General features: G+C 37.0%; 1 pseudogene; it reads right to left on the bottom strand.

Annotated features, from left to right (window-relative positions):
- Positions 1-27,990: 27,990 nt before the first annotated feature.
- LOC132513072 (SH3 domain-binding protein 5-like) lies at positions 27,991-141,402 on the bottom strand (annotated as a pseudogene).
- Positions 141,403-144,179: the final 2,777 nt, after the last annotated feature.

The raw sequence follows: 144,179 nt of genomic DNA, 5'->3' as shown, positions 1-144,179 counted from the left end.
ATCCCATGTTTCTTTGCTGTTGTTCATTTCACTTATCTGTATGCTACAATCACTCAATACATTGTTACTTGAATTACTTTAAATAGTTATATGTTAGAACACCTAAATGAGAAAATAAAATATTTTATTTTACCTTTATTTATTACTTCTCCAATGATCTTCCTTTCTTTATATAGTTCCATGTTTCTGACATATATCACTTTCTTCCTGCCTGAAGAAAACCTTTTAACATTTCTTGCAAGGTAAATCTGCCAGTGTTGAATTTCCTCAGAAGTTGTTGTTGTTGTCTGTGAAGAGTTGTTAATTCTCTCTCACTTTTTAGAATAGACTTTATTTTTAGAACAGTGTTAAGATCACAGCAAAATTGAGGAGAAAGTTCCCACATATCCCTGTCCCTACACACACACACACACACACACACACACACACACACACACACAACCTCCTCCATTTTCAACATCCTGTACTAGAGTGGTACATTTGTTACAATTGATAAACCTACATTTATCAACATGATCACACAAAGTCCATAGTTTACATTAGCATTCACTCTTTGTTTATAGTTGATTTACAATGTTGTATTAGTTTCAGGTGTACAGCAAAGTGTCAGTTGTATATCCTTATTCAGTTTCTCTTCCATTATAGGTTATTACAGGATATTGAATATAGTTCCCTGTGCTATACAGTAGGTCCTTGTTGTTTACCTATTTTATATATAGTAGTGTGTATCTGTTAATCTCAAACTCCTAATTTATCCCTCCCTCCCCCTCTTCCCCTTTGTTAACCATAAATTTGTTTTCTATGTCTGTGAAATTTTTTCTGTTTTGTAAATAAGTTCATTTGTATCATTTTTTAAGATTCCACATATAAGTGATATCATATAATATTTGTCTTTCTCTGACTTACTTAGTATGATAATCTCTAGGTCCATCCATGTAGCTGCAAATGGCATTATTTCATTCTTTTTATGGCTGAGTAGTATTCCATTGTATATATGTACCACATCTTCTTTATCCATGCATCTTTTGGGCATTTTTGGGCATGGAAGTTTGCTTCCATGTCTTGGATATTGTAAATAGTGTTACTGTGAACGTTGGGGTACACGTATCTTTTCGAATTAGAGTTTTTGTCTTTTCTGGATATATGCCCAGGAGTGGAATTGCTGGATCATATGGTAACTCTATTTTTAGTTTTTTAAGGAACCTCCATACTGTTCTCCATAGTGGCTGCACACTAGCATTCACTCTTGACGGTGTATACTCTGTGGGTTTTGACAAATATATAAGGACATGTATCCTCCATTATAATAGTTTCACTGCTCTAAAAACCACTGTGCTTTGCCTGTTCATCTTTCTCTCCCCTATAACTCCTGGCAATCACTGATTTTTTTCTTTTTTTTTTTTTTTTACTGTCTCCATAGTTTTACCTTTTCCAGAATGACATATAATTGGAATCATACAGTATGTAACCATTTCATTTTGGCTTCTTTCGCTTAGTTATATGAATTTAAGGTTCCTCTCTGCCTTTTTGTGGCTTGATAGCTCAATTTTTTAATGCTGAATAATACCCATTGTCTGAATGTACCAGAGCTTATTTATCCATTCAGCTGCTTAAGAACATCTTACTGCTTCCAAGTTTTATCAGTTATACATAAAGCTGCTATAAATACCCATTTGCAGATATTTGTGTGGACATAAGTTTTCAACTCATTTGGGTACATATCAAGGAATGTAATTGCTGAATTGTGTGGTAAGAATATGTTTAGTTCTGTAAGAAACTGCCAAACTGTCTTCTGAAGTGACTGTACCACTTTGCATCCTTATTAGCAATGAATGAGAGCTCCTGTTGCTCCAGATCCTTGCCAGCATTTGATGTGGTCAGTGTTTTGGATTTTTGCCATTCTAGAAGATGTGTAGTGGTACTCCTTCACTTTTTAAAAAAAATAAATTTATTTATTTATTTTTGGCTGCGTCGGGTCTTTGTTGCTGCGTGCAGGCTTTCTCTAGTTGCGACGAGCAAGGGCTACTCTTCATTGCAGTGCACGGGCTTCTCATTGTGGTGGCTTCTCTTGTTGCAGAGCACAGGCTCTAGGCACATGGGATTCAGTAGTTGCAGCATATGGGCTCAGTAGTTGTGGCTCATGGGCTCTAGAATTCAGGCTCAGTAATTGTGGTGCATGGGCTTAGTTGCTCTGTGCATGTGGGATCTTCCTGGACCAGGGCTTGATCCCATGTTCCCTGCATTGGCAGGCAGATTCTTAACCACTGCACCACCAGGGAAGCCCCTCCTTCACTTTTGAAGGATAATTTCATTGGATATAGAATTCCATCTTGTTTTTCTTTTTCGACACTTTAAAAATTCTACTCTACTGTCTTCTCGATTTCATGCTCTCTGATGAGAAGCCTGCTGTAATTCTTACCTTTTTTCCTATATAAGAAAGTAAGTTCTTCCACCCCCCACTAATTTAGCTTCTTTTAAGTTTACTTTTTCCTTTTTTTTTCAGTTTATTATTATACGTTTTTTTTTTTTCTTTGTGAGGAGGTTTTTAATTATGAAAGCAATTTAGGGCAATTTAGATTTGTTATTTCTTCTTGTATCCATTTCTCTTTGAGTCAGTTTTTCAAGGCATTTGTTCATTTTCCCTAAGTGGTTGAATTTTTTTTTTAACATCTTTATTGGGGTATAATTGCTTTACAATGGTGTGTTAGTTTCTGCTTTATAACAAAGTGAATCAGTCATACATAAACATATGTTCCCATATGTCTTCCCTGTTGCGTCTCCCTCCCTCCCACCCTCCCCATCCCACCCCTCCAGGCTGTCACAAAGCACCGAGCCAATATCCCTGTGCCATGCGGCTGCTTCCCACTAGCTATCTACCTTACTACGTCTGTTAGTGTGTATATGCCCATGACTCTCTCTCGCCCTGTCACAGCTCACCCTTCCCCCTCCCCATAACCTCAAGTCCGTTCTCTAAGAGGTCTGCGTCTTTATTCCTGCTTTACCCCTAGGTTCTTCATGACATTTTTTTCTTAAATTCCATATATATGTGTTAGCATACGGTATTTGTCTTTTTCTTTCTGACTTACTTCACTCTGTATGACAGACTCTAGGTCTATCCACCTCATTACAAATAGCTCAATTTCGTTTCTTTTTATGGCTGTGTAATATTCCATTGTATATATGTGCCACATCTTCTTTATCCATTCATCCGATGACGGGCACTTAGGTTGTTTCCATCTCCGGGCTATTGTAAATAGAGCTGCAATGAACATTTTGGTACATGACTCTTTTTGAATTTTGGTTTTCTCAGGGTATATGCCCAGTAGTGGGATTGCTGGGTCATATGGTAGTTCTATTTGTAGTTTTTTAAGGAACCTCTATACTGTTCTCCATAGTGGCTGAACCAATTCACATTCCCACCAGCAGTGCAAGAGTGTTCCCTTTCCTCCACACCCTCTCCAGCATTTATTGTTTCTAGATTTTTTGATGATGGCCATTCTGACTGGTGTGAGATGATATCTCATTGTAGTTTTGATTTGCATTTCTCTAATGATAAATGATGTTGAGCATTCTTTCATGTGTTTGTTGGCAGTCTGTATATCTTCTTTGGACAAATGTCTATTTAGGTCTTCTGCCCATTTTTGGATTGGGTTGTTTGTTTTCTTGTTATTGAGCTGCATGAGCTGCTTGTAAATTTTGGAGATTAATCCTTTGTCGGTTGCTTCATTTGCAAATATTTTCTCCCATTCTGAGGGTTGTCTTTTGGTCTTGTTTATGGTTTCCTTTGCTGTGCAAAAGCTTTGAAGTTTCATTAGGTCCCATTTGTTTATTTTTGTTTTTATTTCCATTTCTCTAGGAGGTGGGTCAGAAAGGATCTTGCTGTGATTTATGTCATAGAGTGTTCTGCCTATGTTTTCCTCTAAGAGTTTGATAGTTTCTGGCCTTACATTTAGGTCTTTAATCCATTTTGAGCTTATTTTTGTGTATGGTGTTAGGGAGTGATCTAATCTCATACTTTTACATGTACCTGTCCAGTTTTCCCAGCACCACTTATTGAAGAGGCTGTCCTTTCTCCATTGTACATTACTGCCACCTTTATCAAAGATAAGGTGTCCATATGTGCATGGGTTTATCTCTGGGCTTTCTATCCTGTTCCATTGATCTATCTTTCTGTTTTTGTGCCAGTACCATACCGTCTTGATGACTGTATCTTTGTAGTATAGTCTGAAGTCAGGGAGCCTGATTCCTCCAGTTCCTTCTTTCGTTCTCAAGATTGCTTTGGCTATTCGGGGTCTTTTGTGTTTCCATACAAATTGTGAAATTTTTTGTTCTAGTTCTGTGAAAAATGCCAGTGGTAGTTTGATAGGGATTGCATTGAATCTATAGATTGCTTTGGGTAGTAGAGTCATTTTCACAATGTTGATTCTTCCAATCCAAGAACATGGTATATCTCTCCATGTATTTATATCATCTTTAATTACTTTCATCAGTGTCTTATAATTTTCTGCATACAGGTCTTTTGTCTCCTTAGGTAGGTTTATTCCTAGATATTTTATTCTTTTTGTTGCAATGGTAAATGGGAGTGTTTTCTTGATTTCACTTTCAGATTTTTCATCATTAGTATATAGGAATGCCAGAGATTTCTGTGCATTAATTTTGTATCCTGCCACTTTACCAAATTCATTGATTAGCTCTACTAGTTTTCTGGTAGCATCTTTAGGGTTCTCTATGTATAGGATCATGTCATCTGCAAACAGTGACAGCTTTACTTCTTCTTTTCCAATTTGGATTCCTTTTATTTCCTTTTCTTCTCTGATTGCTGTGGCTAAAACTTCCAAAACAATGTTGAATAATAGTGGTGAGAGTGGACAACCTTGTCTTGTTCCTGATCTTAGTGGAAATGCTTTCAGTTTTTCACCATTGAGGATGATGTTTGCTGTGGGCTTGTCATATATGGCCTTTATTATGTTGAGGAAAGTTCCCTCTATGCCTACTTTCTGCAGGGTTTTTATCATAAATGGGTGTTGAATTTTGTCAAAAGCTTTCTCTGCATCTATTGAGATGATCATATGGTTTTTCTCCTTCAATTTGTTAATATGGTTTATCACATTGATAGATTTGCGTATATTGAAGAATCCTTGCATTCCTGGAATAAACCCCACTTGATCATGGTGTATGATCCTTTTAATGTGCTGTTGAATTCTGTTTGCTAGTATTTTGTTGAGGATTTTTGCATCTATGTTCATCAGTGATATTGGCCTGTAGTTTTCTTTCTTTGTGACATCCTTGTCTGGTTTTGGTATCAAGGTGATGGTGGCCTCATAGAAGGAGTTAGGGAGTGTTCCTCCCTCTGCTATATTTTGGAAGAGTTTGAGAAGGATAGGTGTTAGCTCTTCTCTAAATGTTTGATAGAATTCGCCTGTGAAGCCATCTGGTCCTGGGCTTTTCTTTGTTGGAAGATTTTTAATCACAGTTTCAATTTCAGTGCTTGTGATTGGTCTGTTCATATTTTCTATTTCTTCCTGATTCAGTCTTGGCAGGTTGTGCATTTCTAAGAATTTGTCCATTTCTTCCAGATTGTCCATTTTATTGGCATAGAGTTGCTTGTAGTAATCTCTCATGATCTCTTTTATTTCTGCAGTGTCAGTTGTTACCTCTCCTTTTTCATTTCTAATTCTATTGATTTGAGTCTTCTCCCTTTTTTTCTTGATGAGTCTGGCTAGTGGTTTATCTATTTTGTTTATCTTCTCAAAGAACCAGCTTTTAGTTTTATTGATCTTTGCTATTGTTTCCTTCATTTCTTTTTCATTTATTTCTGATCTGATTTTTATGATTTCTTTCCTTCTGCTAGCTTTGGGGTTTTTTTGTTCTTCTTTCTCTAATTGCTTGAGGTGCAAGGTTAGGTTGTTTATTCGAGATGTTTCCTGCTTCTTAAGGTGGGCTTGTATTGCTATAAACTTCCCCCTTAGAACTGCTTTTGCTGCATCCCACAGGTTTTGGGTCGTTGTGTCTCCATTGTCATTTGTTTCTAGGTATTTTTTGATTTCCTCTTTGATTTCTTCAGTGATCTCTTCATTATTAAGTAGTGTATTGTTTAGCCTCCATGTGTTTGTATTTTTTACAGATCTTTTCCTGTAATTGATATCTAGTCTCATGGCGTTGTGGTCAGAAAAGATACTTGATACAATTTCAATTTTCTTAAATTTACCAAGGCTTGATTTGTGACCTAAGATATGATCTATCCTGGAGAATGTTCCATGAGCACTTGAGAAAAATGTGTATTCTGTTGTTTTTGGATGGAGTGTCCTATAAATATCAATTAAGTCCATCTTGTTTGATGTATCATTTAAAGCTTGTGTTTCCTTATTTATTTTCATTTTGGATGATCTGTCCATGGGTGAAAGTGGGGTGTTTAAGTCCCCTACTATGAATGTGTTACTGTCGATTTCCCCTTTTATGGCTGTTAGTATTTGCCTTATGTATTGAGGTGCTCCTATGTTGGGTGCATAAATATTTACAATTGTTATATCTTCTTCTTGGATCGATCCCTTGATCATTATGTAGTGTCCTTCTTTGTCTCTTTTAATAGTCCTTATTTTAAAGTCTATTTTGTCTGATATGAGAATTGCTACTTCAGCTTTCTTTTGGCTTCCATTTGCATGGAATATCTTTTTCCATCCCCTTACTTTCAGTCTGTATGTGTCTCTAGGTCTGAAGTGGGTCTCTTGTAGACAGCATATATAAGGGTCTTGTTTTTGTATCCATTCAGCTAATCTGTGTCTTTTGGTGGGAGCATTTAGTCCATTTACATTTAAGGTAATTATCGATATGTATGTTCCTATTCCCATTTTCTAAATTGTTTTGGGTTCGTTATTATAGGTCTTTTCCTTCTCTTGTGTTTCTTGCCTAGAGAAGATCCTTTAGCATTTGTTGTAAAGCTGGTTTGGTGGTGCTGAACTCTCTCAGCTTTTGCTTGTCTGTAAAGGTTTTAATTTCTCCATCAAATCTGAATGAGATCCTTGCTGGATAGAGTAGTCTTGGCTGCATGTTTTTCTCCTTCATCACTTTCAGTATGTCCTGCCACTCCCTTCTGGCTTGTAGGGTTTCTGCTGAGAGATCAGCTGTTAACCTTATGGGGATTCCCTTATGTGTTATTTGTTGTTTTTCCCTTGCTGCTTTTAATATGCTTTCTTTGTATTTAATTTTTGACAGTTTGATTAATATGTGTCTTGGCGTATTTCTCCTTGTATTTATCTTGTATGGGACTCTCTGTGCTTCCTGGACTTGATTAACTATTTCCTTTCCCATATTAGGGAAGTTTTCAACTATAATCTCTTCAAATATTTTCTCAGTCCCTTTCTTTTTCTCTTCTTCTTCTGGAACCCCTATAATTCGAATGTTGGTGCGTTTAATGTTGTCCCAGAGGTCTCTGAGACTGTCCTCAGTTCTTTTCATTCTTTTTTCTTTATTCTGCTCTGCAGTAGTTATTTCCACTATTTTATCTTCCAGGTCACTTATCCGTTCTTCTGCCTCAGTTATTCTGCTATTGATCCCATCTAGAGTACTTTTAATTTCATTTATTGTGTTGTTCATCATTGCTTGTGTCATCTTTAGTTCTTCTAGGTCCTTGTTAACTGATTCTTGCATTTTGTCCAATCTATTGTCCATTCTATCTCCAAGATTTCGGATCAACCTTACTATCATTATTCTGAATTCTCTTTCAGGTAGACTGCCTATTTCCTCTTCATTTGTTAGGTCTGGTGCATTTTTATCTTGCTCCTTTATCTGCTGTGTGTTTTTCTGTCTTCTCATTTTGCTTATCTTACTGTGTTTGGGGTCTCCTTTTTGCAGGCTGCAGGTTTGTAGTTCCTCCTGTTTTTGATGTCTGTCTCCAGTGGCTAAGGTTGGTTCAGTGGGTTGTGTAGGCTTCCTGGTGGAGGGGGCTAGTGCCTGTGTTGTGGTGGATGAGGCTGGATCTTGTCTCTCTAGTGGGCAGGTTCACGTCTGGTGGTGTGTTTGGGGGTGTCTGTGGCCTTATTATGATTTTAGGCAGCCTCTCTGCTAATGGGTGGGGTTGTGTTCCTGTTTTGCTAGTTGTTTGGCATAGGTTTTCCAGCACTGTGGCTTGCTGGTCGTTGAGTGAAGCTGGGTGCTGGTGTTAAGATGGAGGTCTCTGGGAGATTTTCGCCGTTTGATATTACGTGGAGCTGGGAGGTCTCTTGTTGATCAGTGTCCTGAAGTTGGCTGTCCTACCTCAGAGGCAGAGCCCTGCTTCCTGGCTGGAGCACCAAAAGCTTTTCATCCACAGGCTCAGGATAAAAGGGAGAAAAAGTAGAGGGAATTAGTAGAAGTATGAGGAAAGAAAGAAGGAAAGGAGGGTAGGAAGGAAGGAAGAAAGAAAGAAAGAAGCAAAGAAGGAAAGAAGGCAAGAAGGAAAGAAAGGAGGGAGGGAAGGAGGAAGGAAGGAAGGAGGGAAAGAAGGAAAAAAGACAGAAAGAAAGAAGATACAGTAAAAATAAAATAAAGTATAATAAAGTTATTGAATTAAAAACTTCTTATTTAGAAAAAAAAAAAAAAAGGACGGAAAGAACCTTAGGACAAATGTTGGAAGCAAAGCTATACAGACAAAATCTTACACAGAAGCATACACATACACCCTCACTAAAAGAGGTAAATGGGGAAAAATCCTAAATCTTGCTGTCAGAGACCACTTCCTCAATTTGGGATGATTCGTTGTCTAAAGGAGGGAAGGAAGGACGGAAAGAAAGAACGAAGGTAAAGTATAATGTTATTAAAATTAATTATTAAGAAAAAAAATTAAAAAAAAAACATGGACGGATAGAACCCTAGGACAAATGGTGGAAGCAAGACTATACAGACAAGATCTCACACAGAAGCATACACATACACATTCACAAAAAGAGGAAAGGGGAAAAAATCATAGACCTTGCTCCTAAAGTCCACTTCCTTAATTTGGGATGATTGGTTGTCTATTCATGTATTACACAGATGCAGGGTACATCAAGTTGATTGTGGAGCTTTAATCCGCTGCTTCTGAGGCTGCTGGGAGAGATTTCCCTTTCTCTTCTTTGTTCTCACAGCTCCCAGGGCTAAGCTTTGGATTTGGCCCTGCCACTGCGTGTAGATCGCTGGAGGGCGTCTGTTTTTTGCTCAGACAGGATGGGGTTAAAAGAGCCGCTGATTGGGGGCTCTGGCGCACTCAGGCCGGCGGGGACGGAGGGGCACAGAGTGCGGGGCGGGCCTGCGGTGGCAAAGGCCGGCGTGACTTTGCACCAGCCTGAGGCGCGCTGTGCGCTCTCCCGGGGAAGTTGTCCCTGGATCCCGGGAACCCGGCAGTGGCGGGCTGCACAGGCTCCGCGGAAGAGGGGTGTGGAGAGTGACCTGTGCTCGCACACAGGCCCCTCGGTGGCGGCAGCAGCAGCCTTAACGTCTCCCGCCCGCCTCTGGGGTCCGCGCTTTTAGCCGCGGCTTGCGCCCGTCTCTGGATTCCGCGCTTTCAGCCGCGGCTCGCGCCCGTCTCTGGATTCCGCGCTTTCAGCCGCGGCTCGCGCCCGTCTCTGGGGTTCGCGCTTTTAGCCGCGGCTCACGCCCGTCTCTGGAGTTCCTTTAAGCAGCGTTCTTAAACCCCTCTCCTCACGCCCCAGGAAACAAAGAGGGAAGGAAAAGTCTCCTGCCTCTTCTGCAGGTGCAGGCTTTTCCCCGGACTCCCTCCCGGCTAGCTGTGGTGCACTAACCCCTTCAGGCTATGTTCAAGCCGCCAACCCCAGTCCTCTCCCTGCGCTCCGGCCTCAGCTCGCAGCCCCGCCCGCCCCGGCGGGTGAGCAGACAAGCCTCTCGGGCTGGTGAGTGCCAGTCGGCACCGATCCTCTGTGCAGGAATCTCCCCGCTTTGCCCTCCGCACCCGTTGCTGTGCACTCCTCCGCGGCTCCGAAGCTCCCCCCTCCGCCCCCTGCAGTCTCCGCCCGCGAAGGGGCTTCTTAGTGTGTGGAAACTTTTCCTCCTTCACCGCTCCCTCCCACTGGTGCAGGTGCCGTCCCTATTCTTTTGTCTCTTGTTTTTTCTTTTGCCCTACCCAGGTACGTGGGGAGTTTCTTGCCTTTTGGGAGGTCTGAGGTCTTCTGCCAGCCTTCAGTAGGTGTTCTGTAGGAGTTGTTCCACGTGTAGATGTATTTCTGGTGTATCTGTGGGGAGGAAGGTGATCTCCGCGTCTTACTCTTCCGCCATCTTCCGCCTTCCTCCTTGAGGAGCTCACGGTCTACTGGAAAGCTGGCCACAAAATGAACACTGCATCAACTGTCTGTCCAAGTTATGTACACGGTGCTGTGGAAATATAGTCCTGCTCTTCCTGATGAAGTCCAGAAAAACATTCCAGAAGAAGTGACACAAGCCAGATCTTTCAGCTCTTTTTTTCCTCTGTGCTTCATCTAGTTTCACTTGCTCACAGGATACTGCATGAAGAGGCCTCACACCCGGCACTTCAGACCAGAGTTGCCAGGGCGAAACGGCTGTGCCGGCGCCTCAGCTCGTGACCGACTGCAGAAGCGCTGTGCTATTATACGTTTATGTGTAGTACTTTTGGAATTTTTCTGCTTAGTGTTCTCTGAACTTTCTGGATCTGTGGCTTGGTTTCTGTTATTAATTCTGGAAAGTTCTAAGCCTGTCTCCTTCTAATATTCCATATATGCATATGTTTGATATTGTCATTTTGATAGTTTCCTTTTGATATTGTCCTGCAGTTCTTACATATTCTGTGCTATATTTTTTCATTATTTTTTCTTTTTGCATTTCAGTTTGGGAAGTTTCTATTGACTTACCATTAAGCTCACTGATTCTTTACTCACCTTGTCCAATCTATTTAAGAGCCCATCAGAGACATTCTTCTTTTCTGTTACAGTGTTTTTGATTTCTAACATTTCTTTTAAATTCTGCCAGAGTTCCCATGTTTCTGCATTACTCATCTGTTTTTGCACATTGTATTTTTTTTTCAGTAGATCCCTTAACATATTAATTATAGCTATTTTAAGTGCCTAGTCTGATAATTCCAAAATTCCTGCCATATCTGAGTCTGGTTCTGACACTTGTCTTGCTTCTTCAGATTGTTTTTTCCTGCCTTTTTACATACCATGGAATATTATTTTGAAGGTTAGACATGTTGTATTAGATAATACGAACTGAGGTAAGTAGGCCATCAATGTGAGAATTTATGTTAATCTGGCTAGGAGTCAGTCTTTATAAAATATTTACTATAGTTGTAGTTGCCAGAAGCTCCAAATTCATCTAGTGTCCTTACTTTTCTCTCCTTTCTTAACGTGGAATCCCATAAAGTAGTCCTTTTAAAATAAAAGTATGTGTCTTACAGGTCTTTTCAGCTGTAATCTACTGTTATTGTACTGGTGCTGTGGTGTCAAGATGTGGAGGCCTGTATAACCTCCCATTTAAATCTTATTATTTTACCGGGCCTGTGTGTTGGCCTGTTATCTTCACAAGTGTTGGGTTTTGTTTTTTTGGGGGGTTTTTTTGTATCGCTTCCTTTTTTTTTTTCCCTCAGTTCCCCCTTGGGTGAGATGGGAAGATTACAGGAGGCTAGAATGAAAAGAATGCCATTTTCCTAGGGACCTGGGACAAGGCTCTGGTAAAGTTCTTTCCCCTGAAAAGTAGGCCTCTCTTATGAAGAACAGTCTGGGAATATTTCAAAATGGTTACTTTTCCTATCTTCCTGCTAAACCATGAAATTTTCCTTAGCTTTTCACACTGAGAACCTAGCAGGGTTCCTGGAGGTAAAGCCCACAAAAGTGTGGGGACTTCCCTAAGACTGTGGCCCCTAGGAGTTTCTTACTTTCACATTAGCCCACACTCAGCCTCCAGCAATTTGTTAAAGTTACCATTGAGATACAGCTACCAATTTATGGCTTCAGTGGTTTCTGCTCCATTTAAGGAGATCTCAGCTGTGACTCACTGAATTTTCTTGTCTCTCCAGATTTCAGGATGGTGGCTTGCTCTGTGACCTTGGTTCTCTTATGGGTCCAAGAAAAATTGATTTTCACTTTGTTCAGCTTTTTTCTTGTTGTGAGGATAATTGTGATCACTTCCAAGTTCTTTACATTTAGGAGCTGAAACTGTAAGTGAGCCTTTGCTCTTTGTATTTGAGTTTACACTTTAATTTGGTTTCAGCCTTCATTGTTTGAGGCATGTGAGAGCCAATGAAATTTACATTGTTCACTTACTCTCTCTTCTTATCAGAAAATGTCCTAATTCATGAACACTCATACCATATCAAGTAAAATGTTTTAGCTGCATATAACAGAAAAACCTAAAATAACAGAAATTCAAACATGATAGGAGTCATTTCCCTCTCATGTTAAAGAATTCTGGAGGTAGGCAGCCCATAGCTGATGCAGAGATACCCTGGGGACACAGAGATTCAATTTCTTTCTTTCTCCTATAATAGCCTTAACATGTAATATCCAGCTGAGAATGGCTGATGATTCTCCACCTATTAACCATACTGACAAGTAGAAAGAAAACAGGGTGTTCAGGGAAAATGAGGTTGTCTTCCCCTCTTTCAGAAACTTTCAGAATAGTTTTATCCTCTTCTATGTTGCATGTGAAAAATAATTTTTTTAAAAAATTGGCAAAAAATAAACATTTTAGGTAGTTATCCCCTTCCATTTTCCCCAGAATTTATAGATGGCCAAAAAGTCTATGACCACACCTAACTGTAAGGGAACCTGGGAAATAAAGTCTTTTTTGCTGGGTACATTGGTACCCCAACTAAAACAATGGTACAGTTATTAAGTAAGGAAGGAGAATATACATTGAGTGGATAAATAATAGACCCTGTCTATAAGACGCAAAATCAATAGTATTTGAAAGCTACTATCAATTTGACTTAAATTAGAACTATGTTGCTAAAATAAAAAAAACTTTTTAAAGCCTCAACAACTGCAATTGACCTTGTTTATACTGACTACTGGGATAAAAACAGAGTCAAAACAAATAACTGTTTAAAACAAATTTCTAACGGGTCTTGCTTTGAATTTCTAGGGATGGAATAAATATGTTTCTATGATGGTTCATTTCCACACAATGACTCGATTATTAGGCAAAAACTAATCAGCATAATTGTTGGATTTTGTAGATAGAGAAGAAAGGCCACGTCGGGCTGCTGGCTTTCTAATGGGGGATGTTTGGGTTGGGAGAGACGAAGGAAAAGGAAAGCCATTGCTTCTTGGACTTTATACTTTACACGTTTGATTCAATTACAGCAACTATAAAAGTAATTTGTTTTTCTTAACAAAAGGGGGTCAGGAATCACTACTAGACAGTTATTATCTAACTATTAAATTCAACTGGAGAGGTGAATGCATCAGAGGTCTCTGTTTCATTAATAAAGATTTATTATTCCCCAAATGGCCAATTCCTCTACAGATTGTTCAGGGTTAACTATATAACACATTCCTAAAGAATAATTAACTTATTAGTTTCATTATCTGAATTTTTTCCCTAATTCTCTATGTGATGCCACTTTAAAAAAAACTGTGTAGTTATGAGGTTTAAACTTATGCTGCATTTTGTTTCAGACAAGTAATCAGGTTTATAACAATATCAGCCTAGTTAACAGGGAATTCTTTAGTTTCCATATTTTAACTGCAGTGCTTTGAAACTAAGAAAAAAAGGAGAGAAAAGTTTCCAGAATGTTGAAAATTCCTCTTTAAATATAGTCAGGAGTTAAATAATGGCAACTCCTGTGGTTGAGAAAGAAAGATTGAAATGGATGAAGTACTGGCATTGCCATATGCAAAGTATTAATAAATAAATTATTCTATGTATCATATTAGAGGAATATAACAAAATAATATATGAACAAAGAAATTGATGATTTTTTTGGGAATTATAAAAGATTAGCTCAATCAATTCCTTATACATCACTGTGATGTTTGAGATTTACTGTGATGTCTCTGAGGTCCTGTAACTAGATCATAAGGTGCCTTCTCATTCATTAAAGAATATAAACTGTGTTCAGTGTTGCCTTACAGAAAATGTCATCTTGTTGAAAAGGCATAATCCGTATAATGTATATATGGTAATTGTCAGCTAAATAGAAGAGCAAATGAACTGAATCATCCAATTAACCATTTAGACAAGTGAAGATATATTTGGGTCAAATAAAGGTACTCAGGGTACTCAAGTTTACTCTCAGAAATCACTTAGAAGCAGTTTGCTCGCTGTGGTGCGAATGAGCACTTAATACATTAATAGTGGCCCCTTAGATGATACCCAAGGTATCTCAGCAAAGTACTATTTCTCTATTGCTTGATTAGGATGACTAAAGGCTATAAGGAGTAATTTGCTCAGAATATGCAGAGTATCTTACTATCATTATCAAAGTAAGTTTAAAAAAAACAAACAATATTTTAATTTCTTTCATTATATTGTCCTGCTGTCTTAAGCATCTCTCAGCCCCTATACTGTGAGGGGAAATGGTTTACTCCTTTAAAATGTACCTAGGACTGAAATAGAGTCAAACAATATCCCTTTATATTTAACTATTATGCTAACTTCCAAAACTCTAAATTAATAAATAGCAAACAGAACTTAGCATATAAGATTGGATGCATGTGAAAAATAAATTGAAAAAAATGGCAAAAATAAACATTTTAGGGAGTTATCTCCTTATATTTTCCCCAGAATTTATAGATTTCCAAAAAGTAATTATTTTATGATTGAGTTAGAGAAAATTATTTACCAGTCTTTTTACCAATCAAAAGCACATCTCCTCTCAGATTCATAGTGCTTTTAAAAAATAAATATGTTATTCTAAAATCAATTCAAGTACTATGAGATCCTTTAGGTATCTGACTATTATGGACTAAATGCTTATGTCCCCTCAAAATTCATATGTCGAAGCTCTAACTCCCCAGTGTGACGGTATTAGGAGGTGGGACCTCTAGGAGGTAATTATGTTTAGATGAGGTTATAAGTCTGTGGTTCTCATGATGGGATTAGTTGTCTTATAAGAAACCAGAGAGTTCACTTGCTTCCACACGCATTCATTCTCATATTCATTCTCTCTCCCTCTTTCTTCCTCACCCGCCTCTATGTGAGGAGATGGGAGTCGAAAACCCAGGAAGAAGTTTCTCACCAAAAATTGAATTGTCCAGCACCTTGATTTTAGACTTCCCAGCCTCCAGAGCTGTGAGAAATAAGTGTCCATTGTTTAAGTCACTCAGTTTATGGTATTTTGTTGTAGCGACATGAGAAGGTTAGCCAGCCTCCTATTATTGAACATTTACCTTTTAAGTATTTTTGTTCCATAAGATGTTATACCTGATATATTAGAAGGAAACATTTTCTTGTATCTGAGATTTTTCCTCAGAAAGAATTTCTTGAAAATAAATGTCTCTCTGTGAAGTTATTCATATTGTCTTAGCCTGGGTTTCTTCCAAATAGAACCTAGAACAAAGGCTTGCATGAGGTTTGTTTTGTTTTGTTTTGTTTTTGTTTGGAAAGTGATCTGAGTTTGAAGGATTTATTGAGGGCCCATGGAGAATGACACCTAGGATAAAGGAAAAGCAGTAGTTGGTAGCCTAATGCTCAGGCTCACGGGAACTTCTGAGGTATCATATAGGGTGCATTTCTAAAGTTTCTGTGGCAGGATAAATGGCAAAAGCACTTATTCATTGACTCTCATCCTCTTTTGTTTGAGGGTTGTTCCATGTGGTGTTAACTCCCTCCCACTTCTTGGTAGCACATACACAATTGCTAAGGGTGCTCTCATAGGTGACCCATGCTGCAACAACAGAGAAATCCTAGGGCCATAAATGAGAGAAATGTGGGAGCTTCTTGAGGCAGTTGGTGTGAAGTAGGATAAAGCCTGCACAAAACTGTTCTTGATAGGCATGGCTGGATTCCGAGTTGATGCTAAGATTATGTGAGGTGAAACAAGAAGTGCCTAATACTATTATGCTCTCCACTAAGTCCAATTATTCTTGAAGTTGGTGACCAGTCACAATATCTATACAAGACTTGATACAGGAACATTATTGGAAGAAGCTACACTCTGCTTGTTGTTACTGATTTTGAGGATATAGTTAATATCTACTCCCCCCTGCTTTACACATTCTAGATTTTTCTCATCCATGACCAACATTTCAACAAGTCTAATTTTCTTGTCTGGAGTATGGTGGCAGCCAAGACATTTATTCCTGAGGTGTCTGAGACATTAGTTTCTTCATCTTTGTTGGGTCATGTTTGCTGTAATTACCTATTATGAATTTTTTTCCTTTATATTAATCACCATGTAAAGAAATGAATAAGTGAATCACACTCTACACTACTATCAAAAGTGAATAAGAGGGTACATTTCCCAAACTCATCAATAATAGAAATTGTTAGTAAAAACAAAATTGCCTATATCATAGATGAAAAATAGGATCTTGTTGCTTTAATTTTGTTATTTGATTTCTATAAAATTAAACATATTTTTATATAGTTCTTGTCCTTTTCATTTAAAAAATTTTGAAAACCATATTCTTCTCCTTTTCCTATTATTCTGTTGTACATTTATCTAATTTGTGTTGATGTTTAAACCCCCAAATGTGAATGACCCTTGAGACAATGGCAGTTTTCTAGTGCCTTTCAAATTGTACTGGGTAGGTTGTTACTTATTTCCCTCCACCAGTTGTAAAATACAATGTTAAAACAAAGAATTCTCAACCATCAAACTTTAGTTTAAAACACAGGATTATGGTGAGTAGAGCCCTCTTTCTATAAAAACTAAAAGGAGTGCATTTTTAAAGTGTCTACTATATTGATATTTCTGGAGTAAAGTGTCATTAATTACTTGAAAATATTTTCTGGTTCTGCTTAGATAATAGAATCAAAGTATTTGAATGAGATATGTTCATGCATATTACTCTAATTTTCCTCACTATTTATCACCAAGGTAGGATATCAATTGTGTCTGCAGGTTTATCGTCTTTTTCAGCACCATTTACATTATGTGGGCTTCCTTAAAATTCATATCATGGAACAAATTTCATTTTCTGCTCAAGAGCGCTGTTTAATTTACATTCAACGTGTTCTGTTGTTTGGGATTTAGGCTCTTTCAGAAAATAGTTTCAACAGAACACTTCCTGAGGCAGGAATTCTAAGTTGCAGAATATCATTGAAAAAATTTAGACAAGTACCTGTTCATTAATTACGCCCAGTATGTAAATTAGCTTTTGAGTAGAAGTTACAGAAAGGCAAATTTTGGTTCAAAACAAAGAGAATAGTTTAATAATTTTAACTGCTTAAAAATGGAGAATACTACCTCAAAGTTAGTGAGTTCTCAATCACTATCAGTGTTAAATGTCCAGGACACAATTGTTTTGGAGGGAGATCATGCTTGGAGTAAGAGGTTCACCTAAACTTATGTCTGTATAAGGATGGACTAGGCTCTACTGCATTAACAGACAACCCTAAAATAGGCTTAGGACAACAAAAGTTTCTCACATGCTTAAAGTCCAAGGAAGGTCAGTGGGGGTGTGTAGTTGGCCCTGCCCATCATTGTTACTTAAGGACTCTGGTTGTTGGAGGCGTCATCTTGGCATGAGCTTCCATTATCATCAGAGCACCAGAATGGGAAAATGGTGAATCACACAATATGTCTTAAAGCTTCCCCTATAAGTGACACTCCATTTTGTTGGCCAAATAAAAACACATTGCCTAACTTCAACAGAAGCTGAGAGTGCCATCCTACCATGATGCTACAGAGAAAACTAGATTTGTGAACAGCACTAGGAGCAAACATAGTGTCCAAATATCTTAATTTTTGGAACAGTTTTGCTTCCAGATATCAGAAAGCCAATACAAGAATATAGACAGAGACTTGACTTCTCTGCATTTGGTGTCTCTATGAAAGGGTTTCATGGAAGCAAACATGTGAATATAACCAAAAAATTAATGAATGTTTTCTGTATACTAAATACCATATTTGGAGGAATATTGTCTCTTTCAAGAATGAATGGAGAGAAAAGAACCATATATAGAAACTGAAAAATCAATACTACAGGACAAGTTAAAGAGAAAACTCAGATATAAACTACTAGCAAATCCAGTTATGATATTTCAAAGAATACTTTATCTCTTCTTATGTAGTAGAAGAACTCATGAAGTCTATATAATAAGAGTAGAACATAAAACGCTAGAATATACTGACATGAAAAACAACAGAGGGGTTAGAGTAATTAATGGACAGGAATGGAGCCCTGGCCACCTTGAAGAGAATCATTCAACATATTTCTCTAATCTGTCTACCTATTTTCATACTATCACCATTCAAGTCCAAGTCACCATAGTCCCTCATTTGAACTATTTCAGTAGTCTCCTGATTGGTTGCCCTGCCATCTCTTTTACTACCCCAACTAATCTTATTTCCAAAATGCAAACATACTGATATTTTTTAAATATAAATATCATTTTTTCACTCCTTTCTTAACACACTTCAAGGCTTCAAACTGCACGAGAAAACACAGACAAACACACAATCTTTACCATAGCCTACAAGGGACTAAATGATCTTGCCTTTATCTACATTTCCAAACCCATCCCATGCCAATGGGAGGTATACTCATTCCACCAAGTCGAACGATGCGGTTTTAGAGGAGAATAATATGTATTCTCTGGAGGAGGTATCTTGAAGATGAAGGTGCTCATACCTGATTAACGTCTGAAAAATCCAAAGCAGAAAGACTAGATGTGACTTGTAGGGTAGAAGAACAAAAATACACGGCTATTTGGAAATAGCTCACACCTTTGGGGATTGGCTTCTATAACTAGGTGTGTGCTTCTCATGTTTCCCATAAGGTAACTGTGAATCCCACAGAAGGAGCTCAGCTTGGTCATCCTGTAAAATACCTGTAGGGGCAAAGTGACTCAAAAATGTAAAGGTACTATGTGTTTTTCCTCTCTCTGGCTGCTTTTACAATTAAGAAAAAAATCTCTAGGTTTCAGCAGGTTTTCTATGCTGAACCTACATGTAGTTTTCTTTGTATTTATCCTGCTTGAGGTAGCACATCCTGAATCTGTAAGTTGGTATTACCTCTCAATTTTGGAAATTCTTAGGCATTGTCTCTACAAGTGTGGCTTCTGCCTCATTTTCTGATTGTTCTCCTTGTGATGCCAGTTACATGTATGTCAGAATTCTTCCCCATGTCTCGTATGTTTCTTGTGCTCTTTTCTGTTATTTGCCTCTCAGTGTTTCAGTATAGTTTCTCCTCAATCCTCACACATATTTTGTTTCTTCTCTCTTCATCTCTAATATGCTATTAAACCCATCCATTGATTCTTATTTTTAATCATTTTCTCATTCTAGAATTTCTATTTGATTATTTTTTTCAGTTTCTAGTTCTCTGCTGAATTCTTCACCTTGCCACTAAATTTCTTACACTGTTAAAGAAGAACTACAATATCCAGATTTTGCATGTTTGTTTATATAGTTGATTTTTCTTAGTTTTTAGTCAATTTTGTTAGTTTTTGCATACTTTTATTGTTTTAAATTGAGTGCTGTTTATCGTGTATGACAAAATAGTTGAGATTATTTGAAGCTTTGGAAATTATTATGTTCTAGGGACAATTTAATTTTGCTTCTGGCATGCAGTTAAGCTAAGGGCAGATTATTTTATACCAATCAGGAATTTATCTGATTTAAAGTTGGCTTTAGGTTTTGTGAGGGCTGGTCTATTTCTAGTTCACCCTTCTCTCAGTATATAACCCTTCAGAATCCCAACTTAAAGGCTTAGATGTTTACTGGAGTTCCTCTTCCTTCTTAGGTTTCAAATTCCAATTTCTTTTCCTCCAGATCTGACATATTGTGAATAGTTCTCTTACATTTTCAGTCTCTCATTCACTGCATGTGAATGGACAAATGCTTTGAGAAGAAAAGTGATGCCAAATCAGTCTCACCCTCTTGGTTTCCCTTCTGTTAGAGATCTTGTCTTCACAAGTGCATATCATCTTGGTAGGTTTCATTGCATTCAAACAAATGTTATTTCTTTTTTTTTTTAACATCTTTATTGGGGTATAATTGCTTTACAATGGTGTGTTAGTTTCTGCTTTATAACAAAGTGAATCAGTCATACATAAACATATGTTCCCATATGTCTTCCCTCTTGCATCTCCCTCCCTCCCACCCTCCCTATCCCACCCCTCCAGGCTGTCACAAAGCACCGAGCCAATATCCCTGTGCCATGCGGCTGCTTCCCACTAGCTATCTACCTTACTACGTTTGTTAGTGTGTATATGTCCATGACTCTCTCTCGCCCTGTCACAGCTCACCCTTCCCCCTCCCCATAACCTCAAGTCCGTTCTCTAGGAGGTCTGCATCTTTATTCCTGCTTTACCCCTAAGTTCTTCATGACATTTTTTTCCTTAAATTCCATATATATGTGTTAGCATACGGTATTTGTCTTTTTCTTTCTGACTTACTTCACTCTGTATGACAGACTCTAGGTCTATCCACCCCATTACAAATAGCTCAATTTCGTTTCTTTTTATGGCTGAGTAATATTCCATTGTATATATGTGCCACATCTTCTTTATCCATTCATCCGATGATGGGCACTTAGGTTGTTTCCATCTCCGGGCTATTGTAAATAGAGCTGCAATGAACATTTTGGTACATGACTCTTTTTGACAAACAAATGTTATTTCACATGTTATCCAGATTTTCTAGTTTTCTCAGGAGTATTATTGGTCTAAAACCAAGTAGCCCACCATTGCTTGAAGTGGTGCAATTGCTATAAAACTTCTATATCTAATATTCCAGTTGATTCAATAATTAAAACTTACCTTTGCCATAGACTGAATATTTGTATCTCCCCCATATCCAGATTTCACACATTTGTTTATATAGTCAATTTTTCTTAGTTTTTAGTCAATTTTGTTACTTTTTGCATGCTTTATTTATTTATTTTTAACATCTTTATTGGAGTATAATTGCTTTACAATGCTGTGTTACTTTCTGCTTTATAACAAACTGAATCAGCTATACATATACATATGTTCCCATATCTCTTCCCTCTTGCACCTCCCTCCCTCCCACCCTCCCTATCCTACCCCTCTAGGTGGTCACAAACCATCAAGCTGATCTCCCTGTGCTATGCGGCTGCTTCCCACTAGCTATCTATTTTACGTTTGGTAGTGTATATATGTCCATGACACTGTCTCACTTTGTCACAGCTTACCCTTCCCCCTCCGCATATCCTCAAGTCCATTCTCTAGTAGGTCTGTGTCTTTATTCCTGTCTTACCCCTAGGTTCTTCATGACCTTTTTTTTCCCTTAGATTCCATATATATGTGTTAGCATACAGTATTTGTTTTTCTCTTTCTGACTTACTTCACTCTGTATGACAGACTCTAGGTCCATCCACCTCCCTACAAATAACTCAATTTCTTTTCTTTTTATGGCTTAGTAATATTCCATTGTATTTTTTTAAATTGAATGCTGAAATCCTAACCTCCAACATGATCGTATTATGAGATGGGGCCTTTGGGAGGTAATTAGGTCATGAAGAAGGAGTCTTCAATAATGGGATTAGTACCCTTTTAAAACAGACCTCAGAGAGCTCCCTTGCCCTTTCTGCCCTGTGAAAACAAAACAAAAAGATGGCCATCCTTGAACCAAGAAGTGGGTCCTTACCCAACACCAGATCTGCTGGTGATGTGATCTTGGACTTCCCAGCCTGTAGGACTGTGAGAAAGAAATTTCTGTTGTTTGTAAGCCACACAGTCTATAGTACTCTGTTATAGCAGCCTGAATGAACTGAGACATTCTTGGTACTAATTATAAATATTTGCATAACACATTTAAGAAAAAACAATTTATTTTAATATTTAAAGTTATGCAATCACTTTGGCATATAAAGTTCCACTCAAAATTAATTGCCATAATTATCTGTTGTAGATTAATGCAACCCCAGATATCCTCAGAAATCTGTGCTGTAGACAGAAACATTAATTTGCTTTTAGCTACTAAACTGTGAATAACAGATCTTATTCATAAATTATGGCCACTAAAAGTAATACTATTTTTGTTTTTTTCTGCCACTCTGAAAATCATTTCAAATTGCTTTGGTAGTTTGTGCTTCCTTAAATTAAGGTATCTTCCTTGGCTATCACTATTTAAATACCTAGGGGTTATTTATTTACTGGTTGATTTACTGATACATTTAATCATTCAAATGTTTATTGACCATCAACTTTGCATTATGTGCATTGCTAGGATGCTGTGTATACAGTCGAGAGTGAAACAGGCAAAGAACTAAAATGCAATAAAGTTAAAGCCATAATTGAGAAATGTGCATATTGTAAAAGTAGCAAAGAAAAAGAGACTAACTCTGCCTGGGCAAGTCAACAAAAGATTCACAGAGTATTGCTAGCCTTTGAACTGAGCCTTGAAAAATCATTAGGAGTTTTCAAGTCTGATGAGCCCTATGGGCTCACATAAAGTGGTTACTAAGTCATTCCATGAGAGATCTTGAAATGATTATTAGCAGCTTAGCATGTGAAAAGGGCCCAAAGCTGGAGAAAGACTAACACTGAAGAATTCCACTCAATTCTGCATGACTAGTACTTGAGGGTTGGATAGTGATGGTGGCAGTTAGCAGAAAAATGGTGAGAAGTAAGACGAGAGAGAAAAACTTGAGTATGATGGGTGTTAAAGGCCATGGTAGCAAGTTTGGCCTTCATTTTGTAGGAAACGGATAGCCATTTAAATGTTTTAAACTGAATTCTGGTTGCATCATAGAGAATGGTTTGGAAAGGGACAAGACTTGGAGGCATGGAAGCCAGGAAGCCAGGAGACTATTGCAGTGATCTAGGTGAGAGCCAGGGAGGAGGAATGGAGAGGGGAGATAATGAGCTCACTGCTATCTGTGTTACATATTACCTCTGCTTCTATCCATACTCCTTCTTCTTTTCTCATTCATAACTATAATCCATGAGGCTACTCCCTTTCCAATAATTTATTTTATTATTTTTAATATTTAACTGGCAATCATATTTCTATTTCACTCTCTCAAAGTAATTCCTATCACAATACTTCTTTTCAAATACCCAACTTCACTGAAATAAGATTCTCGTTTATATTTTGCTAAATTTTAAATATTTTAACTATCTAACTTTAAATAATGTTCAGTCACATTGAACAACACAGATTTTATAAAGAATTTTATGAAGTGGATGCCTCACAAATATATTCCAACTATGGTGAGGCTTAATTTTATCAATATATTTTTAGTCCTGCAATATGAATACAATTAGTTTTTCTCTCTCTCAGTCACACATATATTTCACATAGAGGATATTCCAAAGTCATCTTACAATATGAACCATAGAAATAAATTAATTTGATGGAAGAATCAGATTGTACTCAAAAGAGAAACAATAAATGACCCAAAGAAGGGGGAAAAAAGCTTTCATTTTTTAATAATGTCATTTATCAACTCATTAATTATATTAATAACTTAAATTTGTAAGAGACCTTACAATTTTAAATGGTTTCACGTTCATTTTCCAATTTTAATTAAAAGAAGAACAGTTGTAAAAATGTAGTTAATAATGTGACATTATGGGTCTTAATGTGGAGTTAATATCCATTATTTTCAGGATTCTTTAATTTTTTTAATTATTAGAGTGACACTTGCTGAGTACCTACTATGTGTTCGTGTTTATTTTAAATGCACTGGTAAACAGTAATGGATTTATACAAAGTCCCCTCCTTAATTATCTTATAATTCTATTTTCCCACTGGGGAAATACAAATGGTTGAATAAACATATCATTTAGTGTTAGCAAGGACAATAGTGTGAATATCTAGAGACACACTTTTTATTAAGTTTGGGATTTTGAGTCTAGAAAAGGTCTAGATTTATATTATAGCTTTTCATTTCTAAGCAATGCCTTGAAAAAATAATCCTCCACAATTTTAAGGGAACTGCTTTAATTTTAGTGTATAATATTGTCAAGAGAGAGTTTTACTATATTACATTATATACGACAATGTATTTTATTTCTAAACTAATAACATTCTAAACTAATAACACTAAACATTATGCTTAGTGGAAATATTAGCTTTCATATTGCAGACAGAACTCGTTCTGTTCAGGAACTGATTAACCAGGTATGGTTTTCTTATGAACTTTTATTGCCTTAATTCTAGCCATATTCCTAATTCTTATTAATTCTACTACCAGATGGATGAAAAAGAGAAAAGTTTTAAGAAGTCGGTTGTATTGCATGCCTTTCCAATTTTTTCTTATATTTTTACTCTAAACAATGCATATTCCAGCGAGGAGTGAAAGGATTTGTGAGCATATGGGTCCTCATCTGCTGCCACCTGTGAAAATCTGCATTAATCTTTAAATTCTTTCCCTGTTTCCCGAAAAACATTGACAAAGTTAATCATACACAAAGTTAATTAGAATTTAGTTCTACTAAAATATCTCATCATCTTCAGCAATTCTCTGTACCGCCGGAAGATGCAGTTTAGACAGAATGACTGCACTGATGCTTATCGAAGTAATTGAAAAATGGGAGGGGGTTATTTTAAATTTAATCATTTTAAGCTCCAACTGTGGAGTATGCTATGAATTGAATTGTGTAACACAACAAGATATGCTGAAGCTGTAACCTCCAGTACCTATGAATGTGACCTTATTTGGAAATAGGGTCTTTGCAGGTATAATCAAGTAAATATTCAATCATTAGGGTGGGCCCTATCAATATGACTGGTGTCTTTATAAGAAGAAGAGGGGAGACACAGACATAGACATACAGGGAGAATGCTATATGAAGATAGAGACAGTAATGGGAGTGATAGAGCTGAAAGACAAGGGTTTTCAGGACCCATGGATTGCTGGCCACGAGCAGAAGTCAAGGAAGGATTCTACCCAGAGTACCAGAGGGAGCATGGCCCTGTTGACAGCTTAATTTCAGGCTTACAGCTTCCAGAAGGGTAAGAGGATAAATTTCTGTTGCTTTAAGCCATCTGGTTTGTGTACTTTGTTAAAATAGCCACACAAAACTAATATAGAGCGTAAGCACATTATTTTCTTCAAGAGAATAAAGAGCATACAGGCATGTAACTCCAAGTTTACAGGGTTGGATGGGGCCAAGAGGTAGGTGCTTAATAGTGGTCAGTAACTCTGTGCTTCTAAGACATAGTCTGGTTCAAGTAAAGGAATGATTGTTGTTTTCTAATTAGCTGCAAGGAGGTGGATGCTCCTTTTTTTCCTGACTCACTTTTTTTTTAAGTAAAGTTTTCACTTTAAGATAATTGTAGATTCACATCAATCAAAACTTTTGGATACTACTGTATTTCCCTGGATTTCATAAAGTAAGAGATCAAAGAGTTAAGCAAAAAGATACATCTGATCTCATTATGTGAGACTCTTAAATTTAAAATAATGATTAAAGAGGAGTGAATGTTATCACAAATGGAGTTATGACTGATTATGAATAATAATATGAAGGAAGAAAAAAGCACCCAAAGCAGTCACTGAAACTGTAAATGAAGCTTTCTCTAGAACCTAGATTTGTGAAGTGCCGTGATTGTATCGAAGAAGACTTTGAGAAGAGTTTTTAGGCAGGTGATGGCCAAAATGAACTGAATTTGGGGAAAAGGATATAATATTGATGGGTGACAAGAAGATCTTATTGTTAAAGCTCTCTTCTGCTCTTTCAACGCTAATCATCATTGAAGAGGATTTTAAAATGTCACTAAAATTGAAAGAAATGTGTGTATAAGGTGAGAAAGGATTTACCTGCTCTGAACAAATCTGTCAGTGAAATCACCAAACTTCACTTTTTATCAGGAATCATGGGGAAATATATAGATGTTGCCAACTTTTAGAGTATAATTGATTAAAGCAGTGATATTTAGCCTAGAACATAAAAAGAAGGCATAACAGTTTTTAAAAACCTTGGAATTTGGGATGACATCAGAAAATGGCAGAGTAGGAAGCTCCAGGCTCTTGTTCTCCCAGAAATAATTATTTAAAAAAAAAACTAAGTACTGGCTAAAATAACTTCATAGGAGTCCTAAAAAATAAATGATGATCAGATATATGATATATGATTTCATATGATATCAGATAAATGATTTACAAATGTTGTCTTTTCACTATTATAATGTCATTTGATGCACAAAAGCTTTTAATTTTAATGAAGTCTAGTTTATTTCTTTTACTGGTTGCATGTGCTTTAAGTGTCTTTGTCACCTATAGCAACAATAAATTTTAAAGTGCAATTTCTAGTCACATTATCACCAATCTTCACGTTAGAGGCTTATTTACCTAAGTTCCTATTACTTAATACATCATACCCAGCCTTCAACAAAAAATTACAAAGCATATTGAGAGGCAAGTAAAAAACATGGTCTGAAGAGGCAAAGCAACATCAGAAGTAGGTTCAGATATGGCAGAGACATTGAAATTATCATACTGAGAATTTTAAATACTTATGATTAAAATGTTAATGGCTGTAATGGAAAAAATAGAAAGCATGCAAGAACAGATGGATAATGTAAGCAGAGACATATAAAATCCTAGAGAGAACCCATAGGAAATGCCATAAATCAAAAACACTGTAACAGAAATGAATAATGCCTTTGTTGAGCTCATCAGGAAACTGGAAATAGCTGAGGAAATAATCAGTGTGCTTTAAGATATGTCAATAGAAGTTTCCTAAACTGAAATACAAATAAAAAAAGAATTGAGAAACAGAACATCCAAGACATATGGAACAACTTTAAAAGATATGACATATGCATAATTAGAATGCCAAAATGAGAAGAGAGAATATAGCAGAGGAAGTATTTGACATAATTGTAACTAAAATTAATGATAGACACCAAACTGAAGACCAAGAAGTCTCAGAGAACACCAAGAAGAATAAATACCAAAAGTACCAGACATAGATATATCTTATTCAAAACTCAGAAAAGCAAATACAAAGAGAACAACTTGAAAGAGTTTGGCTGGGGTGAGGGTGAGGAGGATACATGATATTTCTATAGAGACAAGAATTACAGAAGCCTTCTCATTAGAGACCAAGAAAGCAAGAAGAGAGAGTACAATAAAATATTTAAAGTGTTGAAAGAAATAAACTACTAAACAAGAATTCAATATCCTAGTTCTGTGGAAAATGCCAATGGTAATTTGATAGGCATTGCATTGAATCTGTAGATTGCCTTGGGTAGTATACTCATTTTAACAATATTGATTCTTCCAATCCAAGAACGAGTTATATCTTGCTATCTGTTTGTGTCATCTTCTATTTCTTTCATCAGTGTCTCATAGCTCTCAATGTCACTGAAACTTCATTAGTGCAGTTTAGAGGAAATGCTTAAGATTTGGCATACAGTAAGTCCCCTACATATGATCCTTCAAGTTGCGAACTTTCAAAGATGAGAATGTGCGTTCGCATGTCCAGTCACCTAAGTTAGTCCACGTGTCTGGCGTACAGTGTCATGTGCGTGCATCCTCTACAAGTGGTTGTGGTTTTGTGTACTTTACAGTACTGTATAGAGTACAGTAGTACAGTATCTTTATTTCAAGCCCAGGATGTCTGGAAGCAAGCGTAAAAGCAGCGGTGATATAGCTGGTACTGTGCTGTACTTTTCAAGATACTGTAGTGTAAAGATTAAAAATGTTCTCTTTATTTTTTGTGTTTGTTTTTTATGTATTATTTGTGTGAAAAGTCTAAATCTATTACAGTACAGTACTACATAGCCAATTGTGTTAGTTGGGTACCTAGGCTAACTTTATCGGACTTATGAACAAATTGGACTTACAAACTGTGCTCTTGGAAGGGAACTGGTTGGTATGTAGGGGACTTACATACATATTAAGTGATAAGAGGCACAATGTTTTCCATGCAGTTTCATGTATAAATATTGATATGCACTTGGGCCAGAGCTGTGATGGATCAGCCGATATGCACCATTTTTTTGTCAGGGATGATACCGTCTCTGCCCTTTGAGCACTGGAGGGACAGTTGCCCCATGCATTTCATCCTCCAAGGCACTGCCCTCGCGGGGAGGGGCTGCTTTGGATCTTGCCATGGCACTGCTCGCTGACGTCCCGGTTGTTGGCTTTGTCACTCATTTTATTTCCTGCCCCTTTTGCCCTGTCATCTCACTCTACCTCACACTTGGGGAAAGAGGTCCTGCTGCATTCGCCCAGCACCGGGAACATCATCACGAACTCTGACGGACACGGGGCCGGGCAGGTCCAGGCTGCCGGACCTCACAGCCGTGGGGATCTGGTCAGTGGTCGGGTATCTCAGACTGGGTCCTGAGCTGAAGCTGGACACAGACTGGGTTTCCGAGTCATTTTCAGACACAGAGGTGCTACATTTGTCATCTTGAGAAGCCTCGGAGGCTACAGAAATGGCATCCAGCTCGGGCTTGCGCCCCGACAGGTTCTCTGTGGTCGCGCTGCCACCTTTGGCCCTGATGCCGCGGCTGCGAGGTCCTAGTCGCACTGGCGTGCTGCTGCTCGTGCATCGTGTCCGAGATCGTCTCCAGGTTCCTCAGGGCCATCTTGTATTCGCCCTTCACCATGACAGCTTGACCTACAGGTCGTCCACTATCTTCCCGAGTTTGTCCTCCAGCTGCCACATGCGGTCCATGGCCGTGTTGTACCTGGTCGCAGGCTCCTTGTGCAGTCTTGGTCAGCTCCGCCTCCATGACCCTCTGCGTGGCTGATTCAGCATCTCCTGCGAGGCCGAGTCGAACTGCCGCTTGCCATCCTCCAGCAGGCACTGCTCGGCCACGGGGATAGTCTCCGTGGCGGCTCAGGAGGTCCTGCGTGGTTCTCAGAGCTTCCAGCTGAGCCAGCCTCGCCGCCCTCCGCACCTCCCAGTAGGGCTTCGGATCTTCCACGGCTTTGCGAGTTTTCTTCACCAGCTTGTCCGGTTTCACCGTCGCTTCTACCAGAACAGAGCAGAACTTGTGACAGATGTCCTCAAGTTCAGTTTCGCGTCTGTTGATATCATCTGTGGATTGATTGAATGTCATTAGTTCTCCCTGGATCCGGGGGTCCACCTTCCTCCTCCTCCTGCCCCAGCTTCATCCTTTCCTTCTCTTCCTCAGAGTACGAGTCCCCCTTTGGAGGGACCGCGGGGAGTGGTGGCCGCAGGCTCCGCCCCACCCGGCGCTATCAGGAGGCACTGCTGGCTTGTGTAGTTTTAAAGAACAGCAAGAACCACAGAGCCAAAAAAAAGTAAGCAAAACAAGAGAGTCAGGAAAGGAAGATGGACAGACATATAAGAACGAGATTACGTAGAACTTCACAAGCCATAAAATATTTGGATTATATTCTAAATCTGAAGGGAAACCATGAATCAAGATACTCTAATTTATATATTTTTTCTTTTGTTAATACATTACTGAGGGTAAATTTATGTAGAGTGAAATACACAAATCTTAAGTGTACAGATCAATTAATATTTACAAATATATATGCCTTACTCTCAGACCAAATAAAGAACATTTCCATTACACCCAAAAAGGTCCCTCACAAATATTTCCAGTCAGTACCTTTGCCCTGCTACCCTCTACCACCATGCAGACAAATAACTATTCTAATCTCTATCACCAAAGATTGATTTTTAATGTCAACATGATACATTGACAAGCTGTAAGATATACATGATGTTTATGTCCCTACACATGCTGAATGAACTAATAAGATGCAGATGGGGTGGGAGACAAAATTATCAATATCAGGGAGAAAGCACTGCCCAAGAGATATATGAAATTCTTCCATAGCCTGATTAGAAGATGGCAAGAGTCTTGAAGTATATGAATACCTTCTTTATCTAATTTGCTCATATTAGTAATTTCTTTTCTTTACCTCACTACATTACAATCTGACTTCTTGTTTCCTGATAAATTAGTTTCAAATTTATAACAGATTGGAAATTGGACTTATTTGATATTTGGAGTTTTTCAGAAGAAAGCCACTTTATTTTACTCTGTGTAGAAATCAATGTTAGAAATAGCAATATTAGAAATATCATTCTATTAAATCAGATAGTATTTTGTAAATGGCAAGGCCCATCTTCGAGCTCTGAAAATTATTATTTCACAGAAATGATAGAAGCAACAAAAATCACTAATTCTTTTCTACTTAAAGATTAACCTTACTAAAATAATGTAACTATCAGGGAAAGCATGATTCATTTGATTTAATCTCAGGTATATTAAGGGGAATTTAGAGGTTGCTAAATTGTTGCTCTAAAAGCAATAATGCTTTTAGAGCTTATTGTTACAATTTAGTATCCCAAAGGATCTCAGAATAACCAAAGTTAATTTTCAGGAACAGCTTCTAGAGGATTTTTTTCTTGCATGATATCTTTTTTAAATTTGATTTCAGCTCACTGGGAAAAAGTAAGTGGTTCTTAATAATGGGTGGTAATTATTAGTGAAGTTATTTAGAAATGCCTTGAAATATACAGAGAAAACATGAGCATATCAAATAAATATAGCTTTTACTTAACATCTCTATGGATGGATCCTTAGTTCTGGTTCAGTGACTTTGTGACAATAACATTTTATCCTTAATCAAAAAGAAAATTTATCTCAAAATTTCCATTTTAGGTCAGAATGAAAAGGAAAAAGCATGTAGATGGCTACTTGTATAGGACACAGTGTTGCCAGTGTCATCTTCCTTTTCCACTTGGAAGCAACAACTCATGCATGGTAATTACAGACATATCTTATTGAACAAGCCTAACAGATGAACATATTAGCTGAAGGAGGGTGAATCAAGGTCACTTTAGAATCACCTCATACAATAATCTCTTAATTTTCCAGTATTCCTTTAATATGGACTTGCTAGCAAACAACATCTACGAAACATTAAGAAATTTGAAGTGAACTCTGGACAATTTCAGATAATATATTTTATAATGCTTTATTTGTATTTTAGTGTGAAACATTTTATTACTTATAATTTATGAAAAAAATTCTAAAAAGAGCACTGTTTACCCAACACACAGCATACAATATACCAAATTATGAGTACCTTTGAATCCCTTTGTGTACCCTTTGATCATACTCCTCTCTCTCCTTTCTTCTCAGAGGTAATGGCTGTTCTAAATATTATTCATAATTTCTTTGATTTTTATTTTAATTTTGCCATGTGAATATGTATCCCAAAACATTATACTCTTTTTCATGTATGTAAATTGTAGAAATAGGATCAGACTATATGTATTCTTCTGTAACTCACTTCGTTCATTCAACTTTATGAGATTCACCCACATTGAGACATACATCTGTAGGTCTTTCAATTTCACCGCTATGTTGTTTTCCATTATATGAATAGATTTGAATTTATTTATCAGTGTTGATGTAAATTTGGATGTCTCCAGTGTTTTGTTTCTAACATCACTGCTATGCACGTTCTTCTGCATGCCGCATTGTCTTTATATGTGAGGGCGTCTCTAACGTCTATATCTACAAGTGGAATTGTTACATAAAAAGATATGTGCACCATCAACTTTACTAGATAATGTTAAATATCATTTTTTCCAAAATGGTTCTAATAATTTATACTCCAACAAGCACTGCATTAGAGTTGTAGAAATTCTACATCCTCACAACTCAATAGCAATGTCAGATTTTTCATATTTGCCTAACTGGTGGGTGTGAAATGGTATGATTTCAATATACACTTTCCAGGTTATTTAATAAGTGTATGCATCTATTCATAGAACTTTATTGTCCATTTCTTTTCCCTATTCCTGAAATGCCTGTTCAAGTCTTTTGACCTTTTATCTCTATTAGATTGTTTATATTTATTTTATAGATTTGTAGAAATATTGATACTTTATCTGTCATGGATAATGAATCCTTTTTAGATACATATACTGCATCATCTTCTCCCATTAGGTGGACTGTATTTACCTTTTTTTTTTTTTTTTTTTTTTTTTTTTTGCGGTACGCGGGCCTCTCACTGTTGTGGCCTCTCCCGTTGTGGAGCACAGGCTCCGGACGCACAGGCTTAGCGGCCATGGCTCACGGGCCCAGCCGCTCCGCGGCATGTGGGATCTTCCCGGAGCGGGGCACGAACCCGCGTCTCCTGCATCGGCAGGCGGACTCTCAACCACTGCGCCACCAGGGAAGCCCTGTATTTACCTTTCATTGCAATTGTATAACCACTTGGTAATTGTGAACTCTCTACCTATACTTCAGTCCATTATGTAATTACTAATGTAATTACTAAGTTTTTTTGTGTGTGTCTCTGTACTCCCTTTTTTTTCTCCATTAGACTGCCAGAGGTTTCTAAATGTTATTGCTATATTTAAAAATTTGGCTTTATTTTCTTATATCATTAATTTCTGTTCTTATTTTTGTTAACTGCTTTTGTTTAATTCAGATATATTGATCTTTTTCTAACTTTATTTTTAAACGTTTAGTTTTATTTATTTGGAAAATTGTTCTTGATAAACATGGTTAGAAGTTTGCTGATTTTGTTTTTCAACTCGGGTTCTAGTAGATTGGTGAGGTCTGTTTCATTATTTGTTCTTGTAACTGGAAGTAGATCCTCTGTCTTTTCATTTTAGGAGAAACAGTTATCTACTGTGGTCTTGAAGGGGTGTTTTTATGTGGGCGCATCCCTGTGTAGACTGTGAGTGTACAGTGTTTTTGGTACAAGGGCTGGTTTTGGTATGGCTGCCAGCCACACCTTTCCTCAGGGTGTGCTGGCCGTTATCCCCTTGATAGGGCTGTTATTGGTGTTGTGGTGTCTAGAGTTGGGTGGGGCTTCCTCTTTGCTCTGTGGCTATCCTTGCCTTGTCAGGGGTAGGGCCTGTTCCCCAGTTGTTGGAGCAGAAGCCCTGAGGGTCAGGTTCAGTCAGGCTCCATTGCCCTTGGGTGCTTGCCTTGCCCCAAAATAGGTGATTTCTGAAGAAAGTGAGGCCTGTGTGGTCACAGAGGACCTATGCAGCACCTGTGAAGGCATCTGCAGTTCCATTCAATAGCAGCCCAAGGTTGCATCCCTTTCTCTGCTGTGTTTGTCCCAGATCTAGTACACAGCTATGATGTGAAGTAAGCTGGGGCCTGGGGTTGGGGTGTCTTGGCTGTAGGAATTGAGGTGGCTGTGCTTCTTGCTGCATCTGTGGCAGTCTTCTCCCAGGACCTGTCTGCCCCAGATCTAGCACTCAGCTACAGTGTGGAGTGGGCGGAGCTGGGGTGAACTGAACTGCTGCATATTCCTGAGCACGCTGACAATGGCCATCGCTGCTCCACAGGCACCACGCCCCAGGCACTTCAGGCTGTCTTTCCATAGCGAGATTGAATCCTCTCCTAGGGCCTGTCTGCCTGAAATTCAGCCCTTAGCATCTGCAGCCTCTTGTGGCACCACCCCATGCATGCACTGACAATGGCTTCCACAGCTCCACCCAGATCACACCTCAGGTGCCCTGTTCTTTTTCTGCATAGCTAGATGGAGTCTTTGCCCAGATCTTCTGCTGGACTGTGTTGTGCAGTGAGCAGGACTGGGGTGTTTGCCTCTTTGGTTGGAAGGTGTGGTGAAGTAGCAGTCGCCAGTGCATGGCTCTCTCCACTCTGGTTGTTGGCAAGCCAGCACGTGCACACTCCTCACAAATAGTGTAGGCTTCTCCAGCCTTGCTGTCTGTCTCAGCAGATTTCCCAGCAGGCAAGAGGGCTTGTTTGCTCTGCACAGGGCACCAGGACTGGAATGCTCACATTGTGTCTCAAACCGCTCTATCCCCAGGGCGAAGGTCCACCCATGCAGACCTCTTCCTTACAGATCCAACCCAGGGTTACAGATCCCAACCCAATACCTTTTTTGTTTTCTATTCTACCCGTTTACATGGAGACCTTTCTTGCAGCTTTGTTTGTACAATATGAGAATTCTTCTGCCAGGTTCCAGATGTCTGTGAGAATTACTCTACACGTAGATATATTTCTGATGTGTTTGTGGGAGGAGATGAGCTCCACGTCCTTCTGCTCCACCATCTTGATTCCTGCCAAAAACAACTTCTTAAAATGAACTCACAGGGTTTCCAATTACTGTTCAGTCTAAATATTCTTTACTTTTGTGCCAGAGCATCGATGCATTTTATCCAGCATTTTAGCTTGTTTTCAGCAGAAAGGCTGCTCTAGGTACTTAGTTTCCCATGCCACTTTCCAACTCTGCCACTAGACCAGTAGTTTTCAAACTTTTGATACTATCCCACAATAAGAAGTACATTTTTTTAACATCTTTATTGGGGTATAATTGCTTTTCAATGGTGTGTTAGTTTCTGCTTTATAACAAAATGAATCAGTTATACATATACATAGGTTCCCATATCTCTTCCCTCTTGCGTCTCCCTCTTGCGTCTCCCTCTCTCCCACCCTCCCTATCCCACCCCTCTAGGTGGTCACAAGGCACCAAGCTGATCTTCCTGTGCTATGCGGCTGCTTCCCACTAGCTATCTACCTTACGTTTGGTAGTGTATATATGTCCATGCCTCTCTCTCACTTTGTCACAGCTTACCCTTCCCCTCCCCATATCCTCAAGTCCATGCTCTAGTAGGTCTGTGTCTTTATTCCCATCTTACCCCTAGGTTCTTCATGAACTTTTTTTTCTCCCTTAGATTCCATATATATGTGTTAGCATACGGTATTTGTCTTTCTCTTTCTGACTTACTTCACTCTGTATGACAGACTCTAGGTCTATCCACCTCATTACAAATAGCTCAATTTCGTTTCTTTTTATGGCTGAGTAATATTCCATTGTATATATGTGCCACATCTTCTTTATACATTCATCCGATGATGGGCACTTAGGTTGTTTCCATCTCCAGGCTATTGTAAATAGAGCTGCAATGAACATTTTGGTACATGACTCTTTTTGAATTTTGGTTTTCTCAGGGTATATGCACAGTAGTGGGATTACTGGGTCATATGCTAGTTCTATTTGTAGTTTTTTAAGGAACCTCTATACTGTTCTCCATAATGGCTGAACCAATTCACATTCCCACCAGCAGTGCAAGAGTGTTCCCTTTTCTCCACACCCTCTCCAGCATTTATTGTTTGTAGATTTTTTGATGATGGCCATTCTGACTGGTGTGAGATGATATCTCATTGTAGTTTTGATTTGCATTTCTCTAATGATTAAAGATGTTGAGCATTCTTTCATGTGTTTGTTGGCAATATGTATATCTTCTTTAGAGAAATATCGATTTAGGTCTTCTGCCCATTTTTGGATTGGGTTGTTTGTTTTTTTGGTTATTGAGCTGCATGAGCTGCTTGCAAATTTTGGAGATTAATCCTTTGTCAGTTGCTTCATTTGCAAATATTTTCTCCCATTCTGAGGGTTGTCTTTTGGTCTTGTTTATGGTTTCCTTTGCTGTGCAGAAGCTATTAAGTTTCATTCAGTCTAATTTGTTTATTTTTGTTTTTATTTCCATTTCTCTAGGAGGTGGGTCAAAAAGGATCTTGCTGTGATTTATGTCATAGAGTGTTCTGCCTATGTTTTCCTCTAAGAATTTGATCGTTTCTGGCCTTACATTTAGGTCTTTAATCCATTTGGAGCTTATTTTTGTGTATGGTGTTAAGGGAGTGATCTAATCTCATACTTTTACATGTACCTGTCCAGTTTTCCCAGCACCACTTATTGAAGAGGCTATCCTTTCTCCACTGTACATTCCTGCCTCCTTTATCAAAGATAAGGTGACCCTGTGTGCGTGGGTTTATCTCTGTGCTTTCTATCCTGTTCCATTGATCTATATTTCTGTTTTTGTGCCAGCACCATACTGTCTTGATTACTGTAGCTCTGTTGTATAGTCTGAAGTCAGGGAGCCTGATTCCTCCAGCTCCGTTTTTCATTCTCCAGATTGCTTTGGCTATTCGGGGTCTTTTGTGTTTCCATACAAATTGTGACATTTTTTGTTCTAGTTCTGTGAAAAGTGCCAGTGGTAGTTTGATAGGGATTGCATTGAATCTATAGATTGCTTTCAGTAGTAGAGTCATTTTCACAATGTTGATTCTTCCAATCCAAGAACACGGTATATCTCTCCATCTATTTGTATCATCTTTAATATCTTTCATCAGTGTTTTAGTTTTCTGCATACAGGTCTTTTGTCTCCTTAGGTAGGTTTATTCCTAGATATTTTTTTCTTTTTGTTGCAGTGGTTAATGGGAGAGTTTTCTTGATTTCACTTTCAGATTTTTCATCATTAGTGTATAGGACTGTCAGAGATTTCTGTGCATTAATTTTGTATCCTGCTACTTTACCAAATTCATTGATTAGCTCTAGTAGTTTTCTGGTAGCATCTTTAGGATTCTCTATGATTAGTATCATGTCATCTGCAAACAGTGACAGCATTACTTCTTCTTTTCCAATTTGGATTCCTTTTATTTCCTTTTCTTCTCTGATAGCTGTGGCTAAAACTTCCAAAACTATGTTGAATATGAGAGATGAGAGTGGGCAACCTTGTCTTGTTCCTGCTCTTAGTGGAAATGCTTTCAGTTTTTCACCACTGAGGATGATGTTGGCTCTGGGTTTGTCATATATGGCCTTTATTATGTTGAGGAAAGTTCCCTCTATGCCTACATTCTGGAGGGTTTTTAATCGTAAATGGGTGTTGAATTTTGTTGAAAGCTTTCTCTGCATCTATTGAGATGACCATATTGTTTTTCTCCTTCAATTTCTTAATACGGTGTATCATATTGATGATTTGCATTTATTGAAGAATACATGCATTCCTGCAGAAAACTGCACTTGATCATGGTGTATGATCCTTTTAATGTGCTGTTGGATTCTGTTTGCTAGTATTTGGTTGAGGATTTTTGCATCTATGTGCATCAGTGATATTGGCCTGTAGTTTTCTTTCTTTGTGATATCCTTGTCTGGTTTTGGTATCAGGGTGATGGTGGCCTCGTAGAATGAGTTTTGGAATGTTCCTCCCTCTGCTGTATTTTGGAAGAGTTTCAGAAGGATAGATGTTAGCTCTTCTCTAAATGTTTGATAGAATTCGCCTGTGAAGCCATCTGGTCCTGGACTTTTGTTTGTTGGAAGATTTTTAATCACAGTTTCAATTTCAGTGCTTGTGATTCATCTGTTCATATTTTCTATTTCTTCCTGATTCAGTCTTGGCAGGTTGTGCATTTCTAAGAATTTGTCCATATCATCCAGGTTGTCCATTTTATTGGCATAGAGTTGCTTGTAGTAATCTCTCATGATCTTTTGTATTTCTGCAGTGTCAGTTGTTACTTCTCCTTTTTCATTTCTAATTCTATTGATTTGAGTCTTCTCCCTTTTTCTCTTGATGAGTCTGGCTAATGGTTTATCAATTTTGTTTATCTTCTCAAAGAACCAGCTTTTAGTTTTATTGATCTTTGCTATCATTTCCTTCATTTCTTTTTTCATTTATTTCTCATCTGATCTTTATGATTTCTTTCCTTTTGCTAACTTTGGGGTTTTCTGCTCTTTTTTCTCTCATTGCTTTAGGTGCAAGGTTAGCTTGTTTATTCAACATGTTTCCTGTTTCTTAAGGTAGGATTGTATTGCTATAAACTTCCCTCTTAGAACTGCTTTTGCTGCCTCCCATAGGTTTTGGGTCATCGTGTCTCCATTGTCATTTGTTTATAGGTATTTTTTGATTTCCTCTTTGATTTCTTCAGTGATCACTTCGTTATTAAGTAGTGTATTGTTTAGCCTCCATGTGTTTGTATTTATTACAGATCTTTTCCTGTAATTGATATCTAGTCTCATAGTGTTGTGGTCAGAAAAGATACTTGATACAATTTCAATTTTCTTAAATTTACCAAGGCTTGATTTGTGACCCAAGATATGATCTATCCTGGAGAATGTTCCATGAGCACTTGAGAAAAATGTGTATTCTGTTGTTTTTGGATGGAATGTCCTATAAATATCAATCAAGTCCATCTTTTTAATGTATCATTTAAAGCTTGTGTTTCCTTATTTATTTTCATTTTGGATGATCTGTCCATTGGTGAAAGTGGGGTGTTAAAGTCCCCTACTATGAATGTGTTACTGTTGATTTCCCCTTTTATGGCTGTTAGTATTTGCCTTATGTATTGAGGTGCTCCTATGTTGGGTGCATAAATATTTACAATTGTTATATCTTCTTCTTGGATCGATCCCTTGATCATTATGTAGTGTCCTTCTTTGTCTCTTCTAATAGTATTTATTTTAAAGTCTATTTTGTCTGATATGAGAATTGCTACTCCAGCTTTCTTTTGGTTTCCATTTGCATGGAATATCTTTTTCCATCCCCTCACTTTCAGTCTGTATGTGTCTCTAGGTCTGAAGTGGGTCTCTTGTAGACAGCATATATATGGGTTTTGTTTTTGTATCCATTCAGCCAGTCTGTGTCTTTTGGTGGGAGCATTTAATCCATTTACATTTAAGGTAATTATCGATATGTATGTTCCTCTTACCATTTTCTTAATTGTTTGGGGTTTGTTTTTATAGGTCTTTTTCTTCTCTTGTGTTTCTTGCCTAGAGAAGATCCTTTAGCATTTGTTTTAAAGCTGGTTTGGTGGTGCTGAACTCTCTCAGCTTTTGCTTTTCTGTAAATGTTTTAATTTCTCCATCAAATCTGAATGAGATCCTTGCTGGTTAGAGTAATCTTGGTTGCAGGTTTTTCTCCTTCATCACTTTAAATATATCCTGCCAGTCCCTTCTGGCTTGCAGAGTTTCTGCTGAAAGATCAGCTGTTAACCTTATGGGGATTCCCTTGTGTGTTATTTGTTGTTTTTCCCTTGGTGCTTTTAATATATTTTCTTTGTATTTAATTTTTGACAGTTTGATTAATATGTGTCTTGGCATATTTCTCCTTAGATTTATCCTGTATGGGACTCTCTGTGCTTCCTGGACTTGATTAACTGTTTCCTTTCCCATATTAGGGAAGTTTTCAACTATAATATCTTCAAATATTTTCTCAGTCTCTTTCTTTTTCTCTTCTTCTTCTGGAACCCCTATAATTCGAATGTTGGTGCACTTAATGTTGTCCCAGAGGTCTCTGAGACTGTCCTCAGTTCTTTTCATTCTTTTTTCTTTATTCTGCTCTGCAGTAGTTATTTCCACTATTTTATATTCCAGGTCACTTATCCGTTTCTCTTTCTCAGTTATTATGATATTGATCCCTTTAAAGTATTTTTAATTTCATTTATTGTGTTTTTCATCATTGTTTGTTTCATCTTTAGTTCTTCTAGGTCCTTGTTAAATGTTTCTTGCATTTTCTCTATTCTGTTTCCAGGATTCTGGATCATCTTTACTATCACTATTCTGAATTCTTTTTCAGGTAGACTGCCTATTTCATCTTCATTTGCTAGGTCTCGTGAGTTTTTATCTTGCTCCTTCATCTGCTATGTGTTTTTCTGTCTTCTCATTTTGCTTATCTTACTGTGTTTGGGGTCTCCTTTTCACGGACTCCAGGTTTGTAGTTCCCGTTGCTTTTTGTGTTTGTCCCCAGTGGCTAAAGTTGGTTCAGTGGGTTGTGTAGGCTTCCTGGTGGAGGGGACTAGTGCCTGTGTTCTGGTGGATGAGGCTGGATCTTTTCTTTCTGGTGGGCAGGTCCACGTCTGGTGGTGTGTTTTGTGGTGTCTGTGGACTTATTATGATTTTAGGCAGTCTCTCTGCTAATGGGTGGGGTTGTGTTCCTGTCTTGCTAGTTGTTTGGCATAGGATGTCCAGCACTGTAGCTTGCTGGTCGTTGAGTGAAGCTGGGTCTTGGTGTTGAGTTGGAGATCTCTGGGAGATATTTGCCATTTGATATTATGTGGAGCTGGGAGGTCTCTTGTGGACCAGTGTCCTGAAGTTGGCTCTCCCACCTCAGAGGCACAGCACTGACTCCTGGCTGCAGCACCAAGAGCCTTTCATCCATACGGCTCAGAATAAAATGGAGAAAAAGTAGAAAGAAAGAAAGAAAGAAAGGAAGGGAGGGAGGGAGGGAGGGAGGGAGGGAGGGAGGGAGGGAGGAAGGGGATAAAAGACATTAAAATAAAGTAAGGTAAAATAAAAAAAGGTATTAAAATAAAAAAATAATTATAATAAAAAAATTTTAAGTAAAATAAAAAAGAAACAGGTGGATTGAACCCTAGGACAAATGGTGAAAGCAAAGCTATACAGAGAAAATCTCACACAGAAGCATACACATACACACTAAGAAAAAGAGGAAAAGGGGAAAAAATAATCTATCTTGCTCCCAAAGTCCACCTCCTCAATTTGGGATGATTCGTTGTCCATTCAGGTATTCCACAGATGCAGGGTACATCAAGTTGATTGTGGAGATTTAATCCACTGCTCCTGAGGCTGCTGGGAAAGATTTCCCTTTCTCTTCTTTGTTCGCACAGCTCCTGGGGCTTAGCTTTGGATTTGGCCCCGCCTCTGCATGTAGGTCGCCGGAGGGCGTCCGTTCTTCGCTCAGACAGGACGGGGTTAAAGGAGCTGCTGATTCGGGGGCTCTGGCTCACTCAGGCCGTGGGTAGGGAGGGGTACAGAGTGCGGGGCAAGCCTGTGGCGGCAGAGGCCATCGTGACGTTGCACCAGCCTGAGGCGCGTGGTGCTTTCTCCGGGGGAAGTTGTCCCTGGATCCTGGGACCCTGGCAGTGGCGGGCTGCACAGGCTCCCTGGAAGGGTATTGTGGAGAGTGACCTGTGCTCGCTCACAGACTTCTTGGTGGTGGCAGCCGCAGCCTTAGCATCTCATGCCCATCTCTGGGGTCCACGCTGTTTAGCCGCGGCTTGCGCCAGTCTCTGGAGCTCCTTTAAGCAGCGCTCTTAATCTCCTCTCCTTGCGCACCAGGAAACAAAGAGGGAAGAAAAAGTCTCTTGCTTCTTTGGCAGGTCCAGACTTTTCCCTGGACTCCCTCCCGGCTAGCTGTGGTGCACTAACCCCTTCAGGCTGTGTTCACGCTGCCAGTCCTCTCTCTGCGCTCCTACTGAAGCCCCAGCCTCAGCTCGCAGCCCCCGCCTGCCCCAGCGGGTGATCAGACAAGCCTCTCGGGCTGGTGAGTGCTGGTCGGCCCAATCCTCTGTGTGGAAATCTCTTCACTTTGCCCTCCGCACCCCTGTTGCTGTGCTCTCCTCTGTGGCTCCGAAGCTCCCCACCTCCACCACCCGCAGTCTCTGCCCATGAAGGGGTTTCTAGTTTGTGGAAACCTTTCCTTCTTCATGGCTCCCTCCCACTGGTGCAGGTCCCATCCCTATTCTTTTGTCTCTGTTTATTTTTTTTTCTTCTGCCCTCCCAGGTATGTGGGGAGTTTCTTGCCTTTTAGCAGGTCTGAGGTCTTCTGCCAGCATTCACTAGGTGTCCTGTAGGAGTTGTTCCACGTGTAGATGTATTTCTGATGTATCTGTGGGGAGGAAGGTGATCTCCGCGTCTTACTCTTCCACCATCCTCTAACATATTTTGATTAAAGTGTTTAACCCGGGCTTCCCTGGTGTCGCAGTGGTTGAGAGTCCGCCTGCCGATGCAGGGGACACATGTTCATGTCCCGGTCCGGGAAGCTCCCACATGCCATGCAGCGGCTGGGCCCGTGAGCCATGGCTGCTGAGCCTGCACGTCTGGAGCCTGTGCTGTGCAACGGCAGCGGCCACAACAGTGAGAGGCCCAAGTACCGCAAAAAAAAAAATGTTTAACCCAATTTGTACCCAATTTTATAATTATGATATCTTTATACAATATTTTTATGAAGTAATACCTAAATATATTTTTTAAACATCTGTATTCGAGTATAATTGCTTTACAATAGTGTGTTAGGTTCTGCTTTATAACAAAGTGAATCAGCTATACATATACATATATCCCCATATCTCCTCCCTCTTGCATCTCCCTCCCTCACACCCACCCAATCCCACCCCTCTAGGTGGTCACAAAGCACAGAGCTGATCTCCCTCTGTTATGCGGCTGCTTCCCATTAGCTATCTATTTTACAATTGGTAGTGTATACACGTCCATGCCACTCTCTCACTTCGTCCCAGATTACCCTTCCCCCTCCCCGTGTCCTCAACTCCATTCTCTACCTCTGCATCTTTATTCCAGTCCTGCCCCTAGGTTCTTCATGACCATGTTTTTTTTTTTTTTTTTTTTAGATTTCATATATATGTGTTAGCATACAGTATTTGTTTGTTTCTTTCTGACTTACTTCACTCCGTATGACAGATTCTAGGTCCATCCACCTCACTATAAATAACTCAATTTTGTTTTTTTTATGGCTGAGTAATATTCCATTGTATATGTGTGCCACCTCTTCTTTATCCATTCATCTGTCAGTGGACACTTAGGTTGCTTCCATGTCCTGGCTATTGTAAATAGAGCTACAATGAACATTGTGGTGCATGACCCTTTTTGAATTATGGTTTTCTCAGGGTATATGCCCAGTAGTGGGATTGCTTGGTCATATGGTAGCTCTATTTTTAGATTTTTAGGAAACCTCCATACTGTTCTCCATAGTGGCTGTATCAATTTACATTCTCACCAACAGTGCAAGAGGGTTCCCTTTTCTCCAGACCTTCTCCAGCATTTATTGTTTGCAGATTTTTTAATGATGGCCGTTCTGACAAGTGTGAGGTGATACCTCATTGTAGTTTTGATTTGCATTTCTCTAATGATTAGCGATGTTGAGCATCCTTTCATGTGTTTGTTGGCAATCTGTTTATCTTCTTTGGAGAAATGTCTATTTAGGTATTCTGTCCATTTTTGTTTTTTAAAAATAAATTTATTTATTTTTGGCCTCATTGGGTCTTTGTTGCTGCCCTCAGCCTTTCTCTAGTTGTGGTGAGTGGGGGCTACTCTTCATTGCTGTGCACAGGCTTCTCATTGGGGTAGCTTCCCTTGTTGCAGAGTATGGGCTCTAGGTGCACTGGCTTCAGTAGCTGTGGCACGTGGGCTCAGTAGTTGTGGCTCACGGGCTCTAGAGCACAGGCTCAGTAGTTGTGGCCCATGGGGTTAGTTGCTCCATGGCATGTTGGATCTTCCCAGACCAGTGCTTGAACCCATGTCTCCTGCATTGGCAGAAGGATTCTTCACCACTGTACCACCAGGGAAGCCCCTCTTCTGCCCATTTTTGGATCAAGTTGTTTGTTTTGTTAATATTGAACTGCATAAGCTGCTTGTAAATTTTGGAGATTAATCCTCTGTCAGTTGTTTCATTTGCAAATATTTTCTCCCATTCTGAGGGTTGGCTTTTTGTTAAGGAAACATTCCCATTTACCACTGCAACAAAAAGAATAAAATACCTAGGAATAAACCTACCTAAGGAGACAAAAGGCCTCTATGCATAAAACTATAAGACACTGATGAAAGAAATTAAAGATGATACAAACAGATGGAGAGATATACCATGTTCTTGGATCGAACGAATCAACATTGTGAAAAAGATTCTACTACCCAAAACAATCTACAGATTCAGTGCAATCCCTATCAAACTACCAATGGCATTCTTCACAGAACTAGAACAAAAAATGTCACAATTTGTATGGAAACATAAAAGACCCCGCATAGCCAAAGCAATATTAAGAAAGAAAAGTGGAGCTGGAGGAATCAGGCTCCCTGACTTCATACTATACTACAAAGCTACAGTCATCAAGACAGTATGGTACTGGCACAGAAACAGAAATATAGATCAATGGAACAGGATAGAAAGCCCAGAGATAAACCCAAGCACTTATGGTCACCTTATCTTTGATAAAGGAGGCAAGAATATACAGTGGAGAAAAGACAGCCTCTTCAGTAAGTGGTGCTGGGAAAACTGGACAGCTACATGTAAAAGAATGAAAGTAGAACACTCCCTTACACCATACACAAAAATAAACTCAAAATGGATTAAAGACCTAAATGTAAAGCCAGATACTATAAAACTCTTAGAGGAAAACATAGGCAGAACACTCTATGACATAAATCACAGCAAGATTCTTTTTGACCCACCTCCTAGAGAAATGGAAATAAAAACATAAATAAAGTTCTTAATGAAGCTTAAAAGCTTTTACACAGTAAAGGAAAACATAAACAAAATGTTTGTATCATCTTTAATTTCTTTCATCAGTGTCTTAGTTTTCTGCATACAGGTCTTTTGTCTCCTTAGGTAGGTTTTTTCCTATGTATTTTTTTCTTTTGGTTGCAGTGGTAAATGGGAGTGTTTCCTTAGTTTCTCTTTTAGATTTTTCATCATTAGTGTATAGGAATGCAAGAGATTTCTGTGCCTTAATTTTGTATCCTGCTACTTTACCAAATTCATTGATTAACTCTAGTAGTTTTCTGGTAGCATCTTTGGCATTCTCTATGTATAGTATCATGTCATCTACAAACAGTGACAGCTTTAATTCTTCTTTTCTGATTTGGATTCCTTTTTCTTCTCTGACTGCTGTGGCTAAAACTTCCAAAACTATGTTGAATAATAGTGGTAAAGTGGACAGCCTTGTCTTGTTCCTAATCTTAGACAAAATGGTTTCAGTTTTTCACTTCTGAGAATGGTGTTCACTGTGGGTTTGTCATATATGGCCTGCATTATGTTGAGGTAAGTTCCCTCTATGCCTATTTTCTGGAGGGTTTTTATCATAAATGGATGTTGAATTTTGTTGAAAGCTTTTTCTGCATCTATTGAGGTGATCATATGGTCTTTCTCCTTCAATTTCTTAATATGGTTTATCACATTGATTGATTTGCATATACTGAAGAATCCTTGCATTTCTGTGATAAACCCCACTTGATCATGGTGTATAACCTTTTAATGTGCTGTTGGATTCTGTTTGCTAGTATTTTGTTGAGGATTTTTGCATCTATGTTCATCAGTGATATTGGCCTGTAGCTTTCTTTCTTTGTGACATCTTTGTCTGGTTTTGGTATCAGGGTGATGTTGGCCTCGTGGAATGAGTTTGGGAGTGTTCCTCCCTGTGCTATATTTTGGAAGAGTTTGAGAAGGCTAGGTGTTAGTTCTTCTCTCACTGTTTGATAGAATTCACTTTTGAAGCCATCTGGTCCTGGGCTTTTGTTTGTTGAAAGATTTTTAATCACAGTTTCAATTTCAGTGCTTGTGACTGGTCTCCTTATATTTTCTATTTCTTCCTGGTTCAGTCTCAGAAGGTTGTGCATTTCTAAGAATTTGTCCATTTCTTCCAGGTTGTCCATTTTATTGGCATATAGTTGCTTCTAGTAATCTCTCATGGTCCTTTGTATTTCTGCAGTGTCAGTTTTTACTTTTCCTTTTTCATTTCTAATTCTGTTAATTTGAGTCTTCTCCCTGTTTTTCTTTATGAGTCTGGCTAATGGTTTATCAATTTTGTTTATCTTCTCAAAGAACCAGCTTTTAGTTTTATTGATCTTTGCTATCATTTCCTTCATTTCTTTTTCATTTATTTCTGAGCTGATCTTTATGATTTCTTTCCTTCTGCTAACTCTGCATGTAGGTCCCCTGAGGGCTTCTGTTCTTTGCTCAGACAGGACAGGGTTAAAGTAGCAGCTGATAGCTGCGGTTCGTGCCTGTCTCTGGAGCTCGTTTAGGCGGTATTCTGAATCCCCTCTCCTCGCGCATCTGGAAACAGTGGTCTCTTGCCTCTTAGGCAGGTCCAGAGTCTTTCCCGGACTCCCTCCTGGCTAGCTGTGGCGCACTAGCCCTCTTCAGGCTGTGTTCACATAGCCAACCCCAGTCCTCCCCCTGGGATCCGACCTCTGAAGCCCGAGCCTCAGCTCCCAGCCCCCGCCCGCCCAGGTGGGTGAGCAGAGAAGTCTCTCAGGCTCGTGAGTGTTCGTCGGCACCGGTCCTCTGTGCAGGAATCTCTCCGCTTTGCCCTCCGCACCCCTGTTGCTACGCTCTCCTCCACGGCTCCGAAGCTTCCCCCTCCACCACCTCCTGCACACCGTCTCTGCCCACGAAGGGGCTTCCTAGTGAAAAAGAAACCTTTTCTCCTTCACAGCTCCCTCCCAGAGGTGCAGGTCCCGTCCGTATTCTTTTGTCTCTGTTTTTTCTTTTTTCTTTTGCCCTACCTAGGTACGTGGGGAGTTTCTTGCCTTTTGGGAAGTCTGAGGTCTTTTGCCAGCGTTCCGTAGGTGTTCTGTAGGAGTAGTTCCACATGTAGGTGTATTTCTGATGTATTTGTGGGGAGGAAGGTGATATCCATGTCTTACTCCTCCGCCATCCTGAAGGTCTCCCCTATATTTAGTTTCGATTTCTTGTACTGGTTGTATGCATATAGAACATTTCTCAGTACAGAGTTAATATAGTTATTCTCCTCTATGTTTTCCCAGTGTTTTAAAAACATACATAAAACCTCCTTCATTCATCTGGAATATATTTCATTTTGTAATAAGCGGTCATGATATAAATATGTTTTATTCAAAAGCTAACATGACAATATTATTTATTGCTATATCATTCATTTGATTTACAATTTCACGTGCAAAATCTTTACAAAGAATTCCTGTGAACACTTTCCCTTACTTCTTCAAGTATTAAAATCTTTTGTAGCTATAGTAAAATAGCTTTATATATATATATTACTTGCTTGCTCTCTCCTATTTTAGATATAATTTCAGAATTGCTCACACATACATTCATGAGAAACAAATTTTACTAAGTAGTGATATATATATATATATATATATATAATTTATATATGTGCCTCTGATTTCTGTTAATAATAGCTAACGCTTATATTGGATTGGCCAAAAAGTTCGTTCTGGTTTGCCCATAACATCGTACCAAAAACCCAAATGAACTTTTTGGCCATCCCAATATAATGCTTGTTATTTGATAGTCACTGTTCTAAGTCTTATACCTATATATTAATTCATTTACACCCCCCAATTATCCTATGGGTTAAGTACTATTATTATTCCTCCCTTACTGATGAAGAAACTGTTACATAGATAGGTTTAGTAACTTGCCTAAGGTCACACAGATAATAAGGAGCATATCCAGAACTTGGACCCAAGTATTTGAACTTTAGAATCTGTGTGCTTAATCAATATACTGTACATTTGTCATGTTCTAAATTATTTTAACTACTAAGGCTTTGTCTTGTTATTTCTATTTTATTCCATTGGCCTTTCAAGCAATTATTCTACTAGAACATCGCTATTTAATTAAATTTCTTTGTAATAATTATTTATATCTTTTAGTGCAAATCTCTTCCCAAATAGCACTGTTTCACAAAGATTGTTTAAACAGCTTTATTCAGTCTTTAATTATGAAAGTAACACATGTATATAATTAGCAATTTAAGCATAACAAAATTATATATAAAGAAGAAAGAAAGGATCCCCTCTTAACTTCAGCTCCCAATTTAGAGATAAGCATTGTTAGCAGTCTCTTGATTTTGTTACTCAACCTATGAGAAAGTTAGCTTTCCACTAGTGTAATAATTTTAAGTCCAAAGTGAGAAAGTGGAGTTTATATTTACAGTCTCTCCCCAGGAGTTTAAATGACATTTTGAAGATTTGAAATTTTGTTACGCTTTCCTTTTTGATGATATTCAAACAGGCACCTTTCCAAAAATAGATGAGTTTTATTGAAGATTTGATGATGCAAATAGTGTAGTCAATACTATTTGTAGATCACCTCAAAAATGAGCACAAATACAATATACATTTTGTAGACTAGCAAACAATTTAACCATGGGTAATACATCTACAAACAACTGTATTTGGATATATTTTAAAGGCAGAATTAACATAATTTGCTGAAGGACAATGTGAAAGAAAGTAAAAGTCCAGAACCACACCAGGAATGGCCTGAGTAATTGGAATAATGGGGATACCATTTTCCAAGGTGTGGAAACTGCATAAGGAACTCATTGGAGGAGTAGATTTGGTGTTCATTTTATATTTAACACTGAGAAGTTGATGTCCAGAAAATCATTGGATAAATTGGTGTAAAATTAGTTAGTGGTGTGGGCTGAATGTCTATTATATAGATGAAGATTAAAGTGATGAATCTGTTTGAGATGACCAAGTGACAGAGTGTAGACAGAGAATATAAGATTACAAACAACTGAGTTCTGGAGTGTTCCAGTGTTTAAAGTATAACAAGAAGGACCAGCAAAGGAAACTGTAAAGTAGCAGCTAGTGAGGTAGAAAGAAACCCCATGGAGTGTGATATCTGGGAAGCTAAATGAAGAAAGTTTTTTGATAAAGGAGAGAGTTACCAAACATATTAAAAGCTTCTAATATGTCAAACAATGTAAGGTCTGAGAATTGATCACTGACTGCACTGTGAGTGGCACTCCACTTTTAGTTTTCAGTGTATCACATAAAGAACCATACAGAGGTCTTCTGCAGATAGGATGGTAAATGTGAAGGAGGGAGTATGTGGAACACCTTTCCGATTGATTCTATTTTATTAGTAAAATAAGAAACAAAAGCATTAGCTGTTTTACTTTGCAGCTTCCTCTTAAAGCAAACCTTGATATAAGGATTTGAGTGTAAGTAGATTATCTGGGAGGTACCAGAGACAACAGTAGGGGAGTGGTTGTGGAAAGGAAAGGCAGCCAGTAGAAGTGCTTTAGTTTAGTAAACCAGCTATCACAGTGAGCAACCGATGCTTGTTTCCACAGGTAAATTCTCAGAAAAGTTCAAAAAACACACCTCAGAATTATCTCACTTACAGGTTGAGAGTACTTCTGGCTTCCCTTGGGCACTGGAAGAATTACCTTCTTTTTATGAAACTCACTCTAAAAAATTTGTAACATTTATTTTTCTCCAATTCCAGTTATTCTTATTTCATCTTTAGAAATACCTCTGTGTCTTGGGTTATTTCACTCATATTTTTTTCTACACTTATCACCTTTTCATTGCTTCCTTTGTCTCTATAGGCTATATTTTGACAATTTCTCAAGGTTTTCTTCCTCTCTATGATGTGATCAGTTTTGAGGGATATAAATTTTGCCACTTTGCGACTTGTAATGTTAATTTTAAGTCTGCTCTTGCCATATTTGTTTCCTTCAAAGTTACAAGGACCTGACCCAATCAATCATAAATTTAAGAGGGGAGGGCTTCCCTGGTGGCGCAGTGGTTGAGAGTCCGCCTGCCGATGCAGGGGACACGGGTTCGTGCCCCAGTCTGGGAAGATCCCACATGCGACAGAGCGGCTGTGCCTGTGAGCCATGGCCGCTGAGCCTGCGCGTCTGGAGCCTGTGCTCTGCAACGGGAGAGGCCACAACAGTGAGAGGCCCGCCTACCGCAAATAAAAAAAAAAAAAATTTAAGAGGGGAATTATTGGTTTATGTCAAATGGTGTCATCAGCTCCCTCCCTCCTTGCCCTCACTCATACATCCAGATCTTTTCTTTCTTTTAGTTTGTCTCATTCTCTCTTACTGCAGATAGGCTTGTGCCATGTAGCTTGGAATGCTGTTTACTGATAGATTTCAGGTGAACATCAACCCAGCATTGTAAACCCAGTGGCAAAAGAGAACTTTGCACATGGATCTGTATATAATTTGCAGAACTAATCACAGAACAATCAATGAACCCAAGCGAGTATGTTATTTGATTGGCCTGAATGAGGCAGCTACTATTTCCCAAAAGAAAGAGGAGATGAAAGTTGTTACAAGAAGAAGGGACTGATGAAGTATGCTGGGCAGAAAAGAAAAAAAAGTTACCACTCTTCATTACATCTTAGATCATACTTTCCATGCTGTAACTTGCCACTGCCAGATCACCCATTTTTTTCAAGTCTTATCGTATTTATTGGTAAATTGTAGTCTTAAAATATATGTGATATTCAAGGAATGAAAACTTTACATAAAATTACAGGACACTGAGGGTTTATTAAACTATACATACCCTATACATGCATATTTTTGCGTGCTTATTGTCATTATATTTGTTTGTTTGTATATTGATATGAAGTGTCAGTTCAGGTAATTTGTTGTTTTTTTTTTTCCATTGGGTTGTGTGTTTTCTTATAACCAAATTTTCAGTGTCCTTCATATATTTGGGTAAAAGTCCTTTGTCAATATGTGATTTGAAAATATTTTCTTCCTATTCTTAGCTTGTCTCTATATTGTCTTTATAGCATCTTTCACACAATCATATTTTAAATTTAAGTCCAATTCATCAATATTTTCTTTAATGGGTCATGCTTCTAATGTCATACTTAAGATATTTTGCCTAACTCAAGGTCACAAAGATTTCCTCCCTTGTTTTCTTCTAAAAGTTTTATAATCTTATTATTTATGTTTTGGTCTGTGAGCCAATTTGAGTTAATTTTTGTATAAAGGGTAAAGTATACATCATGATTTTTCTTTTTGCATTTGGATGAACAGACTATCCTTTCTCCATTGAATTGCTTTTGCAGCTTTGGCAAAAATCAACAGACCATATACATATATGTCTATTTCTGGACTTTATATTTTGTGGCATTGATCTGTGTGTCTAATCTTTCACTAAAACCACAGTGTCTTGATTAATTCATCATTAATTAGTGTTCTCTTTTATTATTTGGATATATGTTAATATTTCATTTTATCTATTGGCTTTTATGTGTTATCTCTGTATTTGTTTTAGGAGTTTCACTATACATTTTAATATGCATTCTCACAGTCTACTTAGAGTATGTATAGTGTCTTGTAACCATATAGGCCCATTTAATCTCTCCCCTTTATGTTACAGTTGTCATGTATATCTATGTACATTAAAATGTTTCCCAGAAAATTTACAATATTTTCATTCAAGTCATACATATCGTAAAAACCTTAAGAGGAGAAAGATCATTTGTTTTACTTACCCAGATATTTACCATGCCTTTTACTCTTCCTTTAATACTCACACTCTGAGCTTACTTCTGGAATTATTTCCTTCAACCTGAAAAAAGACCCTTTGTACTCTTTTACAGTAGGTTTACCAGTCTTGAATTCTCTTAGTTTTTCTTCATCTGAAAATGCCTTTATTTTGCCTTTCATTCCTGAAGTTTATAATCACTGGTTATACAATTCTGAATTTACAGTTCTTTTTCTTTTAGTGTTTCAAAGATATTCCAGTGTCTTATAGCCTCTATGGTTTCTGATGAGAAATCTGCTATTATTCCAATTGTTGTTTCCTTATATGTAGGAAATAAATTTTTTTATTTACCTTTGGAATTCAGTTTATGATGTGTCTGAACATGATTTTCTCTAAGTTTATCTAGTTATAGTTCACAGAACTTTACAAATACAATTTACATATTTTACTAAATCTTGGAAGTTTTCATCATTGGTATTTTGAATAGTTTTCTGCACTAATCTCATTCTCCTCTCTTTCAGGGACTCCAGTGTCATGAGTAATAGATGCTTTGATGTCATTCTAAAAATCCCTGATATTCTGTTCAATTTTTCATTGTTTTTTTCCTCTCTGTTCTTCAGTTTGGAATATTTCTATTGATCTAATTTCAAGTTCACTGACTCTTTCCTTTTTCATCTCCATTCTGTTATTGAGTATATTCAGGACATTTTTAATTTCAAATACTATATTTTGAAAGTCAAAATTTCTATTTGTTTTTCTTTATATAGTTTATTTCCTCTTTGCTGAGAATATAATCACTTTCCATTTGTTTTAAGAGTATTCACTCTTAGTTAATTACACATACTAATAACAAATGCCTTAAGGTCTTTGTTTGAGAATTCTTACTTCTATATTATCTCAGAGCTGGCATCTGTTGACTGCCTTTTCTTTTGAGATTTTTGTCAGATTTTCATGTTTCTTGGTATGTTGAGTAATTTTGCATTGTATCCTGGACATTTTGAATATTATGATGAGGGTCTTATTCCTTTTAAAATCTTTTGGAGAATGTTGATTTGTTGTCATTGTTCTTGTTTTCATAGGCATCAACCTGGTAAGGTTCAGACTCCAGTTCTTCCTTGCCTTCCAAAACCAGGAAAGTGGTTCCAAAGCTAATTCATTTTTCAAAACCTTTTGAATATTGTTCCAGTGTGCTCCTTGCATATGCCACTCAGGGTTTGGTCTGGACCTTGAACAACTTTTATATGGTAGCTTATTTTTCAAATGCTCTGTTATCTTTTTTGGGTGTATTGCATGCATGCAAAGCGTGGGGGTCAGCCCTGACCTTTAGTTGGTTCATACTCAGAAACAGTGATTCCCCTTCTCTTTCCTCTCGTAGACTTTCCTCCCACACCCTTCAGCTATAAGGGATACATTTTCCCATTCTTCTGGCCAGAAAGATGGAATTCTCTCAAAATTTTAGCTCTCACGATGCAGTACAGGTCCATGCCACTTGGGCTGCACTTAGGGTGAAGTGACAAGGGAAAAGAGATAAGCAGTTTATAAGGTTTTTCCCCCTACTGTCTGCATAACAGGGAACATTTTGACCAGTTCCTCTATTCAGAGAGATGGCCTTTTTCTCCTGGTCTTAGGTGATCATGCATTAGTCGCTGTGACTCAAATGGGACTGGTTTAAGGCATGAATGAGAGAAAAAAATAAATATTTTTCTAGCTCTAAAAGACAGGCTTTCTCTTGGAGTATTTGCTAGCCTGCCTACTATTCAGTTACTGATTTGGCCTGCTCTGAAGCTAAAGCTGGAAGATAAAGGAAGAAAAAAAAAAACCCACTTCCTCCATATTGGCCTTTTTAGAGTTCTCAGAGAGTTGGGAGGGGTTTTGGTGTTTGTTTTGTTTTGTTTTTTTGTCTAGTTTTTAGATGTGACCACTGTAATATAGCAGGCATTGTGGCTAGAACCAGTGTCATATATTTTAGTTTTAAATGCTAAAGTTATTTTGTAGGTTAACTCCACAAACAGCAACATGAAACAACCACAAACATCAAAGCCTGCCCATTTTTTCCCAAGTTAGTATTTTGTGAATGAAATCTAATTATCTTTGCCATCAGCAATTCATTAGTTAAAATCATCAGTACCTAAAGTTGAAGAAGGGAAAACTTGCATCAACTCCACTTCTCATTCTGCTTTCTAGTCTCCCTTTTGAATGAGAGATCAGGCTTGACTTTATTGCAACCTGAATACAAACAAAATAAGAAATTTTTATCTTAAGGTAAATCACAGTTAACAACCTGGACAGAGAAAGAAGAAAGTTCTGATAATTTGTTTCCAAAGTTAGCAGTCAGTTTTAACTATCAAGTTATCATCAATTTTAACAAAAGGAAAATATTTTTCTAAACAATTGTTTATACAGTGTATCCTCAATGATCTGATGGGACTACAGGCAGGATGCAATTTCTTTTAAGCTGGAGATCTCAAAATGGAAAAGACACACATCGGCAGGCATAGTGAAATTTCAGATAATCAAAATAACAGGTAATCATATTCTGATTTTCGAAATATAACTAAGTGTATTTTTCTTAGCAGGTAAGTTCTGCAAATGACCACATCATCAAACCTGTGTGCTTACTGGTTTTTGATGATCATCAGAGATTAATAAAAGTTTTCTTTAGTATCTGTGAAAGTAAAACTATATAATAAGCCTGGACTTTTTTTCATCATACACTGGTTTATAGAAATAGATAATGTCCATTTTAGTAGATACCATTACTCAAGTGACTATTCCAATAAAACCCATATTATGTCCCATTTGTTTTGCCTGCAAACATGATCATTCAAGATTCTAAGTTAAAGTTCAAAACATTTTTTATCCTTTTTTTAAAGAGTAAAAATATAAGGAAACAAGAATAGCTAATTAATCCTATTATATTTGGTTTTAAATTCAACTCCAAGCTTCTGCAAAAAAAAGGATGCACTCTATAAATTTTAATTAAAAAGAAAATGGAAAATTCAGAGATTAACAAAAATCCTTGAAACTGAACTCTAAAAATAATTACTGATTGGCCAATATATGAAAGATGTCAGGCAAAGTAAAAATCAGCTTTCAATCTCTGTCTTATAGAAGATACTAATGCTCCCCTAAGACAATTTATTTAACTTACCCCCACTCTAAAAATGAAGCAGAAAGAATAGTGTTGTTAAAATTCAGAGAAGTTATTTCTTCAAGGAATTTGGAAATACATAATTGTACAGTGATCTAAATTGATTTATCAGAATTTTCTCTTTCCTTTGGTTTCCAATTGGATTGACGCTTTTAATATTTTCTTTAATTTAGCTTTTAAAATATCCTGTATCTTTGAACTTGCAGAAGTTGGATAAATATTTGTTTGTGCATTTAAGGTGCTTCAAAATTATGCCATAATTAAGTTCTACTTATTGGCAACATTTGTTCTACTTTGTATCTTGTTGCAGATTTATTCATTCAAAATAATATTGACCATGTACTGTGTGTCATGTGAGAGTATAGTCAAGAATATAAAAGCCACACTTAATTATATAAAATGTAGATTTACAGGGTCCTCTTTTCAGGAAACAGAAAAAAAAAGACTAATATTCCAGAAGGTGTCAGACAGCTAAGCCTCAAATCAATGGCCATAGCAAAACTACCTTCACAAGCCAATGAAACAATACACAAGTACTGATAGACTTTCCCAGAGACAGACTAAATATCCTTCCTACTAGCAATATCTAAATTTCTCTGAAAAATTTACAACATTTTAATATGAAGGGGATCTTAATGATCATTAATCCTAAAGCCTACAAATTTATTTCTCACATGTGTGCGAGTATATAACAGATGTGAACTGGGACTGGTATATGACATTAGAAAGATCAGAGCAAGGTTTGGTCTGGTCCTTGGGCATTGTTTATATTGCAGTTCAGTTCTCAAAGCCTTTGCTGTCCTTCTTTGGGTCTGCTCTGTGCATGATCAGTTTAGAAGTGAAGGAAGGAGAGGGACTTTAGCAAATCTGAGATTGAAAGCCTACCTGAATCTTTCTAATTAATTTTTATTGATATATAATTGACATATAACATTATATTAGTTGCAGGTATACAACACAATGATTTGATATTTGTATATACTGTGAAATGATCACCACAATTAAGTCTAGCTAACATCCATCACCAAATATAGTTATAAATTGTTTTTCTTTCTTTCTTTTTATTTTTTTGCGGTACGCGGGCCTCTCACTGTTGTGGCCTCTCCCGTTGCGGAGCACAGGCTCCGGACGCGCAGGCTCAGCCGCTCCGCGGCATGTGGGATCTTCCCAGACCGGGACACGAACCCGTGTCCCCTGCATTGGCAGGCGGACTCTCAACCACTGCGCCACCAGGGAAGCCTTGTTTTTCATTTTTTAATGCTACACAGACCAAAACATTTTTTGTAAAACCCATCTCCTAAAGGATTCAAACTGTGATGTTCTAGTTTGCCATCTCAGATCTAGTTGAGCACAGGATTTTCCAGAAGAGAAAATTGGAGTCCAGAAGGAAAGTCACTTAGTGTAAGACCAACCGGTTTAAGGGCTGGAGCCTAGGTCGCCTAAAGCCCCATTACTTATTCCACTACTCCAAATGATCTTCCTTTCCTTGTTACTATATTTTGAATAATAGTAATTCCCTAAATATAAATAAAATAATATTGGAAACACATTTAACCTCAGATTAAATGCAAATATATTTAAATTTGTATTTGTGTTCCTCAAAATTATAACAAAAATCATATAAATAGGAAAGAAAGTCATACTCCATTGAAAGAAATAGCAAAACCGAACTGAGATTTACAGAATAACTCATGTAAAAGGGAACAGTCTAAATAACTCACCTGGAAATCAAGCACATTCCAGTTTATTCTAGGAGTTAAATTTCTTTCTGAACAGTGCTTTTACACAGACAGATACTGTATGTAATAGCACTGAATGAAATATTTACTATAATTCAAAGTTGATAGGTATGATTTATAGCTTGGGCTGCTTCTAGGTAAGATTGCACATGTGAACATTGCTGTACATGACCTTTCTCATTGACTTTAATGAGGTCACTTTGTAGGCTTTCCAATTCTTGACAAGTGGAATCACTTTTGACTAATTAAAACGTAGCCACAAAATATAACCATCGAAATTAAACCTACTATAAAGATAATTGCTCAGTGTAAAATATTTGGACATGACAAAACAAATGCCTTAGTGTCCTGCTTTTTGTCTCAACCCTGAAAATATTATGGCCCCAAAACAGATTCAAAATGAGGTTGTAGAGGACTTTTTCTTGTTTTTCCCCTCCTCTTCTCTCTTCTCTGCTTTCCTCTTCTCTCACCTTAGCTCTCGTACTCTAATTCACTGACTTCATCATTCATTCATTCTTTAATTGAGGAACATTTATTGAGATTGCTTCTAGTTGCTAGGGATACACAGATTTGCAAAATATGGCATATTACTCAGAATCTAGTCAGAGAGCAAGACATAGAAGTAAATAAAAGCAGTAGGGTATTAAGTGTTAAAATAAAAATGTGCATATGGTATTAGTGGACACTAAAGAAGGAGTAACTATGTCTAATCAGGAAAGACTTCACAGAAGAAGCCATGTTTAAACTAAATCTAGATGGATTAATAGTTTTCCAGGCTGACAAAATGGGAATTGTCCTGCAGATAGCAGAAATACTATGATTAAAGGAAACTACTGAGGGCATGAACTTAGTTTCATCCATCTTTTTATACATAGCACCTAGCTTAGTGTCTCACATATTATAGGCAATCAATAAATGCTTGTTATAAAAATTATATATATATTGTGTATGGGGAGTTATAAATACTTTGGTTTTGTTGGAGCATAAGATTAATGTGAAGGAGTGCTGAGAATGAGGCTAGAAAGATAGGTTTGTGGTAGATCACAAAAGAGCACTAATACCAGGTTAAGGAGTTTGACCTTTATTTAATGATCAGATGAAAGACATGACCAGGTTATGGTATAATGTTGGCTGACTTGAGCAGAACAATAGTGGGACTAAAACGTCAAATGAGTAGGATCTACAAGTAGTCCTAGTAAGAGACAATATGGCTTGATGAAGAGAAGGAGAAGAATTTGAGAGTAGAAATATAAAGGACAAAATGGATGGGGGCAAATTTGGTGGTAGAAAGTCCAGCTAGGAATCTATTATAATAGTCCATAAAGAAGATACTAAGTGCCTGAATTAAGACTATGACAGTCAGGACTAAAAAGAGATAGATTTTAAAAATAATTTAAAGGTATAATATACAGATCATGTTGTCTGAAGGATGACTATTAGAAGAAAGAAGTCAAAGATGACAGGCACATTCTGGTGTGAGCACATGTTTGGATGATGACTTCATTTACCTAGTAGGAGAGAAAAATAAGTTTTGGGTGGAGCTCTGCAAATATATTCTGTTTTGAAGATAATAGATTAGAAATAGCATGGAATAGTGAAACTGGCAGTTAAAGAAATGATTTGGAGCTTAGAAAGAGGAGGCTTTTAGGGAGAGGGAGATAGACATTTTCTGTTTCTTCATTCCTAATATTTGTTCTCTGCCCAGCTCTTGCTCCAGGAGGCCAAGCTATATGGGCTGCATCATTAGACTCTCTTACCCCCATCTTAGCCTTGGAGTTAGCCAATAACAGGAATCAGTAGGAGACAAGAGGGCAGATGGAGAAGTGTTTGGGGGTATTTATTTTCAGGATCCCTCCCTGTAAGGTCATGGCCTGGCTCTAGTCCTCTGTTAAGGTCCATTCCTCCCTCTCCTTCCAGTAGCCTCTACTATATGCTCTGGATTTGGCTAATTGTGGTCCCCCCTTTTCCTTTCTGGTCTAGGAATTGTAAGAGTTTTCTTCTTTTGCTAGCACAGGATACTGCACCATCTCTAGTTGGTTCCCTTTAGCCCTTGCCCACAACTGTGTAAATAGTCTCTTTGTTAAATTCTCCTTAATTTCCTGTTTGACTATGGCTATTCTCTGTTGGAACTCTGCCTGATACAATTAGCAATGCAGGGGTTGTTGTCACTATAAAACTGTACATAGTAAGTTGGGAAATGAAGATCTATTAGAAAGCCAATATAATATAGGAGTATAATAACATACCTGAAATAAGGTACAAGATTACAAAATTGTGATCAATGAGCCAAAGAACTGACTTAGTCCATTCGGGCTGCTGTAATAAAATACCACTTACTAGGTGGCTTATAAACAACAGAAGTTTATTTGTCATAGTTCTGGAGGCTGGGAAGTCCAAGATTAAGGTACTTGCATATTTGCTGTCTGGTGAGAGACTGCTTCCTGGTTCATAGACAGCCATCTAATACTTGCTGTGTCTTTATGAGGTGGAAAGCTGTAAAGAGTTTTGGGGGGCCTCTTTTATAAAGGCATTAAACCCTCATGAGGGCTCCACTCTCATGATCTAGTCAACTCCCAAAGACTCCCACCTCAAACACCATCACATTGGGGATTAGATCTCATATGAATTTTGGAGGGACACAAACATTGTCTGTACCATGGACTTAATAGGAAAGAGATATGATTATAGATTAGCTGAAGGGCTGAAAATCTAAATAAGCAAGTTATAGAGGAAATTATTTTTTATATAGGAAGAAAATTTGAAGGGACAAAGTAACATAAGATTTAAAATGAAAAATAAATGGATATTCATAACACTAAAAATAAGATATTTTCCATCTCTGCCAGTACAATAACCTGCAATGTTATCACCTTATCCCCCACCACTGCATGCCTAGAACAATCTCATTTGTAAGTAACTGAGCAAATTTTGACCTCAAATTCAGTTTTCCAGTAAAAGGAATGAAGAAAGTTGCTGATTCTATGTCTTGAGTAATGGAAAAACAAATATGGTCCTGAATGTCTTTTTTTATTTCAGAAAGCAAGAATGATTTAAGTGTCTAGGGTAGTGCTGAAAGGGCAAAAGGCTCAGATTAAAATGCCTTTAACTGGCTGGTTTGTAGATCATTTGAGCATCAAAAAAGAAAATAATTATAAATAATTGAATCATGTGGAATCTTTGAAAATATTAGATCTGTAAAAGTCTAAAAATTTAATATGAAGAATATAAAAAATCAATATAAATAAAAAGAAGGCTAAAAGTAACAAAGAATCTGGGCTTGGCTGTTTTGTTACCTATGTGTCTTTCAAATAGCTATTTTTCTCTATATAAGTAGAGAAGATTTCCATACTTTGTTTTTGTATCTCCTTTGTCATACAGTGAAAACCCTGGTTCCCAACAACTTAAATATATTTTCTCATTTGCAAAATTATTCTCCAGTACCACCACTATTTCATCATCGAGTATAAAAGCTGTTGGTAATTTTTATATAACTTTTATCAATGTGAGGATGTTTCTATTTCTAGTTTTCTGAGAATTTTTACCTTTAGTGGCTGTTGGATGTAAAGCTACTAAAAAGTCCAAGATCTTTTGATAGTTATTTTGGTGCTTAGATTATACTCTTCTATGAGTGAAAAGAGTACTGTTTTCAAAAGTTAACAAATTTATTTTTTTCTCTGTGGTTATCAATTTTAAATAGCTGTGTTCATTTATTTTTGTGTGCGTTTAATTTTAGTCTGGGCTTTTCCCAATCTTTTTGATTCATTTCAATTTTTGAATATGTAAAACAGTCACATGGTTATAAATTAAAATTATTTTAAAAGTGTATTCACAGCAGTAATTGAATTTGCCCTCCCAACTGAAATAATTTTTAAAAATCATTAAAATATATGAAATGATGGTTTTTGAGATATTGAGCTTCAGGGAATGAGAGACAGTGACACTGTGTGATAGGGAATGAGCACAGTGAGCTTCATGATTTTTCCATTTTAATGTATAGAGACAGTATAGACAGTATAGTATAGTATAGAGACAGTTTTGAGGCCATAGCACAAAGAGGAGTTCAGGTGGATCCTGGCAGTCTCCTTGTATTGATAAGATGTAACTGAGAGTCCAAGGAGTACAAGGCAGTTGGATTCTCAGGACAGATTCCTGGAGGAGACAGAGCTCTAAGGAGAGAGAATTCCAGAGATCTGCATAAGTCCCTTTCAGGTTGAGTACTGATAATCACAGGTGTATAAGGAAATGACCTAAGGCTGTGGAAGAAATACCAGAAAGGATTAGAAGCAACACCCTCTGGGGATCACACGGGGCTGGAAATAACCAGAGCTGTTTTCAACTTCATAATTCACAAAGCCTTGGGTAGAGTGCTCAGTTGGGTTTTGACTCTGCAGTGGAACAAATTATCCCTACACTAATTGCTGCTCTCACTCTACTTTTCAAACCTAAAAAATAAGATTCAAAAGGATCAAAATGATTCCAAGTAACTGAACTACCTCTAAGAATATAGGTCATGAGTATCCATTGGAATACAAAATATACAGTATCCAACAAGGTAAAATCTATAATATCTGGCATCCAGTCAAAAGTTATAAGGCATACAAAGAAGCAGGAAAATATGACCCAAAATGAGGAGGAAAATCAAAGTCCAGGTTGAAGAGACTAACTTTACATTTTGTTTTATTATGGCCATATAGTGCTGGTTTTAGTTTTCCATCTTTATGAAAACTTGTTGAGATTTTCTTTGTGACCTGATATATGGCCAATTTTGAAGATGTACTTTAGGTATTTGAGAAAAAAATTTACTCCCTATTAAGTCTTTTACATTCTTAGCTATTTGTCTGCACTTGATCTCTCTTTGGGTTACAAGTTAAAGAACTCTATTACCAGTAGTACTCTATATCACCATGTAGCTTTTGTTTTTCCATGTATTTCTGCTTTATGAAGGTGTTTCCTATGTTATTTGATACATATATATTCTTGTTATATTTTCACTGTGAATTGTGGCCTTTGGCATTATAAAGTGTCCTTTTTCTAATTTAGTGTATTTTGGACTGAATTCACTTTTTCTAATATCAGGATCATAACACCTACTTATTCCTTGCATTTTGCTTGTATACATTTGTTCATTATTTTATATTTTGCTTTGATTTAGGTGTGTCTTTTAGTCAGCTAAGTGTGGGTTTTGCTTACGAGCCAATCTCAAATTCTTCTTTTAATAAGGGAGTTAAGCCCATTTACCCTTATATAAATGAATTATTTTGGTATCAATTATTTCATACTACTTATGCTATGTCTTATTTTATATTTTCTAGATCTCTTCTCAATGTGGTCAGTTTTCCTTGTTCTTTCTTTTACTATCTAGGAAGGTGCATCTTTAATCTAGCATCTTCTATAATGCTCTACACCCCCTTTTAAAATTTGGCTTCTCCCATTTTTAAATCCTCTTTAAACAAGATCATTTGACTCCCACGTATTACTTATATAACAATGAGATTTATCTGTTTTTGTTTATCTCTCCCTTCTCCTCCCATTTTTTAGATGTGTTATTTCTACTTTGAACATATATCACTGGCATGCTAATCGTCCATGCTTGTTTCCACTTTTTAGTCTCAGTTCTATAATTGAAAATATTCAATATTCACCATTAGTTCTTTTGCCTGAGTATCCCCAGTCATACCTTGATTGGATAAAGCTAGTCTTCTACTAGATTCATCTGAAAAGATGCATGAATGTAGTATTATCTAAGTACTTAAATGATTGAAACTGTTTTTCTATAGCTTTTAAAATTGAATGACAGACAGTATGGTTAGATGTAAAGTCTGGCTACAGTATATTTCTCTGAGATTTTTTTGTTTGTTTTAAATAATGCTCCAGTCTGTTGCTTCACATCTAGATGCTGTGAAGACTGATGCCAACTTGATTTCTTTCCTTTGTAAAGGTCTAGTTTCTCCCCATCCCCAGGAGACCTGAGGATGTACTCTTTATATATGAGGTCTAATAGTTTTATTAGGACATTCTGGTACAAACAACTCAGATATCACAATAAGTCCTTTAAGCATTTAGATTCATATCTCCTATCCATGGAAATGTTTTCTTTGATTATAGTTTTGAATATCATTTATATTTCATTGTTTCTGTTTTCTTCTTTAAGAACCCAAATTATAAGCATGCTATATTTTCTTTGCTTATTTGCTTTATCAATTCACACATAATTTTTATCTCTTCATTATTATGTTTTCATTTTCTTGGCTGCTTTTTTTGCCCATCTTTATTGAGGTAGAAGTTATACAAACACATAAAATGCTCCATTTTTAGATATACAGTTTTATACAATCTTATAATGACTAATGACCATAATCAAAATGTAGAATATTACCATCATACCATGAGGTTACCTTAGTCCTGTTTGTATTAAATTTCATCCCCAAAATCACAACCCCAGGTGCCAACTAATATACTAATATGCTTTCTGACATTATATTTTTGCCTTCTATAGAATTCCATGCAAATAGTTATATGTTTTCCCCCCTCAGATTGCTTTTAAGATTCACCTCATATTGTTCCACGTATCAGTGGTTCATTCCTTCTTATTGTTGAGTAGATATCAATAGCACAGATTTACTCTATTTTTAAAAATCTATTTACCAGCTGATGGACATGGAGGTTATTTCAAATGTTTGAATAGTGCAGCTGAGAATAATGAAGTCTTAATTCACATATAAGTCTTTTGTGAATGTATGTATTTATTTCACTTGGGTAAATACCTAGGAATGGGATTGCTGAATTATACAGTAAATGTGTATTTAATTTCATAAAGAAGTGGCAAACTATTTTCCAATGAGATTTTACCATTTTGCAATCCCACCACTGACTGGTTCCTTTATCTTTTTGCCAACACTGAGTTTTGTCAGTCTTTCAAGTTTTAGCCATTATAGTGGGTGTGTAGTATTTTAATATTGTGTTTTCATTTTCTATTTCCCTGATGCCTAGTGGTGGCATCTATATTTGCTCATTGTCCATTAATATATCTTCTTGGATGAAGTGTCTATTAAAATATTTTGCTGATTAATTGGTTTATCATCTTAATATTTTCTTTATATATTCTATTTAAGTCTTTTTCAGAGATATGACAGATATGTTTGCAAATATTTTCTCCAAATCTGTTGCTTGCCTTTTCATGTTCTTCCATTGTATCTTTCAAAGAACAAAAATGTTTAATTTCAAAAAAGGCATACTGACCTTGTATACTTTGACCTTGCTAAATTAAATTATTCTAATAGCTCTGTCATAATTTCCTTAAGATTTTATTCATATGAACATGTCATGTATATTCCTCAGGGACTTCTGTGTAAACATTCATGTCTTTTATGAACAGAAATAATTTTATTATTCCCTGCTAATGTCTTTTATTTATTTTTCTTACTTTATTCCAGTTACTGAGACCTATAATGTCATGCTGAATACCAGTGCTGAGAGCGGACATCTCTGCCTTGTTCCCCATCTTAAGGTAAACGCAGTCAGTATTTCATCATCGAGTATAAAAGCTGTTGGTAATTTTTATATAACTTTTATCAATGTGAGGATGTTTCTATTTCTAGTTTTCTGAGAATTTTTACCTTTAGTGGCTGTTGGATGTACAGTGCTTTTCCTACATCTACTGAAATTATTATATGTTTTATTGTCTTTATTTTATCAATATGGTTATTTGCACTGACTGATTTTTTGGGTAATAAGTTTGAAGTCCTAGGTTCAAACCATTTGGGGTTGCTGGATATGGTCTCATAATATTTTCTGAAAAAATTTTGTATCTATATTCATTGGAATACTGATCTGTAGTTTTCTTTTTTGGTACTGTCTGTGTGTGGTTTTGATATTAATGAGATAATGATCTTCTCAACTGAGCTGATACGTATTCATTTTTTTTTATATTCTGAAAGTGTTTGTATAGGATTGCTATTATTTCTCTTAAAATGTTTAATGACATTTAGTAATGAAGCCACCTGGGCCTGAAATTTCTTTGACAGAAGGGTTTTAATTATGAATTCAATTTCTTTAATTTGTATATGGCAATGCAATATTTTATTTTTTCTTGTGTCAGTTTTGGTAATTGGTGTTATTCAAGGAGTTGACAATTAATGTAAATTGTCAAATTTCTTGGCAGGAAAACATTTTGTAATATCCCCTTTTATTCTTTATTTTTAATTAATTAATTTAATTTATTTACTTTTGGCTGTGTTGGATCTTTGTTGCTGTGCGCGGGCTTTCTCTAGTTGTGGCAAGCGGGGGCTACTCTTTGTTGAGGTGCACAGGCTTCTCATTGTGGTGGCTTCTCTTGTTGCAGAGCACAGGCTCTAGGCGCACAGGCTTCAGTAGCTTTGGCATGTGGGTTCAGTAGTTGTGGCTTGTGGGCTCTAGAGTACAGGCTCAGTAGTTGTGGCTTACAGGCTTAGTTGCTCCATGGCATGTGGGATCTTCCTGGATCAAGGCTTGAACCTCTGTCCCCTGCATTGGCAGGCGGATTCTTAACCACTGCGCCACCAGGGAAGCCCCTCTTATTATTCTTTTAATGTTTGTAATGTCTATAGTTATTTTCCCACTTTTATTTCTGATACTAGTAATTAGTATATTCTCTCTTTTTGTCTTGATCAAATTTATTGATCTTTTCTGAGAACCAGCTTTGTTTCATTAATTTTCTCTAATTTTTGTTTATTTTCTGTTTAATTGATATCTGCCCTTATCATTATTATTTCCTTCCTTCTATTTATTTTGGTTTAATTTTTTTCTTCTTTGTCTAATTTCTTTATATAGATCCTTAGGTCATTGGTTTTAGATATTTTTTGCTTGTAATATATGCATTTAAAGCTATAACTGTATTTGACTAATTACTTCTTTAGAAGCATCTCACAAATTTCCATGTCATATTTTTATTATTTTTAGTTTAAAGTATTTCCTAATTTTCCTTTTGACTTCTTCTTTCACCCAGGGTTATGTAGAAGTATGTTTTTTAATTTCCAAAAATTTGGAGTTTTCATAATATATATCTTATTGTTACTGATTTCTACTTTAATTCCACTCTAGTCAAAAAGCATATTTTGTACTATATCAATCATTTTAAATTTGTTGATATTGACTTTATACCCTTAGATTGATAATTACATCATGTGCATATAAAAGAATGTATTCTGCAGTTGTTGGCTATAGTTCAAAGCAGTTGATAGTGTTTTTCATATTTTCTATGTCTTTGCTGATTTTATCTAGTTGTTCTACCAATTTCTGAGAGAGTAGTGTTAGTATGTGTTGGGGAAGCAGCCATCCTGTGACCTGCCATGGCTATGGCCACCTGAGTGTCCAATCTGCCAGCAGCAGAGATCAATACTGAGTCTTCAATATGGCACCATTCCTCTGGGTGATCAGCCAGCCACCTGGTGGCAGGTTGATTGCAGCACGCTGTTTCCATCATAGAAGGGGCAGCTTTTTGTTCTTATTGGAATAGATATTTTGTGTTGGGGAAGCAGCCATTTCATGACCTGCCACCCCTCTCTGAAACATTCCCCTGTAAGGAAGATGGGTGATGAATTGTCACTTGACCCCAGAGTCTTCCTCCTTATTAGGAACAACATTTCCTCTCTCCTGGATACAAAGTGAACTTCCTTACATTGCTTAAGCGTGTGTGTCATATGGTACCTGGCTAGCCCATTCCCATTAGAAGAGAATGGGGTCTTTGCTGGGCATGCCCTGTGTTGGGTGTTGGGAGGGACCAACTGGCCATGGGAGACCAGCATACACTACAGACACTGATCTTGCTTTGACTCTTCTCCTTTTTGTGAATAAAGTGTTTTTCCAACCAGTGCCTTGGTATTGAGTCTTCCTTAGTGAATCCGAACCCACAGAAGATGCAGTGGTCTGGGGTCTGTGGACTCTTACTTCTGGGTGCTGGCATTATTATGATCTTTGATGTCCTCCATGTGGTGGGAATCCTTACTTGGGATTGTCAGGTGGATCTTTGTACTCTTGACAATATTTCCTACTATGATTGTGTCATTGTCTTTCTCTCTCTCTAGTTCTATGAATTTTTGCTTTAGTATAAACTCCATAGCTCTGTTATTAGGTAGATGCATATTTATGAGTTAAGTCATAGGGATGAATCAGCTCCTTAATCCTTATTAAATGTCCCATATTATTTTTGATAATACTTATTGTCTTAGATCTGTTTTATATTAAACAGTTGTTTCAGCCTTTTCATGCATACTGCTTGCATGGTATACATTTTTAATCCATTTACTTTCATCCAATCTATGTTTTTATATGTAAGATGTGTCTTCTGTACACAGCATGTAGTTGAGTCTTGTTTTTTCATGCATTCTTATAATATATGTCTTTTTATTATAGTGTTTGGTTCATTAAAGTTTAATAATTAATACTGGTTCTACAGGTTCATGCTTACCATTTTAACATTTCTGTTCAATTTATCCTTTCTGCTTTTTAACTCTTTTCCTTTTTTTCTGTCTTTTTTATATTATTTGACTAAATCTTACTATTCCATTTAAATTTTTTCATTGGCTTGCTCTCGTTTTTTTTTTTCCTATGCTTACTTGCTTCCTTTTTTTCAGTGACTCCTTTAGGGATTTATTGTAACCATATTACTTTGGGTGAGGTATGGTGAGGCCAGATGCACACCAAGGAGTGAAACCAGAAAGAATTTTACAGTTTGTTATACTTATGGGTCCCTGAGAAGAACATACACAGGACCACTCGGGCAGTACTAGAGGCAGAGGGAGAAAGGGAAACTGTGGGAAAGCACTTTTATTGTTTCTTTGGGAAGAAAAGGGTGAAGGAGGACAATCAGGTTTAAGATTGGCTGGTTTAAATCATTTCACTTGGCTTTGAGGCAGAGAGGTTGTCTCTGATTATCTGGTATCTAGCCCTGGGGCGAGTAGTACAGGTATATAGTGGTCCTAAGTGTGAGACTGGTAAAGGAGTGTGAACTTAATTGGCTGCTCAAGAAGAGGAACTGACCTGCCTCTAACCAGGGCCTCAAAACTGGGCTAAGACAGCATTTTTAAAAGTATATTACAAGATTATAGCTATCCTTAACATTTCACGATCTACTTAGAGTTAATGTTGCATGACTTTCCATAAAATGTAGAAACCTTAAAGCCATAAAGGTCAATATATCTCCTTCCCATCTTTTATGTTTTAGTTATTAAATATATTATATTACCATAGCTTATATACCATAAGAAATGTTATAAAGTTTGCTTTAAACTGTCATACGTGTTTTGGAGGAATTTAAAGGAAAAATTATCTTTGTATTTACCATTTCTAGTGATCTTCATTCCTTTCTGAGGATCCAAGTTTCCACTTGGTATCAACTTCCTTCTGCCTGAATGTCTTCCTTTACTACTTCCTGCAATACAGACCTAGTGGCAACACATTCCTTTGTTTTTCTTTTATTTGAAAATGTCTTTATTTTCCCTTCATTACTGAAGGATATTTTCATTGGAAAAAGAAAATATGTTTGGCAGGTTTATTTTTTTATTCACTAATTTAAATATGTTAATTCTCTTATAGCCTCCATACTTCCTGATGAGTAGCTAATTATTAAATGAATCATGGCTCTTCTGTACATAATATGCCATTTCCCTGTTGCTACTTTCAAGATTTTCTTTATTTCAACTTTCAACTATTAGATTATAAAATGCCCAGACAAGGACTACTTAAATGTTTATTCTGATTGGAGTTCCATTAGCATCCAGATTCTGTAAATTTGCATGTTTCATCTAATTTAGAAATATTATAGCCATTTTTGTTCAAATTTATTTTCTGCCTTACTTTCTCTTTCTTCTCTTTCTGGGACCCCAATTACATATACTTTAGTCCAATTGTTATTAACTACCAAGTCTCTGAGAATCTGTTCATTAACAAAAAAAAAACCACTTTCTTTAGAGTAGTGTTAGGTTCATAGCACATTTGAATGGAAAGCACAGAGAGTTACCATATATCCCCTTCCCCTACACAAGCAGAGTCTCCTTCACTCTTCTTTGTTCTTCTGGGGGACAGTCAGTCATCTGTGGCACAAGAGGAAATAGAGGAGAGGCTCAGGAAAACAAAGTTTATTATACTCACAGGTCCTGGAAACAGCAGACATGGCACATAACTCAGGGACACATGGGAGAGCACTAGCATAAGTCAGGAGGCCGAAAGCACATGAGTAAGAGGACAGCCTAAACCACAGAGTTTACTGCAGTTTCCACAAGAAAAGCAAGTCAGGCAAGGAAAACAGTTTAGGATTGGCTAAACTTTTGGTGGGCTCTAAGCCAAAGAGATGGTCCCTGGTTGCCTGGTACCTGGCCCTGTGATGATTAAGACAGAGGAATATTGCTTACTGGGGTATATAGACCAGATAGAAGAGGTGTGGCTCTGGATTAATTTCTATACCAAAGACATGCTCCTGGTTGAGCTTTTTACTATCTCTAAGAATTGGTTAGCCCAGGGAGTAGCATTCTCTCCCCAGGGAGAAAGGTTTTTAAGATTTCAAAACATCATAATACACAGAAAATAAAAAATGTAACAACATACTAGCTACCAACATCCCAAACCAGAATGTTACATTTGTTACAATCAGTGACTCTACACTGACACATTATTATCACCCAAAATTCATGGTTTACATTAGGGGAGATTGATCAAGATGGCAGAGTAAGAAGGTGTGGAGTTCACCTCCTCCCATGAACATATCAAAAATACATCTACATGTGGAACAATTCTTACTGGAAACTGACAGAAGGACTCTTGTACAACGAAAGCTGTATGAAAGATACATGTGTAATCAGGCAGGAAGCAAAGAAAAGCTATTGAGTCAGGACCTATGCCCCTGGGAGGGGACAGAGGAAGAAGGAGAGTACATAGATGGACACTCATCCTGGGGAGTGAGTGGTGAGAGCCACAGATTGGGTGCCCCAGTCCAAATGGGCACAAGGGAGACAAGCCCCCTCGGCTGGTTGGAGGACTGCTGGGACTAAAATGAGGGCAGTGGGAAGGCTGGGCTCCACTCCTGAGAAGTGCACACCTCTCTGGCTTGCTCCTGTAACAGGGTGGGAAGAGGTCTGCTCTATTGGCTGCTGAGTTTCCTGTGACTACCTTGCAGTGCACCACAGCCCAAGCCAAGCAAAGACTCCGGCCCTGCTCACTCCATGTCACAGCATGAGTGCACTTGATCTTGGGTGGCTACAACTAAGAAAACCCACTGGATCTGGAATGCAGAGGTGACCTGCTTCCATGGCGGAGTCAGGGTGGTGCGGCAGCAGTCACTGTTGGCACTTACTCAAGCAATGCATCAGAAGCAGCCCAGATCTCTGAGACTTCCCTGGTGATGCAGTGCTAAGAATATGCCTGCCAGTGCAAGGGACACAGGTTTGATCCTTGGTCCCGGAAGATCCCACATGCCGCGGAGCAACTAAGCCCGTGTGCCACAACTACTGAGTCTGCTCTCTAGAGCCCGCGAACCACAACTACTGAAGCCCGCGTGCCTAGAGCCCGTGCTCCACAACAAGAGAAGCCACCGCAATGAGAAGCCCGTGCACAGCAACAAAGAGTAGCCCCCGCTCGCCACAACTAGATAAAGCCCACGCGCAGCAATGAAGACCCAATGCAGCCAAAAAAAACCAAAAAAACCCTGCTGTGGTTAATCTGACCTGCCTTCCTTAGAAGGCAGGTAGTGGACTATATTAAAAAAAGAAGCAGCCCAGATCTCTGATAGTAGCCATTCCACCACAGCTCACCTCCCAATACATGCTGAGATTCCATGCAAGACCCACCTGCCCTGCTGGGGCAATGGAGGCTGGAGGCAGTGATTAGCTGTGAGGGACAAAGGGGACTTGCACCCTAGGCTGCACCTGAGCTGAGTGAGGGAAACAATTGTGGGTGCCTGTGTAGGCAGCACATCAGAGATAGTTTGGACCTCTGTCTGTGGCTGACATGAGCCGAGAGACCACAAGGGCCCCAGTGGCTTCAGACTTTCCCACTCTGAGGCAAGGGTCCCAGTGCAGGGAGAGAGGAAAACACACTTAAAGGGAACAGAGCCAGCGTGGGCCTGACCCTTAAGGCTTACACTCCAGCAACTTGGGAGCAGACCCCAGCTCTGATAGTGTTCTGACAGCCACTGAGCAGAGGGGAAGACCCGCCTCACACCCACCTCCAGCTCTAGTCCCTCCATCTCCAGCCCCACCCACTACCAAGGTGATAGCTGCCGGCACACTCTGAGGAAAGATGTGACTTGCATCCATATCAAATCCAGCTCTCCTACCAAAGGCACTGAGAACACACAGTCTGTATAGGGATGATTCCACATAAGGTCACCCCTTCAGAATCACAACAGGTAACTGTTTTACCTAAATTTATAGAGGCAGAGACAATGAAGCAAAAATAAAAAGGCAGAGGAATTGGTCTCAATTGAAATAGCAAGAGAAAATCCCTGAAAAATAATAATGAAACAGAAATAAACAATTACTGGATAAAGAATTCAAAACATTAGTAATAAAATTGTTAACTGAATTAGGGAAAATAATAGATGTACACAGTTTATTTTAATTTTAAAAAGGAACTAGATAAAAACAGTTTATATTAGGGTTCACTCTTGGTGCTATATATTCCAGCACCAAGGGGGTTTGGAAAATGACATGTATACACCAATTTAGTATCATACAGGATAGTGTCACTGCCCTAAAAGTCCTATGCTCTGCCTATCATCCCTCCTTCCCCCCTAACCCTGGCAACCACTGATTTTTTTACTTTCTCTATGGTTTTCCCTTTTCCAGAATGTCTTATAGTTGTAATCATACAGCATACAACCTTTTCAGATGGCTTGTTTCACTTAGTAATATGCATGTAAGTTTATTCCATGTCTTTTCATGGCCTGATAGCTCTTTTCTTTTTAGTGCTGAATAATATTCCATACTCTGGATGTGCCATTCACCTACTGAAGGACATTGTGATTGCTTCTAAGTTTGGGCTATTATGAATAAAGCTGCTATAAACATCTTTCTGCAGGTTTTGACCTTTCTAATTGGTGTGTATTAGTGGTATTTCATTGTGTATAAATTTGCATTTCCCTCATGACATATGATGTGGAGCATCTTTTCATATGCTCACTTGCCATCTGTATATCTTTGGTGAGGTGTCTGTTAAGGTCTTTGACCCATTTTTTATTTGGGTTGTTTTATTTTTTTTCACTTTTTAAATGGAAGTTTAGTTGATTTACAATGTTTCAGGTGCACAGCTGAATATATATATAATATATATATATATATACACACACACACACACACACATGCTTATTTGTAAATAAGTTCATTTGTATCATTTTCTTAGATTCCACATGTGATATCATATGATATTTGTCTTTCTTTGTCTAACTTACTTCACTTAATATGATAATCTCTAAGTCCATCCATGTTGCTGCAAATGGCATTATTCATTCTTTTTTATGGCTGATTCGTATTCCATTGTGTGTGTGTTTATGTATGTGTGTGTGTGTATATATATATATATATATATATATATATATATATATATACCACATCTTCTTTATCCATTCCTCTACCAATGGACATTTAGGTAGCTCCCATGTCTTGGCTACTGTAAACAGTGTTGGTATGAACATCGGGGTACATGTATCTTTTTGAATTAGAGTCTTCTCCAGATATATGCCCAGGAGTGGGATTGCTGGATCATATGGTAACTCTATTTTTAGTATTTTAAGGAACCTCCATATTGTTTTCCACAGTGGCTGTACGAATTTACATTCCCACTAACAATGTAGGAGGGTTCCCTCTTTTCTCCACACCCTCTCTAGCATTTATTATTTTTAGACTTTTTGATGAGGGCCATTCTGACTGGTGTGAGGTGATACCTCATTGTAGTTTTGATTTGCATTTCTCTAATAATTAGCGATGTTGAGCATCTTTTCATGTGCCTGTTGGCCATCTGTATGTCTTCTTTGCAGGCTTGTTTATTTTTCATTGTTGAGTTGTAAGACTTCTTTGTATATTTTTTATAATAGTCCTTTATCAGATATATCTTTTGCAAATATCTCTTCCCAGTGTGATTTGTCTTTCCATTCTCTTGTGTTCATTTCTTAAAATCCTTTCTGGGAATTCCCTGGTGGTCCAGTAGTTAGGACTCTGTGCTCTCACTGCAGAGGGCCCAGGTTCAATCGCTGGTCGGGGAATTAAGATCCCACAATCCGCATGTCCCCCCCAAAAAAGTCCTTTCCACTTGTTCTTCAGATTATATAATTTCTATCAATGTATCTTCGAGTTCACAGACTCTTTTGTCAGTGCCATTGTGCTATTAAGTCAATCCAGAGAATATGATTTTAAATCTCTAATATTATTTTTAACTCTACAATTTCCATTTTTAAAACATTTCTATTGATTTGATAAGATTTACTATCTTTTTGCTATTTGTGAGTGTGCAGCTTTGCACTGTTGAGGATAATTATAACGGCTGCTTTGAAATATTTGTTTATTAATTTCATCATTGGTAGATCTTGGGGGTTATGTTAGCTGATTATCTTCTTCTCTTGAAAAGGAATCACATTTTCCTAGTTCCCCTAATTTCATATTATTTTGAATTGTATCCAAGATATTATGAAAGCTAAATTCTGAAGACTCTGTGTTCTTTTATTTTTCTCTGATGAGTGTTTTGTTTTAGTAGGCAATTAAGATCACTGGGTTCAAGCTGAAAACTCTGTTTCTTATATAGCAAATGAGTTTATATATTAGTTCATATAATAGTTCTTAATATTAGTTCTTATTAGTTTGAGTATACTCTACACATGTGTGGCTGGAGCATCAGCCAGAGTTATTAGGAGATATAAAGATCTACTCTCTGGATGTTTGCTTTCTTGGTTCCCTGATCTCTCTTTCCAATGTTATGGTTGCTCCAGACTCAATCTTCTTGTTCCCAAGGTCAGAAAGCCTTGAGTTTTCCCTGTAAAGCACCAACTATACCACCTCTCATGCTACAAATAGTAAAAACAGGGTACTCACACTGTACATCTGCCTTTCTCAGTTCACGGACCCTCTAGAAAAATCTTTCTGCTTTTGTTCACTCCCCTGTGACTGATTTGTGTACAGAGTTTACAGTTTTTCTTGGAGAAGTTGTTACTTGATCATTATCAGGTACCTGGTCATTTTTATTTCTTCTTTTTCTCTTATTGGATATTTATTTGAATCCATTCTCCCTTGGGCACTTTGTATGATGATCTTTATTTCTTATTCTTTTTTCTTCATTCCTGAGTTGGATCACCTCTCATTTCTTTTTGTTTGTATGTTTGTTTGCACCTGAGGTTTTGAATTTCTGACTAGAGGTTTTATTTCATATCTGAAATTTACCTTTTCTGAATGTTAAATTCACATTAGAGTACTCATTATAGTTTTTTAGTTCTTCATGTTTTATCTTGTTTTTGTTTATGTTTCCAGATAATTTTTATTAGCTGGAATAATTTGATTATCACTTTCTTCTTTATAAAATAGTTTCATACTAATATATTTGTGTTTTCTGTTTTTAATATCTTACTTCTTCAGGACCAGTAATATTTGATGCATTTAAGGCATTTTGTTTATACATTAGGTTTCTAATTTTAAATGAAGTGCTTTTAAAAAAATCAATGGCATATTTTTATGCAGGTGGTAGAGCTTGATTTTTTCATTTACTTTTGTTTCTCTAGGACCCTTAAATTACCCTCATCTGTCCATTTTCTCCCTTCCTCTCCCTGTTTCATTTTTTCCTCTCTCTACAAAGCATCCAAAGTATGCATCCCTCTTCCAAGTTCCATCTTTTTTCTTGCAGACGTGGTGTCTTCTCAAGACTGCTACTTCTGGCTCTGCACACTTCCATGACCATTTCTTGAAATTCACAACTATCCAGTTTTCTGATATATCAGTTTTCAGATTTTTCTAATCATTTTCTCTCTCATAAAGGAATCTTCTTTTTCCAGAAGTGATATTTTTCTTGTTCTACCTCTGCTCTCTTTGTTCCCGGCTCCTTTCTCCTGTTTTCCATATGGTCTATCTGCTATTCTACTTGGGTTTGGGCCCTGAACATGTTTGACTGGTTTGGAATGCTTAGTTCACACTTACAAGTATTTTAAAAATTGTACTAGTCTCTAAATCTTAACTAAGCTGTAGACAGGGGGTATTGAGAACTTAGTTTATTCCTCTTGATACAGATAATCATACATGATTTTCTGATGGTAATATAAAGATTCAGATTTTGGTAGCTGAATTTACCCTGTGGGAACCCAGAAATTCCTCAACTACTCTTTTTTGATAATATGTGAAAAGACAGTAGTGTGCCTGTGAAAATATATTTATCCAGGCTTTTTTTCAGTTTGTTAAAATGATATGTAACATTATTTTATTATTATGGTGTGGTGATGTGTGAATATTTTACTGCCCTCTGTTAAGGCAAAATTGTTAACACTACTCAGATGTAATCAAACTCTCATTGCAATGTACTTATCAAAATGGAAAGAAAATTTAAAGTGCTAATAATAATATCTATCATTTCCAGGTGGAAGAGAATAATATTCCTAAACATTATGTTTATTATTATGCTCTTTTTATAGGATAATTAAAATGTAAAAATTATATAGCAAGACCATTTTGTAATCTCCACATGTTTCACAACAAATCTGTTAAATTTTAATTATGTGGAACTTACATACTAAGAAGGAAATAATCTAGTTTTTGTTAGTGCTAGGCCTTTTATGCAGCCATCTGTGCTCAGCAAATCATAAAAACTGGAAAGGGTCTCTGAGCTCTTCTTAAAAGATTCCATTGAAAAGTCCATGTTCCTTTTTAACTGCCTTTACCATCAGCTTATTCACTTCAGGACATTTACACAGTTTTGCTTAACATATGATAATTTATTCAGTATTTGTCTGCTGGGTCTCTCTTGAAGTTTCTCACTAACTGAGAAAACAGTGTAAACCAATTAAGAACCTAGATAACAAGAGACATTTTTAATTGACTCTGCGGAAATCATTTTAAAGATTCCCTTAATGCAATGATTGTGACCAAATTGAAATTTATATTTGTTCTGCTTTTTATAACAAAACGAGCTAAATTAATTTGTATGCCTTCTCTGAGGCCATGTTTTAGATTCCCATCTTGGAAGTCCTTGCTATGTTGTCAGTGCACAAGAGAAGTCAAAAAATAAAGCAGTAACACAAAAACAGGTGAAATATTGCAACAGGGCACTATAGTCTACTTTCTCATTAGATTATATGGCAAAAATAGGTTTATTCATTTATTTGGCAAATATTTATTGGTCATCTAATAATGTGCCAAGCATTTTCAGGACCTATAAATACACAGAGGAAAGACAGACTTTACTATCTAGTGAGGAAGAGAAATAAGTAAAACCAGAAATGATACTGTTGTAGTGTCATGATAAGAGGGGTGCATACTGTGCTGTGGGAACACAGAGGAACCCATCCTGGGGGGTTAGCACAAGGCTTGGTAAGCTGAACAACACCTCTGCTAGGTGTCTTTTTGTGCAGGACAACTTTCTTGACTAGATATGGTGGTTCTAGAACTAGACCTCGTATTCAACAAATGCTACGGGATTATGAAACAGGTTCATTCAACATTATATTTTCATCTACTTGGAGAATATTTAAGACTTAATACGGAAATGGATAGGGAAATTATCTTTAGAGAGAATTGCATTGTCCTGTGCATGCTGTAGCATGGGGCAGAGGAAGACTCTTAAGTCTTAAGCAAGTTAGAGAGAGGCTTCAGTGTACCACTGGGAGAGTTTGAAGTGTTTATGAAGTTTGTGAGACATAAGACTGTTACTTGCCTGAAAAAGCTAAAGGTGAGAGACTAACTAGTACCATTGGTCCAAGGCTGTAAATTAAACAGGGCTCCATTTACAGCAGTCTGAACTTCCTCTGAAAAGGGGCAAAGGTACATGTTTTTAAGAAGTAACTATGGATCTTTTTAAAGAAAATCAGCCTGGTGAATCTTAGAAGGGACAATGGTGGGATGATCTAACTCCAATATTGCAATGAAACCCAAAGCTCATCAGATAAAGGAAGATTTTAAGAAATCAATTTTAAAAAGAGGCATTTTCTCATTAGAAGATCTACATTGAGAGGTCTCTTTTATGGAACTCCAAAACGAACCCCACAAGTGAAAAAAACAATGATATTACATCTCTATATTCAGAGGACCACAGTGCTAGTTTAACATTTTTCTGCACTTTATGTTTCTTCCTCACTAAAAACTTTGTAGGGAACAGAAATCTTGGATAGTAAGCAAGGAAGAGGTGAATTAGAAAATAGAGTAGTCATGTACTATGCCCATCTACCCCTGTTCCAGGTTTCTAGTTTGTGTCAGGCCCTACCTGGGAGAAGGGAAAAACTTTAAATTAGAACTTAGAGTTTTAACTATTACATTGGACTGAACTAAAATAATGTAACTATTATATGGATTATACCCTTAATGTTAAAACAAAGGGAATATTTGCTTATGATCCAAGAGGAACAAAAAACCTCTGGGACATGTGTGAGGGTCCAACCAGGAGTGGAAAAAAAGAAATAATCCCAGATCAGGTTTTAAAGGACAATAGAAAATATGATAAAGTTGATTTCTGATTACAACCTATTGAGTGAGTCTTGGTCATTCAATAAACTAGTTAAGAAAAAATCAGAACACATGATCTGACAAATGGTGGCTAAGCAGAGGGAAAGGAAAAATATACCCATGGTCCAACCCTTTGTTAATATTTTGACATATGTCCTTTCAGTTATTTTAGGTATGTTTTCTTCACTTGTTTCTACTGTATCTATAAACATACTAGACAAAAAGTTTTTCCTGACTTTTTTCCACCTGATTTTAAAATAAAAAGCATTTGCAGTGTTACTACCATTACTTTGAACCAACACGTTTTCCTTTTCCTTTACTATGGCTTATGCTTGATACATTAACATGCATAGATCCTAATTACACAGTTCATTGAGGTTTTTTGTTTTTTGTTTTTTTGCGGTACGCGGGCCTCTCACTGTTGTGGCCTCTCCCGTTGTGGAGCACAGGCTCCAGACGTGCAAGCTCAGCGGCCATGGCTCACGGGCCCAGCAGCTCTGCAGCATGTGGGATCTTCCTGGACCGGGGCACAAACCCGTGTTCCCTGCATCAGCAGGCGGACTCTCAACCACTGCACCACCAGGGAAGCCCACTCATTGAGTTTTGATAACATTCATTCGTGTAACCATCAACCAAAACAAGATAAAGAACATTTCCATTTCCTTGAAAGTTCCCTTGTGACCCTTTAAAATTAAAATTCCCTACCCATGGGCAACCGTTGCTCTGAATTTTTTTCCCCAAAGATTGGTTTTGCTTGCCTTCAGATTTCATATAAATGGAATCATACAGTTTGTGTTCCATTGTGTCTGGATTTTTACGCTTAACATATTTTGAAGATTAATCCATATCGTTGTGTGTATCAGTAGTTAATTCCTTTTTATTGCTGAATAGTATTCTGATGTGTGAATACTTCACAGTTTGGTTACCCATTCTCCTGTTGATAGACAGTTGGATTGTTTCTATTTTGGGGCTATTAAGAACAAGGCTACTCTGAATGTCATTGTAGAAATCTTCTATATATATATATATATATATATGTGTGTGTGTGTGTGTGTGTTTTCATTTCTCTTGAAATAGAATTATTGAGGCAAAGGTAGTTAATTATTTAACTTTTTTAGAAATTGCCAATATTTTATCCCAAAGTGTTTGTGGTGTTCTTAATATGACTAGCAAGGTTTGAGAGTTCCGTACTGATAAGGAAATTCTACATCCTTACTGATAATTGTTTTTCTTAGTCATTTTTCTTTAACTTTTCATTTTGAAATAATTATAAGCTCACAAGAAGTTGCAAAAAGAGTAAATCTAATGCTATGAACCTTTCACCCAGCTTCCTCAAATGGTGATATCTTACATAATGTAGTATAATATCAAAATTGTAAATTAACATTGGAACAATACTGTTAAGTAGACTACGGACCTTATTCAGTTTCATCAGCTTTACATGCACTCACTTGAACTGTGTGTGTGCATGCATGTGTAGATAAAGTTCTATGCAGTTAATATCCCGTGTGTAATGACAACCACAATCAAGATGCAAAACTGTTCCATAACCACAGAGGAACTTTCCTGTGCTACACTTTATTAGTAGCACCCTTCTACCTACCCCAGCATTGTGCTTTAGCAACCACTAATCTGCTTTCAATCTCTATAGCTTTGCCATTTAAAATATATAAACGATAACCTTTTGAGATTGGCTTTTTCACTAAGCATAATGCCTTTGCACGTGTCAATAGTTCATTTTGTTTTATTGATGAGTAGTATTCCATAATATAGATATGGCAGTTTTTTTAACCATTGAAGGGTAGCAGAATATGCTACCCTGAAATATGCCAGTTTGGCATAAGGATTATTTTGAGTTAAAGCACTTGAAAAACAGCAGATGCAAGAAGAGCACTCTAATCTCCCCTTTTCTTCCTGAAAAAAGGAGATAAAAAAAAAATCCTGTGTGAAAGATGCCCTCCCTATACCAAGAAAAATGAAGCACTCTTTGACAGGTGATAAAGCCAAGAAAATTCTGTACAACCAGACCTTGTTAAAATAATTCTTATCTACCTTTACCCTCTCCACATAGTTTAGTTACTTTTCCACAATTGCCTTTCTTTGTTCAACTCAATATAAAAGCACATAGGTTTCACCATTTATTTGGGTCTTCATTCCTTTTGAAGGCTCCTGTGTCACATAAACTTACATTAATTTGTATGTTTTTCTCCTATTAATCTGTTTTATATCAATTTAATTCTCAGGCCTAGCCTAGAAACCATATACCTCCCCTGTACCATTCAACTGTTGAAGGACATCTGGGCTGGTTCCAGTTTTTGTGTCATAAATAGACATGTTATGAAATTTCATATATAGATGTCTGAGTGAATGTGAGTTTAACTTTCATTTCCCAGGAATAAATGCCCAAGAGTGCAATTACTAATTTGTATAGTGACTGTGTATTTACTTTTATAAGAAACTACCAAACTATTTTTCTGGTTGGCTTTACCGTTTTACATTCCCACCAGAAATTTATGCACAATTGTTTCTCTACATCCTTGCCAGCATTCGGTATTATCTTTTTTTTTTTAACTTTATCTATTCTAATAGGCGATGTCGAACATCTTTTCATATGCTTATTTGCCATCCATACGTACTCTTCAGTTAAATGTGTTTCCACATCATTTGCACATTATCTTATTGGATCTTTTTGGTTGTTTTATTGCTGAGTTTTGAGAGTCCTTTACATATGTTAGATTTAACATATGTAACCACATATATAGATTTGCAAATATATAGGTTTGCAAATATTTTCCCCAAATCTGTAGCTTGTCTTTTTATCCTCTTAACAAAATCTTTTTCAGAGCAAAAGTTTTTAATTTTGATAAAGTCCAGTTTATCTTGTGTCCCTTTTTTAGACTACCCTTTTTGTGTCATGTCTAAGAACTCATCATCCAGCTTTAGCTTCCAAAGATCTTTTTCTAAAAATTCTTCCAAATGTTTTAGAGTTTCACACTTTACATTTAAATTCATAATCAATTTTGAAATAATTTGTGTATAGTGTGAGAGCTTCATGTTAAGGTCATTTTTTGTCTGTGGATTTCTAAATTGCTCTAGCAGCATTTGTTAAGAAGACTATCCTCCAATGAATAGTTTTTGCAACTTCGTAAAAAATCAGCTGGGGGTATTTGTGTGCATCTATTTCTGGGCTCTCTTTCCTGTTGCATTGATCTGTGTATCCATCCCTCAGCCAATAACACACTCCCCTGTTTCTATATCTATATGGTAAGTTTTGACATCAGGTAGAGTGATTCATCCCACTGTATTTTTCTTATAAATGCTCCATATAAATTTTATTTATTTTTTTATTTTTTTAACATCTTTATTGGGGTATAATTGCTTTACAATGGTGTGTTAGTTTCTGCTTTATAACAAAGTGAATCAGTCATACATAAACATACGTTCCCATATGTCTTCCCTCTTGCGTCTCCCTCCCTCCCACCCTCCCTATCCCACCCCTCCAGGCTGTCACAAAGCACCGAGCCAATATCCCTGTGCCATGCGGCTGCTTCCCACTAGCTATCTACCTTACTACGTTTGTTAGTGTGTATATGCCCATGACTCTCTCTCGCCCTGTCACAGCTCACCCTTCCCCCTCCCCATAACCTCAAGTCCGTTCTCTAGGAGGTCTGCGTCTTTATTCCTGCCTTACCCCTAGGTTCTTCATGACATTTTTTTTTCTTAAATTCCATATATATGTGTTAGCATACGGTATTTGTCTTTTTCTTTCTGACTTACTTCACTCTGTATGACAGACTCTAGGTCTATCCACCTCATTACAAATAGCTCAATTTCATTTCTTTTTATGGCTGAGTAATATTCCATTGTATATATGTGCCACATCTTCTTTATCCATTCATCCGATTCCATATAAATTTTAGATTAAGCTTGTCCATATCTACCTTGAAATCTTGATAGAATTTGGATAAAATTTGCATTAAATCTATATATCAATTTGGGGAAAATTGGCATCTTTACTATGTTGAGTGTTCCAATCCAGAAACGTACTATGTTATCTCCATTTATTTAAATCTTCTTTAATTTCATTTTATCAGTATTTTGTTATTTATAGCATACAGTTCTCATAATTGTGCTAACTTTACACCAAAGTATTTAATTTTTTGGCTCAATTGTAAATGGTATTGTGCTTTCAATTTCAGTTCTTACATGTTCATTGCTAGAATATAGAAATAAGGTAAATGTCTATGTATTGATCGTGTATCCTGCAACTTTACTGAACTCATTAGTTCTAGGAATTTTTGTAATTTCCATGGGATTTTTTTCATAGATAATTGTGTCATCTGTAAATAAGGATGGATTTATTTTGCCCTTTCTCACTGTATGTCTTTTATTACCTTATTGCTATGGCAAGGACTTTCAATACTATGTTAAATAAAAGTAGTGAGAGTGAACATCCTTTCCTTGTTTAGTCTTTTTGACTTTTGAAATTCTAGTAAGTAGTGGTATCTCACTGTATTTTAATTTACATTTCCTTAATTAATAAAGGTGCTTGAGAACCTTTTAACTTCCATTCTCATATCTTCTATTGGAAAGTTTCTTTTCTTATGTTCTATGCTAGAAGGATTAAAATATTAGATCTTTACATTTAGATGTTTAATATTAGACATAAAATAATTTTGGTATTTAGTAGAAGGTAGAGTTCCTTTCTCTTCCATGTGGATATCCTATTGCAGTACAATTTGTTGCAAAACATTTTCTTTCTCCATTTCATTGAATTGGCAACTTAATTGAAAATCAGATGATATGTATGAATTTATTTCTGACATTCTTTTCTGTTCATTTGCTCCAATCCCACAATGTCCTAATTATTGTAGCTTTATAGATATCTTGAAATCAGATAGTGCTTAGTCATCAAAATGTGTACTTCTTATACAATATTTTTTTCTGACTATTTCAAATCATTTTCATTTCTAAATAAACTTTAGAATCAAGTTGTGAATTTTTACAAAGAAGAAGCCTACAGGAATTTTGAGGGGAGTATGTTGATTCTACTGTTAAAAATATGGAGGATAATATCTTTAAAATATTAATTTCTCCTATCCATGAAAATATATCTTTTCATTTATTTAGGCCTTCTTAAATTCAACTTTCACTCATTCATTGTTTTTTTTTAGCTACAAGTGCTTTTTTTATGATTGCTTTATTGATTAAAGTATGCATCTTCAACTTACTTCAGTATCCATTAAATGCTTATTATGCCATTTTGCTTATAATGCAAGAAATGTAGATTATAACAACATTTAATACTCTCCAAATCATTGTGCTATTATTCTGCTAATTTCACTTTTACACATGTCATAAACTCAGAAATACAAATTATTTTAAGTTGATTATTACTTTTTTTATACTTGTTTTTCCAGTCATTCATATCAAAGTAAAATTCTGTCTTTGTCCAGCAGTTCATCTATCTTGGGTAAATATCTAGGAGTGAAATAGCTAAGATTTATGGTAGTTGTATATTCAAAATTTTAAGAAACTACCAAATTATTTTCTAGCGTTTCTAGCATTTTACATTCCTATCAGCATTGTAAGAGTTTTCTAGTTGCCCCATATTCTTGCTGACTCTTATTATAGTGAAGCTTTTAAAGATAAGCCCCTCAAGTTTGAGTATAATGTTCCCTCCTTATGGTTTTAATTTGTATTTCCTAAATGACTAATAACATTAAATACCTTTTCATGAGTTTATTTGCCATCTGTATATCTTCTCTGATTAAGTATCTGTTAAAATCTTTCTTCTCTTTTTAATTAAATTGTTTGTCTTTTTATAACTGAGTTGAAGAAGTTCTTTATATATCAATATTGCAAATACATGTCCTTTGTCAGATATAAGTTTTGCAAATATTTCTCCTACTCTAAATTTTTTTCTGTTTCTTTTGAAGAGTAAAGGTTTTTTTTCTAATTTTGAAAATGTTCAGTTTGTGGATCTTTTAAATTCTGTGAGAGTTTTTGTTTTTATATTTTAAGATGTCTTACATTTAGATCTATGATGCAATTTGAATAAATTTTTGTTTATGGTGTGAGGCAAAAGTGGTAGACCATAAGGGTTTCCAATTATTTGTTTTATTGGTATTTTGTGGTTGTTTTTGAGTTTACAGTGTACTTCTTTAACTTATTCTGATCTTCCAGTTGTATATTATTACTTCATATATAGTATAAGAACCGTACAATAGTAGATTCCATTTTCTCCTTGTGGCTTCTGAGCAATTGTTGTCAAACATTTTACATCTTCATTTCTTGTAACTCCCATAATACATTGTTACTATTTTGCTTAAAATAATCAATTAGATATTTAAAGCAAAACACTTTATATATATGCTCACATATTCATCATTTCCATGTTTTTCATTACTTCTATATACAGATTCAGATTTCTATCTGGTTTTAGTTTCCTTTTGCCTGAAAGACCTTTTTTATTGTTTCCTATGATTTAGGTCTGCTGGTAATGAAATCTTTCAACTTTTGTATGTATGACAAAAATTTTTCATTATAATTTTTGAAATATTTTCACTGGTTATAAATTCCAGTTTGTTAGGGCTTTTTAAAAATATTTTAGTACTTTAAGCATGATGCTCTATAACCTTCTACCTTGCCTTTTCCCAAAGAGAAGTCTGCTGCCATCGTATATTTCTCCTGTTTAAGTGAGATGTTTTTCCTGTACTCTTAGAAGGGGAAGATAGACACTTTCCTAGTTTCTCAACTCTAAGATTCCTTCTTTGTTGTTTTCATGAAGTGTTACAATAATGTGGCTTTTTTTCAGTGCTATTGTCTGAATATTTGTGTCCCCCCCCCAAATTCATATGTTTGAAATCCTAACCCTCAAAGGTGATGGCATTAGTAGGTGGGTCCTTTGTGTGGTGATTATGAGAGCAGAACCCTCATGAATGGAATTAGTAATATTATAAAAGATCCAATTAAGCTCCCTAGCCCCTTCTGCCATGTGAGGATATAAGGCGAAATCTGCAACCAGGAAGAGAGCCCTCACCCAACTATGCTGGTACTCTGATCTGGGACTTCTAGCATCCAGAACTGTGAGGAATTGATTTCTGTTGTTTATAAGCTACCCAGTCTGTGGTGTTTTTTTGTTGTTGTTGTCTTATTTTTTAATAGTGGCCTGAATGGACTCACACACTAAGATTATGCCTTATCTGCTCCTTTCCCCCATATGGATCTTGACTTCAATTTACTTTTCCCTGAGTTTCAATGACCTGTTCATATTAGATTATACTCCCAGTAGATTCTCCTCCAAGTGAGTAAAACTGAGATTTGGTTGGTTTATTTTGAGTTCATAGGACAAGAGAGTATCCTTCACCATCAGACCTTTATTATGTACTTATGCAAGGAGGACTGAAACAGAGGTTAAAATATAATGTAAAATAAGTTTTTGAGTATGAATCTTATCTGTTGGAATGTGCAATATTTATACAACCTGTAGAGTTTGAGGTTCACCTTTTATACTACAAAAAAAAAAAAGAAAGATGAAGAACCATTTACTTGCCTGATGTCTAATTTAACTAGGAGTAAGATCTAGATTGCTTTCCAAACTGGAAGTGATTGCCATCATATGAAACAGGAAAACACAACTACACTCAAAATCTCTCTCTCGACAGACTGTTGGTTGAAGGCCAGGAGGATTTTATGTCATCAGACTGCCTTCCAATCAGCTGGACGTTTTTGTCATTTTCACTTGCTACATTGGGTTTGCATGATTTCTGCATGTGTTTGTGTTCTGTGTTTGACCCAAAGGCATGCTTCTTGCTCTTGGGATCAAGAGTTGGTCACATTCAAGACACCTGCATCAGCAACTGTTGGGAAGAATGCAATTGACTTGTTAGGATTTCTCAAATTGCTGTGACTTTTGAATGAAATAGTGCTTGCAAAGTTTGGCAAATAGAAATAGAGAATTTCAAGATGACAGAGGAGTAAGACATGGAAATCACCTTCCCCACAAATATATCAGAAATACATCACATGTGGAACAACTCCTAAAGAACATCTACTGAAACCTGGCAGAAGACCTCAGACTTCCCAAAAGCCTCAGGAGCAGCAGATAAATTTCCACAATCAACATGATGTACCCTGCATCTGTGGAATACCTGAATAGACAATGAATCATCTGAAAATTGAGGCAGTGGATTTTGGAACAACTGTAGACTTGGGGTTTGCTTTCTGCATCTAATTTTTTTCTAGTTTTATGTTTATTGTAGTTTAATATTTAGAGCTTATTATCATTGGTAGATTTGGTTGCTCTCTTCCTTTTTTTATATATAGAAATATATATTTTTTTCTTTTTGTGAGGGTGTATGTGTATGCTTCTTCATGTGATTTTGTCTGTATAGCTGTGTTTTACCATTTGTCCTATGGTTCTGTCTATCCATTTTTTGTTTGTTTGGTTTTTTACTATAGTTTTTAGTGCTAGTTATCACTGGTGGATTTCTTTTTTGGTTTGATTGATCTCTTCTTGCTTTCATTTTTTTATTTTTCATTTTTTAAATTTTAATACTTTTTTATTTTTTCAAATTTTAATCACTTTATTTTGTTTTATTTTATTTTTCTTTCTTTCATTCTCCCTTTTCTTCTGAGCCATGTGGCTGACAGGGTCTTGGTTCTCTGGCCGGGTGTCAGGCTTGTGCCTCTGAGGTGAGAGAGCTGAGTACAGGATATTGGTCCACCAGAGACCTCCCAGCTCCATGCAATATCAAACAGTGAAAGCTCTCCCAGAGATCTCCATCTCAATGCTAAGACCCAGCTCCTCTCAACAACCAGCAAGCAGGAGTGCTGGACACCCTATGCCAAACAACTAGCAAGACAGGAACACAACCCCACCCACTAGCAGAGAGGCTGCCTAAAATCATAGTAAGGTCACAGGCACCACAAAATACACCACCTGACGTGGTCTTCCCACCAGAAAGACAAGATCCAGCCTCATCGACCAGAACACAGGTACCAGTCCCCTCCACCAGGAAACCTACACAACCCACTGAACCAACCTTACCCACTGGGGGCAGACACCAAAAACAAAGGGAACTATGAACCTGCAGCCTGCAAAAAGCAGACCCCAAACACAGTAAGTTAAGCAAAATGCGAAAATAGAGAAACACACAGCAGATGAAGGAGCAAGGCAAAAACCCACCAGACCAAACAAATGAAAAGGAAATAGGCATTCTACCTGAAAAAGAGTTCAGAGAAATGATAGGAAAGATGATCCAAAATCTTGGAAATAGAATGGAGAAAATAAAAGAAACGTTTAACAAGGACCTAGAAGCAAAAAATGCAAACAAACAATGATGAACAACACAATAAATGAAATTAAAAATTCTCTAGAAGGAATCAATAGCAGAATAATAGAAGTGGAAGAACGCATAAGTGACTTGGAAGATAAAATAGTGGCAATAACTACCACAGAGCACAATAAAGAAAACTGAATGAAAAGAATTGAGGACAGTCTCAGAGACCTCTGGGACAATATTAAATGCACCAACATTCGAATTGTAGGGGTCCCAGAAGAAGAAGAGAAAAAGAAAGGGACTGAGAAAATATTTGAAGACATTATAGTTGAAAACTTCCCTAACATGGGAAAGGAAATAGTCAATCAAGTCCAGAAAGCACAGAGAGTCCCATACAGGATAAACCCAAAAAGAAACATGCCAAGACACATATTACTCAGACTATCAAAACTTAAATACAAAGGAAAAATATTAAAAGCAGCAAGGGAAAAACAACAAATAACATACAAGAGAATCCCCTTAAGGTTAACAGCTGATCTTTCAGCAGAAACTCTGCAACCCAGAAGGGAGTAGCAGGACATATTTAAAGGGATGAAAGGGAAAAACCTACAACCAAGATTCCTCTACCAAGCAAAGATCTCATTCAGATTTAAAGGAGAAATTAAAACCTTTACAGAAAAGCAAAAGCTAAAAGAATTCAGGACCACCAGCAACTTCTCTAGGCAGGAAATATAAGAGAAGGAAAAGACCTATAATAACAAACCCAAAACAATTCACAAAATGGGAATAGGAACATACATATCGATAATTACCTTAAAGGTAAATGGATTAAATGCTCCAACCAAAAGACATAGACTGGCTGAATGGATACAAAAACAAGACCCATATATATGCTGTCTACAAGAGACCCACTTCAGACCTAGGGACACATACAGACTGAAAGGGAGGAGATGGAAAAAGATATTCCATGCAAATGGAAATCAAGAGAAAGCTGGAGTAGCAATTCTCACATCAGACAAAATAGACTTGAAAACAAAGACTATTACAAGAGACAAAGAAGGACACTACATAATGATCAAGGGATCAATCCAAAAAGACGATATAACAACTGTAAATCATTATGCACCCAACATACGAGCACCTCAATACATAAGGCAAATGCTAACAGCCATTAAAGGGGAAATTGACGGTAACACAATCATAGTAGGGGATTTTAACACCTCACTTTCATCAATGGACAGATCATCCACAATGAAAATAAAATAGGAAACACAAACTTTAAATGGCGCATTAAGCAAGATGGTCTTAATTGATATTTATAGAACAGTCCATCCAAAAAAACCAGAATACACTTTCTGCTCAAGTGCTCATGGAACATTCTCCAGGATAGATCATATCTTGGGTCACAAATCAAGCCTTGGGAAATTTAAGAAAATTGAAATCGTATCAAGTATCTTTTCTGACCACAATGCTATGAGACTAGATATCAATTACAGGAAAATCTGTAAAAAATACAAACACATGGAGACTAAAAAATATGCTGGTAAATAAAAAAGTGATCACTGAAGATATAAAAGAGGAAATCAAAACATACCTAAAAACAAATGACAAAGAAAACACGGCAACCCAAAACCTATGGGATGCAGCAAAAGCAGTTCTAAGAGGGAAGTATATAGCAGTACAATCCTACCTCAAGAAATAAGAAGCATCTCAAATAAACAGTGTAACCTTACACCTAAAGCAATTAGAGAAAGAAGAACAAAAAACACCCAAAGTTAGCAGAAGGAAAGAAATCATAAAGATCAGATCAGAAATAAATGAAGGAAATGATAGCAAAGATCAATAAAATGAAAAGCTGGTTCTTTGAGAAGGTAAACAAAATTGATAAACCATTAGCCAGACTCATCAAGAAAAAAAGGGAGAAGACTCAAATTAACAGAACTAGAAATGCAAAGGAGAAGTAACAACTGACACTTCAGAAATACAAAGGATCATGAGAGATTACTATAAGCAACTATATGCCAATATAATGGACAGTCTGGAAGAAATGGACAAATTCTTAGGAAAGGACAACCTTCTGAGACTGAACCAGGAAGAAAGAGAAAATATAAACAGACCAATCAAAAGTACTGAAATTGAGACTGTGATTAAAAATCTTTCAACAAACAGAAGCCCAGGACCAGTAGGCTTCACAGGCGATTTCTTTTTTTTTTTGTGGTATGCGGGCCTCTCACTGTTGTGGCCTCTCCCATTGTGGAGCACAGGCTCTGGACACACAAGCCTAGTGGCCATGGCTCATGGGCCCAGCTGCTCCGCGACATGTGGGATCTTCCCAGACAGGGGCACGAACCAGTGTCCCCTGCATCGGCAGGTGGACTCTCAACTACTGCACCACCTGGGAAGTCCCTTCACAGGCGATTTCTATCAAACATTTAGAGAAGAGCTAACACCTATTCTTCTCAAACTCTTCCAAAATATAGCAGAGGGAGGAACACTCCAAAACTCATTCTATGAGGACACCATCACCCTGATACCAAAACCAGACAAAGATGTCAAAAAGAAAGAAAACTACAGGCCAATATCACTGATGCACACAGATGCAAAAATCCTCAGCAAATTACCAGCAAGCAGAATCCATCAGCACATTACAAGGATCATGCACCATAATCATGTGGGGTTTATCCCAGGAATGCAAGGATTCTTCAATATATGCAAATCAATCAATGTGATACACCATATTAACAAGCTGAAGTAGAAACACCACATGAACATCTCAATAGATGCAGAAAAAGCTTTTGACAGAATTCAACACCGATGTATGATAGAAACCCTCCAGAAAGTAAGCATAGAGGGAACTTACCTCAACATACTAAAGGTCATATATGACAAACCCACAGCCAACATCATTCTCAATGGTGAAAAACTGAAATGATTTCCTCTAAGATTGTCCACTTTCACCACTATTATTCTACATAGTTTTGGAAGTTTTAGCCACAGCAATCTGAGAAGAAAAAGAAATAAAAGGAATACAAATTGGAAAAGAAGTAAAGCTGTAACTGTTTGCAGATCACCTGATACTCTACATAGATAATGCCAAAGATGCCACCAGAAAACTACTAGAGCTAATCAATGTATTTGGTAAAGTAGCAGGATACAAAATGAATGCACAGAAATCTCTTGCATTCCTATACACTAATGATGAAAAATCTGAAAGGAAATTAAGGAAACACTCCCATTTACCACTGAAACTAAAAGAATAAAATATCTAGGAATAAACCTACCTAAGGAGACAAAAAAAACCTGTATGCAGAAAACTATAAGACACTGGTGAAAGAAATTAAAGATGATACAAACAGATGGAGAGATATACCATGTTCTTGGATTGGAAGAATCAACTCTGTGAAAATGAGTCTACTACCCAAAGGAGTCTGCAGATTCAATTCAATCCCTATCAAACTACCAATGGCATTTTGCACACAAATAGAACAAAAGTTTCACAACTTGTAATGGAAACCTGAAAGACCCCGAATAGCCAACACAATCTTGTGAAAGAAAAATGGAACTGGAGGAATAAGGCTTCTGGACTTCAGACTCTCCTAAAGCTACAGTAATCAAGACAGTATGGTACTGGCACAAAAACAGAAATATAGATCAATGAAATGGTATGGAAAGCCTAGAGATAAACCCAAGTACATATGGTCACCTTATTTTTGATAAAGGAGGCAAGAATATACAATTGAGGAAAGACAGACTCTTAAATAAGTGGTGCTGGGAAAACTGGGCAGCTATATGTAAAAGAATGAAATTAGAACACTCCCTAACACCATACACAAAAATAAACTCCAAATGGATTAAAGACCTAAATGTAAGGACAGACACTATAAAACTCTTAGAGGAAAACATAGAACAGTCTATGACATAAATCACAGCAAGATCCTTTTTGACCCACCTCCTAGAGAAATGGAAATAAAAACAAACAAATGGGACCTAATGAAACTTAAAAGTTTTTGCATAGCAAAAGAAAACATAAACAAGACAAAAAGACAACCCTCAGAATAGGAGAAAATATTTGCAAATGAAGCAACCGACAAAGGATTAATATCCAAAATTTACAAGGAGCTCATGCAGCTCAATATCAGAAAAAGAAACAACCCAATCCAGAAATGGGCAGAAGACCTAAATAGACATTTCTCCAAGGAAGATATACAGATTGCCAACCAACACATGTAAGGATGCTCAACATCACTAATCATTAGACAAATGCAAATCAAAACTAAAGTGAGAAGGGCTTCCCTGGTGGTGCAGTGGTTGAGAGTCTGCCTGCCGATACAGGGGACACGGGTTCATGCCCCAGTCCGGGAAGATCCCACGTGCCACGGAGCAGCCATGGCCGCTGAGCCTGCATGTTCGGAGCCTGTGCTCTGCAACGGGAGAGTCCACAACAGTGAGAGGCCCGTGTACTGAAAAAAAAACAACAACAAAAAAAACAAAACAAACAAAAAAAAGAACTAAAGTGAGATATCACATCACACCAATCCGAATGGCCATCATCAAAAAATCTACAAACAATAAATGCTGGAGAGGGTGTGGAAAAAAGGTAACAGTCTTGCACTGTTGGTGGGAATGTAAATTGATACAGCCACTCTGAAGAATGGAGGTTTCTTAAAAATCTAAAAATAGAACTACCATATGACCCAGCAATCCCACTACTGGGAATACCCTGAGAAAACCGTAAATCAAAAGAGTTATGTACCACAATGTTCATTGCAGCTCTATTTACAATAGCCAGGACATGGAATCAACCTAAGTGTCCAGCGACAGATGAATAGATAAAGAAGATGTGTCAGAGATATACAATGGAATATTACTGAGCCATAAAAAGAAATGAGGTTGAGTTATTTGTAGTGTGGTGGATGGACCTAGAGTCTGTCATACAGAGTGAAGTAAGTCAGAAAGAGAAAAATAAATACTGTATGCTATCACACATATATGGAATCTGAAAAAACAAAAAATGGTTCTGAAGAACCTAGGGGCAGGACAGGAATAAAGTCGCAGACCTAGTGAATGGACTTGAGGACATGGGGATGGGGAAGTGTAAGCTTGGACGAAGTGACAGAGTGGCATGGACATATATACCCTACCAAATGTAAAATAGATAGCTAGTGGGAAGCAGCCATATAGCACAGGGAGATCAGCTCGGTGCTTTGTGACCACCTAGAGGGGTGGGATAGGGACGGTGAGAGGGAGACGCTAGAGGGAGGAGATATTGCGATATATGTATATGTATACCTGATTCACTTTGCTATAAAGCAGAAAGTAACACACCATTGTAAAGCAATTATACTCCAATAAAGATGTTAAAAATATATATTAAAAAATAACAAAAGTCTCTCTTTCTCTCCTTCTCTCTCTCCATCCCTCCCTCCCTCCCCCCTCCCTCTTTCTCTCTGTTTCCACCCACCCCCCAATAGTATCTTTCAAGTACAAAATCATGTGTGCCCCTCTATTTTGAGTTCTGTAGTTTTTTCTACTTTGTAAATTTTGGTTTCTCTTAAGATCTGCATATATTGGTCATTTTCCTATCTAAGACATTATCGTTTTCCCCCTTAGGTAGCTCTGTCAGTTCATAGAGACTTAAAATACTATGTGTTTGATTTTCTAGGCCTTACCATTGGAAAACATGGGTGATCACAAAAAAAAAGTTTCTAGCAATATAATTACTGAATTTTTATTAGAAATTAAGATTAGAAATCTAATCTAAATTTCTAGTTTGATGAATAAAGTCAAGTCAAGCATGTATTAACAGTAATCTGAACTGGACATCAGTCTTCCTCATGCTCAGCCTGTGGCTATTGCAGCTACATCAGTTCCCTCCCCTTCATATATTACTCTATACTTCAAAGACGTCAGTTGGAATTTTTAGGACACACACTGCTAACCCCCATTATGATGTGTGTATTTCAGATAGCTATTGAACTAATCAAACAATCAAGACATCCATCTAAAATTCAGTAGAAATTTAATCTTCTCACAGCCTACTTACCACTGATTTCACCTTTAAAACAAACAATTTTTATATGATTGCACTAACAGAGTTGCATTTATCAGGATGCAAAGTAAATGGCAGTAAATTATACTTTACATGTGGAAAATTCATTATTACTGTATTGTAAAATTAAAAGAAGGTTACACTTAGATGAATATAGACTTTAACTTTTCAAATGTGTTTATGCTCATGAGTATTGACAATTTTCTGAAATATGAAAAAGCAAATGATATTCAGTTGCAAGAGCAAAGAAATTACTGTCATTTTTCAAACTCATTCTTCACCATGAAAACTCTGGAAGTAATTTTAAAGACCAGAAAATATAATTTCAAGTATATTGGCTGGTAGATGTTATCAACCAGTGAACCAACTTATGATTGTCAAATTTAAATTGCCAATTTATTCCCACCAGATACTCTCCAGTAACAGGTTATTTTCACATCTTTTGATAGATAACCACTCAATCATCATTTGGGGCATTAGTCCACCAGGTGGTATACAATCCTGATACAAATAATTTTTCAAAGGACACATTAGAATGCAATTTTCCAAAGCTGCCATTTGTTTTATTTTAATGTTTTGGCATTCAACATAGTTTCATGTTGTGAAAAACAGATTGTAGCCATTTTGTCACTCTCATTGTCTGGAAGGTGTCAATATTACTGTATCAGCAAATAACTATTTGGAATATGTTCCTTGATGATGGTGATAAATTATGTTGGAAAGTTTCAAAGGATAATTGAACATTATAATATCATTATGTTGGAAAGGATTTTGAAAGATAGTTTATATTCATTCACTAGCCTTTGAACTAAACCTAAATCACCTTAGTCTGTCCCTAAATTTAATATGTTTTTACTCTCCTAGAAGTGGACATTTTTGTTTCCCTCTCGAGATAATTCTAATACATAGGATTTTTAAAAGATATATTATAACCTCAAGGCAAACAAAAACAATCACTTGGTTCTTTAGTTAGTATTACCCAAACTTCATAAATAATAATAATACCTAGAACTTGAGCAGCAAGTTAAATTTTTAAAAGTCATTACTAACAATATTAATATTATTCTCAGTTTATAGAAGAGACAGTGGGTCAGAATGATTCGTACCTTACCCAAACTCATAGTAAAACAGCAATAGAAATATATATATGCTACAAACTATTTATGAGCTTTAGAGATAATACATGTAAAGAATCTAGCATTTGAACCCAAGTTGTTTGTCTCATATTGCATCCTCTTTCATTCAACCACACTGTTTCTCTAGAATATCTACTCCAAGGGGACTGAATAATTTCTGTGACTACATCTATGTGGGGCTACAGATCTCATCATTAGATCGACTGAAGTAGCCAGTCAATTTCTTCAAATAAATGAATTTTCCTCCATCAAAATTTGACATTCTTCAGATCTGTTTAGACCCTTATTCCCTGGAAGTCATATCTTATCCTCCAAAACTGGGTTAGGTAGTCGTCCTCCATCATTACGCATCATGCTTTATACTCTAACTTACCTTTTATTATTTCCCAGCATTTGTAATTGTTCTAACTTTTGCTGTTTGTCCAGCTGCATTGTATACAACTACACAGTAGGCATCTTTTGTTTCCCTTGTTCATCCCATAGCTCTAATACCTAACATCATTCCTAGTACATAGCAGATGTTATATTTTTAAATCTATGCTTAACGAATGAATAAATTTAATTAGCTTTTAGTAATGGTATTGGGTAGGATGCTTCTAAAGAATTTATATGTCTAACCTCTATCAACAGTGGTTATAGAACTTAGCTGATACGAATTTCCTAATAAATGGATAATCTGTTCTGTTTCTACTTCTACCTTAAGTCAATATGGGGAAGAGCAGATACAAGGGATGAATAACATTTTCCTGCTAGTTGTACAGATGTTCACTCAATAGTCAGACATTACAGATTTAAGGTCTAATCATTTGTGAAGCCTAAGCCATCAATTTAGTTGTAGTCTGATTAAGTTTTCTGGTAATTAATGATTTTTAGTAACCTGCCATAACAGAAGGCTAGCTGTACTCTCCTATAGGGCCACTACTTCCACTGAAACCAAAGCTAACTGTTTGGAGGAATTTGGTTAAAGCCTATAGCAGATTCTGAATAAAAATCAATCCTCATCATTGAATATATAGTTCAAAGCACCTGCTCAAGTGTTGACTTGCTGATTAATTATTGTAGATGAGAGTTACAGACTCTAATTAGGGTGTAACTCTAAAATTATGAGAGAAGGTCAGAAAAACATTATCCTTCAAACCTTTCACTGATTGAGATCAATGTGAAATAGATTAGATTGGACATATGCAGAAGTCCTCTACCATAAGAGATGCATTGTAAATGTTATTTTGACTAGGGTTTCTCCCAGGATTTGATCTTAGACACTGGCACCCCATTTCATTAAGAGGAGTAAAATATAAATGTCCATCAAGCTATGACACATAGTGTTATGAAACTTTGGTGGTGGAGCTATCTGCAGAGCTTAGGAAAAGAAATTCCAAAGTGAGATTGAATTAGTATTTATCCAGGATAATGAGAGGCTGTATTTAGCAGATGTGATTTTTCTGTTCACAAATCTACAGAAAGTGTTTTTTTATAGGGAAACAGGGAAAATTCTCTGGGTTTTCCACAACATGAATTAACTATCCACAGAGGATTCTTCAACTCCTTCACTCATTAAAGGACCTCCCATTGACTTGTGTACTTGATGCCAAAAGAAGGTTATACAATAGACAACAGGGATTACTAGGAAATTCATGTCTGCTCATTATCTTTTCTTAAGTATACCAATTCCATTTTAAGGATTTTGTAGGTGAGACCAAGGAAAGAGTTTTCAACAGTCCTTCTCTCTACTAGCTAACATATTTGTGTGTAACATTTTAGATAATAGTGTACTTGGATACTTTGATCTGAGGTGGCTATAGAGGTTTTTCATTTTCTTCCCACTTTGCAAACAACGCTTTGAAAAGGACCACATAAAAAGAAAATATTTGCTATTGATTTTTTTAAAAAGCCTTTCATAGAAATGTCCCTTTTTGTGTTCATTTATTCTCTTCCTTGCTCAAACCCCATTTTTCCTTATAGAAAGAACCATGATTTTCCATCAGTTCTGCTTATTAATTTATAATGTATCCAATGAGTCTCTAGGTACACATTACAAAGATTAAAACAAAAATTAATCCAAAAGAAAAGGTGTTCTCTGAACCTTATCCCTACAGTCCATCTGTGGATACTCTCATGTCTCTTTGTTTGCTAATAATATAGAGATCTTCAAAAGCAAAAATAAAATTTTTACCCAAAATATTTTATTCTCCAAAGGCACATATATACCATTTAAATAACAAAGAATACATGTGCAGTATTTTCTGTAGAAAAATTACCCCAAATTGCACATTGTCTATTTTGTAGAACTTGACTTGTATTAAGCTGTCTTTGCAAATGGACAAAAGCTACTTTGTGGTCAAATTTGAGGGGCTCAGCTTCTCCAGAATGTACACACACACACACACACACACACATTTGTTATAATGTTTAACATTACACCCTTAGATATAGATTCCTTTGGAGTTTAAACACATTCTTGTCTTCTAAGTTCTCTTATTTAAATACAAATGCATCTGGGTAGAGGAACTTAAACCCCAACATCTCCCATTTCTACTTCTTTTTCAAAGCTTCATGTAACCATATATTTGAGTATATCTGTTCAATGAAATATTGGTATAATCCTTAGCCACTTACTAAAATATTGGAGCAGGAAGAAGCTTTAGAGATTCCCTAATGCAAATCCTTCACATTATAGAGGAAGAACTAGCAAGAGGGAGTAACTTGTGTCCCAGCTCAATGTTTCTTTCTCTATACCAAACTGATCTTGTAATTTTGCTATAGAGAAAAATGTTGGTACAAACTTGCTAATATGACAGGAAAGTATACACGTTCCTTTCTCTTGATAACATAAGCCATATGCTCTTAAATAAACCTGGTCTTCTAGAGTTCTAAAAGCACAGAATAGGCAGGAGTACTCAGGCAAGATATACAACTTATTATGCAAGTTGAAAGAAGGTAAATGCCTTACTGTTAACACACATTGAAAAGTCACTTATGCTAAAAAATAGTGTTCAAGGCGAAAGGTTAGGCATCATACACAGATGGGGTAAAATTTGCCTTGTAATATCTCATTCATCAATGTTTCCCATTTTCCCCCAGCATCATTGAGAAATAATTGAAAAATAAAATTCTGTATACTTAAAGTATATGACATGATGATCTGAAATATGTATATATTGCAAAATGATTACCACAATCAAGTTAATTATCACATCCATCACCTAACATATTTACCTTTTCTGTGTGTGTGGTCAGAACACTTAAGATCAACTCTCTTAGCCAATTTCAAGTATATATTACACTATTATTAACTATAATAACCATGATGCATATTGGATACTCAGACCTTATTCATCTTATAAATGAAAGTTTGTACCCTTTAACAAACATCTTCCCATTTCTCCCACCCCCCAGCCCCTGGCAACCACCATTCTATTCTCTGGTTCTACGAGTTCAACTTAAAAACCTTTTTAGATTCCACATATAAGTGAGATCATACAGTATTTGTCATTCTCTGTCTGGCTTATTTAACTTAACATAATGTCCTTCAGGTTCATCCATGTTGTCCTAAATGGCAGGATATCCTTCTTTTTTATGGCTGAATAATATTCCATTATATGTTCTTTATCCCCCACCTTGGGGTAAGGTTGACACAAGAAAAATGAAACTGTTCCTCTTACCCTCTTCAATGCATCCAGTCTCAGGTGTTTTTTCTTTAGCAGTGTGCTGAAACCTCTCCACTGGACAATGGGACTCCCACTAAGACCCTCTCATCCATGGGTTATTGTCAAAATTGATTTTCTGTGGGGAATGACAATAGAAAACTATTTTCGCTATCTTGCTGATTATCATTCCACCCCAATTTCTCCCATTATATCTTAAGTTCCACTATCAGAAAAAATTATTCCTTTGTGTCTCCAGAAGTCCTCAGTTTTTTTTTGTTTTTCTTAAGACTGTTACATTTTATTTTATTTTTTTTAACATCTTTATTGGGGTATAATCAGAAATTCTCAGTTTAAAAAAGTATTCATTTTTTTAAAAGTCTTAATTTGTCAAATTGCTTCCCAGTGGTCCAGTTAGATGATATCAGGCCCCATAGGCATGGATAACCAGCAAGGTAAAGTTTTATGGAGAAATGAAACAATGTGTAGAGCAGGAGTCACTATTTATAACGGTAATACCAGGCACTGCATTAGGGAACTCTGGGTAGCAATTAGGCAGCTATAGGGTTGCATAATTTTGGATGCAAATGTCATATGTGAAAGTGACAAAAATGCACTGAAAACTCTTTACATTTTGCTAAGAGCCAGCTATGGTTTTGTAAAAAGTTCTGGATGGAAAGAGAGCAGTGATGTAAGCAGAGGATATCTGGCATTTATTGGGTGTTTTCTATATGGAGGAATTTGTTCTAGGTTCCATGGTGTGCCAGCTCTATCACAGTGTTTGGTACTTGCAGGTAAGTGATAGAAGTTTCTTGAATTTTTAAGGACAAAGAACTTTAAAACTTCTCAACTAAAGTGATTTCCTACATACAATAGCTCCAATCTTCAAAGATAGATTCTCTCTCTGTTCAAACATGCACTGTAGTTTCTGCTTATAAAGGTACCAAAGTCTGCTCAAGCTCAGAAATGAAGAAAATGAAAGATCTAATATTCAGAGTTCTTAACTAGGACCAATTCTCCTGGTTTATTATTCTGCAAGGCAAGTAGTTGCACATCACTGAGAAACTAATGGTGCAACAAGGAGAGAAAGTTTCAACCCACTGAAAGTCTATTATACCATTCTCCCATAATACAAGTACCCTGAGGATTTCAAATCTAACCTTACTACAAATTATGCTAAATTCTGGCTACACACTGGACAGCTCTTTGAATTGACAGCTTCCAAAAATCAAATTGACCTAAAGTCAATGATATCTTATGTTTTTTCCTTTCTTCTCTATACATGTTTCACCTTTCCCATGAGAATGTGTCCTATATTGAAGTGGTTCAAGGGTCTGTTGTGAAATTGTAATGTAAAATCAATGCCTCCTTTCTCTTGTGATATTTTTTTGGCTCCATGCTGTTGGCTAAACCCAATCATTCCACTTGTTCAATAAACATTTGTTGGAAACTATGGAAATCTAACATATCATTTAATACAAATTATCTATACATACCAACAGGGGTTTTGGAAGTCCTGTTGTTTCTAACTTGAGAGGACCTCAGGATCTCTCACTCAGGTAAGGACTGTTGTAAAATCTATTTTATAATTTAAAGAGTACAGTGTGGTAGTTCAGTGCCCAGACTGTGGAGCCAGACTTCCTGGCTTCAGATATTTGCTCCGTTTCTTGCAGTTTAACCATGACATGCAATTTAACAACTCCATGTCTTAGTTTCCTTATTTGGAAAACTGAGATAGTAATGGTACCTACTGCATGTGATTTTTGTGAGGGTTAAACAACACATGTAGCATACTTAGAACACAAAAATTATCGATGTTGGGGGGACCTTCAAGATGGCAGAGGAGTAAGATGTGGAGATCACCTTCCTCCCCACAAATAAATCAAAAATACATCTACATGTGGAACTACTCCTACAGAACACCTACTAAATGCTGGCAGAAGAACTCAGACCTCCCAAAAGGCAAGAAAATCCCCATGTACCTGGGTAGGAAAAAAGAAAAAAACAGAGACAAAAGAATAGGGACGGGACCTGCACCAGTGGGAGGAGAGCCGTGAAGGAGGAAAGGTTTCCAAACACCAGAAGCCCCTTCTCGGGTGGAGACTGCGGGTGGCGGAGGGGGGAAGCTTCGGAGCCGCGGAGGAGAGCGCAGCCACAGGGGTGCGGAGGGCAAAGTGGAGAGATTCCCGCACAGAGGATCGGTGCCTCCCGGCACTCACCAGCCCGAGAGGCTTGTCTGCTCACCCGCCGGGGCGGGCGGGGGATGGGAGCTGAGGCTCGGGCTTCGGAGGTCAGATCCCAGGGAGAGGACTGGGGTTGGCTGTGTGAACACAGCCTGAAGGGGGCTAGTGCACCACAGCTAGCTGGGAGGGAGTGCGGGAAAAAGTCTGGACCTGCCGAAGAGACAAGAGACTTTTTCTTGCCTCTTTGTTTCCTGGTGCTCGAGGAGAGGGGATTAAGAGTGCCACTTAAAGGAGCTCCAGAGACGGGAGCGAGCCACGGCTATCAGCGCAGACCCCAGAGACGGGCATGAGATGCTAAGGCTGCTGCTGCCGCCACCAAGAAGCCTGTGTGCGAGCACAGGTCACCATCCACACCTCCTCTATTTTTGATAAAGGAGGCAAGAATATACAGTGGAGAAAAGACAGCCTCTTCAATAACTGATGCTGGGAAAATTGGACAGCTACATGTAAAAGAATGAAATTAGAACACTTCCCAACACCATACACAAAAATAAACTCAAAATAGATTAAAGACCTAAATGTAAGGACAGACACTATCAAACTTAGAGGAAAACATAGACGGAACACTCACATAAATCACAAGATCCTTTTTGACCCACCTCCCAGAGAAATGGAAATAAAATCAAAAATAAACAAATGGGACCTAATGAAACTTAAAAGCTTTTACACAGCAAAGGAAAACATAAACAAGATGAAAAGAGAACCCTCAGAATGGGAGAAAATATTTGCAAACAAAGCTACTGACAAAGGATTAATCTCCAAAATTTACAAGCAGCTCATGTAGCTCAATATCAAAAAAAACAAAAAACCCAATCCAAAAATGGGCAGAAGACCTAAATAGACATTTCTCCAAAGAAGATATACAGATTGCCAACAAACACATGAAAGAATGCTCAACATCACTAATCATTAGAGAAATGCAAATCAAAACTACAATGAGGTATCACTTCACACCAGGCAGAATGGCCATCATCAAAAAATCTACAAACAATAAATGCTGGAGAGGGTGTAGAGAAAAGGGAACCCTCTTGCACTGTTGGTGGGAATGTAAATTGGTACAGCCACTATGGAGAACAATATGGAAGTTCCTTAAAAAACTAAAAATAGAACTACCATATGACCCAACAATCCCACTACTGGGCATATACCCCGAGAAAACCATAATTCAGAAAGAGTCATGTACCACAATATTAATTGCAGCACTATTTACATTATCCAGGACTTGGAGGCAACCTAAGTGTCCATCAACAGATGAATGGATAAAGAAGATGTGGCACATATATACAATGGAATATTGCTCAGCCATAAAAAGAAACAAAATTGAGTTATTTGTAGTGAGGTGGATGGACCTATAGTCTGTCATACAGAGTGAAGTAAGTCAGAAAGAGAATAACCAATACCGTATGCTAACACATATATATGGAATCTTAAAAAAAAATATTCTGATGAACCTAGGGCCAGGACAGGAATAAAAACGCAGATGTAGAGTATGAACTTGAGGACATAGGGAGAGGGCAGGGTAAGCTGGGATGCAGTGAGAGAGTAGCATTGACATATACACAGTACCAAATGTAAAATAGGTAGCTCATGGGAAGCAGCTGTATAACACAGGGAGATCAGCTCGGTGCTTTGTGACCACCTAGAGGGGTGGGATATGGAGTGTGGAAGGGAGATGGAAGAGGGAGTGTATATAGTGAACATATGTATGCATATAGTTGATTCACTTTGTTATACAGCTGAAACTAACACAATGTTGTAAAGCTATTATACTCTAATAAAGTTGCTAAAAAATTATCAATGTTACTTATTATTACTATGGTTTTTAATTTTATTTTATGTCAAGCCCTTCAGTAGGAGTTGAAAGTACAGAGTTAAAAACTATTTTGAAGTAGTGGATGCAGTTGTCATATTGTGTGATCACTGAGGTAACTAGCCATCTCTCAAGGGAATCAGGGAAGGTTTCATATGAGTTATTATTCTAAAATTAGATATGGAAAATGAGCAGGAGTTAGTCAGTGTGTGAAGCCATGTTATGGGAGTAACAGTGTTCTTAAAAAGAGGGAACAGCCATGAGAAAAGATAGCATATGATGAATTCAGAGAACTGAGAGAATTTTCATATGGATGATATTGAAAAATCACAAAGGGGAAAAATCACAGAGGTCCTTGTAATACATATCAAGAAATTTATTTTTTATTTTTATTGAAGTATAGTTGATTTATAATCCTGTGCTGGTTTCAGGTGTACAGCACAGCAAATCATATATATATTCTTCAGATTGACTTCCCCTATCGGTTATTACAGAATATTGAGTATAATTCCCTGTGCTGTACAGCAGGTCCTTGTTGGTTATCTATTTTATATATAGTAGTGTGTATTTGTTAATCCCAACCTCTTAATTTAGACTTTACCATGTATGCAGTGGGAAGTTCTGATGGGCTTTAAGCAGAAGAATGACTGGATCATATTCGCATTTTAAAATGATTTCTCTGGCTGCAGTATGGTAAAGATATTGAGAATAAGCAGAATTGTTAAGTTGCTGTTGTAATGGTAATGGGATGGAGATAAGTGGAAGGAATACAGAGATATTAAGGAAGTAGAATCAGCTGTGCTTGTTGATTGACTATTAGAGTGAGAGAAGTAGGACTCAAGCATTCACTTAATGTAATGGTTATGATACATCTTCAGTATGGAGACAAAGACATCTCAAGTTTTAAACTGGATATTTTTTTCTGTATCCTAGTGTAGGAAACAGAGGGTGAGGAACATATTTGGGAACAATGGGTGATAAAAGCTATTGACTTTGGTTTTTGATATTTTTGGTGTGAAGTGCCTATACAGCTACTAAGTGAAAATGTCTTGGGAAAATAGATCTGGAACTTAGAAGTCATGGTGTAGCCCATGTCTTAATAGGATCTCTTGGCTACTCTTTGAACCCAGTCAAATTGGATAGGTTTCTTAAATTGCTTTGAAGTGGATTTTATGTCAAGCTATTGTTAGACATGATCTTGTGGTGCTCTGAGATCTTCATAGATTTTATCTCAACAATTTTTAAATTCCCTCTGAATGTAGATTAGTCTAAATCAACTAAGTGCCTGAGGTACCATATAGTTAGAAATTGTGCTAAAGTCTTCTGACAGCTATGTGATATCTTTCTTGGTTTCTAATTTTCATTCTATTTGTGGCCTTTGCCAAAGCCATTAACCTTGTCCACCAATATATCTGTTTCTAATGAAGGAATGATAAGAATTGTGACATCTTGCCCTTCCTTAGCAGAAGAGCTTGGTAAACAGTGATGTGTTCCCCAGTTCAACACTTCTATTTGTTAGCCATTAAATACTCATTCAAAAATGTTCAGGCTCCTTGGAGTCAGTGCACTGCACTGACACTTGTTTTTAATATCCATAAAAATCTATATCTGTCTCTTCAAAGTAGACAATTAAGCAACTCAGGGCAATAACCAGTCATATTGTTAGTTATCAGAAATGTTTCATTGGGCTTTTACTCCACTCTTCCTCAGAATAAAAATAATGAACACCTATATTTTGTTTTTTATATGAGCACAGAGCCTTGGCTCTCTACCAGGAAGAGGTTTATAATGAGGAGGACAAATAAAACATTAAGGCAGATGACTTAGTCATAGTGAAACGAGGTTCATCACAAGTGGACCAGATAGAGCAACTCCAAACTTCAAGTAAATTAACCTTGAGTATTCTGGGCTATAGCAGTAACTCCAAGCTCTATAACTATTACAAAATCTATGTTTACAGAGTATGATGTGGTAGTTAAGTGCCCAGGCTGTGGATCCAGACTGCACTCAAATATATATTGGATTGGCCAAAAAGTTCGTTCTGGTTTTTCCATAAGATGTTACAGAACAACCCAAACGAAATTTTTGGCCAACCCAATATAATGAGGTGCAAAGAATACTGGATTAAATCCTTACAGATATGTCAAATATTTTATTTAATTTATTTATTATGCCAAAATAATACCAACAGCCTAGACTCAGAATTTCTTCAGAAAACTTTAGTTGCATGTAACATCTCTTCCCATCTTAGAGAAGAAAGATCAGTGTTGGATGGTATTGATTTGCTTAACACTAAGACCTGAAAACCTAACATAATTGTAAAATAGCCTCTCCATCATTTCAACAAAGTATAGAGAAATAGCTTCAAAAACACATTTAGGAACTCTACAAAAGAAGAAAATACTTATAAAGACATATTTTTGGAACTATAATTTTGTGACTTTGGAAAAAATAAACTACATTTCAAGCACATGCTCTTTTAAAATGATTACAGTTCCCACCTGTGTGCTGGGCTATCTGGTTGTAAAGTGTGAATGCTGGCTTACTTTACAATCAAACAAAAACATAACAATGAGGACAATGGATTATACTTCTAGGATTCCTCTGCCTTAAGGATTCAACAGTTTTTCAGTGGTTCACTCCATTAATCCTCACATCATTCATTCAAGTTCAGCAGGAAGTAAGAATATCATCCTTGTTCATAAACAGAGAAATTGATCTGCCAAAAGATTAAGTGTTTTGCTCACAATCAGACAATGAGTCAGAAGTGGAGTGAGGCAAAGAAACCTGGTGTGACAGAAAAAAACATGGATGGGGAACAAAAAGGAAGGTAGAGGACCTGGTATGCTAGTCAACCCATTATACTCAATTGGTGTTCTAAATGTCATCCAAAGCACAGAAAGAGAAAAATGTAATAATTGATCGAGAAGCAGAGTAAGGAGCATGATCTCAAGATTATGAATTTTCAAAACTAAAGACAGCAATTTCTAACCACAATAGACATGAAAGCAAAGTAAGCTACCTGGACAACACTAAATGCAAATACAGATTCCTAAGGCTTCATCTTTGATGTCTCCTGAAAAAATGCTAAATATTCTAAAGTGATTTACAATTCTGTTATCATGTAGACAACATGTTGTCATAGATGAACCAAGATACTTCAGACCCAGTAGGCCCCAAAATGCATGTTTCTAGGTGCTTTTTCTTGCATTCCTTACGCTACTTAATGGCTTCACTATTGCCCTAGTCACCTTAGGTAGACAACACAGGACTCAAAGCACTTTGGAGTTAGAAAAAATAGCTTAAAATTACTTAGTCCAGTGTTTCTTTTTTAAAATAAGAATTTATTTTTAGAGCAGTTTTAGGTTCATAGCAAAATTGTGGAGAACTTGCAGAGACTTCCCATATACCCCCTTCCTCCAGACATACATACCCTCCCTCATTATCACCATTCCCCGCCAGAGTGGTACATTTGTCACTGTTGATGAATCTACATTGACACATCATAATCACCCCAAATCCATCGTTTACATTAAGGTTCACTGTTGGGTTGTACATTCTATGGGTTTGGACAAATGTATAATGACGTGTGCATCATTATATTATCATACAGAGTATTTTGACTGCCCTAAAAATACTCTGTGCTCCACATATTCATCTCCCCTACCTGTACCCCCTGGCAACTACTGATTTTTTCCTGTCTCCATAATTTTGCCTTTTCCAGAACGTCATATAGTTAGAATCACACAGTATGCAGACTTTTCAAATTAGCTTCTTTGACTTAATAATATGCATTTAAACTTCCTTTATGTCTTTTCATGGCTTGATATCTTGTTTCATTCTAGACTGAATGATATTCCATTGTCTAGATACACCACACATTATCCATTCACCTAATGAAAGACATCTTGGTTGCTTCCAAGTTTGGCAATTAGGAATAAAGCTACTGTAAACATCTGTGTGCAGGCTTTTGTGTGGCCTTAAATTTTCAACTCCTTTAGGTAAATACCAAGGAGCGTGATTGCTAGATCGTATGTTAAGAGTATGTTTATTTTTACGAGAAACTGCCCAAGTGTCTTCCAAAGTAGTTGTACCATTTTGCTTCCCCACCAGCAATAAATGAGAGTTACAGTTGCTGCACATACTCACCACCATTTGGTGTTGTCAATGTTTTGGATTTTGGCCATTCTAATAGGTGTGCAGTAGTATCTCTTTGTCTAAATTTGCATTCCCCTGATGACATATATGGAGCATCTTTTCATATGCTTATTTGTCATCTGTATATGGTCTTTGGTGAGATGTCTGTAAGGTCTTTGGCACATTTTTATTTTTTATAACATCTTTATTAGAGTATAATTGCTTCACAATGGTGTGTTAGTTTCTGCTTTACAACAAAATGAATCAGTTATATATATACATATGTTCCCATATCCCTTCCCTCTTGCGTCTCCCACCCTCCCACCCTCCCTATCCCACCCCTCCAGGCAGTCACAAAGCACCGAGCTGATCTCCCTGTGCTATGCGGCTGCTTCCCACTAGCTATCTATCTTATGTTTGGTAGTGTATATATGTCCATGCCTCTCTCTCGCTTTGTCACAGCTTACCCTTCCCCCTCCCCATATCCTCAAGACCATTCTCTAGTAGGTCTGTGTCTTTATTCCTGTATTACCCCTAGGTACTTCATGACATTTTTTCCTTAAATTCCATATATATGTGTTAGCATATGGTATTTGTCTCTCTATTTCTGACTTACTTCACTCTGTATGACAGACTCTAGGTCTATCCACCTCATTACAAATAGCTCAATTTCGTTTCTTTTTATGGCTGAGTAATACTCCATTGTACATATGTGCCACATCTTCTTTATCCATTCATCCGATGATGGACACTTAGGTTGTTTCCATCTCTGGGCTATTGTAAATAGAGCTGCAATAAACATTTTGGTACATGACTCTTTTTGAATTATGGTTTTCTCAGGGTATATGCCCAGTAGTGGGATTGCTGGGTCATATGGTAGTTCTATTTGTAGTTTTTTAAGGAACCTCCATACTGTTCTCCACAGTGGCTGTATCAATTTACATTCCCACCAACAGCAGAAGAGAGCTCCCTTTTCTCCACACCCTCTCCAGCATTTATTGTTTCTAGATTTTTTGATGATGGCCATTCTAACTGGTGTGAGATGATATCTCATCGTAGGTTTGATTTGCATTTCTCTAATGATTAATGGTATTGAGCATTCTTTCATGTGTTTGTTGGCAGTCTGTATATCTTCTTTGGAGAAATGTCTATTTAGGTCTTCTGCCCATTTTTGGATTGGGTTGTTTGTTTTTTTGTTATTGAGCTCATGAGCTGCTTATAAAATTTGGAGATTAATCCCTTGTCAGTTGCTTCATTTGCAAATATTTTCTCCCATTCTGAGGGTTGTCTTTTGGTCTTGTTTATGGTTTCCTATGCTGTGCAAAAGCTTTGAAGTTTCATTAGGTCCCATTTGTTTATTTTTGTTTTTATTTCCATTTCTCTAGGAGGTGGGTCAAAAAGGCTCTTGCTGTGATTTATGTCACAGTGTGTCCTGCCTATATTTTCCTTTAAGAGTTAGATAGTTTCTGGCCTTACATTTAGGCCTTTAATCCATTTGGAGCTTATTTTTGTGTATGGTGTTAGGGAGTGATCTAATCTCATACTTTTACATGTAGCTGTCCAGTTTTCCCAGCACCACTTATTGAAGAGGCTGTCCTTTCTCCACTGTACATCGCTGCCTCCTTTATCAAAGATAAGGTGATCATATGTGCATGGGTTTATCTCTGGGCTTTCTATCCTGTTCCATTGATCTATCTTTCTGTTTTTGTGCCAGTACCATACTGTCTTGATTACTGTAGCTCTGTAGTATAGTCTGAAGTCAGGGAGCCTGAATCCTCCAGCTCCGTTTTTTGTTCTCAAGATTGCTTTGGCTATTCGGGGTCTTTTGTGTTTCCATACAAATTGTGAAATTTTCTGTTCTAGTTCTGTGAAAAATGCCAGTGGTAGTTTGATAGGGATTGCATTGAATCTGTAGATTGCTTTGGGTAGTAGAGTCATTTTCACAATGTTGATTCTTCCAATCCAAGGACATGGTATATCTCTCCATCTATTTGCATCATCTTTAATTTCTTTCATCAGTGTCTTATAATTTTCTGCATACAGGCCTTTTGTCTCCTTAGGTAGGGTTATTCCTAGATATCTTATTCTTTTGCTTGCAGTGGTAAATGGGAGTGTTTCTTTAATTTCTCTTTTAGATTTTTCATCATTAGTGTATAGGAATGCCAGAGATTTCTATGCATTAATTTTGTATCCTGCTACTTTACCAAATTCATTGATTAGCTCTAGTAGTTTTCTGGTAGCATCTTTAGGATTCTCTATGTATATTATCATGTCATCTGCAAACAGTGACAGCTTTACTTCTTCTTTTCCAATTTGGATTCCTTTTATTTCCTTTTCTTCTCTGATTGCTGTGGCTAAAACTTCCAACAGTATGTTGAATAAGAGTGGTGAGAGTGGGCAAACTTGTCTTGTTCCTGATCTTAGTGGAAGAGCTTTCAGTTTTTCACCATTGAGGATGATATTGGCTGTGGGTTTGTCATATATGGCCTTTATTATGTGGAGGAAAGTTCCCTCTAGGCCTACTTTCTGCAGGGTTTTTATCATAAATGGGTGTTGAATTTTGTCGAAAGCTTTCTCTGCATCTATTGAGATGATCATATGGTTTTTCTCCTTCAATTTGTTAATATGGTGTATCACGTTGATTGATTTGCATATATTGAAGAATCCTTGCATTCCTGCAAAAAACCTCACTTCTTCATGGTGTATGATCCTTTTAACGTGCTGTTGGATTCTGTTTGCTAGTATTTTCTTGAGGATTTCTGCATCTATGTTCATCAGTGATATTGGCCTGTAGTTTTCTTTCTTTGTGACATCCTTGTCTGGTTTTGGTATCAAGGTGATGGTGGCCTCGTAGAAGGAATTTGGGAGTGTTCCTCCCTCTGCTATATTTTGAAAGAGTTTGAGAAGGATAGGTGTTAACTCTTCTCTAAATGTTTGATAGAATTCGGCTGTGAAGCCATCTGGCCCTGGGCTTTTGTTTGTTGGAAGATTTTTAATCACAGTTTCAATTTCAGTGCTTGTGATTGGTCTGTTCATATTTTCTATTTCTTCCTGATTCAGTCTTGGCAGGTGTGCATTTCTAAGAATTTGTCCAGTTCTTCCAGATTGTCCATTTTATTGGCATAGAGTTGCTTGTAGTAATCTCTCATGATCTTTTTTATTTCTGCAGTGTCTGTTTTTACTTCTCCTTTTTCATTTCTAATTCTATTGATTTGAGTCTTCTCCCTTTTTTTCTTGATGAGTCTGGCTAATGGTTTATCAATTATTTTTGCCTTCTCAAAGAACCAGCTTTTAGTTTTATTGATCTTTGCTATCGTTTCCTTCATTTCTTTTTCATTTATTTCTGATCTGATTTTTATGATTTCTTTCCTTCTGCTAACTTTGGTGTGTTTTTTTTGTACTTCTTTCTCTAATTGCTTTAGGTGCAAGGTTAGGTTGTTTATTCGAGATGTTTCCTGTTTCTTATGGTAGGATTGTATTGCTATAAACTTCCCTCTTAGAACTGCTTTTGCTGCATCCCATAGATTTTGGGTCATCGTGTCTCCATTGTCATTTGTTTCTAGGTATTTTTTGATTTCTTCAGTGATCCCTTCATTATTAAGTAGTGTATTGTTTAGCCTCCATGTGCTTGTATTTTTTACAGATCGTTTCCTGTAATTGATATCTAGTCTCATAGCATTGTGGTTGGAAAAGATACTTGATACAATTTCAATTTTCTTAAATTTACCAAGGCTTGATTTGTGACCCAAGTTTTGATCTGTCCTGGAGAATATTCCATGAGCACTTGAGAAAAATGTGTATTCTGTTGTTTTTGGATGGAATGTCCTATAAATATCAATTAAGTCCATCTTGTTTAATGTATCATTAAAGCTTGTGTTTCCTTATTGATTTTCATTTTGGATGATCTGTCCATGGGTGAGGTTGGGGTGTTAAAGTCCCCTACTATGAATGTGTTACTGTCGATTTCCCCTTTTATGGCTGTTAGTATTTGCCTTATGTATTGAGGTGCTGCTATGTTGGGTGCATAAATATTTACACTTGTTATATCTTCTTCTTGGATCAATCCCTTGATCATTATGTAGTGTCTTTCTTTGTCTCTTCTAATAGTCGTTATTTTAAAGTCTATTTTGTCTGATATGACAATTGCTACTCCAGCTTTCTTTTGGTTTCCATTTGCATGAAATATCTTTCTTTCATCCCCTTACTTTCAGTCTGTATGTTTCTCTAGGTCAGAAGTGGGTCTCTTGTAGACAGCAAATATATGGGTCTTGTTTTTGTATCCATTCAGCCAATCTGTGTCTTTTAGTGGGAGCATTTAGTCCATTTACATTTAAGGTAATTATTAATATGTATGTTCCTATTCCCATTTTCTTAATTGTTTTGGGTTCATTATTGTAGGTCTCTTCCTTCTCTTGTGTTTCTTGCCTAGAGAAGTTCCTTTAGCAGTTGTTGTAGAGCTGGTTTGGTAGTGCTGAACTCTCTCAGCTTTTGCTTGTCTGTCAAGGTTTTAATTTCGCCATCAAACCTGAATGAGATCCTTGCTGGGTAGAGTAATCTTTGGTGCACCTTTTTCTCCTTCATCACTTTAAATATGTCCTGCCAGTCCCTTCTGGCTTGCAGAGTTTCTGCTGAAAGATCAGCTGTTATCCTTATGGGGATTCCCTCGTGTGTTATTTGTTGTTTTTCCCTTGCTGCTTTTAATATATTTTCTTTGTATTTAATTTTTGACAGTTTGATTAATATGTGTCTTGGCATATTTCTCCTTGGATTTATCCTGTATGGGACTTTCTGTGCTTCCTGGACTTGATTAACTATTTTCTTTCCCATATTAGGGAAGTTTTCAACTATTATCTCTTCAAATATTTTCTCAGTCCCTTCCTTTTTCTCTTCTTCTGGAACCCCTATAATTCGAATGTTGGTGCGTTTAATGTTGTCCCAGAGGTCTCTGAGACTGTCCTCGGTTCTTTTCATTCTTTTTTCTTTATTCTGCTCTGCAAAAGTTATTTTCACTACTTTATCTTCTAGGTCACTTATCCGTTCTTCTGCCTCAGTTATTCTGTTATTGATCCCATGTAGAGTATTTTTCCTTTCATTTATTGTGTTGTTCATCGTTGTTTATTTCATCTTTAGTTCTTCTAGGTCCTTGTTAAATGTTTCTTGCATTTTGTCTATTCTATTTCCAAGATTTTGGATCATCTTTACTATCATTATTCTGAATTCTTTTTCAGGTAGACTGCCTAGTTCCTCTTCATTTGTTAGGTCTGGTGGGCTTTTATCTTGCTCCTTTATCTACTGTGTGTTTTTCTGTCTTCTCATTTTGCTTATCTTACTGTGTTTGGGGTCTCCTTTTTGCAGGCAGCAGGTTTGTAGTTCCCGTTGTTTTTGGTGTCTGTCCCCAGTGGCTAAGGTTGGTTCAGTGGGTTGTGTAGGCTTCCTGATGGAGGGGACTAGTGCCTGTGTTCTGGTGGATGAGGCTGGATCTTGTCTTTGTGGTGGGCAGGTCCACGTCTGTTGGTGTGTTTTGGGGTATCTGTGGAATTATGATTCTAGGCAACCTCTCTGTTAATGGGTGGGGTTGTGTTCCTGTCTTGCTAGTTGTTTGGCATAGGATGTCCAACACTATAGCTTCCTGGTCGTTGAGTGAAGCTGGGTGCTGGTGTTGAGATGGAGATCTCTGGGAGATTTTTGCTGTTTTATATTATGAGGAGCTGGGAGGTCTCTTGTGGACCAGTGTCTTGAAGTTGTCTCTCCCACCTCAGAGGCACAGCACTGACTCCTGGCTGCAGCACCAAGAGGCTTTCATCCACACAGCTCAGAATAAAAGGGAGAAAAAGTAGAAAGAAAGAATTAGTAGAAGTAGAAAGAAAGAAAGAAAGGAGGGAGGGAGGAAGGAAGGAAAAAAAGAAAGAAGATAAAGTAAAAATAAAGTAAGATAAAATATAATAAAGTTATTAAAATAAAAATATAATTATTAAGAGAAAAAACAAACAGGACGGATAGAACCCTCAGACAAATGGTGTAAGTAAAGCTGTACAGACAAAATCTCACACAGAAGCATACACATACACACTCACAAAAGGAGGAAAAGGGGAAAAAATCATAAATCTTGCTCTCAAAGTCCACCTCCTCAATTTGGGATGATTCGTTGTCTATTCATGTATTCCACAGATGCAGGGTACATCAAGTTGATTGTGGAGCTTTAATATTGCTTCTGAGGCTGCTGGGAGAGATTTCTCTTTCTCTTCTTTGTTCTCACAGTTCCCAGGGTCTCAGCTTTCGATTTGGCCCCGCCTCTGCTTGTAGGTCGCCGGAGGGCGTCTGTTCTTCGCTCAGACAGGACGGGGTTAAAGGAGCCGCTGATTCGGGGGCTCTGGCTCACTCAGGCCGGGGGGAGGGAGGGGCACGGAGTGCGGGGCGAGCCTGTGGTGGCAGAGGCCGGTGTGACGTTGCACCAGCTTGAGGCATGCCGTGCGTTCTCCCGGGGGAGTTGTCCCTGGATCCCGGGACCCTGGCAGTGGCGGGCTGCACAGGCTCCGCGGAAGAGGGGTGTGGATAGTGACCTGTGCTCGCATACAGGCTTCTTGGTGGCAGCAGCAGCAGCCTTAGCGTTTCATGCCTGTCTCTGGGGTCTGCGCTTTTAGCCGCGGCTTGCGCCCGTCTCTGGAGCTCCTTTAAGCAGCGTTCTTAATCCCCTCTCCTCGCGCACCAGGAAACAAAGAGGGAAGAAAAAGTCTCTTGCCTCTTCAGCAGGTCAAGACTTTTCCCCGGACTCCCTCCTGGCCAGCCGTGGCGCACTGACCCCCTGCACGCTGTGTTCATGCTGCCAACCCCAGTCCTCTCCCTGTGCTCCAACCGAAGCTGGAGCCTCAGCTCCCAGCCTCCTCCGTCCCAGCAGGGGAGCAGACAAGCCTCTCAGGCTGGTGAGTGCCAGTCGGCATTGATCCTCTGTGCGGGAGTCTCTCCGCTTTACTCTCCACACTCCTGTTGCTCTGCTCTTCTCTGCGGCTCCGAAGCTTTCCCCCTCCACCACCTGCAGTCTCCGCCCGCAAAGGGGCTTCCTAGTGTGTGGAAACCTTTCCTCCTTCACGGCTCTACTCCCACTGGTGCAGGTCCCGTCCCTATCCTTTTGTCTCTGTTTATTATTTTTTCTTTTGCCCTACCCAGGTATGTGGGGAGTTTCTTGCCTTTTGGGAGGTCTGAGGTCTTCTGCCAGCATTCAGTAGGTGTTTTGTAGGAGTAGTTCCACGTGTAGATGTATTTCTGGTGTATCTGTGGGGAGGAAGGTGATCTCCATGTCTTACTCTACCGCCATCTTCCCGGAAGCCTCTCTGACCCATTTTAAATTGAGCTGTTTGCTTATTGTTGAGCTTTATTGAGTTCTTTGTATATTTTGGGTAAGAGTCTTTTGTCAGATGTGTGTTTTACAAATATTTTCTCTCAGTGTGTGGCCTGTCTCCTCATTTTCTTGGCATTGTCTTTTGCAGAGCAAAAGTTTTTAATTTTCATACAGCCTAGCTTAATTTTTTCATCGAGCATGCATTTGGTGTGTATCTAAAAAGCTAACACCTCACCCAAGGTCATCTAGATTTTCTCCTATGTTGTCTTCTAGGAGTTTTATAAGTTTGTGTTTTATATTTAAGTTGATGATTCATTTTTAAGTTCATTTTTGTAAAGAGCATAAGGTCTGTGCCTAGATTCAATTTTTTGCATGTGAATGTCCAGTTGTTCCAGCATCATTTGTTGAAAAGACTATCTGTACTCTATTGTATGCCCTTGCTCCTCTGTCAGATATCATTTGACTATGTTTATGTGAGTGTATTTAGGGAGCACTCTATTCTGTTCCATAGTTCTATTTGTCTCTTCTTTCACCAATACCACACTATCTTGCTTGCTGTGCCTTTATAGTAAATTTTGAAATTTAATAGTGTCAGTCTTCTAATTTTGTTCTTTTCTTTCACTATTGTGTTAGTTATTCTGGGTCTTTTGCCTCTCCATATAAACTTTAAAATCATTTTGTCAATATCCACAAAATAACTTGCTGGGATTTTGATTGGGATTGCTTTGAATCTATAGATCAGGTTGGGAAGAACTGACACCTTGATGATATTGAGTCTTCTGATCTGTTAACATGGAATATCTCTCCATTTATGTAGTTATTTTTTAAATTTTGCTCATCAGAATTTTACAGTTTTCCTCACATATACCTTGTACATATTTTGTTAGATATATGCCTAAGTATTTCATTTTGTGGAGTGCTAATGTAAATGGTATTGTGATTTAGTTTGGTATTACTTAAAGTGTGTTCTGCAAAACACTAAGTCAGTAAAATACTGCTAAAAAGGTGTTTCATGGTAAAATAAGTTTGTGAACACTACATTTTCAATTCTCTTTTTATAGGTTCATAGTACACATAAACACACTAAGTGTTTTGAAATGTTACCCTGTAAACAACTTTCATTTGTTAAGTCATTCTTTTCCAAACATATTTGGCTGTCAAACCATTATTGTACATGTGTATCACACATATATAACACTTGTGGAACATATTTGAGAAGCCATATCAAGTTTAACTCATTTATTTTACATTTTTCAGAATTTAGAGGGGAGGAAATAATGTGTCCAAGGTCACATGGCTAATAGGAACAGAGTCAAGATGTGAAGTAAGGTCTCCAGAATCCTAGTACAGTGTTCTTTTCATTATATCATTCTGTCTCTGATGCTTTCCTCACTTTCAACATGAAATCTGGCATAATGTTTTATCTACTATATCATGAAAGTATCTTCTGAAAAAATTCTTTTTTTCCAAACTAAATATCAATTCATTACGTCTGTAGTTCTCAAATGATAAATTATAGAATCACTGGAGGAGCTTTTTTCAAAGTAAAGATTCCTGGGTTCCAGATGTATAAAATCAGAATCTCTATGGGTGGGAGCCTGGAATCTACATTGTTACACAAGTAATATTGATTAGTATTAAAGTGTGAGAACCTAGCTCTTTAGAACAGAATTTAGTGGGTCTAACATTTTCCTGTGGATATCTTTGAAAAAGTTGGTTTTGAGGGCCTTGCTCTTAGGGATTCTAATTCTGTAGATCTGGGATAGAACCTGATATTTGGAATTTTAACAAACATTTTCCCCCTTCTCCCAGGTAATTCTAATGTAGATGATCCTTGGATCACAGCTCTTCTTGCCTGGATTTTCATGTTCTTCTGTCTCCATCTTTTTCTATATACCATTTGAAAATTATTTTTTATCAAATATGATACGGTTTCATATCTCTGCTCAAAAATCGTTAGCTGAATGATAAACTCTTTATCTCTCCAGTCGGATTCCAATCTCCCAAATAGAAATTGTACATTCTAACTCTAATAAGTTTTGCACTGTTTCTACACATAGCTTGCTTAATCATGTATCTATTTTTGCTTTCTGAGAGGTTACCAACTACTGTATGATTAGGTTCACTAACTGCTGTTTGAAAGTCCCTTGACTATCATAACATTAGATCTTCTGATACTCCTCCTAATAATATGAATGATGTGCTTCTAAGGATATTTCTACAGGACCTTTCTCCAGTTCCCTAGAGTTCATGGACAATGAACACTGCAAAAACCTAACAATGACAAGCCTCCATCATGTTTTTTTTAATCTAGTGTGTGTGTGTAAGACTATCTTTCTCAGGAAAAGATTTCAGCTAAATTATGAGGTAACCAAGTTAATCTCTGCAGCATCAACCTTCACTTTCTGTACTTTCCTCTTTTTGCTGCCACTCTCTTCTCCACAAGTGCCACTTCCTCTCTCCTTTCAGTTGACATGACAAACTCATTCATGAAAAAGTGTCACATCTCATAGGAGATTGTGCCTGGCACATATATGCTCATCACATGCATAAATAGAATCTGCAGACAGATAACTATGCTATGCCTACTGGAATTAGAATTTTAAGCTTCAATGAGTAGCAATGTTTTGGTGTGGGTGGCCTTCTTGGCACAATAAATTCATAGTAAGTGGGGAGACACCCTCTGCATTTATGTGTGATCCTTATTCCCAGATCCTCTTCTATCAAGCTGAAAAATATACAATTTCAAATGAGCCAATTTAGCTTTAATTAAAAAAATTTAAATAGAACATAGTATTATAAATCTTGATGTTTGCTTTTATCAATATTAGGAGGAGAAAAATGCCAAAATACTTCTCTATTTATTTTTGATTATTTTTTAATTAATTTTTATTATAATTAAATATAATTATATTTAATTAAGTATAGTTGCTTTACAATGTTGTGTTAATTTCTACTGTACAGCAAAGTGAATCAGCTATATGTCTACATACATCCCCTCTTTTTGGATTTCCTTCCATTTAGGTCACCACAGAGCATTCAGTAGAGTTCCCTGAGCTATACAGTAGGTTCTTATTAGTTATTTTATACATAATATCAATAGTGTATATATGTAAATCACAGTCTGCCAATTCATCCCACTCCCCCCTTTCCCCCCTTGGTGTCCATACATTTGTTCTGTATGTCTGTGTCTCTATTTCTATTTTGCAAATAAGATCATCTATACCATTTTTCTAGATTCCACATATATGCATTAATATACAATACTTGTTTTTCTCTTTCTGAGAAAAGAAAAAACTTCACTCTGTATGACAGTCTCTAGGTCCATCCACGTCTCTACAAATGACCCAATTTCATTCCTTTTTATGTCTGAGTAATATTCCATTGTATATATGTACCACATCTTCTTTATCCATTCCTCTATTGATGGACATTTAGGTTGCTTTCATGTCCTGGCTAGTGTAAATAGTGCTGCAATGAATATTGGGGTGCATGTGTCTTTTTGAATTATGGTTTTCTCAGGGTATATGGCCAGCAGTGGGATTGCTGGGTCATATGGTAGCTCTATTTTTAGTTTGTTAAGAACCCTCCGTATTGTTCTCCAGAGTGGCTCTATCAATTTACATTCACATCAACAGTGCAAGAGCGTTCCCTTTTCTACACACCTTCTCCAGCATTTATTGTTCGTAGATTTTTTTAATGATGGCCATTCTGACTGATATGAAGTGATAGCTTACTGTAGTTTTGATTTGCATTTCTCTAATAATTAGTGAGGTATATAGACGTTTTGGCTTCCTCCTTTGAAATAATAAGTTTTGAATCAGTTTTTCTTGATGTCACCAAGACCCTTATTAATTGAAAGGCAATTGATCTCTCTTTACTAGAATATTCAGGGAAGATAGAATTGGATCACTTTCAATGATTTGTATGAAAGAAGGGGAGTTAGTAAACTAGATACAGCAAAATTGGGAAGCTAATTTACCCAATTTTTTTACTGTGCCCTGTTTCTCTGTCTAGAAATAAGCCTTCCATATACTGATCAGAAATGAGTTATTCTCACAGACTATATACCACATATCAAATTATATTTAAAGAAAAACTTTAAAACTCATTCACTACAGCAATCAGAGATGAAAAAGAAATAAAAGGAATCCAAATCAGAAAAGAAGTAAAACTGTCACTGTTTGCAGATGACATGATACTATACATAGAGAATCCTAAAGATGCTACCAGAAAACTACTAGAGCTAATCAATGAATTAGGAAAAGTAGCAGGATACAAAATTAATACACAGAAATCCTTTGCATTCCTATACACTAATGATGAAAAATCTGAAAGAGAAATTAAGGAAACACTCCCATTTACCATTGCAAAAAAAAAAAAAGAATAAAATACCTAGGAATAATCTTGCATAAGGAGAAAACAGACCTGTATTCAGAAAACTATAAGACACTGATGAAAGAAATTAAAGATGATACAAACAGATGGAGAGATATACCATGTTCTTGGATTGGAAGAATCAATATTGTGAAAATGACTATACTACCCAAAGCAATCTACAGATTCAATGCAATCCTATCAAACTACCAATGGCATTTTTCACAGAACTAAAACAAAAAATTTCACAATTTGTGTGGAAACACAGAAGACCCCGAATAGCCAAAGCAATCTTGAGAAAGAAAAACGGAGCTGGAGGATTCAGGCTCCCTGACTTCAGACTATACTACAAAGCTACAGTCATAAAGACAGTGTGGTACTGGAAGAAAAACAGAAATATATGATCAATGGAACAGAATAGAAGGCCCAGAGATAAACCCATGCACATTTGGTCACCTTGTCTTTGCTAAAGGAGGCAAGAATATACAATGGAGAAAAGACAGCCTCTTCAATAAGTGGTACTGGGAAAACTGGACAGCTATATGTAAAAGAATGAAATTAGAACACTCCCTAACACCATACACGAAAATAAACTCAAAATAGATTAAAGATATAAGTGTAAAGCCAGACAGTATGAAACTCTTAGAGGAAAACATAGGCAGAACACTCTATGGCATAAATCACAGCAAGATCCTTTTTGACCCACCTCCTATAGAAATGGAAATAAAAACAAAAATAAACAAATGGGACCTAATGAAACTTAAAAGCCTTTACACAGGAAAGGAAACCATAAACAAGAAGAAAAGACAACCCTCAAATTGGGAGAAAATATTTGTAAATGAAGCAACTGACAAAGGATTCATCTCCAAAATATACAAGCAGCTCATGCAGCTCAATATCAAAAAATCAACCCAATCCAAAAAAGGGCAGAAGACCTACACATTTCTCCAAAGAAGATATACAGATTGCCAACAAACACATGAAAGGATGCTCAACATCAATAATCATTAGAGAAATGCAAATCAAAACTACTACAATGAGGTATCACCTCACACTGGTGAGAATGGCCATCATCAAAAAATCTACAAACAATAAGTGCTGGAGAGGGTGTGGAGAAAAGGGAACCCTCTTGCACTGTTGGTGGAAATGTTAATTGATACAGTCACTGTGGAGAACAGTATGGAGGTTCCTTAAAAACCTAAAAATAGAACTACCATATGACCCAGCAATCCCACTACTGGGCATATACCCTGAGAAAACCATAAATCATAAAGAGTCGTATACCACAGTTTTCATTGCAGCTCTATTTACAATAGCCAGGACATAGAAGCAACCTAAGTGTCCATCAACAGATGAATGGATAAAGAAGATGTAGCACATATATACAATGGAATATTACTCAGTCATAAAAAGAAAGGAAACTGAGTTATTTGTAATGAGATGGATGGACCTAGAGTCTGTCATACAGAGTGAAGTAAGTCAGAAAGAGAAAAATAAATACCGTATGCTAACACATATGTATGGAATCTAAAAAAAAAAAAAGGTTCTGAAGAACATAGGGGAAGGACAGGAATAAAGATGCAGACATAGAGAATGGACTTGAGGACACGGGTTGGGGGAAGGGTAAGCTAGGGCGAAGTTAGAGAGTGGCATGGACTTATATATACTACCAAATATAAAATAGATAGCTAGTGGGAAGCAGCCACATAGCACAGGGAGATCAGTTCGGTGCTTTGTGACTACCTAGAGGGGTGGTATAAGGAGGGTGGGATGGAGACACAAGAGGGAGGAGATATGGGGATATATGTATACGTATAGCTGATTCACTTTGTTATAAAGCAGAAACTAAAACAGAAACTAACACACCATTGTAAAAGAATTATGTTCCAATAAAGATGTTAAAAAATAATTAATTAAAATTTTAAAAATGGAGTGTACAGAGAGCTAAAAGAAATGCCCGACTATTATTGATTATGAGGTATGAGTGAAAGATGAATGAAACAGTAGTTCATGTCTGGGAGTTACATCCTATATCATGGGAGAGTGCTCTAATATCAATAAACTCACCCTTATCCAGCATTATTTTTTGCCTTTCCTTGATCTAGTACCTTAATGATTCAGTACCATATATATTCTCACAGCTTCTCCTAGTACATGTTGGCTTGGTCCTTCAGCTCCTTTTGGATTGTAGTACCTTTCCTTCCTTAATAGGCACATAACTTCCCTGGCCAATGTTTTGTAAATTGACCCTAGGTTTTAGCTTAATGGCCAGGAGGGGAGATGGGAATAGATCCTGATACAGGTACAAATTGACTTTCAAGTCAGAGGCTTGTGCATAGTCTTTAAACAAAGAGGAATGATAGCCTCTAACATGAAGGAATGGCCCACTTCAGGGGAATCCAGGATTTCAAGGTTTTTGGTGGTTCAATACAAATGCCCCCATCCCCTCATATCAGGGTCCTATCCCTTCCTAACCAAGACCCTGACCTTCGGAAGCAGACATTCCAGGGACGAACATTCCATGTTTTCAGGACCTCTGTTCCTCTTGTAATTAACTCCTGGATATAATACACAGCTTTTTATGGCTTCTAACCTCAGGAGATAACCTTCGGTTTACTGCTCCCAAAGAGTCACTATGACTTTTCACACTTCACTTTCAGTTGGTATGACTTACCCTTAGTCTTTCCTTGTTTTTCTTCCATTTATCAGTGGCACTCAGTGAAAACCATTTGACTACATTGTCCTTATTACTACTACTCTACCCAAACCTTTGAAAAACCTGAGATACTGCACCTTCTATTCCCTCCTATCCATATCCCACCTTACTTTACCACCTGTTAAAGTTTTAATAATTACACATATGTCAGGGATTATCAGTGCTTCACTTACACCGAGTGGTGAGGACCCCAGAAGCTAGCTGGTCAGCACGATATCCAAACGCGAAATCCCATTTTAGATCCTACATCCTTTGACTATTTCTGGATCCACCCATCTTTGATAGAGTTACCTAGGAAACAGACCCTGAGGTGGAGATTTGCATTCTGGAAGTTTATTGGGGAGTGATCTTGGGATCAACACCTGTGGGAAGTGAAGATAGTAGAATCATATAGAGGAGGAGGTGATGTATGAGGCAGTTTCAGCCAAGCCTTTTGCTGATCCCACTGAGAAAGGTGGAACTGAGTAGAAAATAGGTCTCTCTTAAAGGGAAAATTTTTTTCCAGAGTCAATCATTTGGGGGAAGAAACAAATTTTCAGGTAGGAAAGTAAAATGTATAAGGTGAGTCTTAAGCAACAGCAATAGGAAAATATAGTCCTCTTAGGCACCGTCTTTTTCTCTTGATCTATACTTAAAGGAACTCCTACATAATTGAGGACTTTTCCAGTTAACAGTGATTGCAATGGCCACATAAAGGCATTCTGGGAGCTTGGTCTCAGCATACTCTTTGGGAGATGAGAAGCTGAGGATGGGTATCTTGGGTTTTAGAAACAAAAACTCTCTAGTTATAATTTGCTCTTCAAGCTTGTTTCCCTCCTACTGTCCCCAGATGTTTATCTTGTATAAAACTAAAAGTCTGGTTTCAGCTGTGTAATAGAAAAGATGAATATTTTGTTATCTATAATTTGTCCATGTAGATAGAAGGGGAAACAATCTCTCCCCCACTAACCATCACAACCTTGTGGCCTGCACGGAGATGGCAAGCTGGATTAGTAACACCTCCAAGAGGAAGATGAGTCTAGGGAAACAAAAGCCAGGTCGATAGGTCTACCCACCTTTTCTATATGCAGACTCTCATTATCATCTTGGAGACCTAGATTTTATTTTATTATGGACATTGGCTGATTTCTCATCATCCTTAGCAGCTGAGGAATCTGTTTCTTATCACAACCACTGATAAAGGCATTGCTATCTTGCACTTCACCATCCTAAGCAGTCCTTGAGGGGCTTTAAGGAGTTATATAATGAATACTAGTCATAACGTTTTGCATTTATTCCTCTCCAAGTTCTTTCAGAATCTTAACAGAAAGTAGTGCAAATAGTACTGGAATATAAACCTGAAATATAGGCTGAGCTCTCCCATTGCATGAGTTTGGGCAAGCATTAATAACAGTGATCCTCCAAAATGTACAGATACTTTAGATGATTTCTAAGGTCTCTTTCAGCAGTGACATCCTTTGATGTTCTTCATTAATTTGATAGCTGCTACAAACCAATAAAGTAAGTAAGGCAGGCCTAGTTAACCTCATTTGACAGTTGAGGATACTGAGGCCTAAGTAGGCTAAGTGATTTTCCCAAGGTTGCAAAATTAATTTGGAATGGGTTTGGAACTGGAAATCAGGTTCTTTCTGCTATTTAGGGTAGCAGAATATGGCAAAGATGATCTTGGCTAGTAGAGGGAATGAAGGGTATAAAATTTTGCTTGGGACTCAGGAGATTAAGCCTGCTCTAAAGGATCCTGACACTCTTATAGGATAGTAGAAATTGATAAGAAAGATCTAGGCTATAGATCCCCAAAGCCAGGGAAATTTTATATAAACAAACCAATAAATAAATACATATGTGTGTATACTTCTGTGGCATTTAATGAAAGAAAGCAACAAACATTTATTGTGTACCCCCAACCCTCATGTAATACACTCTGCAGAGTACACAAAAATGTGATGAATATAGTCCTTGCCCTCAAGAATCTTGAAAATTATTGAAAGCATATAGAAATTTATAGAGAAATCAAATGCACAAATATAAAAATCTGACAATAGAATGTGAACCAGATGCTTGGGAGATAAAAGTAGTATCCCACTCCAATCTCGCACTCTATCTCAAGAGAGGAGTGCTACAATCCATACTGCTATCTTTCAGAGCAGTGATGTTGATATACTCATCCCTAACATCTCTCTCTCTGTCTCTGTCTCTCTCTCTTCCCCACCCCCCCCACCCAAAAAAAGGATTGAGACTTGAGTGTTCTATCTTTTAGTGATGAAATAAGTACAGCCTACTCTCAGGGGAGGAAAATAAGTCTTCCCTTAGAACCCAAAATAAGCTCCTCAGTTATGTCATCTTGCAGGAGCTCATTACTATGACCTATAAGATTTGGAAGAGCTGTATGAGATTACAGGATCCTTGACGGCACTTCACAAAGTATGAAGTGTCATGCAAATGCAAGGTATTACAAAATAATAATTACTATTTTTTCAAACATAGGTTTCTTGGTCTGAGTATAATATATCCTGCACAATGAATATACCCGCACAAGGGCTTTCTCTGATTTCTATCCCTGTAACAATTGCTCTCTATAATGAATGCGCTAGACCATATTGCTCACTGAAAGGAAACTGAGTTAAACTAAATTATTAACAATTCTTTTTTATGTATTCAAGAAGCAATTACTTTTGAATTCTGTGAACCAGCCTCCTTTCCTATCCCTGACTTTCCAAAGAAAACAAAATCCCACCCTAAGTAGCTAGATTCAAACTGCCAGTGCATAATACCCAAAATAAAAGGGATCTCAAAACTTTAAATAACTGTATATAATGTATAAAATGAGGGCATTTTATAAGTATATATAATATACAGATTTTGTAAATTATATAGAATATAAATGTGTGTGTGATTTCACACCATTCTTTAATGTCAGCCTAAAAGTTCTCTCTTTAGGTCCTGCAAACCTTGATTTCTGACAAGACATTGGATCAGGTTCCTTGCATGTAGTAGGAGCTCAAAAACAATTTTCTGGATAAATGAAGCAATCTATGTTAATTAAGCATTCAGAAAAAGCTGAACAAAGTCAATTGACTGAGTTGGTAAATTGGTTGCTATGGCAACCTCTTTCCTCATTGGAAAGCAGTCATAGGGTCAAGAGCAGATTTTTCACACAAACTGGGGTTGGGGAGAGGGGAGAGAAGCACCATGATCTTTTCCTCATTCATTTCCTGTTTTCAAAATGAATTAATACCTAGATAGAAAAGGCAATTGTGGTTTTGAAGAGAGTTCTCACCCAGGAGAGGGATCAGCTGTTTTAATAAAAAGCTGTTGTCTTAGCTGAGTTCTGCCATTAATAACCCTCAATAATCGCAGGTGGAAGGAGAATGTAGTAGTACTATAATGACGTTTAGTGCTGAGGTTGTGAGGGGCTTGCTGAAGGCTCTGGACAGGCAATAGGGCACAAAGGTTTTCATTGCCTAGAACCACTTTGGTGAGAAGAAGTTATGTTATTTTTATTACTTTGTTTTGCTTTGTTTGTTTGTTGGAAAAAGAACATCCAAGTGTTAGTTTAATAATGATTGAAGAACAGTTGAGTTAATGACAGATTTTCAAATGGATAGGAATTTGTGATGATTTATGATGTTTTTTTATTATTTCTGGTATTGTATATTATTGAGGCACATCAAGGCATAGCTAATTATCAGGCAGGTACATTTCGTGATGCTATTTCCATAAAGAAGCAATACAGTAGAGTGGAAAGAGTACTTAGCTAAAAGTCAGAAGACCAGAATTATGGTTCCAACTTTGACACTTACTGGTTGAATGGTCACACAATTTCTTTGAACATCAAGTTCTGTAAATGTCACAGGAGAAAACTGAGACCAATATTAGCTGCTCTGCCTAACCTCACAACTGGTTATGGAATCGAATGACTTATGTGTATTAATTATGAAAATAGTGTATAAATGTAAGCAAGACCTGCTTCATAGTTATGCAATCTGTGCAGTTGTGCAAGGTCCCACACATGGTTTAATGCTATGTTGTCACAGCCATTAAATTAAAAATTTTTGAACAAGGGGCCCTGAAGTTTTATTTTGCACATGGCCCCACAAATTGTGTAGTCATACCTGAATGTAAGATATTATTAGACATACCCCTTTATAGAAGTAGCAATATTTGAGAACTGTGGTTATGAATCTGGGCAATTTATCCCTATTGTTTGTTGAATTTTAAACAGGACAGAATGGAAGGAATTAGTGAATGAGACAGTATAAGCATTTTGGGGGGTAATTCACCTTTAAGTGATATCAAGAGAACCATGTAGGTCAAGGTTGAGATGAGGTTAAACAACAAGGTTGACTTTGATAATAATTAAGGTCTAAATGTGAGAAATAATTTCATATCTCAATCTGCATCCATTTTCCCCAAGTACATTTGACTTGTTTGGAGCATTTCAAAGGGTAGAGTTTGGTGTGTGTGTTTAGTGGGGGATGAGGGGGAGGGAGTTCCTTACATTGCTATTGCCAGTCAGAGCAGCATCAGGGGGCTAAGTGAGAATGACACAAACCTTAGTCTACCTGCTGTTTTAGTTGACCCTAATTCCATGGTAGTATTTTTTTTCACTCTAATAACGTATAGTGGGTGTCTCCTGAAACCCTATAAAGGCATTTATTCTGCCTGGTACTATCTAAGATAGCTAATGTCTATGAAGAGAAAAAGATTTGAAATGCATATATATTAGGGTCCAATATGTACCCTTATTGTATAACATTTTCCTGTGGGAACTTAAGTAAAACTCAAGGCCTTCAATCCAACTGTTAAACTGTGAAAAGAAAGACTTTAGGTTTCTGCTGGAAAATATATGACTTGTAAAATTTACCTTATTTTCTAATGTTTTGCACATTTTCTTTCACTAAAAGACACTAATGGCTTTCTTGAACTAAGCAGACCTTACTTCAAACACATGATTTCAGTTGCTGATAGAAGTGAAAACAAGACTGTAGTGGATTAGCTTATGTATGGCCTCTTACTTTGACAATTATAAAGAAAACATGCATATTTAATTTAAAGGGTAGGATTTAATTAAATAGGGAAGACATTGTAAACCTATATGAAAATTGGAATTTCTGAAGTAAAATTCTGAGTAGACATCACAATTAATACAAAAATCTTACCTGATTTCCTGGTGAAAAATGAATGGGTGCTGGGTGCTGCTTTGTGTATGTGTGTCTTCCCTGTTCCAACTCCCCATGAAAAAATTCTGGTTTATATTTCAGCTAAAAAAAACACCTCCTATGACCATCAGATATGTTAAATCAACCATCTGGAATTCTTTTACTGCATTGTAGCCTCATTCTAAATCATGGTGGAAAGAATGCATTTAGTATACATTTCGTTTTTGTGGACTACATATATGGCAAAATAAGTCATAAATGAAAATAAATATAATCTAGAATGTCCACATAGTATATGTAACTTACCCTCCATGCTTGAGACTATCTTTCTCTTGCCTGAGAAATGAGCAGTTGTAAATATAAATGGATTCACTTCACACATAACACAGTATACACGCTCCACACAAAATTAACTTCTCAAACAAAAAAAGTTGTGTCAAAAATTAAAAGTAAGCATGGAAGTAAATGTGCCCAGTATGCATGCTAAGAGTAATCATTATTGACATTGTCACTAATACTGTATCGTATTTTTGAAAGTTGCTAGGAGAGTAGATCTTAAAAATTCTCATCATACACACACACGCAAATTTGTAACTATATGTGGCAATGGATATTAACTAGACTTATTGTGGTGATCATTCTGCAATATATACAATATATACAAATATCAAATGATGTTATAAATAGGAAACTAACATGTTATATGTCAATTATATCTCAGTGAAAAACAAACATAATATCATTCAGAGTAAGTTGAAGTAAATTATGACAGTAGTCAGAGGAAGGAATACATGTTGGTCCTTGGTAGCCCCTACTTCTGTCTGAGGTCCTCTCTGCCTTTTGACCTCTCTAGCCCTGGCTTCAGGAATCTCCCTATGGAAATACCCCATCTGGGGTTGACCACTCTAAGGGACAATCCAATTTTCATTTTGTTCTCTTTCTTACTTCTCATCATGTTTTGGATTTGGATGGGTTATCTAATACCTGCAGTAGAATCATGCTATTTTTGGAATCTCAATAGAAAGCTAAATCAAATTTGCCCACTGGATGATTTTCTAGAATCATCAAGCTAACATGCTACTCCTCTGAAGATATTGCATGGTCATTAAAATTTGAAACCATCCTTTCTTTCAAAGCAAAGCATTTCTTTCTTATCAGAGAACATTGTCTCCCTAGAGCTGGTTGTTTTAGCTCAGAAACAAGAAACTCAGTAACTGAATCTCCCCAAAATACTTCTTATACACCAGCATGTGAAGATTTCTTTCTGTTGTTTTCCTTTAGTTTCTGCCTAAGCTCAACTCTGCTCAGTTTCTGAAACCTTAGCAAGATTATAGCCCAAAGGTGTTAGGAAAATTTTAAATTTTATAACAGCTGTTCAAGAGTTTAAAAAAGAAGTTGTAAAATTGGATAACTAGTATTTCTGCTTCTCACTAATTACTTTGGAACAGTTACAATGGGTATTTATGACTACATCAAAGGTTCCTAAATTTTTCCATCTTAGACTTGTAGCATTCTAAAAATACTGAGAGAATTTTCTTTCTGAGATTCACTTTGTTTCTCAGTTACTAATCTTCCATGCCACGCTATCTCATTTTAGGGGCTGCCTTTCTACCAGACTGTGAGGCAAACAATGTATGTCTAATGTCCTCCCCAGGATCCAGTTCCACTGTGGCATCCTCCTTTGATCTGCCTCCTCCCCTCAGAAAGAAATTAATGCTCTAGTGTGAACTTTTGCTTTCCCCTTGTCTTACCAAAATGGGTACCTTCTGTTTAGCTTTAGAGCAGTGCTACTCAAAATACAGTCTGCAGACTAGTATTGGTCCATGACTGGACCAGATAAGTACAGAAATTGAGAGTAAGCATTTAGAAAACTTTATAGCAATGTGTGGGGGGAGGCAAAACTGGTTCTTTATGACAAATAGCTTGAAAAATATTGTTTTAGAGCACCACCCCAACAAACTGGATTTTGATAATAAGTACTGCAATCTACTGGGATGAATATGTTATTCCTTTGAGGCAGCTTATTCATTTCCAAATAGGAATGCTCTGGAGGCACAAAGGAATAGTCGTAAAAATAGGAGAGTTGTTCCTAAGATTGTAATTCGCTCAGAATATGGCAGGTAGGGGAGACTTGATTTTCTAAAGTATAAGACAAAATATAGCATATCACCTGGGTAACTCAGTTGAGGACGCTACTAGACTAAATTATATATTAGGAAGTTGTAGGTGCCCGTTTTTTTTTTCCTATTACAAACTCCATACTATATATATAGAGAAACCACTTATGTAATTTTCTTTTGCAAAATTAAATTATACCTGTGTTTTTCCCAACTTATAACTTATGAGCCCAGTTTTATTCAGTGGTAAAAGAGTGAAATATGCTTTCTTATCAGAACAAGAGCTTATCTAACTGAAGTAAGTTGGTTCCCTGGAAAAGAAATACCATTTCAGGAGGAATTATATTTTATTTTCTTTACCTTAAGGCGGGATCAGGCCCACCGGTTTCTGAGGCAGTAGTGAGAACAAATTGATCCTTAAGTAGATGTACCTCCTCTTTCTCAGTGAAATCACAGAAGGTGTATATCAAGTAATACTTCTTTCTAGTCCCACGAAGGAGCCAAGGACTTGACCGAATCTTATGCTACCTCCTTGGAGTGGCAGTAAATCCCTTGTTTAAATCTGAACCTCATGCTGAGGTGAAATGAAGAGAATATGTGGCTAGAGCAGAAGTTTATTTAAATTAGTCATAGTTATTTAAATTTAGTGCTTGTTAAAATGGTAGCAATGCGAATGAAACAATACCTTGTTACTCTTTTAACTTACATTCAAAAGATTTTAATTTGGTTTGGGAAAGCAAAGTAAATATTTCTAGTGTTGTAATCTCCTAGAAGGTAGGGATAGGGTAATATTCTTTTTTTATACCATCCTCTTATGAGTGTTTTGTGTGTTTTTTTGTTTTGTTTCTCCATGCCTGACAAAAGTGAAGATTATACTAAAGATAAATGAAGGTTCCCAAGTGCTAGCACTCTCCTTAAGAAAAACTCATTTTCTTCCTACAAATCCAATTCAGCTGCTCTGTTTTGAAGTTATTCCTAATAATGCTCTCTTCATAAAGGAACAAAGTTACTACAGCAACAAAACTATCTGATGTGTTATGAACATTTGGGGGCTGTATTTCTGTGGGAATATTTCTAAATATGATAATAGCAGCATGGCAGTCAATTAGGTGATAAATCATGCTTGAGTTGAATTCAGAAAAAGAGAGAGAGAGAGAGAATTTCTAAAAGTATTTGCCTAAACCACAAGCAGGGTTCTTTGCCCAAACTCAGAGTTTGAAGCCATTTTAACTACCCATTCTTATTCTGCTTTACAAATATAGCAGGCATTTAAAATCCTTGTAGTTGTCTCCAGGGCTTATATACCTTACCAATGGATCTTCTCAAGAACATTAAAGAAAAATAAAATGTTCTTTCTAACATTTACATCTAAACTGGAGCAAAGGTCTGACCTTAAAGACTATTTTTCCATTGTTTTAGCTTAACGATTCAGTCCTAACTTTTTAAACAATAAAATGAGAATTCTAAAGTCCCAAATTATGTGTCATTTTTACCCGAAATTCCCCCTTGGAAGAAGGAGGGACAGGATCTTCCAGGTGTGTAAAGTTTTAAGACTGCAACAGCTTTTCAGGATTCATGCCTAGGGCTACCCAAGCCTTACAAAGCCCGCCAACTAGGCTTTCATTCAGTAATATGGCCTTCTTTTCTGAACATTGTATTTAACCTCTGTTCTTATTGCTTTGTTGGTTTAGATTCATTGCTCTGTCTTAATACCTTGTTTCTATCTGATCCCTACCCCTCAGCTACTTGTTCAAATTTTCTTACATCCCTTTCTTGTCTTCTGACTTTTAGACATAATCTATGGCTGGACTATTTTTTTATTCTTCCCCTTTTCTCCTGTACTTTGTCTTGACATTTCTGGTGCTGACTCATAGGCCTTATCTCTTATTCATTGTTACCTATGACCTTGCAGTATATCTGAAGAATGGGGTATCTTGGTACCATACTATACTGCATCCTTCTGTAGCAAGGTGGAGGAAAGTCTGTGTTAATGGTTATCATTTTTAGTTGGCTTTCTGCTGCTTTGGATGGTATTGGTTTGTGTCCATTATATCTTAACATCCAATAAAATATTTTATAATGTCAGCTTTAAAACTACAAGTTATTAGAGGACTTTCACAGATTTTATCATTTGGAGTACATAGAGCAATTTTTTACTTAGCCTTTGTTACCTGTTTTTTGAAGAAATACATTTAGCTTTCCTTATTATGCATTTGTGAGGACAGACAGAAGATAAGTTGGGTAAGACTTAAACTATGTGCAATAAACTCAACTCCAAAGCCATTTTCATCCTGAAATCACACACCTCAGTTTGGGACTTGAACCCACTGTCTTTTAATTAAAACCATACACCTGGTCTCAGGACCTCCTGAAGTTCAGGTTCTTTATGTCTCAGCACAGAAAGAATTCAGTGACAGACAAAGCCATAGGTAAGATGTGGATTTATTTAGAGAGATACACATTCCATAGACAGAATGCGGTCTGTCTCAAAAGGTGAGAACAGCCCCAGGGCATGGGGTCATCTCAGAAAGGAAAGTGAGAGTGGCCATGGGAGAAACACACTCCACAGACAAGAGTGTAGGCCATCTCAGAAGGTGAGAGGCCCCAAAATATGGGGTGGTTAGTTTTTATGGGCTGGGTAATTTCATAGTCTAATGAGTGGGAGGATTATTCCAACTATTTTGTGGAAGGGGTGGAGATTTCCAGGAATTTGCCCACTGCCCACTTTTTGGAGTTTTAGGGTCGGCCTCAGAACAGTCATGACACCAGTGGGTGTGTCATTTAGCATATACTAATGTATTACAATGAGCATATAATGAGGCTCAAGGTCTACTGGAAGTCGAATCTTCCACCATCTTGGACCTAGTTGGTTCTAGCCAATTTATGTCTATCCTCAAAGGTGTCATTCTTTTAAAGGTTGTGCCCTGCCCCCTTCCCTCCTGTTTCAATTCTGATACCCTAGCTGGAAGAAACATTTACGGGATCTAGATTACTCATTGTCTATACCACTTAGCTTATGGGGTTTTGATTTTACTATTATTTCTTTACATGGATGACTTTTATTTCCATACACCAACTAAGCTCCATACTATTTTGTATTTCTGACATTTAGCCTACTGCTTTGTGTATGATATGTGCTCAGTTTATTGACTGATAATATGCAATGAACCATGGAAAGAAAAGGAAAGTTTTGGCGTTTCCCTTTTGGAAGTTATTCTGAGGACCTCTAAGAAGATACATTTATCAAGGGAGAAGTTAATAAATTAATGTAAACCCTCTAGCTGGCTTTTCTTCTCTTAGAACTATAACATGAGATGATTCAGCAAAGATTGAGTCAGATAAAAATACTTTTTTCCAGATATAAAACCTTAAGCTTTCGGAATAGAGTTTGACAACCTCATGACGTATTTATGCTAATTCATGTGCTTTCAGATTAGTTTACATGTGCAGTGCTCTTATACGTTAGCAGCCAGTATCTCCCAGATTTAATGCAAAATCATTGTGTATTTATGGTTTTATGTAATGTTTTTTCCTTTCCTGTCAGCAGTTGTTATTGCAAAATGTACTTTGTTGGTTTAATGCAAGTACCATCTTCCACTTCCGTCTACTATGGACTAACTATTCAAGAGGATCCACTGACTTATTGAAAACATGCTCATTGTACCTATTTTATTTCTGCTTTATCTTTTTGTTTTATGGTTAACCAACAGAGATCTCATATGTGTAACAGACGTGCATTTGATATATAGTATATTCAAAAATTGCCATGTGATGTACATTATGCCTTTTAGTTGATACCTTAATTTTATGTATATTGTAATATAGTATAGTAAATATTCTTGATATATTTTGAATTTTGATGCCATTCTGAGGGCAAGTAAGCAGCTCCTAGAGAAAAACAGCCTGTCTTAAGAAATTCACAAGAACCATTTGCACACACGGTGTGATTTGAGGAGCACTGAGTACAGAACTCTTTATGAAAAATACTGAGAACAGATTTTGAAGCCGATAGACAAGAGTTTGCAACCTATTATTTGGATTTATTAGTTTTATGGTTTGAGGCAAGTCATCTTCTCTCTCTGAGCTTTAGTCTGTTTATCTCTGAAATGAAAGACAATAATATATTTTGTGCTTGTGAATTAACTGAGATAACAACAAATACTTGAAAGTCATTGGTTTCCTTTCTCCTTCCTACTGTTCTACCACAATATCTAAAATTTCCTGATTAGATATTCATCTTATTGTTGTGGTGACAATCTCTCTTAAAAGCACAGTATTCTTAGAAAGAACAACATATTAAACAAGTATGTTTTAACATTTCAGATATTACTTCATGGTCCCCCGAGGGAGTGGAACCAGACAGTTTTGATGGAAAAGAAATGGTTGGCAAGTTTGAGCTACCTCTTCCAGAGGTAGACAGAACCAAGCAGGACACTGCAATTATGGGATATAGGCAATGTAGTCAGGGCAATGGATACCCAAAGATAGAGGAAGGAGGGCTCAGGAAAGAAGAATGAGTACACAAAAGATAAACTCAGTTGCTTCTAAATTTTGCTAAGATTAGGCATGGGTAAAAGGAAATGCTCCCAACATGAAAAAGGGTTCAAATCATTGATTTAGATTATTGAAATAATAATAATAAAACACATTAGCTTTCAGGCAAATATCTAATCATTTTATACTTGTTAATTCATTTATTGCTCACAAAACTCTAAGAGATAGGATATGCTATCATATTCATTTTACAGATGAGGAAACAAGGCACAGGGCAATTTGGTACTTGACTAAACACACAGCTAATGAGTGGAGATGCCAGGATTTATACCTAAGCACTCTGGTCCCAGAATCCATGTATTTAAACTTGGGATAAGTGTCAGCCTTCTTTTTAGACCCCAAACATGAATTAACATCTTTAATTCTGTATTCTTGAGGGAAAAATAATTCATGTTATTGGAAAGATAAACAGACTGGGAAGCAGGAGAGCTGGGTTCTAGTGTGAGTTCTATTAGCTGTAGGAAACTTGGATAATTTTCTGCTCTCCGGGTCTTATTTTCCCAATCTGTCAACAGGTGGGTTTGAGCTAAATAATTTTGAGATCCTTTTCAATTCTGGTTCAATGAAACATCATGGGAATTAATTATTTTGAAGGTTATTCAGAATTTATTATGTATTTACACAGAAAATGCTTCACATGATTTGGATAAAAATTACTGTAATCCTCTTTAGCAGCTATAGAATTTCAGTGGGAGATATAAGTTTATTTGAGCTTTGGAATATATATTATAAGAGGTACTTGCTGCTGATCTTGATTACCATAAAAACACATTGAAGTTTCTTTCAGAGTCCTCTTAACTTTTGAATCATTTCCTCTCTTTTTCAGTGAGGAAAAGCATCGTGGTCTTATTTATATATTTATTTTTAAATGGTTCATTCACTAAGAGGAAATGTTGCCAACCATAATGGGTAGTGTAGAGCAAACCCCTCTCCATCTTACAAAGGAAACTAGGAATAGTCTGCCAAGCATTTAATTAAGTATGTTTTGTTTTGTTTTTTTCCTAGCAGAAGCTTAAGTTAAATGGCATTTTTGGCATCATAAATTTCATGAAACAGCAGTAATTTCAGCTTCATTTCTCTTGGAATTTTTTTTGTATGGTTGGACTGGAGAAAGCATGGCTATATTCTATTTAGATTGATGTAGGATTAGGTACATTTGATTGAACTGCTGAACTAATGCAGCAGCATTTTCATTTGACGCAGACATATAGCTCTCTCTGTTTATCAGCTGCTGTACCCAGCTTTAACCTTCTGGTTTCAATATCAGTTTTCAAAATATGGCTGCAAAGTTTTCCCAAGTTCACCTTGTAGATTTTTAAGTAAAAGTAAAAGCACAAAAACTGGTGTCAATGTACATTGCTGAGAAGAAAACCAGATACGTTTAATCTCTCTCAATTGGGCCCCACAGCACTTTGTTTCTGTCTCTATTAAAGCATTCATTCATGTTGCTTTGCATGCAGGTCAGCTGGATACATGTTTATCTTCTCTGTTAATGTAAGTTCCTTAAAAATAGAAACTACATTCCTTAGTGAATATCGTCATAATACCTAGAGTAGCATGGAACATAAAATAGGTGCCCGATACATGATTGCTGAATGAATTAACCTTGTCAAATTCAAGAAGCTGTTAGGGAAAGTCCTTCTTTTAACTTCATGTAATCCTGAACCAAAAACTTAGTTTCACAAGACATTAATATTCTGTCAAATTAAAGAGAGCTATACATTCTGGGAGACTAACTTAACACCAAGCCCCACTGTATTTTTGGCAGAGTTTACCCTCTTGCTGTCATATAGGTGATCTTTGCTTTATGAAAATGTATGGCATGTAGGAAAAGTGCCGACCTGATTGTCTAGAGCATATTGGCAACTGCTTAAGGTATATTCTCCCTGTCCCCAATTATTCACATTATGAATGAGGAGAGCAATGGAAGCTTCTAATTTTAAGACTGCTAAACAAATCTGAGACTTCAGCAAATACCAAAATTGAGAGAAAAGGAAACTTTCCTCCCACTTTTATATAAAGGTGCAGCATTTATAATTGCTAAAGAATCCATCATTCTATCTTGGAAACCTAGGTGACAGGTGAAATAAGACTAAAGATGAGTCTGACTTACCTCAGAGCAATAAGAAAATCTGCTATAATTCTGTGCGTAACAATCTATTTCATTACATGATACTATTTAGTGGCAGCATGATTGTGTATATGTGAGACTGTTTGTTATGGGTTGAATTATGCCCCTCCAAAAAAGATATGTTATAGTCCTCACCCACAATACCTCAGAATTTGACCTTACTTGGAGATAGGATTTTACAGAGGTAAAATCGATTTAAAATGAAGTCACTAGGGTGGGCCCTAATCCAATTTGACTGGTATCCTTATAAAAATGGAAACTCTGACACAGAAGCAAACGTGTGTAGAGGGACAACAATGTAAAGAAATAAGGGAGAAGATGGATACATACAAGCCAAGAAGGGAAGACTGAAACAGATCTTTCCTCACAGCTCTCCAAAGGAAGCAACCCTGGGGATGATACCTGGATTTCAAACTTCTAAACTTCAGAACTGTGAGACAATACATTTCTGTTGTTTAAGTGACTCAGTAAGTGGTACTCTATTATGGCAGTCCTAACAAACTTGTACATGGTTATATAACAGAAATTTAGAATGCTGGAATTCGAAGAGACCTTAAGAAATCATTGATTCTGTCTCCTTCTTTGCACCCTGCTTAATATCTAAGACATTCACATCAAAATGTTCTCCTTTGCTTAGGAATGTGAGTGATGTGTACAGTCTCGAGTGAATTGTACAGTGCTCTTTCCCCATGTCAAGAAGTTTTTTTGTTCTTTTTTTAAGATTTAACATAAATAATTGGGTTTTTCTAGCTTTGTTGAGGTATAATCTACAAAGAAAAATTTAAAGTGTACCGTGTGATGATTTGATATTCATTGTGAAATGATTACCTCAGTTAAGCTAACACATCCGTCACTTCACATAGTTTCCTTTTTGTGTGTGTGTGTGTGGTAAGAACACTTAAGATCTACTCTCTTAGCAAATTTCAGCTATGTGATATAGTATTATTAACTATAGTCACCATGCTGTACGTTAGAACTCTAGAAGGTATTTATCTTATAATTGAAAATTTGTACTGTTTGACAAATATCTTAGTTCACCCACCTCCAGCCTCTGGCAACCACCATTCTACTCTCTGCTTCTATGAGTTCAACATCTTTAGATTTAACGTGAGTGAGATCATACAATATTTGTCTTTCTCTGCCTGACTTTTTTCACTTAGCATATCCTTCAGGTCCATCCATGTTGTCAGAATGTCAGGATTTCCTTCTTTTTCATGGCTGAATAATATTCTTGTGTGTGTGTGTGTGTGTGTGTGTGTGTGTACGTATGTGTGCATGTGTATCATCCACTTTCTTCATCCATTCTTCTGTTGATGGACACTTAGTTTGTTTCCATGTCTTGGCTATTGTGAATAATGCTGCAATGAACATGGGGTGCATATATCCCTTTTAAATAACGATTTCATTTCCTTAAGATATATACCCAGTAGTGGAATTGCTGGATCATATGGTAGTTCTATTTTTAATTTGTTGAAGAACCTCTATTCTGCTTTCCAAAGTGGCTGAACCAATTTACATTCCCACCAACAGTGTACAAAAGTTCTCTTTTCTCCACATCCTTGCCAACACTTTTTATCTCTTATCTTCTGATGATAGTCATTCTAACAAGTATGAAGTGATAGCTCCTTGTGGTTTCGATTTGAATTTCCCTGATGATTCATGATGTTGAGTCCCTTTTCATGTATCTGTATGCCATTTGTTTGTATTCTTTTGAGAAATGTCTATCCATGCCCTTTGCCCATTTTTAACCAGGTCATTTGTTTTATTGCTATTAAGTTGTAAGAGATCCTTAAATAATTTGGATTTTGATTCCTTATCAGATAGATGGTTTGCAAATATTTTCTCCCATTCTGTATGTCGTATGTTCACTCTGTTGATTGTTTCCTTCACTGTGCAGAAGAATTTTAGTTTCATATAATCTCACTTATCTATTTTTTGCTATTGTTACCTGTGCTTTTGGTATCATACCCAAAAAAACCATTGCTGAGAGCAGTGTCAAAAAGTATTTCCCTATGTTTTTTTCCAGGGTTATACAGTTTCAGGTTTTACATTTATTTGAGTCTTCCATCAGCTTTAAGTTAATTTTTGTGTATGCTGTGAGGTAAGGGTCCAATTTCATTCTTTTATATGTCTATATCCAGTTTTCCCAGCATCATTTATTGAAGATCCTATCCTTTTCCCATTGTGTGTTCTCAGCACACTTGTCAAATATTGGTTTGTATGTGTGTGGGTTTATTTCTGGGCTCTCTATTCTTTTCCATTGGTCTGTGTGTGTCTCTGGTTTTGTTATGCTTTGTTTTCATTTTGCAGAAACTCACTGTCAAAAGTTTTCCAAAGAGCAGTGTCTTGTTGTTATTGTTGTCTTAGTTTGTTGTTGTTGTTTTAAATTGCCAAGGTACCTTATTGCTAAGATGCTGGAGCTGAGAATGTTTGGCAGTAAACTTGGTATAATCACATTATTCCTCCTGAAAATTTTTGTCCGGAGGAATAAAAACAGAGTAAACAAACCTTAATATATTAATATCTCAGTTTATTTTCATATAAAACATGTCTATCAGCCAGCTGTTTTCAGCATAAGCTATCTCACCTCTGTATTTTAAGTCAAATAAATACTGCAGTTAAATTTGGGAAGGTTCCAAATGAAGATTTTTGTTTTGTCTTCAATTCTTGTTATAAATAGGTTGGGGAACTATATTTGATAAATATTCCAGTTATAGACATTTCTTTGGCAACATATTTTACCATGGCCCTTTTTCTCTTTCCAAACTGTACCTTCCATAGCTATACATTATGCTCTCACCATTAATCCAGTTTATTCTTGGCTTAATTTTCTGTTTATAACTTATTTTTAAGCTATGTGGTAAAAAAGAAAACAACATCCATTTGAAATAATTTGAGAAAATAAGCAAGCTTGTTATTAAAGGGAAACAATAAAAATATTTAATTAGTAAAACAGTGTATTTTGGCATAAATTATGTGGCCTTGAGGAAGCTACGGGCAGGCAGTGATGGAGCTAGGGACACTGATGTGGCTGAAGGGGTGAGTCATTCCAAAATACAGTGCCAGAGGAAGGTGGTGAGCTCTAGTACCATCCTGGCTGGCCTCACCATGCAAGTGTTCCGATATGGTTAAGAATGAAGCAGCACGAGTATTCAGCCCAGTGTTCCTCAACCGTTGGCTGCACATGAATATCATCTGCGGAGTTTTGAAAGATGATGCTAAACCCCATATCCAGAGATTTTCATTCAGTTGGTCTGGGGTGGAGTTAGGGTATCCAAAGCACCCCCACCTCACCATGGAGATTCTTATGTACAGCCAGGATTGAAAGCCACTGGTTTTACTAGATGTTGTGATAAAGCAAGAATATTAAACATGCTAAGTGGTGCGCATGAAGGAGGACTTGAGCTCGCTGCTTGGATTAGAGTTAAGGATGCTAGGGTGAACAGTAAAGCTTTGGTTTTAGTGAAACAGTCAAGAAACCAAGTCATCAACTGGTTAAACCACTGGGTAAATAAAATAGGAGGTGAGATAAATGATCCAACTGATGATAAGCAACTGGTTATGCACTAGGCAGCTATCAAGCTCAGGGAAGCAAAAGTCACTGAGCAAGTGAGGAGACTTCTGGTCATATTAAGCTACCATCAGAGTGCTTATTAAACTTCGACAGAGAGTGAAAACTGTAATCCCCTGAAAGAGATTTTGAACTTCTTCGATTGTTATTATCCTATCAAGATAAAATAGTGATTATATGATTAATTAGTAAAGACAAAAGCTGGACTCTGTGTGTGTGTGTGTGTGTGTGTGTGTGTGTGTGTGTGTGTGGAGGGGAGGGGGGAGAGAGAGAAGAAGGAACGGAAGGGGATTGGAGAATGTGTGAAAACATCATGATGTTGAGTTCCTCGGAATGGAACTTAGTTTTTATTTCATAATACAAACTCTTGGAAAGAAGAGAACAGAGACAAAGATAATCTGTCTTCAGTACTTAATTATTTGGAAAAATCTCTTTCACTGGGTCAATACATATGACTACTATGTTCCAGGTATTGTGCTAGCCACTGGAGAAAAAGCAAAATATAAACAGACCCTACCCTCATAAAACTTATATTCTATTAACATACATTACTAAAAATTTTCAAAATAATTACATTTAAGCACATAGAGAATCAGCTGCTGAGCATATGGGATAGGTAGGCAGGAACTGATATATAACTGCTGATCAAGTTACATCCTTCTCTTAGTTGAATCCTTTAGCTAGAGTTGGGACTGTTTCACACTTCATGATTTGGTAAATTGCAGCCATACTCATTTGCCCAATCATACTCATTCACTCCAACCTTCTTAGCACACACACCTTTATTTTCTAGAATGAATAATGTTAATCTTAATATGGTTTTGTGTAGGCATTTTCCCACTTTGATTATTTTAGGGTTTTTACTGAATTTAGTTATTAATTTACAGTAATAAATGAATTTTAATCACGGTATTTCTTTCTTTCCACACTGCTTCATATCAGAACATTGGCCTCAACATCAGACCAACATAGCTGATAGCAAAAATAATGTTACATGGACAAAGTCATGTCTCTCTCTGCTTTAAACTAGAGTCTTGGCAGCCAAATTGGAAATACTTGAGTAGTTTCAGGGTATAAGATTGGAAAATGATTCATTCAAAATTGACTTTATTGAAGTAATGCAAGCCTACCCTTAGAAATATTTGTAAATATACTTGGTATATCAAAATAAAAGCTGCTGCCATTTCCATCAGGATAAATTTGTTACCCAAAAGAAAAGGATTTCTTTCAGAGTATTAGAAAATGGCACCACTAATTATTACCAAGTTTATTCTAGAAAGTTCATATTTGCTACCATATAGTATCAAATTTATGTTGCTGATTAAGTACAAAACTGCTAAATATTGTTTATTGGTTAATGGTGGTTTCCCAAAAGGACCTCTAAGTCAAATTACTAATAGCTGTAATCTAGATTTCTGGAAAACCTGACTATTACAGGTAATTATCTTTAGGAATAACTAAATAACTATCTTTTTAGATGTTCATATTATCATATAAATTTTCTCTTTAAATCAAACCTCTAAAATCCATAATCATCAACAAATCTCAAAATAACTCAATTAATGTTTGGAAAATTATGGTAGCTAAATGTGTATTTGATGTTACTTATAAATATATATATATAATATAAATATATATAATATATATAAATAAATATATATATATAATATTTTAAAACATTCCACAAATAATTTTTAAGTATTTCCAATGGAAATATTTCTTTATAAGGCAACATCTGTGAGTCATATATCCAGTTAGTTTCCAGATTGCTAATAGTAATATTTTCACTTCTAAACCAATCTCAATCAATTTATTTTACATCTGTGTCTCCAAAGTACCACAGAGTCAACAGTTGCCAAGATCTTCACTGTAGTAAATAATCATTCTAACAGTATTAGATAAAACTCTACAAATCATGAATTAGATTAGTTTCTTGGAGCTATAGAAATTATAAATAATACTGGCTTTGTATACCAGACAATAAATTATTATACTATACCTTGTTATACTGTATTAAGTGTTAGTAATAGAGAAACATGTTTTGTAAGTAATCAATTAATAATTGATCAATTAAATATTTTAACTGAGAACAGCCTTGTCTCTTCTGACACTGAAAACTATCAGAAAACACATTCAAATAAGTGAGCATAATAGTTTGACAAAAGATACAGAAGCCATGCCATTTGCAAAACTAACTGCAAAACCTCAGACAAATCACTTCATTCTTCCTACATTAATCTCTTCATCATGCATTGATTACAAATTAACTGTGCCAAGAACTATGCTAGTTTCTGGGAACATAAAGATGAGTAAGACTGATGCCCTTACCTTGAGGGGTTCACTGTCACGTGGGGAAAGCAGATCAGTTTAATAATATTTACAATATAGGTAACACTCAGTATTTGAAAACCCACCATCTAAGTATTTGCTATAGCCATTTACCAAAAACTGTTTACTCAAAATTTACTATCTAAATTGTAAACTTACTATAAGGACCTCAAGGTACTCCAACAAAAATGATTACCTTGCCCAGGAGTCCTGTCCAGAAGATATAGAATATACCACAACATTATTTAACCATTCTGATATTATTGTATCCTGTGTTTTACATGTTTGAATCTGCTGTGCATTACCATTGTCATTTTCCCCACTTGTTCTTAGAGGGTTTAACCCTTTGTCAGTTCAGGTGTTTCCCTGTCCATTTTTCCTAGTACCTGTTGTTTTCAGTATAGAAGGAAATGTGATTAGTGTTGAATACTGCTCAGTATCATGGGATATTGCCTAAAACAGGTCCACTAATGAGCTCATCCAGTATTAACTAATTATGTATTTGGTACTTTAACTGTTATGTGTTATGTAGGAATCCTCGGAGGATGGTAATTTAGGCATTTAAAAATGTTTTGGTGATACTTGGCAAAACTAGAATTTTGGAGAAGAGCTGAGAATGCATTACTAGCTTTCCTATCTACAGTAATGAAATATAGAATATTTCTGACACCACCTCCTCCCACAACAATAATGGTCACAAACCATTTTGGAGGTGATGGATATGTTTATGGCATTATTGTGGTGATGATTTCAAGGGTGTGAACTTATCTCCAAACTCATTACGTTATATATGTTAAATACATAAACTTTGTACATGTCAATCATATCTCAATAAAGTGTTTTCTTTTTAAATAATGGCCTCCTGGACTTGGGTGGCTATTTCCTTTCCCATGTTAGGGAAGTTTTCTTATGTTAGGGAAATAATCTCTTCCAATATTTTCTCAGACCCTTTCTCTTTCTCTGCTTCTTCTGGGACCCCTATAATTCAAATGTTGGTGCATTTTATGTTGTCCCAGAGGTCTCTGAGACTGGCCTCATTTCTTTTCATTCTTTTTTCTTTATTCTGCTCCTCGGCAGTTATTTCCACCATTATATCTTCCAGCTCACTTATTCGTTCTTCTCAGTTATTCTGCTATTGATTCCTTCTAGTGTATTTTTCATTTCAGTTATTGTGTTGTTCATTACTGTTTGTTTGTTATTTAGTTCTTCTAGGTCCTTGTTAAACATTTCTTGTATTTTCTCGATCCATGCTTCCATTCTATTTCTGAGATTTGGGATCATCTTTACTATCATTACTCTGAATTATTTTTCAGGTAAGTTGCCTATTTCCTCTTCATTTATTTGATCTTATAGATTTTTACCTTGCTCATTTGTAACATATTTTTTTGTCATCTCATATTTTTTTTTTTGATGGGTAGGGCTGTGTTCCTGTTTTTCTGGTTGTTTGGCCTAAGGCGTCCAGCACTGGAGTTTGCTGGCAGTTGGGTGGAGCCAGGTCTTGGTGCCAAGATGAGGACCTCTGGGAGACCTCACACTGATTAATATTCCCTATGACCTGAAGTTTTCTGTTAGTCCAGTGGCTTGGCCTTGGTGATCCAACCACAGGAGCTCACTCCCGACCCCTGGCCTGGAAACTAAGACCCTGAAAGCTGTACAGCACGGCAAAAAAAAAAAAAAAGCAACAAACAGAAAAGAACAGAACAATAAGAAAGAATAAAAAAATAAAATAAAATTAGAAAAATAAAAAATATATTAGAAAAAATAATAAAAATGAAGCAACAAAACAAAACAGAACCACAAGAGCAAAAAGATAAAATAAAAAATAAAATAAAGAAGAATAATAAAAAGGAATAAAAATAAAAGATAAAAAAATTTTAAAAAGATTTTAAATAAATTAAAATAAATAATTTTTTTTTAATTCCCTGGTACCTCCTCTATCAGTGTCCTTGCCCTCACAGTGAGCCACAGCCTACCCCTGACTCCCTGGTAGGCCTCCAAGACCTCTAGGTAGGTCTCTGGACCTGCTGCATCGGCCCCACCTTTGCATGTTTTCCTCTCACCAGCATCTGTTCCTGAAGCTGGCCCAGAGCACACATGCCCACACAGGCCAGCTGGGGCACAGGCCTCCACAGGGATGCTCTCAGGGGCCGATACAGCCAGAGGAGGCCTTGGATGGGTATGGTGCTCGTCCTGCCTGGACCTGCGCAGCCAGAGGAGGCCCTGTCAGGGGCAGCACTTGGGCTGCCACGACCCTCGTGGTCAGAGGAGGCTTTGGTGGAGGCAGGGCTCGAAGCCAAGACCTGTGCAGCCGGAGGGGGCTCTGGAGGTTGGGAATTCAGGCCCAGGACCCCAGCAGGCTTTCTGGGACCCAAGCAGCCAGGGAAGACGTTGGCCACCTTCCCCTCTGATCCCCTGATCCCCTGAAGGTCCCTCTCTGTTCCCACTGATCCCCTCGCTGTGAGTGGGTCCCTCTGAGCATGGGAACCTCTCCTCTCCCCCATCCCCACCTCAGGGGTGCCAGTCCTATCCCACCTCCACTTTTCTCCCCCCCGTTTCCCTCCCACATCCTACCTGGTCATGCAGGGATTCCTCCCATCCCCTTGAAAATGGGTGGAAGACCTAAATAGACATTTCTCCAAAGAAGACATACAGCTGGCCAAGAGACGCAGGAAAAGATGCTCAACATCACTAATTATTAGAGAAATGCAGATCAAAACTACAACGAGGTATCACCTCGTGCTGGTCAGAATGGCCTTCATCAAAAAATCTATAAACAATAAATGCTGGAGAGGGTGTGGAGAAAAGGGAACCCTCTTGCACTGTTGGTAGGAATGTAAATTGATACAGCCACTATGGAGAACAGTATGGAGGTTCCTTACGAAACTAAAAATAGAATTACCATATGATCCAGCAATCCTACTACTGAGCATATACCCAGAGAAAAGAATAATTCAAAAAGACACATGCACCCCAATGTTCATTGCAGCACTATTTACAATAGCCAGGACATGGAAGCAACCTAAATGTCTGTCGACAGATGAATGGATCAAGATGTGGTACATATATACAATGGAATATTACTCAGTCATAAAAAGGAACGAAATTGGGTCACTTGTAGAGATGTGGATGGACCTAGAGTCTGTCATACAGAGTGAAGTAAGTCAGAAAGAGAAAAACAAATACCATATATTAATGCATGTATGTGGAATCTAGAAAAATGGTACAAATGAATATATTTGCAGGGCAGGAATAGAGACACAGATGTAGAAAATGGACATGTGGACACAATGGGAGAGGGGGAGTGGGATGAATTGGGAGACTGGGGTTGACATATATACACTCCCACGTGTAAAATAGGTAGCTAGTGGGAACTTGCTATATACCACAGGGAGCTCAGCTCGGTGTTCTGTGGTGACCTAGATGGGTGGGATGGCAGGGAGGAGGAGGGAGGTCCAAGAGGGAGGGGATATATGTATACATATAGATGATTCACTTCTTTGTACAGCAGAAACTATCAAAACACTGTAAAGCAACTATACCCCAATTAAAAAAATAAACAATTAAAAAAACAAAGCCACTTTGTTAAATAAGCCCCAAATCAAGGTAAAAAAGAAAATGTAAATGATAAATTATTTACAAAATGATAAAAATAGGGATACTTTATATCAATCTGTGGCATACATAGTCCGTTGAAATCAGAGAAAAGTATTTTCTTACCCCTTTAATTATTTAAAACAAAGATTGAGCACTATGAAGTAAGTATTGAACTTCAGACACAGGGAGGGGGAAGGGTAAGCTGGGACGAAGTGAGAGAGTGGCATGGACTTATATATACTACCAAATGTAAAATAGATGGCTAGTGGGAAGCAGCCTCATAGCACAGGGAGATCAGCTCATTGCTTTGTGACCACCTAGAGGGGTGGGATAGGGAGGGTGGGAGGGAGAGAGATGCAAGAGGGAGGAGATATGGGGTACATGTATATGTATAGCTGATTCATTTTGTTATAAAGCAGAAACTAACACACCATTGTAAAGCAATTATAATCCAATAAAGATGTTAAAAAAAACTAGTTAAAGAATAATAAAATGAACTAAAAGAAATTAAGAGGAATATAAAATCTGAAGTCAAGTATACAATAATATTAAATAGTGAAAAACAGCCATATAAGTAAATAATGCCAAAGTTATGCTTATATGAAGAGTGAATATGATGGCATAAGGAAATATTCACTTAGTAAAACTATGTTTCCCAGTTCAGTGTAACCAAAATTTATAATGGATATAATGGTTTCAAGCCATGACATTTATAAATTCTTTATTTCAGAGTACATGTACTGTTTCACTTAGAACATACTTTTTTTTTTCATTCCTATCATCAGTCAATCTGATATCCCAACCCCAAGTGGCCATGTTCCTCTTTAGATAGTGTGAAAGCAGAACACAATTTTCATTTCAGAAACAAAACTCCAATTTCCAACACAGAGGCACACCATTGCAAATAGACAGCAGCCCTCATATCACCTCAACAGCTTAAGTTTCATGGAATAAGTTTGTTTTAGCTGCTTTTAAACTTAGACATACTGTATCCTTTCTTCTCACCTCTACTAAGAAAAAGAATAGATGAAATGAATAAGGTGAAACCTCCAACATCTTTTCAAAAGCCATGTCACTGAGAAAATATTAGAAAAAAATACTTTATATAAAATTAGTAGTTTTAAAAATGTCTCATTTTGGCCTTATGTTTTCTCACTTTAATGAGGAACATGAGATAGGATTCTCACTCAGTATACAATTGGGTACAATACACAGACGATTTATTTGGTTCTCAATGAATATTCATTCTTTAGTTCTAACTGAACGGTCAACAAATGAGGTATGCCTCTTTGTAATCTTAAAACAGGATTTTCCCAGAACTTAATATTCAGTACTAGTTGTTGATTCAGTCCTAACTGGTGATTATTTCACATGTTGATCTCTCTATTTGAATCTCTAACACCTCCTCCATCATCTTCAGATCTTCCTATGAAGCCACCAGAAGAGAACCTTTATATGCTCCTTCTTTCACATCGACATATCTGCTTGCATTTGTGCTTATATACAATACTCCATTTTCTCTTATTTTAGTATAGATAAATTGTAAGTGCTTCTAGATAAGCTCAGCTCCTCCATTTGCACACTAAATCTCATTCCCTCTTCCCTGTTTAGAGACATGATTTCAACACTTCTCACCTTCACCATCAATGTTTCCTTCTCTAATGGGTTACCCTCATCAGCATAC

The sequence above is a fragment of the Lagenorhynchus albirostris genome, chromosome X (genome assembly GCF_949774975.1).
Source record: "Lagenorhynchus albirostris chromosome X, mLagAlb1.1, whole genome shotgun sequence".
NCBI classification, from domain to species: domain Eukaryota; kingdom Metazoa; phylum Chordata; class Mammalia; order Artiodactyla; family Delphinidae; genus Lagenorhynchus; species Lagenorhynchus albirostris.
This window is presented reverse-complemented; position numbering and strand designations above follow the sequence as displayed.